The sequence below is a fragment of the Pararge aegeria genome, chromosome 18 (genome assembly GCF_905163445.1).
Source record: "Pararge aegeria chromosome 18, ilParAegt1.1, whole genome shotgun sequence".
NCBI lineage: Eukaryota > Metazoa > Arthropoda > Insecta > Lepidoptera > Nymphalidae > Pararge > Pararge aegeria.
The window spans coordinates 11,921,198-12,041,787 of NC_053197.1; the positions used below are offsets into that span (position 1 = coordinate 11,921,198).

The window sequence follows — 120,590 nt, forward strand, 5'->3', positions numbered from 1 at the left end:
GTGAGTGCATTTCTAAAACTATTATTTTCTAGTTTTCTATGAAGAATAACAAACTGGCGTTGTCATATCTTGAAGTTGCCGGCTAGTATCACTTCCATCATAAACGAGGGCTATAATCTATAAATCTTATTTGAAAGAAAGATATGATAAAGCTTTTTATAATAGTTCAAAAGTCTTAATTGACAAAAAGCACAGCCTTTTTTGCTTTGCTATTGGTCTTCGCACTATTTATTGGCTTGTACTCGTATTGCGGGGACAATTGGTTGCCTAAGAAACAATATACAAAAGGCTACGCGATAAAGTTATTAATAAAAACGCGTGTGCTTTCTATTTAATTATTAATTGATTAATTAGGTTAAGTAAGTTTGGAGAGAGGTCATGTGCACATCTTCTTCTTCTTGCCCTTATCTCAGGATATGTGGGGTTGGCTAAACATGTATTTTTTAATCTTAAAGAAATACCTGTTTATTTAGTTGGTTGGTACATATTTGTTAAACAGCTGCATGGCAATAATATGCTGCGGATAATATTAAAGATTGAATATTCGGGAAATACGTTTCTGTGCCATCTTTTTTTCAGAAATATTGCTACTAATTCTAGTTAAAAAGTATGTTTTGAATCCTAAAAATGGCATTACCAATACAAATTTGATTAAAGGAACACATAAGCAAAGCAAAAGAAAATGAATACACTTTACTGTAGGTATAGGAGAAAAAGTTACAGGAAGATAGATAAAGGGTTCAATTCGGTAGGCTTATCGCTACATAGCGATCTCTTCTAGCGATTCTTTGGGAATATTAGAAAGCATAAAAGAATCGTGAGGCGTTAAATGAGAGAGTATACAATAAATGGTGGAGACGGCTGCCACCGCAGCGTGACGGATGTTGGGATTTACTTGCAAGTTGTAAGCCGCTTTTATAAACCCAGCATTTTGGTTCAAACGGAAACAGAACAATAATTATAAAGCGTTTAAAATACGCGTACAATAATGGGATTACAAAAATGAAAACTCCTTCGAAGTGTAAAAGGGCCGTACAACAATGCGCAGTTAACCACTTGTACTTACACGAACGGAGGTTAAAATACGGGAATAAAAAAATACATCAACTATATCTACTACAAAACAAGGTCCAAGATATAGCTCTAAATGTTTAAGCTCATGTATAATAATGTTGCCAATTCTGTTTAATCGAAATCTCTTAATTGACAGGTCCCAATGTAATGTTGCCCAACAGGGCACACTACAAACTCAGAAGAACAGTTTAATGACAAACATTGTAAACACACAATGTTTGTCATTAAAGAGTTCTGCAGTTGGAACTGTCAATTTAGTTAAGAGATTTATCTTATATCTTGTATGACCCAGCAGATGGCCCATGGCCATATGTGGAAAACAGAGGAACACTTTGCAGGGCTTTTGAAGAACACGTCCAAAAAACTGTCACCCTGTGTCCATCAACATGAGTCTCAAGTGCCTGTTATCACACCGGCACCGGAACCTTTAGACCGGAACATAGGAGGCAGTAGTTCCCCGGAGCTCGGTCACAAAATGCTCTATGATTGTTTTTTAAGCTGGGATGGCACAACATGTTCTTCATCTTGAAGACAGACTTGTTCCTTTCCTCTTGGCAAATTTTATAACGTCAACCCTACTTGGGAATTTACTCGTTGTTAGAGTTTTATTAACGCATATAACCTCATTCGCGCTTAATGGAGTCCGAGTATTTATTTGCATACAAACCTTCATCTTATCTATCCCTCGGCTATTTACGATTGACCTTCTTATGAATAAATACATTTTTATTTGTACACATGACAAAAAAAGAATATATAATGCATACAATTTGGCGTTGTTAGAATCTGTAACTTTATGTAGTTTATATCCCATGAGCCTTGGTTTTTCGTATCCAATAGGCAACGGTTACATCCAGATCGCGTTGCATGTTTATTATACTGCATATTGTATACGATAAAGGATTCGCAAAGGATTGACACAAAAGGAAATGACTTCCAATGCTCCACTGAGTTCTAGGCGTCAAGAAAATAGGCGTTTTCTAGACAAGTGCGGTCCACTTGAGGCTGCATCACTACTTACCTTAAGATGTTGTAGCAGCCAAGTACTAGTCTATATCTCATCATCTTTATCTTCTTCTTCTTTGTCGTAACACTCTTGCCAGAGTGGTCGTGGTCATCACGGTGGGACATTGTTTGTGGCAGTTGTTACTCGCCTCACGATCATTCTCCCTATTTGCAGATAGTCTGGTACATTCATGCAAGGGACCTCCCACTGAAGATTTGATCTGATCGGTCCATCGCATGGGTGACCTACCGGTAGGCTCTAGTGACTTCTACCTTACCCTGCACAACAAGGCGTTCTATGGAGTTGTGGTCTCTTCGAGAGACGTGTCCTAATAATTTCAAATGCGGCTGTGCACTAATGTTGAAAGACGTTGCTTGATGTCGAGTTCTCGGATACTGGAATCATCATTATCATAATCATACTATTAACGGTGCACTATTTGACTAGAGGATCTCCTTTTAGAATGGGAAGGATTTACGCTGTAGTCCACCACGCTGGAAATGTATTGATTGGTAGACTTAACACGTATTTGAGAACATTATGGAGAACTCGTCGGTATGCTGATTTTCTCATTATTTTTTCTTCAAAGTAAGTTACATTTAATCGCTTAAAACAAACAAAACCAGCAACATTATTTTGAGTAACATTTAAGATGCGTGTTGGGGATCAAACTCGTGACCCCCCGAAAGGAATGCCGGAGTTTTACCCACTGAGCTATTGAATCTATAAAGTTACGACGCTTTGTTTTTACAATCTACACATCTATACATTTGTTTTAAATTTCTTATTGCGTAGCGTGCTGCTATTTTGATTGTCGCGTGAAAGTTGTAATAAAATGATTTTGCGAATTGCAGCAACATTACGCAATAGCCACTAACAAGATATTGTACTACAACAAGACTTAAAAAATAAGGCTTTCAAATTGATCCAAATAAACTGTTTGCATGTTCTCACGTAACTTGGAAAGTAAGAATATAAAACTCAACATTTATCTCATCCAAATCACGTTTACGGTTCACTTATGGTTCCGGATACCTATTACCTGCTGTAAACCTCATAAATAGTGATCACGGAGTTTCCATTTTTTTAGTATATTTACCGAAATGGGAACCGAATTACCAAATTGGAAATAATTTACCGAAATTAAAGACAATTTCTTGATATTCTACCGATTCAATTTTTTAGCCTATTTTCTGTCTTATTTAACCTACTGTTTCTTGACCAATTTTGCGAAAATACAGATATAATTGTATAACATCCCAGAAATCTGTCGATTTTCGAGACCACTGCTCTTAGAAGCCAAGAGGAATAAATTTTTTATACCAATATGTACAAAAAAAATTATTCAGGACAATACTAAGCAAGTAAGTAATTTACTTGCGATGATAGAAAGCCAGTCTATAAGAATGGTTCTTGTAAAATAATTGACGATGATTTTAAGATAAGACACGGTTACTCTCTGTCGGATACGAGACAAAAGTGTTACTCACTGTCAAATGTAGGTAAAACAATACCGGATCTAATTATGTTATTGGATGTAAACGTACGAAAGAACTACTTTATGTTCAATTTATCATAATTTGCTTTGGTATATTTTAACGCTCTTACTCGGAAATATTATACAAGTATATTTGGGGAAGGCGTGAGTGATATTTAGTTGCAGTAAGAGCCGCGTGCCGCGGGTGGAACTCGGTATCCCCGAAAGAGAAATAAAATCCTGCCCACTAAATAGGCTATCATCGTTTTTACACAAACCCTATTTCTCTATTGATTGGGTATACAAACTTACTTTCGCATTTATATCATAGGTACCTAAGAAGGATTTACAAACCAAGGAAATGTGTTTAAAACCAACACCTAACCTATCATCCATCTCCATGGCAATGTCAAGTCCGTTTACTTAAAAAAGGTACCAAAATAATTCTAGTTTAAGATCAATTCAGAACCTATGCACTTTTCAGGGCAAAAAGTAGCCTCTGTCACTTAAACCTATAATTAGATCTATGCAAAAAATAAACATGTGTGTACATATGTACACGCGTTAGAAGTTATACTTCTTTGGCGTGCCAAGATAAAAACCTTTTTAAAATTTTAAACTTGCGCCTTATTCGACGTTTGTAGAAAAACGACATCACTAATAGAAAAAAGGTATTTATTATATAAAATACATTGAAAGTTTTTTATAACGTTTTATCCAGTTAAATAAAGTTTATTTAAATACCACAAAAAATTACTGCTAAATAATTAATGAAATGTAGTTTTGTTTTATTATAGCATGCCTTATACATATTGATATTAACTTTTTTTGAAAAACTAAAATGTTGACTATAGCTAACTTCAGGGCGTAATTTTTTGTAATAGGAGCGAGAGTGGCTGGTAAAAGCACACAATTAGAGCGAGTTGATCAGCGATAGGGATAATAACATGACGATTTAATTTACGGTTTATAGTGGAGAGAGCGGCGTGGAAAATGTACGATTTGGAAGTAGAAGATTATTGCAACAACTTTGTATTCTAAGCCACATACAATATAAGTAGTAGTAATAGATTCACTAGAAACATGCTTGACGTTTCAAAAGTGCTTAAAAAAATGCAATTGGAAGTTTGAATTTTGAATTAAAACCTGTTTTTGAACAGGTATAATACAAGAAATTTTATTTAGTATTTCACGCTTTCTTTCATAACCTATAACATTATGGGGCCAAAGGGTGTTCAAGTTTCATAATCCATACGTTCTTTTGAAATTTACCATTCATGAAGCGGAGTAGTATGAACTGGTCATCAAATTTTTTGAATTGAACGTCATAATTGTTTCGACTGCCTGGCATAATTTCTTTTAAATAATTTATTTTATTTATTTAGAATACTTTATTGCACAAACTTAAAAACAATACAAGGAAACAAAAAAAAAAAAGTAAAATTACAAACAATTAAAAAAAAAATAATAATAATAATAATAAAAAAAAGTTAAATACAGTTGTGTGCAAAGGCGGCCTTATTGCAAAAGCAATCTCTTACAGACAACCCTTGGTGAAAGTTATAATAGAAAACAAGAGGGACAGTGCAAACAATGAAACATACACAGGCAAGAGAAAAAAAAAAAAAAAAAAAAAAATAATAATGTATATTAATAAGCTTTAGGGTTCGATGTTTGAATTCGTCTGAGATGTAATTAGATGTTTAATTTTAATTGCGATAGGAGTTACATTAATGACGTAAGTAAAATCGCTGTGCCTACTAAACAATGTCATAATTAATTTTAAACATGGTAATGTAGGAGTAGGTAGGTACCCAGTTTGGGCGCGCCCAAACTGGGTACCTACCTACTCCTACATTACATTATATAATTAAATTTATTTTCAATCTTGTATTATAAATGTAACATTATTTATGTGGTAGTAGCAGTAGAGCTTTTTGTGGCAGCTCGCCGGAGAAGTACTATCGCCATCCTTTTTTCTGCTGCTAAGCGGCATTGTTGCGATACTGTGTTCCGGTCTTAAGGGCGTGATTGCCGATGTAATAACAGATACATGAGACTTCACATGTACGTCTCAAGTTGATAGACATGGGGCGGCATGTTGCAGGACGTGCTCCTTGCATGTCATGTGCAGTGTTGCTCTGTTTATAGGCGATGGTTTTCCACTTACCATCAGGTGGACCATAAGTATTTAAAAAAAAATGTATTAAAATTAATGGAAATTGAAATATCCGAAATCGGGTTTTTTTATTTATTTAAACGATTGTGCCTTTTGGAGTAGAGACCGTGAGACTTTGGGACCGTGGGGTCCGGAGGCATGAGCTCATTTCAAAGAATTATCGAAAAGGGTTATCGAGTCTACCGGTGATCCTAGAGCGGGCAGTTACCTTGGCCAACGAATTAGTTTGGCCATCCAAAGGGGCAATGCTGCCAGCATCTTAGGAACTGTGCCTCGCTGCAGTGGTTTCGAGGACGTTTTAGATTTTATTTAGTTTTTAATATTTTATTTTAGGTTATATTTATAAAACAATTATTTTAAACAATAAATAAATTTTAATAATAAATTTAAACGATTTGATTATTTTGTTCATAAAGTAAACGACGTTATATTTTGAGGATACAATTTGCATATTGCACTATACCGTTTCATGTAACATATTTCTTCAATCAAAGGTTTTCTGGACGAGATCGCTTCAAGCGATAAGGCCGCCGTTGCGCATATATTTTGTATTCTCGTTTACTTTGTTAACCTAGCTTTCTATTTGTATGTGAAATAAAGACTTTCTGTCTTTCTTTATAACCTTATTAACAAAATACATTATCGCTGTTAACACTTGAAATTTGCAGGAAATAATAAGGTAGCAAAAACGTTTTTGGTCTTATTTAAATGGGAGATCCTGGGTAAAATCCCCGGTAGGGCAATATGGTATTTTATAATTTCTAAAGTTATCTTGTCTATTCTGGTGGCAGGCTTTGATTGACAAGTTATGAACCTACCGGCAGGAGACGTGCCGCCAACTGATTTAGCGTTTCAGTGTGGTGCCGCCACAGAACTAAGAACATACAGAAACCGCGCACACGACTAATATTGAATTAAAAAGAACTTTTAATTTTAGTAGCGTTTTTATAAAACAGGCATTTTGTCACTTCATTCCATTAAAAAGTTGACAATAATTATTATAACTAAATAGGAATGAGGAAAATGGAGAAAAGTTTGTGCAACTAGCAAAATTGTGAGGCCGATTTCACAGTTTTTGTGACACAATACACTGCATTCAATAATGGCTGAATGAGGGTTCTGTACGTTCTTAATTCTTTGGTTTTCGCGTAGGAAGCGTTTAGGGTTATGGGTTTATTATATCTGCCATACCCGTAGGTTAGTCCCCTATCATCTCGGCCTGCATTATCACTTTCAACAAGGGTGGGATTGCAAATGGCAAAGTGAAAAAAAAAGAAATATGTGTCAATTTTTCACCTCAGTAACCCAAAATGCCAGTTACAAAGGTTGTTGTGACAAAAGTAAACAGTTAAGTTAGCTATAGTAACTTCGACATTGACATTGCGATAATTGGAAACAATCCTCAATGCTACAAGTTAAGCATTCGCTTGTTTCTAGTATTTATTAGTACCTAACATTTGATATATAGATCTTCTTATTCTTTTTTATGTTGAGAAACGGAATTTTAATTGCTATGAAAGTATAACAGGGAGCAAGTATTTTTTCTCAGGTGTAATAAAGATTAGCATCGCTTCGAACAAACAAAGCTCTCTGCATTTTCCCTTGGCGAAAATTTTCACGCATTACATTTGTATACCACGAGAAAACATCTCACAAAATGAAAAACGTTTTCACCGTGACGCAGGTCAGGGCTTCGAGAGAGACGCGATACTCAATTAAGATAAGCCGCTGGCAAACGACAGTCACGGCATAATTATGTCGCTCATTCGTCGTGCCCGAACTGAAATTACTATCGTATTAAGAGTAGAGAGCAGGGAGGGTTGTTATGGTGCATCCAGTATCAAAACTATATCAGCGGAGGATCGTTGCCGTAGGCGCTCAGTCTGTGCGCGTCTCGTGTGCGCGCTCAACGCGAACGAAAGAAAGTGAAACTCAAAAACGAAAATGACAGTGATTCTACTAACCGCATGTTTACTTCACCTAACTGCAGTAAATAGCTACGGAAACGGATATGAAAAATTTAAAACTTACCAGTTAGATGTTCCCGGTAAAGAACCAATTACAATAATCGAAAACACTCCCAAAAAAGATAATGTGCGACAGTGGGAAGTCACTGAAACTACCTCAGATAATGATTCCGATATGAAAAACCTTATGACCGATATAATTCATGATGTGAAAGAAAACAGACCGCGGTGCTATGGGCCTTCTTGTCAAGAAGGATTCATCGAAAACGAAGGTCCACAAGAAGATTTTGAAGACTATGCAATAGAAAATATGGACAAATTGAAAAGTTTTAAAGACTTTTCGAATGAACGTCTTCAAGCTATCGCGGCTTTGGCAGCGAAATTAAAAAGGAATAAAATAAAATCAGACCGATTCTCTGCAACATCAAATCAAGAAGACGAAAATGATGACAAAGTATATACTTCTTGGAATCGTCTTAAAGTAAAGCAACATAAACATCCTTTTGACGATAAAGATGGTTGGGTGACATTAGAACCGGTGGCTTGGTCTACGAGCAAAATATCAAAATGGAAGCCGAATGTTAAAAAGCAAAAACCTACCTATTGGAATAATGATGATGATGATACAAAATATTCTAATGATGACCGGTTCACTTCATACCAAGAGACGGATAACGGGTACATGTATCCTCAAAACAGACCAACTCTGTCACGCCCTGGGTTTATAAATAATAAACTTCATATTCCTCAAGAATACGAACCAGAATTGCCTTCAAAACCGACATGGACTAAAAACAAACCTCAACCCCAGCAACAATCGGTGCACAGTTATCAATCATCGTGGTCATCTGATGACAGCCGACGTCCATACAAACCAGTGACAAATTGTGATAAAGATGATCCATATACAAATGATGATGCAGTTTATTATGGAATGTCTGATTCTGTTGTGACTGATCCCCGCCCATCTAACTTCCCATATGAATATGAAGCGCTGCATCAGTCGTCGATGCAAAAGCGACCAGCAAGAAGACCAACACAGGTCGTTTACTCCGACATAGACGATGATCGTTCATCGAGACCTCCGCATGGTGATGGTCACTGGGTTTTACTTTCGACTACAAAAGGATATAGGAACAAGAAACGCCAGAGATCACTTGAACCTCCTGCAGAAAATATAGCAGTACCGTCTATAACATCTCATCAGTCAGTTTCTCTAACTGTTCTACCAACTGATGATCACTCTCGTACAAACATGACAACATCACATGGTGGTTTATTGGAAGTTGAGAAAAGTTTTCAGACTGTTGAAGAATCTAAACGTGACATGGATATGAAGAATGACTTAGAAGTAGCAGCAAGCCAGCATAGGCCTATGAGGAATAAATTGATACGTAAAAAACTTGTGGGTAACAAAAATTCACCTGATAGTTCGACAGTGATGGCGGCTGTTGGAGCAGGAATGGTTCCTGCTACGATGGCTATGGTAGTGCCAATGATGTTAGGTAGACGTCGACGAAGGGATCTTTATAACGAACCTCAGATCTTGTATTTAAATGAATATCTCCAAAGAAATAATTAATCCCTCCTCTTAGAATAGGTACGTATTTATTAAATATAGTTATAAATGTGAAATTTTAAATGAGTATGACTGTGATCAATACTATAATAATAATTTTTAATTTAATAGATGTTAAGATTTAAGAATAGCGTTCTGAAGGTTAAAGTGGCAATAAAAAATTATTTATTAATCGATTTTTATAACGGGCCTTGACTAATCCAATGTATAAAATGCGTGTTAACAAAACGAAATGGAAAAACGTACGTAATGGTGTCTGAACAGTGGTCTCCGATATAATTATTTCGGTTGGTAAGATAGTTAAGGGCCAAATAGTGTCAAGTATTCTAGATATATGTCACGCCAGAAGTCATACATTGGCTCTCCATTATTGCAGACAGGTTTGAAAATAAGAATACAGTTGGTACTACATTATTGTCTAATGGACAGAGGTACGTACTGCTAAAACGAAAAACAGCACTACGTCCTACACCAATTTCTATGAACACTATTAATTTCAGAATTTCGTTTTGCGAACTTCGGAGATAATTGATTCAATATCTATAGTTTAAAAAAGGTACAAATATTATAATATAATCATTTTTTAAAAGACTTATCTGGTAAGTTAATTAAATTTTGGATTTTTAAGTTTGAATAACTATATTCCTGACTGGCTTACGTATTACGTGATGCTATGTCTTTTGTGCTTCCCCGCATATCCTCCTTAGTTTCCAACATTGCAATGGAATTCCTTAGTTCCGGGATATGAAGGCTCTTTTAGCCTTGTGAAGAAATTTTAGAAAAGCCACTGAATTAACTGTGAAGCTAGTTAATTCATCCGTTGTACTTACTTGACAATACTAAGAATCCCATAAATTAACTATACAAAGAAATATTTATTGAATTAATTAAAGGAATGTTAAAGAATATGAATTTTATTAAATCAGATCATTTATTCATTTAATTTACAAAAATAATTAGGTATTTTAATAAATATAAAATTAACTTATATCTATTTTGAGTTAGCCATTTATGCTTTTGATATAGTTTAATCAGAGAATCAAGACACAAAAACCATTAAGTATTTATATTGTTTTATTAAAATTAAGTATATGATTAAGTTATAGATAAGATTTCAAATATCACATATCGTCCAAATAATTATGAAATATTTGGAATATTTTGCATAACCAGTTTTTCTTTACATTTTTCGGTAAGTACAAATCGATATTCGTTTACTTTAACAAAATCTTTTTAGTTTTTTAAAGATTCGATTAGCTATCTAAATCTTTAAAAAACTAAAAAGACTTTGCTGTTGTAGAAAATATTTATTTCTTGTATTTTAGTTATTTAAAAAGGCATATTTTGTTTTTAACTCCTTTTTGTCATTACTTTAGAATACTCAAATCGCTATCGGTTTGCTTATAATATTTGGAGAGTTCCCTCGATTTCGCTAGAATCCCTCAAATAGATCTTTACCAAAAATGGTGGGATCACTTCTAAGATATTTACATACAAAAAATAGGATCACCACAATCGGTTTATGATTAACTGAGTAATCGCGTAACAAATATACAAAAAAAAACATACAGTCAAAGTAAACCATATTTTTGAGCAAAAATCAACCACAACTCTTTATTGTTTGGTTTTGACCAAGAAATACATTTGAGCAACGTAATACGCTTGGCTTTTTTCTGTCAACATTTCAAATTTTTGGTCGTTTCTTGCTGATTGATACCTTTCAGCCGTACAGTTTCAGTAACTAAATAAATTTAAAAAAATCTAATGATTAGTTTAATTTAAAGTCTTTGACATGAAAATGTTAAGCTTGTTTTTTGTTTGTTGGCTTCTCAGTAGTATCTGGACTGAATAGATTATGCATTATAAAGAAACAGGTCTCAAAGAAGCCTGAAATTTTGGTCTACTTAAAGAAATGGTTTTTATTTTGTCATCTTTTGTTTGTTTAAGTATTTACGCCGGGAAAAGGTGGCAATTGGAATTTGAAAATCCCTCCAAAATATGTACGTTCAGCAGATTACGTCTATAAATTTATAATTTCAATTCAACGACTCCCGGTTACGTTTGGAGGTTATGTTCAAGCTGATAGCGCATCTCGAGATCAGCTGCAGTATCTATAGTTATCAAAGCATTTTACAGTAGTTATTGCAAATTCGTGATGATGCAAATTCCAAATTTAAATTCAAATAGGAAAACAGACGTTTTCAATCATGTATATTATATGCATTGTAAGAGTTATAAAAAGCCTACACTTAAGTATTTATAACTCGTACTGGAGATTTTCTTTATTCAGTTTTAGATTACAATTTTAAAATTATAAAATACTAACCTATTCCCGCGTTAGATCACTTTGGGTGGCAGCACTGAACCCTCGTCCAATGAGGCCTATGCCCAGCTTTTACAGTTACTATGTAGTATATACGTTATGTTTAACACATAACGTATATACTACGTACACATGACGTATACACATTTTCAAAGACTTTTTTTTCCTACCAACTAACGGAAAGGCTAACGTCGCGTCGTTACATGTTTTGAAAATATTTTTTTTAACTTCTTCGCACTTACAAAAGTTGACACAAGTTGGTTTATCACAGATAAGTAATCTACTAGAACATGTTGAGGAGCACTGCAGCTACTCAACGTACTCTATTAATAAAAATGGTGCCACAAACGAACACAAATCTTTAAATAAACAAAATTTGACTGTTTTGAAAATAGTGCTATCTTTTGTCAAGAAAAACATTATGAAAAGAATCGTTATTATCAATTCAGAAGCTGTCAATTCAATTATCAAATATTTGTGTTCAACAGAATTTTAACTTATAAGCACTGTTAAAGAGCTAACAGGATTTGTGCACAATCAAATGAAAACATTGCTCTTATTTTGCTTTTATTTCACGCCCGCGCCTCTGGCACAAAGGCTTTCAGTTTCTTGAACAAACAACGTGAAGGTATCATAATATGACAGTATGCACACAAATGTCGATATTTTGTCAGTATTTGTACAGCACTTCGCCAGGACGATGGTAAATGTTGCCAGTCCTTATTGCCTCCATTAAGTACTTGACGCTGAAGAGGGAAACTATCAGAATCACTGCAATCAAATAAGAAAATAATATAAACATATTAGTCTATACCACTGTAACAGGACAATTCAAGTAAACAAAATATTTTTTCTACTTGTAGAAGCTTAACTATACACAAAACAGATTTATGTGTATAATAGTATCGACGTACGTCAAATTCTCTTTCAAACTTCATTATTCACCCATCTATTTACTTCGGTCAACGTTGCTTCTGCGCTCAACTGACTATTTTTGATGTTGCTATTTTTATACACATTCTTCGATTATAAACAGTTATTAAGGTGTAAACGTGTAGTAGTTCGCCGAGACGGTCACTTGTGTGACAAAGTTAATAACGTTTATCTGTATGTTTGTTATATATGTTTTGCACAGTTTCAACCAATCTTGATGAAATTTTGCACATTGATTTTATCCAGCAGGTAGGCAACACAACTCGATAATAAATATGTTATTTTCTATTTTGAAAGGGAAAAGTATATTCCATTTAGGTTTATGTGTTCTAAGGAAGTATGTTTTTACCATCTGATACAGCAATCAGTCCCAGTTGAATCCAGCCCGCAGTGAGCGCTTCCCACACTATCAGCCCAATGGTCAAGAAAATGTGAACAAAACTGTACATGAAGAAAGTTGTGATTGCGCAGTCGTTAACCTGAAAGCACAGAAATCATGTGAAAGTCAAAGTCAAATATTTCGTTATTCAAATAGGCACATATTATTATATACAAAATGACATAGCAGAGTAGTGATGGCGATAACTACATTTTTGAACTAAAAACTATAGCACATACAAAGGTTTTAACGCGCCCTTCTCTAAGAAGAAGCCCACAACAAACATAGCCGGGTGTTCTTTTTGTTATCACCATCTCACATTGTCATTTGAAAATATTTTATGATCATGATCATGTTCTTTATTTTAACGGATAGGACATCGACTGATGGTCGGCTCTAATTTTAAGACGTAGCGATAACTCGAGCATAAAGCAATGGTGAATCCATTGCCCACTGAGTGTCTTGAAGCCTTCTTATGAGGCCCATAGTAAGCGACTGGGTTTGGATTGTCATATACTGATGGGATTTTGAACATTTTTGTTCTAACTGTCACGAAGCTTTTCAAATGATAATCATCCGTTGAGTTGAGCAGAAATATGGATATAATTTACTATGAAAATAATGAATAAGAAAATAAGCTGAATTTGCTATTGGTATTCCGCTAAAAGCAGGAGAATCTATATGGTTTAATTTATGATTTCTTCAATCTTTCTACTCCGCATCAAACAGATCTTCGGCAATGCTCCCTCTACGCTCGTTTCGCTGCGACACCGTAGCGTGCCCAGGAATTTACAGAGAATTCCTTCTGCTGCTTTCGCGCAATATAGCATATTAAGCATTGTATTCATAGTATATCATGTAATTCCGCATTGTTGTTTTATTTTTGCTGAGAATGGCGAGCTGAATTTTATTCTGTTTTTTGTATTTGTATCTTATAGCGGAAACAGACAGTGGGCAAACTGACAGTCTACAAACTGACAGTCGGCAAACTGACAGATAGACTGGCAGATGGACGGACAGTCCTAGTAATTGTGTCCCGTTTTACCTTTTGGGTACGGAGCCCTAAAAATAGTGTAATGGTAGGTATTACGAAAGCAATTTGCTCATACCTTGTAAGCGCCACACGTGAATATACAAGAGAAGATGAACATCAGCAATCCAATAATGACATACGTTAAATAATATATCATTATGATCAATGTGACTAGATCTTCCTTCTGCGTGCCGAAAATTGTCTCCACTTTTTCAAAATTGCCGAATCTCTGCTCATTGGTTTCGTCTCTGGCAATGAGACTGAGACCCAGCTGGTAAAGGTGAAATGCCGCTACCGCCAAACTTATTATCTGCAAGTAACAAAATGAAAAATTTCAAAGTAACTGAACGCCAAAAACCTGATTATTTTCAAATACATAATAGGGGTATTTTTAATGGTAATAAATAAAAAAAAAAAAAAAAAAAAAAAAAAAAAAAAAAATTCAAAATTCATTTATTTCAAGTAGGCCTAATACAAGCACTTTTGAAACGTCAAGTCTGTCCGTGTGTAGTGACTCTACCACCGGTTCGGAAGGCAGATTCTACCGAGAAGAAGCCGGCAAGAAACTCAGCAGTTGCTCTTTTCCAACATCAAAAATTTACATTTTATATTTTAACATTCATTTTTCTATCTTGTGAGAGATGAAAGCGGAGCCGGATGCTTCCAAGCAACCTTGTCATTAAGAAACTCATCAATTGTATAATAACCTCGCTGTAATAAATGTGTTTTAACACATTCTTTAAACTTATGGATTGGTAGGTCCAAAATTACCTTAGGAATCATATTATAAAAGCGTATACTCAATCCCACAAATGACTTCTGCACCTTTCGCAGACGATATGCAGATGTCACTAATTTATGACCATTTCTTGTAAGTCGACTGTTTATATCCACTTTTTGTTTATAAAGACTAATATGTTGTCTTACAAATACTATATTGTTATAAATGTATTGTGAGGCTACCGTAAGTATACCAATTTCTTTAAATTTTTCACGGAGGGATTCACGTGATTTAAGTTTATATATTGACCGTACAGCTCTTTTCTGCAATATGAATATAGTTTCAATATCAGCAGCTTTGCCCCATAATAAGATCCCGTAAGACATCACACTATGAAAGTACGCGAAGTAAACAAGTCTTGCTGTTTCTACGTCAGTAATCTGTCTAATTTTCCTGACGGCGTAGGCAGCCGAGCTTAGTTTACCTGCTAGTGTATCTATATGGGTACCCCACTGAAGCTTACAATCCAAGGTCATGCCCAGAAAAACTGTGGAATCTTCCATTTTTAGTGATTCTCCATTTATTATTATATTTTTATTAACTATACGTACGGACGTATACGGCAAAAAAGGACCTAGTCCTTTTTTGCCGTATACGTCCTGAATAAACAAAAAACTTAGGTATGTCCCGATCCATAGATCGGTAATCTTAAGTCCTTGTACTTGGAAAAGTACTGCTATCTCACTACTCGTTCTATTTCGGTAGGGTTGAAGCAAAAGTCCACCATACAAATTATTATTATTATAACTCTCTGGCATGCAGGTTGCCTTCTCAATGGTTGCCTTCACCGTTGCTAATTAAACTCTTAAAATCAGCATATTAAATTAATGATTAAAGTAACGATAGCAAAACGTTAAATTAGTGCGTTACACGCACATAACTCGGACCCAGAAGCCAAAGAGTAAATAAACAAATCTTACATAAAACTTCTAACGCCGAGCGCATATCGTCATTTCCTTCGAAGGTAAAATAAATATTGTGCACGTGTTAGGGCGGACAGTAGCGAATTACGTGCTTATATAACTTAACTGTTTACTTTCTTTTTTCAAGTAGGTAGCTGGCCAGCTGCTATACCTATTTGTAGTCGCTTTTGAAAGTTACCTACGTAGATATTTTTTCTATTGTTGTGTGGTAAAAAAACTAAAGCTTCGAGCATCGTCTTGCACCCTTTGGTGTTCAGTGGTGTTTTCAAGTAAACAATGGTCATGTCAGTTAAGTTAATATCGTAGTATCGACAAGTACCTTCCTGGCGCAGTGGTGAGCGCTGTGGTCTTGGAAGTAGAGGCCCCGCGTTCTATCCCCATTTTGGTAATTTTTATCCTCTGAATTTTCTCTTCTTTGGTCTGTTGGGAGGCTTTGGCCGTGGCTAGTAACTCAATAGCGACAAAGGCGTGCGCGATTAAGCGTTCCGATTTAGTATAACTGTCACATCCCTAAGCTCGCTACCATCTTAGACAGCATAAACTCTTACCATCAGGTGAGATTGCAGTCAAAGAAAATAAAGTAATAAAAACAAAAAAAATCTGGTTGCCGCTCGCCCAGGTCGCTAATATAATATTGCATATAAAAGCGTCCTTGGCGATATGGTATATAGAAAGAAATCAACCTTTAGGTGAATATAAGCGCCCGACGAAACAAACATAGCAAAACTTTGCAGACTTCTCGTTCTCAGACATCAGAACCGTTTATAAAGGCGTCAAAGAACAGTACTCACAATAACAATGTATCCGAACACAATGTTTCCCAGCCTCAATGGGAAGCAGAAGAGAAATTTTCTTGTCATTTTTCGTCATTCGTACGTGGTCCTGAAATTGGATAAATACAATTTTATAAATCAATCACATGTCTTAGAAGGTATATTAAGAGAAATTTTAACATCATTAATGGATTTTTAATGGGAAAAATCCGTAACTCAGCAATGCCCTTAAAAGTAAACAGAACTTTAAACAAACTTTAAAAGGACTACATGAACGAAAAAATGTTTTAATTTAGATTAGATTTAAGACAACAATTAATAATATTTATATGTAAATATGTCATGCCTTCCTGATGCTGCATCCCAAGCAGCCTGAAATAGCATTCGAAGTGATAAAACTTGTTACTATTCGAGTGTGCCGTCTAATGATATCGATACCGAAATACAGATTTGTGACGTCAAGATTGACCCTCTGAACTTTAAGATTGACGTCACAAACTGCAGTTATACGATCGTGATACGATTTTAATGTCATAGTGAACGCCCTTGTAACTGGCGCGGCGCTACCTAAGTATAACTTATGCTGAATTTAGAAACAGAAATCTATTTATTCTAGTGGAAAAAATTTAAATTCTCTTTTGAAGTGTTGTTAAATATATTCTTTATTTTTTGAGTAGATTTACACCTCGTAAAGTCAAAGTCATAACTTAAAAGACTTATAAAAAGGAATGATGCGTACATACAATTCCATTGCAATGAGATAATCGTGTTAAATTCTTATATCATATCTTTAATCGTGTTCCAAACCCGGCCTGATCTAAGAAGCCAACAACAAACTCTGCCGGGTAATCTTTAGGTATATAGGTATATAGTTTAGATCTACGGTTTTAACGAGGACGTTGAGTCATAAGCAGAAAGTAAAACGAAAACATCTCATAGGTACCTATACGAATACACAAATACGAACCATGAAACATCCAACTTTCGATACATTTATCAACATTTATATCATTCACGCGCCACCAACTGCTCAACACCTAATTTGTTTATCGATTTTATTGATTCTATTCACAACAAATCGGTTTAAATTCATATAACTTGTTTTACACACACTGCACTGTTGCAGATAAAATTAAATAATTGTATAAAAGCCCGCAGTGCATAAAACACAACCGATATTCTCGGGAACAGGGCACAGTGTGTTATTTTAGGGTTAATTAGCTATACATGTTTGATGCTCATTCGCAGCTTCAGAGGACATGCTCTGGTGAACTGTGAGGCTAGCTTAACGCTTTAATCACGTGTACCTACATCAAAGCACATTTCTTCTTAGTTTAACTGAGGTAAAAAAAATAGTTCTACGATTTTATATTTTGTACTCTCATGATCGCCATCCTCAGCCTATCAGAATGTACTGCTAGCAGCAGGTCTCCTCTCGCGTAGGTCAGATTGTGTTTAAGAGCAATGACCCACCATGCTGCTCCAATGCGGGATCGTGGGCGTATTTCTTAACAGAAAATTAACACCCACATCCTTGCCAGATTCAGATATCAAACTTCGAAATAAAACATCATATTATATCTACACATTTGTATACAGCTGTCTAAATAAGTATCCAAAATAAATGAAACATTTTTAAAACTTCATGTCTCGGTAATTTTTTAAATGTGGTTATTTACTGTACGTTGACATAATAACTTATTGTATAAAATGCAGTTTGCATATTGACAGAATAAACTACTACGCGGCTCTCGCGCTTTCTATAGGGTGGTTTTCATGCACCAAATAATTTAATTCTTTCTTTAATATTCCTATCATTTAAATCTCCATTTTGAATATAATGATAATGAAAGAATTAAATTATTTGGTGCAAATTTTAACTGAGTAGTTCATTTCAACGATGTAAACGTTAAAAAATCGAAGTGTATAGGTATTTATTCTATGGTAAAAGAGTTTTAGCAAAGTTAATGGAGTTAAAATCGTTTGGACATATCAGGGTCAAGGTTTTGTTAGTGATTCGCCAGAGAGAATATTTTTGCTTCTGTTTTAATAAACTTACACAAACTAATGCTGGTTATACTTACATCATCATGCCTATCGCCCAAAAAATTTTATCTAAATCCTTTTTGGAGCATATTTATTTAACAGTGTATGGCTTTCGCTTTCATTTCATTTTCATTTTCAGTTTGGTATAAATGGATGACAATTTTTAATGTATAAATGAATTGAGAGATTGGAGTTGTGCCAATATTTAATGTATAAATGAATTGAGAGATTGGAGTTGTGCCAATATTTTATGTATAAATGGATGATTTGCATAGCATCAAGCCTGCAAGCTGCAGTGATAGGACAATAGGCATGATGTATGATCAGCATTATGGTCGTCACAGACGTTTTATGCGTATAAGGCTTTCAGAGCTTGGGGCTATTAGCAGAACCGTAGGTATAACTCGTAAGAAATTTTGAGCCATTACGGTTGACTTAGCGTCCCGACACCGACAAAACATATCATACAGGAGAAGGTTTATTCAAATATTTTCAACGATAACTATACAATTTACACACATGTAGCACATTTATCTTGAAACTTGTAGTTACAAAAATCTTCAAAACGTAGGTATAATTTGTTTTGTATCTACCTATTACGCTAAGCCGGCGGTAAATGGTTTGATATGCACGACATATATATTATATGTCCATTTGTATAACGAACCAGGGTTCCGATTATTAAGACTATTCCACTATTAATTAAAAAACTGGTTGAATTCTTGTACTTGTTTTGAGTGAGCGGCCCGCACCGTTTTAAACCAAAAATATTTAGAATAAGTACTACTACTTATGTTCTTTACTTATGTCCTAAAAAAATATAATAAACATATTGCATTTTATACAGTTATCATACGTTGAAGTTGCAGGAATAAACCGTCATCAGTTATATAGAATGCGTGGCACAGGTCGATGTATGATGGTTCAAAGATACGGTTCGCCGAGCACCTTTGTTAAGGTGAGGGATCCCTATAAAGCTCGTGGACAGGCCAAGGTCGATAAAAAAAGAAATAACGAGACACGTAGGAGGTGCGTCATAATTTATGCGTCTTTATATGTTCGTATCATATATTTATATGTAAGGATAGAAGCTACCGCGTTTTTTTTAGCGCGTAAGTGTACTTTACTAAGTGTGATTGAATGATTGTAATTTTATTGCATACCAAACAAACGTGCAGAAAAATAAGAAAAAACACAACACAATGTATACCTCAATGTAAGACTGAGGTGTATTTGGGGTTGCTACAGCTCACAGGGGAGACGGGTCGATCGCGAAAGCACACCACGGGAAGAGTCCCATGGCTCGACCACATCGAAGGAAGAAAACTGCGGCATACTGAAGTGTATCGCTAATGCACTCGTATTCATATCAAAATATCTACCGCCATCCCAATGAATATAATTTTAATTATTACTATAAGTATCATATTAATATATCACATTATTACTATATCATCTTAATATATATAAATCTCCTGTCACGATGTTTGTCCGCGATGTACTCCTAAACTACTTAACCGATTTTAAATTAAATTGGCACACTGTGAGCAGTCCGGTCCAACTTAAGAGATAGGATAGCTTAGGTCTTTAATTATAAAATTCAAAATTCATTTATTTCAAGTAGGTCTAATATAAGCACTTTATAGTCGCAATTTTATTTTATTGCAAATTGTTTGTCTGTGATTAATTGATAGTCACAACTCACATGTTATATAGGTATAAATACTATTATACTCATTTAAGGCTTAGCGATACTGAATACTTTAAAAACAAAATCAAACGCAGACGAAGTCGCGGGAAACAGCTAGTAGTAATATAAAATTATAAGCACATTTGTTTTAAAATTTCTCTAACAATTCATTTCAATCATAGATTTTTTTTATGAAAGTTTCAAATCGTTTATGATTATGAGGTGATATTTTTACGAGTCAACCCGGTCCTTACGCAGTTAACTAGAGTTAACTAAGGTTATCTAGATTTGTCTTAAAAACTTCTGGTCAGATCCCTGAAATTTTGCGTTATCTTGTTGCAAACGTCTGCTCACACAGTAGAAACCCTGATATTAGAAAAAAAAAAACACCTTTAAGGAGGAAAATGGGTGTTAGAATTTTGTGTCACAACCACTGTATACGAAAATATCGTATCTATACAAGTGACAAAAATACAAAAAATATTCTCTAAATAGTCATTTATATGCACGTACTCGTAATTGAGGACGTAACACTCGTGGTACAAACCTAGATTACGTTATTACTTATTAGGTACATGAAAGAGGGACGTTTTAATGAGTAGTATTGACGTAAAAATGATTTGCTACTTCGCATTACACATTGTATTTATTCCTTTAAGTGTAGGTACTATAGTTTGATTAACAATAGTAAAGCTTAAATTTTAAACAAAGCAATTTTCACTCGTTTTCGTGTTACTGCATCAAGTGTACACGTAACCCTTTTTCAATGAAGAACTTAGTGCTTTTAAGGTCACGTGATAATTAATTAGTAAAGTTTTCTGGAGGTCTACCAAAAGATACTTACTAACTTAGAGGCATAGGTACTGCTTGGGTTTATAAGAGGGACAAGAAAAGCGTTTAAGAGTTTGAGCCCAAAAAAATCATTTTTTCAGCCTATTTTTGTTAGCTTTCTAGTGACAAAGCGAATGTGTTGGTCAGAAGAAAGTTACGAGGATCTATTCAATATTTTTGAAAACCACAGAGTGCCATTTCAAAAAAACGACAACTAGTGACAACTGTTTGCCAGTATTATGACTAGATGGCGCTTATTCGAATCCATAACAATCGTAGTTAACTTTAACGGTATCGAATGGGTAGAAATTCTTTCATTACGCACCAGATAACCTTCAGTAATGCTTTTTCTATGTGACATATTTTTATGGGTGCCTTGTACCTACGAAAAAACGATCAAAGATAAAAACAATTGATTTACAACGGTAATGTAATATCAACAAGAAATGAATCAAATCCCGTTTTAATAATTCATCTCCATTTACAGACGAGTGGTCTGAGCATGATCCGAGGCAGATATAAGAAAGTGATTCAAAGAAACCATCAAGTATTGGATTCCATCAATATACTTCGTGTACGGGTTTTACAAGTATCGCTTGCATTTTAGATTTTCTATATTATTCATATCGATATCTAGTGGTACCTATCTGTAGTGTTTTAGTTTTTCTCGTCTTAGAGCATGATCTCTGCTATTTATCTATTAAAGTTTTTAAACTAAGATTTTCGTGGTTAATAAACATTTCTTAAAAAAAATAAACGGGTACATCCCACGATAATATTTTTGGATTTGTCGATATTTCAACCCAGTTGCATGGATCGTGGTCGATCAGTGATACGGACGGGATTCAGTCAGTCAGACGCGTGGCGAATATAACATGACGTTAATATGACCTTTAGTGAAACTAAAGTCAAGAACTTTTTCCCCGTTCCACCACAGAACAGCGAGATACCGTTAGCAGTGACATCCTTATGTGGTTGATATTCCACCAACACGCACGAAACGTTTTTTAATCCACGTTTCTGATACGAACCGCTAGGATGTGGAACGCCCTCTTGGCAACTGTGTTTCCCTGCCACGTATAATTTGAGTACTTTCAAGGCAAGAGCGAATAGGCTTTTTCTAGGCAAGCGTGCTCCAACCTAGACCTCATCATTGCTTTCTAACGGGCATGATTGTCATCAATCGCTGGCCTATTTTTAATAAAAAACAGCAGGTAATAGCTAGTTTTATATAATTACCTTTGTCATGCAGCAGATGTAAGATGTAAGAATAGTAATTAACAATTCATTTTATGTAGCAGATGTGTAGTAGATACCTATTTACTTACGCATGCTATTTGCGTGGGCAATAATTATTTTGCATTAATGGTTAAGCAATGAATTTTAAGTAGATGAAGTTGGATATATTTTATAAATTGACACTACACTTTTAACGAGAATAACATTGCAGTTGAGAATGCCGCCAGCCGCTAGCCGCCAACAAATATTATGAAAAAATTTATGGAGCTAAAAAATAATATAACTAATACTTACATTCAATATTGCAATAAGAATAATTACATTTTCATACTATGAGAGTAAGATAAGAAAGTGAAACTGCGATTTCATACTGCAATCAAGTGTTACCTGCATTGAGTGAAAAGTTGTAAAAATCATTTTGGATTTACGCAGCAATTTTTTTTATTTAATAAATCTTAGTTGGATTATTGTTAACACACAAGAATATATGGACTTTTGATAAGTTAATTCTACAACACACTGCGTCGCATCACCTCTTCCTCGATTGTTAAGGGTCGCAGCGTGATGTTAAAATATAGCATTACAGAAGAATTGTTTTATCAAATGCATAATATATTTTTTAACTGGTACATCTAGAAATTGGTTCAAATAAAAACTTTAGCTTTAGTACTGACAGACAGATATAGATAACCTATTGTTTTTTTTATCGACCTAGAATTTGAAACCATATTTGGAAGCGAAACGTTAAAAAGAAAGCCCAACGAGGCCTTTATTGCATTGGCTTCAATGATACGCGACTAAATAAAGGGCTAAACTCCTTTTAGGGGCGATAAACACCTGTCCCTACATTTTTATGGTTACTAGCAAAGCAGGTCGCCTCGTCCCTGTTTAAAAGGTTAATGACTATGAAAATGCTATTTATAATCTTTAGCAGAACACTATAGAGACCGTCTATTGTCGTCCGCCCAGTAACTGACATAAGAAAGCAGGAGGTTAATAATTTGACGCATTATTTTTAATGAGGCTGTTTTGTTTATTTTAAATGGGAATTTTTAAAGCCAGACGTGACACAGACTATTAGGTATCAACAGTTAATTAAACTGCTTGTTTAGTATTTTAATTAAGTATATATTACCACTGTAATGTAAAAATGTCGTAAATTATAACTTCACGTTTATAACATTTCGCAACAATTTGCTACAAAAAACTTTTAAAATCCGTCTTTTAACTTGCAATAAAACTGTTAAGCTTTTAACTGTTAAAAACTGTTTTAAATATACGTCTTGTGACACTGAGAAAGTCTAGGTAACATATAGCCTAGCTAAAATTATTCACACAAGACAAGACAGACCTTTGTAACTAATATTTGGGTATACAACTTTGCGTTATATCTTCTTTAAAAAATAAACATATAGCCTAGCTAAAATTATTTGTACTGTGCCATTGACCTGCTATTAAACTGTAATGAGAAGACCCCACTTCTCATTATATTCTAATGAGATATTGAGTTTTATTCCGGTTATTGTACTGTATGCTTATTGATTGGTCGCCCTTGCGTCAACGCACGTTTGACATCATGTTACTAGTTTATCGTACAAACAACATTTATTTAGTCCATATACACAACATTTTAATTGGTCGCCATGCCACTTGTCACACGTTCATGAAGAGTTGTTGGTTTTTATTCAGAATTTAAGCACAGTATTAGGAAGAGGTACGTACGCTCCAAGTCTTTGATCTCGTGGTAAAAGCCGACATCATCTAAACAGTATCGCAACATTAGACTCTAACTCCTGAGCTGACTCTGACCAGTGAGGGACCTTTCTCGCCCTGCACTTGAAGCATGATTGATGTACCTAGACGGCTTCGACTGGCGCCTTTGGAGAATATATCGCTGAAGGTGTCTTATCTACCACTTTTTTTTATTGTTGATATTTTTGGTGACATATTATATATTATAAAACATAAATTTAAATTGGTAGAGGCTACCAATTTAAATTTATGTTTTATATCACTCGGAAACCTACATCGAACTAATAACATGCCCCTTTTATGAAAGGTAGGTAAAATAAACACATTTCATCACAATTCAGGTAAACGCTTTTTTACCTGAATATCTAACATTGCCTTACTTTATTTTTAACTTTTTTATTATACACAAAAAGTTTAAATTTATTTATTCGTTTGATCATATTTAATCATAGTTTCTAAATGCTTAAATGCACGTACACAATAAAAATATTTACTTCACTTCATATGTGTATTTATCTAACTCAATGCCCAAAAATATCAACAATCCGATGTCTAACAAATGTAACAAATTTGGCAGTAAATTTTTAATTTTAAAGTTACGTTAGGTAGTAACTTTATTGCCTTAAATTCTGTTCTCTTTTATGTTGTTCATGTTGTGTACAAAAGTATTCATTAACTCGAATGTAGCCGTAATCATGGCTAAATGGAAAACAAAGTTCCATGCGGGCTAGGCCACAGAACACACAGAAAATGTCCCTACATTAAATTTAACGGTAGGCATCAAAGTAATTGTATAAATTCACTTAAATAAAGCGACAACCTTGAAAACTTACGTTTAAATACAAAAAAATCGATCTTCGTTTCTTCCAAGATACAGGGCGACTCAAAACATAACACTTTTGAAGACACTTATACTCGATATTCAATTTGTAGTTTAAAAAATTTCAAAATTCGAATGTTTGTTGACGACGCGCCCGCGCACTCTACGCTATCTGACGGTATGAGGATCGAAGGCAATGGCATTACGTCACACGAGACGCAACCTATTGACTTGACTTGGAAACGTCAGCCAAGGTCGCAAACGGACAACGACTTTTTGGTCTTTCGAAATTCATTCTCGGATCACGTCTTACCTGTGTGAAATTTTGGGGATCGTGGGAATTTATTGTTGTCCACTTTATCCATACTTACAATATAAATACAGAAATTCTGATTGTTTGTTCGCTAGTTCCTTAACTTATGTTCTTTTTAACTACGTATTTACATTTTTGACACTTACCTAAAGCTTTCTCTGCATCGTATGGTTATTTTTTTTGATCCTTGGAAACCATCCGGAAACTATTCCCGTGTGATTTAAAAATATGACCTTTACCGCTAAACTTTATAGAGAGAATTTAATAGATATATCTGCATCCTGCAGACGCACATAAGATACTTTTTCCTTGAAAACTATCAAACCAAAGGAAAAAAACTGATTACGCGATTTTTTTCAAAATATTTAAAGAAACGCGTGTGAAGTCTTAGTCAACAGCAAGTTTAATAACAAAGACTTTTACACAGATGTTTTGTTTTAAAAACTAACAAAGACAAAAGTTTGCATGATTTATTACGCGTAGCAGTAATTACTTATTAGAATAAATTAACATAAATTAAATAACAAAGGTAATTTCTTTAGTCATTATAATAAGTAATGTCTAAACAAAATGAAAAATTTGAACTCTTGACTTGAGTAGAATTTTACTTTTATGAACCCAAACATTTATGAACATTGCTTTTGCTTCATTTTTAATAATCCTTCATAAAAGTCGTTCGTATTCAGCAATTTTTTTGTTATGTTGCACACCGATTTCTCAAATCGTAAAATTCCTATTTAACTGGCGTAGTAGCTTAAAAATCTAAATTTTGTTTGTCCACAAATTTTAAAGTCGCGTGATAGTGATTTCCGTTATTCTCATCCGACTACAAAAAGGTGTTCTGAAGTAGTTAATTTATTTTTCGATAGTAAATTAATTTTTCGATACAGTTTATGATAGGTTTATTTCCTCTATTTAACAGTTTTCTAAGTAGTTAATGGTGAACTGGTCCTAATGGTCTGTGGTTTGTTTACTAGGATATAGAACAGAATATAGAGATAGGACAAAGAATATTTAAAAAAAATCCATTCAGAGATAAGTTTGAAATCCCTCTTAACTCATGAATATTTTTAAAACATTTTGTCACACTATGACTGTTATTATACAGATATTACAATAGCAAACAGTTCACATCCAACACCTATAGCCTTGAGGATTATGCTATCTAAAGTTTGTGAGATGCCTACCTAGATAACAAACATTTTTAGTTGATTTAAAAATAACTGATAAGAATAATATTTACCTAATACTTCATCTCAAATATAGGAGGAATACGTAATATATGTTTCAGTATCGCACAATATTTTTCTATAGATGCAATATCATTAATTGCTGTCGGATCCTATTAGCCTAATTACATGTTGCACCGAGTTTGAATTATGTTCAACTGTCTGGAGCTTATTTTCATAATGATACATGAATATTGAATATGACGTATAGTAATTTTATTTTAGTTTGGTGAATAACTGGTGAAATCTTATCGAAAACCAAAACTAGAAAATTAGGAGCAGTAAGAAACTTTAATTTTGAGAAAGTGAGCTAATATAATCTTGCTCAATTTTAGTTAAATTTTCACCTATTTCTATCTTTAATTTAAATTTCGTAATTGGTTCTATTTCTATCTTTAAAGTAAAAAGTATTGCAATTTAGAGAAAACTTGTAATACTATCGTATATATGTGTGTATGTATGTGTGTGTTGCTCCCGAACCAATGAACCGATCTTGATTTTGATTGAGACGAGACTAGAAAATTGGTAGTCATAATTATTAACTTAACCCTACAGTGATGAAGATAATATACCAAATACCATAAGTCTGAAGAGAGCGTATCTTAGAGATTTTTCTCGAAGCAGCTGTATACAGTCTTTAATTTTGTTCACGATGCGTCATCAGCGTTATGGTTGTAATGACGTCGCATAACGACCTTTTATTGCGTTTTCATGGGGCTCCAAGGGCGCTGGGAATTACAGGCTTCTATTATCTGTAATGAAAATTGAGTCGTTGAAGAAAATTAGGCACACTTTCTTACTTTAAATCAACAAATATGTTATGGTGCTGAGTGCTGCTACTAAATGAGGTTAAAGATTGATAGAACTTAAACTACTAATAAAAATCTGAGTAGCTTCGCAGTGCATATACTTATTTTTAATGTTATTTTGACCATAACACTGGCTAAATGGTTATCCACTAAACAGGATTCAGTAAATTTTATTTATATTTGATATTGAGCCAAACCAGAAGACATAAAAAAATATTCAAATTGGTCCAGTCGTTTTCAAGTTTGTCCGAGATACAGGCAAGGCAATTATTTTTTAAATCTATATTAGAAAGAAGATAGATAACTAGTTCGGATAATCTTTCTTAATATTTTATATATTTTACGACAGGCTATAAAAAACGTACATACATTATATCTATAATTTATTTTTAATTACAGGGTTACATTTGGAGGAAACATTAAATATTTATTTTTATTAACATAAAAACTCGAATTTGTAAATAGATCCACACGTAAGAATTTATACTTTTTTTAAGAGCTAAACACAAATGACTCTGAGTTAAAAAAACTGAGTTTATCAATAAATTACAGCAATAGTTATTTAGTAAGTTATGCGAATAAAAATTTTGAATTAACATTTTGGATCATATACATTAAACCTTTTTTTTAAAACTTTTTTTTGCACACCAAGAAAAAGGTTTACAAAAGGCGGACTTAATGTCAAACCATTTTCTACCAGCCAATTTTGGGACGTGCGCGAAAATACTAGTGTAAGTGTGGCAAAAACAAAACTCATTATAAAGTAGTAAAAGATGATATACAACGTGTAAATGAAAACCGAAATAATACTTCAAAGACTTTAGAGGTATATTATGTACTGTCTCTGAGACTTATCTTTGAAACCGAAAACCTTATAGTTTTTGCTTAAACCACTGCCATAGTTTTTACTGAAAGAAATAAGATACAGCCTTAACATCACATGCAAAATTAAAATCATGTGACTCCTGTCACTTTATTAGGTACGCGTCGCGCAGCGTAGGTACTATGCGTGTGTCGGTCTTTTATCTTCAATAGGGTTGTCATAAGTGAACACTTAGAATTTTAAATTCGTTTGTATGTAAAAGTAAATTCGTAATTATGTTACACGTTGTATTTGAAGATATTGTTTGAAGAAACATAATACAAATAGACATACATTAAGATAAAAAAAATATATAAATGCTACATTTATGTAAGTATCATATAACGAATGGATATAAATATATTAATATAATAAAATATAAACTTACATAAAGTTTTGCATCGCAGGGTATGGAGTAAAGTTTTGCATCGCAGGTATGTCACTGACTTTTTTTAGAAGATGTTCTTTGACTTGTTTATTAAACGAGGGTTTAGAAGAAAGTCTCTTGATTGGATCCGGCTTCCATTCCATAGCTGAACTGCGTCGAAAGTGAAGGATTCCGAAATAAAACCAGTCTTGTAGGCAGTCACAGACAGTAGGAGACTATTAAAAGAGCGCAGACTGGGATCGCAAACTGTAGACTTCAACTTAAATCTGCTCTTTAGGTACAGGGGTATGAAAGGGTTATTAAGAACCAGGTGCACAGAATCCTTTGATCCTCTGACCTTGTATTGTAAGGCACCTGAGCTGAGAACGCGACTGCGAGACGTGATCGTATTTACGGAGGTTAAAGTCAAACCGTATACACGTGTTCAGTAGACGCTCGAGTTTAATGAGCAGCTCCTCACTCAGGTCCGTGCAACACGTGTTACCATAGTCCAGTATAGGTAGTAACATCAAGTTTACTAAGGGGACTTTGGCGTTAACAGGTCAGAAATGTTTAAGTCGCAACATAGAGTGGAGAGTGCAGGAAAACTTTTGCGATATTTTATTGACCTGACTGCGCAAACTGAAAGAGTTATCAATAATTAAGCCTAAATCTTAGACGCTGGGAGGCAAAGATATAATAATGTGGTCCAGGCGCAAATTGGGTAGGGAGCTGCGAACAATGATCGCTTGACATTTCGAAAGATTTATCAAAATAGCGTTTTGTCTAGACCACAATGCGTTACCAGTAAGTTGATCATTAAGCTAGCGAATGATTAGATCTAAATTGTCAACTGCGGCCAGCGTATAAAGCTGTAAGTATTCGTAAAGATGGTCTTGACAACTGAAAGTAGAAGTAATGGAATTAATGAACAGGGAAAAGTAACGGGCATAAGATTCCTTGCCTTAAGTTCTTTTATCTTTTATTGAACATTAAATCAATAAATAATTAATTATTTCATTAACATTTTAATTCAATTATTAATACTTAATTCACATTGCCGAAATTCATAAATTCGCGCCCGAAATTATTGTTTGTACCTGTGTTTTATTTAGTGTTGTTTTTTTATAATTTCTGTTAGGTGTAAAGTGTTTTTTCATTTTCATTATTGTTATTCTCTCATATGATTTTCATGTTGTGCCAAAATTATTGAATCAATTAAACCAACGGAATGAGTCTGCAACTTTGACAATTGAAAGCGTACACTGTCAAACCTTTTTTGAAAAACTAAAATATTGACTATAGATAACTTCAGGGTGTCAGTTTTTTTGCGACGGTGTGCGTGCGCATCGTAAAAGTTTACTCTCATAAGTTTGCCATAGCGCGACAAAAGAAGTATAACTTCAAAAATAATAGTATTAAAGAAGAACTGTCAGGCAACCAGGTTCCGTTTGGTGCTTTTAATGTTTTCAGTGTTTAAACAACCAGATCGAGCTCAGTCCCCCCGAAAAGAGAGAAGTAATTTTACCCACCAGTCTATAACCGACAGCCTATTACCGACACCAGTTTATAATAACTGGCAGTTTATAATACAACAATGTATTAATACTATAGCCAGTTAAGAGCATCTAATAAGCTTAACAAAACAAAAGCTCACTTAAAACAAGACATAGACAAGGTTGAGGGTTTAAGAGGGTAAGAGCGTTTAGAGAGGCCGCGGCGCTTGAAAACTTCTTAGGTGCTTAGGGTGCCCCTTAAACTTCCTCTTAGACCGCTTCTGTCGAATATGAAAAGGTACGCCTTATTTCTCTAACAACTAAACAATACAGAAAACTAGGCAACAATTTACACTCATTATTTTCCAATTAAAAGTTTATAACAGGATCGACAGCTTAACGTTAACAACAATTATTATAACAAACATTATTATGCACGAGTTTGTATATTGACAATCTAGGTTACATCTAACTCTGTCTAGTACGGAAAAAAAAAATACTTTAATGTTTGAAACTCTTATGGTGTAAAAATAATCATTTCTACCGCATTGGATATTTGGATTTGGAAGTAAACGCTCTAAATTTTTTCTCGTGCGTTTGATTCAATTGACACCACGTTTTTACTGTCAAAGTTGTCTTACTATGGGTTTAGTGTCACAGCTACAAAGTGGTTTAGCAGCTTTCTTAGTGAGCGGGCTCAATTTGTACAGATAAGCAAAAGTAATGGATCTCAATTGATTTCATCAACGTGTCCAGTTCTTCGAGGTGTACCTCAAGGATCTGCACTAAGCCCATTGCTTTTTGCAATTTACACCGCAGACATAGCGCATTGTTTTTTCCACTGCAAATATCATCTATACGCTGATGACGTACAATTATACCTATCCTTCAAGCCACAGAATGCTGCCGAAGTGAAAATAAATGAGGACTTGCAGAGAATACATAATTGGTCCAAGACAAATTCACTTCTATTGAATCCTCTTAAATCAAAGTGTATGATACTAGGAACGGCCAAAATGACTAAGACTATTGCAAGTTTTAATCCAATAGTTAGGATAGACAACAAGAGTATTGAAAGGGTTTGAGAGGCTAAGAGTTTAGGGGTGATCTTTGACTCTAATTTGCGTTTTGAGTCACATATCTCTAATGTAGTTAAAAACTGCTTTTATCGATTAAAAATACTATATAGGATCAGGTATTATTTAAGAGTTGACGTTAGAATACGGCTATGTGATTCTCTTATCTTGTCAAGACTGAACTACGCAGATACCGCATATGGTCCGTGTTTGCTAGAAAGAACCAAAAAGCTAGTTCAGAGAGTCCAAAATGCGTGCGCTCGTTTTTGTTTTGCTATTGTTCCTCGCTCACATATTAGTCCACACCTTAACAAAGCAAATATTCTCAACATGTCATCTCGACGGGACTTGCACTTGGCTAGTTTGTTATTTGGTGTAATATCGACTGGGAAACCACAATACCTTTTTATGAAGGTGAAATGGGCTAGGGAGCATAGTAAATATGGTCCAAGAGGCTCAGCTTGTCAAATTGCGGTGCCGAGACATAGCACTGCCGCTTTCCGTGGCAGTTTTAGGCTTGCTTCTTCCAAGATGTGGAACATAATCCCCCCACCGGTACAAAACCTGACTTCAGTATTTTCCTTTAAGTCCAAACTTAAAAAGATATTGCTGGATAAGCAAAAAGGAGACGACAAGAGGAATTGGGAAGTCTGATGTCTTGGAGCAAGCCTTAGTAACGCTTTGCATAGTGACAAATAAGTTAACCAAATTATTTAGTAGACACAGAGTGCACATACACTTGCCACCAAAATAGCAGTTCTTGGCCGGTCCGGGATGTCGAGAGAGGTCGCCTGAAAATCAACGCTGTAGCAGTGATCATAAAACGACTGCTACAGCATAACGCTGAGGCGATACTCTGTTTGGGAGGAACAACACCACAGATATGTCACTGCCGACAGGGAACTATATTTGTTTGTTTTTAGCATATTTATTTTGTAACCTAATTTTAAGATCCTTTCTTTTATTTTTAAAAAGTTTAATTTGTTAATGATAACTTTATTTTTTATTTGTGAAACTCGTACCTTATATGTTAATTGCTATGTGTTGTTTTTATCCCAAATAAAAGATTTTATTATTATTATTATTATTATTATTATTATTAAATCTCTTTCTCTAATCGTATTCTCCCTCTGGACTATTTTTCGCACGTAAGGATATTTGCATGCACGCTATGCACGCTAGAAAGCTCTTTTGAACCGCCCACTCTACAGGGCACAGGTCTTTTCACACAATGAGAAAACTTTTATAGTCCGTAGTCCGTCATGCTAGCCCAGCGGATTAGTGGACAAGCCTTTGAGAACATTATGGACAGCTCTCAGACATGCAGGTTTCCTCACGACATTTTCCTTCACCGTTGAAGCAAGTGATACCTTAATTAGATACTTAAACACGCACATAACTTAGAAAAGTTAGAGGTGCGTGCTGGGAATCGAACTCGGTTCCTCGAAAGTGAAGCCGAAGTCCTAACCACTGGGCTATCGCAGCTTCTATTCCCAGAATGGGATAAATATTATAGAGATAATTAACTGAGACTAATAATATAGAGATAATTTTGAATATTACAGTACAGAGCAACAGCAAACTAAATATAAATTAAAATTATGCGCCTCTTGTGGTTCGGATAAAAAAATTCATGCGATAACAATGGAATTTACTTAACAGAAAAAATCGAATCAATTCCTTTCAAATTAGATAAGGCAACCGTTCGATCGACTGCGAAGTCAGGAAATTGGAAGACTTCTGTCTGCCTTTTAAAAATTATTGGCAATGGTGCAAGCTATCGGCGTTGCTGGGAAAGGGTGCGACTAGAAACACTCGAGTGGCAACAGCGTTGCTTTTTGGATAGCATTATACCAATAAATAAAGGTAAAATCCTACTAAGTAATCATTAAATGCAAGGAATGCTTATTTATTTTTTGATAGAAATAGGTAATTGACGGAACTAGCAGATGGCCCACCTGGTGGTAAATCTAAAACAATCTGCAACCATCAATGTGTCCATCAATTTGACGCGTAGGTGTTAAGTCTTATGTGCTTGTTATTACACCGGCAACCACAGCCTTCAGACCGGAACACAGCACTGCATTGCTGCTTAGCGGCAAAAATAAGCATGGAAATATTACTTCCCCGGACAAGCTCTGTCACAAAAAGCTCTACTACTACTTTTGCTAACAAACGTCGAATTAGGAGGATAGGTTTGTGTATTTTAATGTTATATGCACACTATGTGAAAAATGTACGATGGTGAACCTAATGGCATGAGGCGAGGCTTCTACATTAGTTAAGAAATAATTCAACTCCTCAGGGGTGAATATTGCTCATCAAATACAGTTACTCACTACTTTGCTTTACTTGGTCCATCGACGAAAGGAAATGAAATGTTTACCCCGCATCAAGGTATTGGGTCCCCGCAGGCGGAATATTTCTACGTGAATGATTTCATTTTACGGCCCATTAGTTCATGCTCGTTTCAGCCCAGAAAGCCCTTTGGTTTATGTTTGAAAACCGAACTCTTTGATTTGTCGCCTTAAGTTGCCATACAATTCTATATCTCACTGACTAAAGTTGGTAGTCTCCTATAAAATAATATTAGCATTTTTTTAACTTACTTATTCTCTATAATATTTAGAATGTTATGGCGATTATCTATTTAATTAAACTAACTAAATTTAAGCAATTTAAATATCACTTGCTTTAAACGGTGAAATAAAACATCGTGAGGGAACCTGCATGCCTGATGCCCGAGAGTTCTCCATAATGTTCTTAACGGTGTGTGAAGTCTACCAATCCGCACTTGGCCAGCGTTGTAGACCTCGCCCTAAACCCTTTTCATTCTGAGAGGAGATACTGTAGCGGGGCGGTATTCGGTTTAAGATCCAAGAGAGTCCAATATCTAAAAGTAAGAAATTAATTCATAGAATGGCAGCTCTTCGTTGAATAGTGGGCAGGAACCGCAAATGTTAAGAAATAATATGAGCGTATGTATGTTGAACTTGAAATAGAGAAATAGCAATAATACCTATAGCAAATAATGTAACCATTCGAATAAAAAGTAAAGTGCATGTGTTTAGAAAGATAGACCTACTATCTTTCTAAAGACATGTAGAATCCGATGAACAATAAATGGCTGGTTAACGTCGTACAATATTTTACGTTCAGACAGATAGACAAGGGAAAATCCTATTAAAAACTGTTTTTTAATCGGATCTACAGAACCCTAAAGCCGAAAAGACAAGTCATCCGAAGGAAGTAGGTAAGTCTCCGTCGATTTTTCCACTTTATTTTGTCTGGAACAGCCATGATCCTGTTTATTCCTGTTACCTTTTTTTTCGTTTCTTTTGCCATTATATTCGCTTCCCACGATTTCGTGGGTAAGAAAATTGTGAATAAGTAGGATATAAAATAAAAGGAGTTTTCAACAGATAATAAAACAGGTATACCTACTAAGAAATAATATGTAGTACGTATCAACCCTACTACTGTTTCTATCCACAAAATGATTTAAATTTTATATTTTTCTTTTTTCCTTTCAAGTCTGTACTACAAAACTCCGAAAAATACGATATATTCATATTTCGGATATAAATAAAATTAAAATCATTTTGTGTATAGAAACAGTAGTAGAGTTGAACAATCATCTCACTCTTTTGTATCAGTTTTCAATAAAAAATGTTTACAAAGGCGCTTGCTCAATATAGCTACACATTAAAAGACGTAGGACTGATTTTCAGCCAGACCACTTATTTTCATCATCGCGGAATCCTCGCGACCAAACAAATACAAACAATCAACAAAAGGGACAATAACACGCAATGTATAAAAAAAAATTGGCGCTAAGTGTTAGCTAGCGAAAAGTTTATATATCTAAATACCAAGATCTTTGTAGCGGTCTCCACATTATCAAAACTAGATGGCGCCACAAAGATCCTGCATCGCGCTTCTGCAAGTTTCACAAGATTGACCATATATACTAATTCCAAAGATGAATGGAAGGACCTCGGTCCCCGAGCACGATCACACGCTCGGAAGATCTTCCAATTGGTACGGTTGAGCGCATCACTATAGCTCCCGTACAATCTTACTTTCAGGTATTCAAGTTGCCAGTTGTAGTAGTAGCGAATCTATACTATTAAAATACGTCAAAGCTTTAGTTAGCTCAGTTGGCGCTAAAATACTGCATAGCGTAAACTTTCCCTGACCTTGTGCGATATTTGGCAGCGATGCCCAGTCGATAGTTTGCTCTGACTCACTTCGAAAGTAACCATGAATTAATTTATAAAAATATCTTGCATGGGTTCACAATGTCGGAAGAAAGTAGTGTTTCATTTTGTTCGTCTAACACAGCGTTAAGTTGGGTTTACAGCAAATAAATGTGAAGTTTGAAGATGATCATCCTTAACCAATAAATTCTTTACATTTACCACTGCTGGGCATCATTATTATCATCGACAGCCTATAACAGTTCACTGCTGAATAAAGAGCATGTCCACAATCACCTGGGCAGACGGGTACACACACAGTAGATGATAGTAGTAGTAGCACAGAGGATGCTGCTGGCCGTACTCAGTTACATTACATTAGTCTAGCCGTGCTCAGTTACACCTCAGTTGCAACCAAGAGCAACCAAAGCTTTTGTTTGGCCCTTCGAAGATGCTACCAACATTTGGGGCACGATGCTTTCATTCTCCAATCTTCACTTGTGTTCTGCCCATCGCCAGCTTTTTGTACTGCGGTATTAGCTTCACGAATTGTTCAGCTAAGCCGGTAACTCTGGTTCTTCTATGGCTCTTCTGATATCTGGTATGATCACGTATACACACTCCAAGCATAGCTCTCCCAATCGTAGTCTAATAGCTAGGAAACTTTTAGATACCATCGTATATATGTCATTGGGCACTGGGCACACTGACTATTTGATTTTGATTTTCAGGTAGGTACTGAGGAATTTTGAATGAAAAGACATTTCTCGAACGCTGCCGATTTTAGTTTCAATCTTTTGTCCTTGAAAAAGTAGTACAAGTACAAATATTCTGAACACGAGCCAGATAGTTGCGAAAAATCCCCCGGCGTTATTTCGTAGACGCCATGGTGTCGCGTCGCTGAGGCGCCGTCATGTCCTCCCAACCTCCCATAATATAGCGTCGCCAGCTAAATAACAACCTTTATACTTTATTGGTCTTGAACTAAAAACTACATATGATGAGTCAAGTCTGCGTTTTTGTCCGCATTAGGTATAAAAAGGCTTGTGCTTGCCACTTTACCCGGATTGTTTTTTTTTTGTTTTTTCACTTCCCTGGTTTAATCGTATGGAATGTGGAGTCCACCAATTCGCACTGGGCCAGCGTGGTGGATTACCGCTTAAACCTTTTCTCATTGAGGGAGGAGACCCGTGCTCTTAAGTGGGCCGGTAACGGGTTGATTTTATGATGATGATATTTTGATCATATTAACGGTTAATAAAATAAATATTACGCAGAGCGGTTGCATTATACACAACTGTAATTATTATCATCATAAATATCCTAAAGCGTAGACTGCTTTAGGGGAGGAGAGCGGGAGTAAAGAAATATTTTTTTTTTTGTAATATTATTTCCTTATTAGCCGTTTTTACAAATCTCGTGGGAACCGTTTGTTTTTCTGAAATAAAACTTTACGACTTTTAACTAACTCTATAGCAAAAATAATGTTCATTGGTTACTCAGGGCAGGAAGGAAGGACAAACAAACAAACTTTTGCATTTATAATGTTAGTAAGGAAGTAAGGAATGCTAATGATACAACTTATTACAACTTAAATAAAGTTTATCTGTCTCTTCTAGTAAAATATAGGTCAATTATAATTTATAATTAATATACAGTAATTTCTGAGTATACAGAAAAAAAAGTTCATGAAAGTGGGTAGTTCGACAAATGACCCAAGCAAAACATAAGACTCTTAAACATACAACATAAACTCTAAGCCCTAACCAAGTATTCCTGTGCTCAGCAGAGATTGACACTAAGCTCATAACAATAGACGGCCGAGTAGCGCAGTGGGCAGCAACCCTGCTTTCTGAGTCCAAGGTCGTGGTTCCGATTCCCACAAGTGGAAAAAAATTGTGTGATGAACATGAATGTTTTTCAGTGTCTGGGTGTTTATCTGTATATTATAAGTATTTATGTGTATTATATTCATATTATATTACAAAATAAAAATATTCATCAGCTATCTTGTTTGTTATAGTACCCATAACACAACGCTTACTTTGGGGCTAGATGGCGATGTGTGTATTGTCGTAGTATATTTATTTATTTATATTTATATTTAATGATGATGCTGATGACTGATTCAAATTAATCGTAGAAGTGTATCTTTTCACTAATAATATACCAGTTCGCTTTACTTGGGTATAACGTGATCATGCCTCGGGCTGCAGGTCAGAGAGGTATTCAGTTTAAGAGACCAAACAACGTCAAAGTTCTGTCTCGAGGGCAACTCATCGTCTTTTCAATGTATTTTCGGAGCATTTAGCTGCTTGAAACATGAAAGGCTAGGATTCATCCGCGGAGATAAAGCATTGAAATTTTCCGCATAGAAACATCCAGAAGCTTTTTTATTGCATTTTGTATCTCATTAGAAAATAATAATTTTGTTTAGATTATTAACAAAATTCGTGATGTTAAAATGTACCTACAATACTTTCAGTTCAATTTCAACTCACAAAATGCACTTCATGAGATAAGATTTTAATGCCATTTGATCACGAGTTTCAAGGTTAAAAAAGGGTAGGAAAGGGCTAAAAATGATAATGTATAATGTTTTTTTTTATATTACTAAGCGGTGATAGCCTAGTGGTGAGGACTTCGGTTTCATTTTCAGGGTGCCGAGTTCGAATCCCATACCTCTAACTTTTGTAAGTTATGTGCGTTTAAAGCAATCAAAATTTAACTTGCTTCAACGGTGAAGGAAAACATCGTGAGGAAACCTGCATGCCTGAGAGTTCTCCATAATAAGGCGTGTGGAGTCCACCAATCCAGTGTCCAGGTCCACTGGGCCTGCGTGGTGGACTAGGGCCTAAACCTTTCTCACTGTGGGAGGAAACCCGTACCCCGTAGTGGGCCTGTAATGGGTTGATATATATAATGATTTTAGTTAGGAAATTGGCATCACCGAGGTACTGAGAAAGATTCTCAGACTACTACTGTAGGAATATTAGATCCGATGCATAGATCCGAAACAAAAATCCAGTAGATAGATCGAAGAGTATCGAGCCTTGAACCTTGGGATCCGTAGTTGAATACGCCAACCACAATACCAAATCTAGTTTAAATCTAGTCTAGTCAAATAGTACGTTTTTTTTTTTCTTATTGCACTAAAAGTGAGCTTTTCTGCAACATTGTGATGATGCAGTCTAGCAAGCTAACCTATTTTTTTAGATTCCACTACAAGTCAGATCTTGACTGCCACCTGACCTGGTGGTAAGTGTCAAGGATGATGGAGTCTAAGAAGGTATGGATGGCTTATCTGTTGGCTATATTAAGCCTGTACCCCTAATAAGTTTCTACGCGGCATGCCTTTGTGGATGGTTGGTAACGAGTCCCGTACAAAATCTAACACCAGATCAAAACAACCAAAAGGCTGAAAATGTAAATTCCGAAATTGCTTCTGCCAGGAATCGAACCTGGGACGTCTCACATATAAAACCACGGCGCTGAATTATATGTTTATATTATACTTATTACCTGTATTATAATTAAACAATCTTTTAGTTACATTTAAGTGTAAAGTTTATTTGAAATTGTAAAAAAAAAAAAGTGTATAAATTTTGTCACATTTGATTTTTTATAATTTAAAACAAACTTAATGAAAAGATAATTTACATAATAACACAAGTTAGAAAAACTGTAGTGCACATCGCAATGTATTATGAGGTGATGGTAGATTAGCATATCACATGTGGCAAAGCAGTCTCAGTATTTTCTTCTTGTAACGTGTACATTAATATAACCTGTGTTGTCTAAAGTAACTTTAACAAAACAAACAAAAATGTGCTATAGGATTTCAAACGTTTCCACTTAAAAGTTCAAACAATATCAAAGTTCAAAAGCTCAGAGCCGAAATGATCTTTTATAAGAATTTTCGAAGCATTTTGCTTTTGTTTACATAAAAGATTTCTCACAAAGATAAAGTATTGCAATTTTCATAGTAACGAAAGCCTTAGCAAATACTTTTTTATTGCGCTATTGTACCTTGAAAGAGACAATTTATATTCTCATTTATAGTTTGTTTACTGATACTTTTATGAAAGAGTTTATGTAAATGCGAGCTTTCACTCTTTCTTGGGAAATCGATTTTGCGTGCTCTCCTTTTTGAAAAACCAGGTGGATGCGGCGTCTATTCTCTAAAATCCTTTTTGCTATCAGAGAAAAGGCTTGTGGCCAGCAGTGCGTATTTAAAATTCTAATGATGAAGCCCTAAGGCAAAAATTACATTTTAAATTAAAATAAGTAAGGGAGGTTCTCATACATCAACATTAAATTTGTACAGGGATCCGTCGTAAAAATTAGGCGCGAGACGAGAATTTAAAGTGGGTACTAACATCTTTAACATAATAAAGTAGCACGCACCCGTGAAAAGAAAATAATTTTATCTCGTATTTCCATTTGTAAACCTTTGAGAAAAAAATTTATGTTGAAATAGTTACTAATCTTATTATGTAAAAAGGATACGGTGGCCATAACTTTTTCCTCGTCAATTAGGATATTTCAGTTGTCAGTACTAGCTTTTGCTTGCGGGTTTTTTCTTAGAATAACAAGCAGCCTGAGTGCTTAGTGTGAGATTTTCTACCTACCTACGTTTACTTATTCGATCGCGATAAATTTAACTTCCATATACGTATAGCTCCATCTAGTGACAATAACGTCTTCCAGCATTGTAATAAGATGGCGCGTAGGCTAACCCGTTGCTCACGCAGCAACACTTAAACGTGTTTTCTTCAGAGGTATGATTAAAATTGCAATACTTGTTAATGAATTGAATAGAAACTAGAAAGTAAATCAAAATACTCATTCATCATATAAACTCATTACAGACCCACTACAGGGCGCGGGTCTCCTCCCACAATTAGAAGGGTTAAGGTCGTTATCCACAACGCTGGCACATTGCGGTTTGGTAGAGGTCACATGCGTTTGAGAACATCATGGAGAACTCTCAGGCATGCAGGTTTTCTCACGATGTTTTCCTACACCGTTAAAGCAAGTGATATTTTAATTACATAAAATGCACATAACTCAAAAAAGTTAGAGGTGTGTGATTCAAATTACGCCCCCAGAAAGTGTAGCCGACGTCTTAGCCAAAGGGATATCGCCGCTTCTATATACTCGTATTAATACTAATTCGCTGTCAGTTTATTCCTCGATAACAATTTGAACACATTTTGTATTCTTATATTGTTAAATAGAGGCACCCGCGGCTGCGCCATCGAGTACTCTTTTCTTTTTCTGCATCTATTCTTCTCTACTAATGTTATAAATACAATAAATTTATGCAAATATTGCTGCTTGAAAGAAATACAAACCAACCATCACTTTTAGATTTTTATCTAATACGTATTGGGTTTTCAGAATATCCTCTATACTGTCCGTGCATAGACCTAAGCATTATAAATATCAAATTAAATTTGAGCAAAATAACCGCTCCTAAAGTTAAAGTAAGCAGTAAGATAAAATAGATTAACGTAGTTTAGGCGTACCTATGGGTTTTATTAAAACCCATACATCGGTACGCGTAACCGGTTTCTATGTGATGTCTAGATATTGGTATTGTCTTGGTATTTCCGAGATATGGTAACCCTAAACTAAGTAGGTAGGCTGAGATTAGTGCAACGACTCACGAGCTTTTGAGCATTAACGTTACGGGATGCCGCCTCGATTGTTATACATCTTATTTGCTTTGCCACAAGTTTTATTCTTGTTTCACAAGATTTATTCTCAAGGTATTTTGAGATGGTTTTTGTTTGATGTGGGGAAGGTGTGGCTTTTGGTGAAAGGTGTCTTTGTCAAAAACTTGCGCGGTTATAATAATAATTGATTGGATTACATTATATTTACTCAGATAGTTCTTTCTTTATCTACAGGGTCTTAAGGCACAAGCTAGCATTACTAAATTATATCTGAAGATAATGAGACTATAGAATATAAATTTCAATTGTAGGTAAGTAGATGTAAAACTTTAAGAAATATTTTACTAAAGGGAAACCTTTTTACCCTTTTTGCGCCTGCAAGAAAAACAAGAGGTAAAAGTTTCGCAACACGAAACGGAAATATGAAACGCGAGGTCAGCTTCAAGACCGCGCAATTGAATTGATGTAGGGTTGCGTGGGGTGGCAGGTGACCTTGAATTACTTACGAGTCCACCGCATCATATCTGCGGTGCGATTGTGTTTTTTTTAAAGTTATAATTGACGGACCATACAGGAGACATTTTTCACTACGGGGAAAGAACACCATTCTTTCTTCTTCCACAGCTTTATTAATTCTTTAAGCATGGGCGTACCTGTGGAAATACTGTCCAAATAATATACCTAATAAAGTTCTATAATCTATACTAATTTAAGTATATTATACTTCTCCTATTTTATGTTCCTGCGTGTGTAATAAATATAACAACGCTCACTGCACTCGTAATAAATGACGGCAAACAGATGGCTAACCTGATGCTAAGCCATCGCCCATAAGCAAACCAACACTTCACAGGGCATGCAAGAAGGACGTCCTGCAACATGCCGCACTGTGTCCATCAATTTGAGGCGTAGGCGTAAGTCTCATGTGCCTGTAATCACACCGGCAACCACGCCCTTCAAACTGGAACACAGCATTGTAACAATGCGGCAGAAATAAGTATGGCGATAGTACTTCCCCGGACGAGGTATGTCACAAAAAGCTCTATTCGCTCTATACTGACCCTGCTTTCTGAGTCCAAGGCCGTGGGTTCGATTCCCACAACTGGAAAATGTTTGTGTGATGAGCATGAATGTTTTTCAGTGTCTGGGTGTTTATATGTATATTCTAAGTATTTATGTATATTATTCATAAAAATATTCATCAGTCATCTTAGTACCCATAACACACGCTATGCTTACTTTGGGGCTAGGTGTGTATTGTCGTAGTATATTAAAAAAAAAAAAAGTGAAGTTTGACTTCATGTCTACGCGCTTTGGAAGCGGTCGTGCCAAAAGCGGGCGTCGGCTACTTCGAAGACTGCACGTACTTTACAACCGCAGTGTGCGCAGTGAATTGTTATTTAATAATTAAAAAAAATAGTAACTATATTATTGGATACCTCGCATAGTTTCAGCAAAGTTTGTAATTGTGCTGCAAACTATTTGAGTGAACACGCTTTTTTTGTTTCGTAAAAACGGATCCCGTAGTGTTTATATTGTCATTATACTAATATATGGTGAAGGAACAGAATAAAGATATATCTAAATGGATTATTTAATGCTTATAAAAAGAAGAATAAACCTCTTTCCACTGTTGCGTCGCAGTAAACCCTAGAACTAAGGCATCTTGTCCCCACATAACCGAGCTGTATCTTTTTGTCTAGTATCTTTGTGCGATGCAAACAACTAGGAACATTTCCCTCGTTGAAATAAAATGTTTTGCGCAGGACAAAAGGATGTCCTTTTAACATTTTTTATGACGCGGGAGTAATGAGATATTTTTTCTTAACCTTTTTGTTGGGATATAAAAGCGAGACGCTTTTACAATATTAAAAACTGGTCAAGTGCTCGTTAGAAAACGCCTCAGGTAAAAACTACTCACCTAAACGAAAATCACGAATTACTTATCAATGGCAAAGAAGTTTTTGTGATTGACTTTTCTAAAAATAGAGTAATTACGTGATTAGAGGTCGGGTTAAGCTTGTGAAATAATAAACTCCTGATACTAGTGGTGTACAAATAAAGAGTTAAATAAATAAATACCCGGGGCAATTATATTCATACTCTTGTACGAATCCCTGCATGCACCTCTAACTTTTCTAAGTTATTAAATTAAAAATTCAATTAAAATATCACTTGCTTCGACTGTGAAGGAAAACACCGTGACGAAACGTGCATGCCTGAGAGTTTCCTATAATCTTCTCAAAGGTGTGCGGAGTCCACCAACCCGCACTGGGCCAGCGTGGTGGACTATGGCCTCTCATTGTGGGAGAAGACCCGTTCCCTGTAGTGGGCCGGTATTGAGTTGATATGTATAATGACATTTTATCAATAAACATCTGGAGTTCGGAAGTTGCTGTCACCCACGTCTGTACTTCGTATTACTGGAGCAGATCCACCATCATATGCTCTAAAAACGATGATGGTTATGATGATGATTCATGATACTCTTAAACTCGGCTAGCCATCGTTAGATCAACTTGATGAAATGTTTAAAATCAAAATCTTCACCAAATATGGTTCACCAAATTCATCGCATGCGTTCTGTGGGTATTTTTAAAAAATACAAGACAACTCTTGACTTGAATTGATGTATTAAAGCCCAATATGCAGTATTAAACATCCTTGGGTCTTTTGATGGTGATGATAATAGGCGTTGGACGCTGGAGCTTTAAAACGCTGAAATGGTAAAAATATAACAAAAGACGCACCGTTGGTAGGCACTCCAATAGGTTGACCGATGACGTCACATGACCCAGTAGTAAAAGTTTATTAAATAAGACTGAGAAAAGAAAGCACACAAACGAAAATAATCTAACGGTCTCATATAAATAACATGAATTATCTACTCTGGTTTCCTGTAATTACAACTCTTACGTACAAACGTAATACAATTCTTAAGGAATACGCCTGGAACCTAATTCGTACATTCATCGGATTAGATCGTGTATTGCGTATTTCCATATATCATTGCTTTAGTGAGATTAGGAACTAAACCTTCTTTCTCAAGGATGTTAAGAGGAAAAAAAATTGTGTCAAGGCTAACCTTTGTGAAGCTTTTATTTTTGTCACAAGTAACAACGCTTTTGACTTTGCTTCCATCTCCTAATAACAGCAATTAAAACCTACAGTTAAATAAAATCTCCCTCATAAAGAAAAATTATGAGGCCTTTTCCGCCATTAAATGTTCTACATTACTCTTATTAATCAATTCATTGCCTTGCAATGAAGTATTTTCTAGAAATAAAACAAAGGAATATTAAGGCTCTCAGTTAATTTACTTACGGGGAAAACTGAGGGAAAACTGCAAATAGTGGCGCTTCCAGCTTGAATAGAACAACGCGTCGCCATGGTTACGGGACGCCGCGGAGCTATCGGCCGCCCTCCGCAAACCGCAGTAAGCTCCCGACCGTTTCATTGTACGGACGCGGTTAGGTCCCTCTCGTTAATAAATCGATGTTGTTCTTCATTCGTAAATAAAGTCTTTGCTATAATTATTTTAATTAGAATAAAATATATTTTTTAAGTGATAATTGACAAAAAAATTGTATGAAAAGTTGCACCATGACTGTACGTGGTCTTGTAACACTTGAAGGGCGATTTTGGATGCAGTTCACGTGTTTATATGTGAGGCTCAGTGTTTCGTGTTCGTGAACCATGAAGGCTTTGTCGATAGAGTCTGTGTTTAATAAAGAAACATGACGTCCCAGGAGCGTGCGAACATTTTCTCCGACGATGATGAGGACCTGGTAAGTTTCGCGGTACGATTATATAAGCAGGTAGGTACTCCTACCTACCTATCCCCGCTTTTGGGCCCGATCCAAGAGGGGCTCGACGTTGTTACATAAACTGGAATCTGCAGTACCCGCTGAATATTTTGGTACTATAAATAATGCAGTATGCGCTGAGGGAGTAACACTTTATTTTATAATAAGAGTAATAAGTTTCCTGAGGGAGTTAATGTTTATAATATCAAAGTTTTCTTCTTTAATTATTATTTAAATGCCAAGATAGTATTAATATTAAGTACCGTTAGCTTAATCACCATAATCATCATCCTTCGTCTATTGACATCTCACAGCTTCGTTCAAATCTTTGCTCTCTCAGTAGAGCATTGAACCACCATTCTGCTCCAATGCGGATTCATGGGCAAAAAAAATATTATTATATGTTGGGAATAATCGCTTATACCGCTACATTCCTAAACGTGCTCTGCGAAGCACGGGAAAGAGTTACGCTCAGTTCCAATTACCGGGCTTGTACTTGAAAACTTATAGTTATTGGCCTAGCCCGTAAATCAAACTCAAGACCTTGCGAGATTAATATGTTGACAAAAACCTAAAATTATGCATAAAAAAGCATTTTTATTAAATTCTAAAGGAATCATACTACATCGGCTGCCGAAGTTTGTAGCACTTCCTTAGTCTATCTGTCTGTCTGAGGACATAACTTTTTGAGGTGAAGTACGGCTTGTTATAAATTTTTACTGAATATTTCGTTTCACTGTAAGTGATTCCATTTTTATGTATCTTATGATCATTTTTACATTTATCGTACATACTGTTGAGTACCATTAAAGTTGATACAGTGGTTATTTTGCCCTAATTTTTGTAGATAAACTTAAACTTAGCTTAAAACCTTTTTTTTTGAATAGCTTGTCGTTCACTGTAAGGTGCACCGCACAATCGTAATGTTATTGTTTGTAGAAGTAATCCTTCAATAAGCCTCACACACACACACAGGCAATTTTATCGACAATATATATGGAAAATAAGTTTATAGATAAGATAGACTTTTTTATTGTCAGTTTAGTATTTTATCCACTTTACAAAATTACTGTAAAAAGTAGACTTTTGATAAAAATAACTCAATAAGTGCGTAATATTTTACTGAATTGATTGGTGTTTTTACAAATTTGCTATTAATTATTATGAAAATTATAAATATAATTCGAATTGTTTAAAATTTTTATTGAGTTAAAAAAAAATTCATGAAATTGTAAATGCATTGATGCATTGGACTTCAGTCTTCTACTGTGACACAGATGGCGCAAAGATACCTTGTGGTGTCTTATTCTTAATACCTATTTTGTAAACTGATGTAACAGCTTCCTAATGTTTGCTGGTTAAAAAAAAATATATTAATGTGTATACATATGTAAAGATCTACTTTACATATGAAATTGGCGTTTTGTAAGGGAACGTTTTTAAACATAATATATTTATTCAGCCAAATTATGTACCATCTCTGCACTTTTGCCTTCTCAAAGATAGTTAATTGATCCCTTTACTAAATAAAACCATTCGGACGGGAATCTATATAATCTTTGAAGGCGCTTTGGGCTTGCCCATCGTTGTTTATTTTTTCCCGTGCAAAAAGTTATCCAAATTTCGGAAATAATGGTAATCTGTTGGAGCCAGTCTAGGGAGTACAGTGGATGTCTCAGACATTCCAATTGAAGCTGCTCTAATTTGGTAGCCGACTGTTGTGCAGAGTTTATTTTAGCAGTGGCCTAGAACAATTGACAAGCCTCGGTTACTTAGCTGCCAGCTTTTCCATTATGGTTTGTAGTTTCTGACGATAGACATCCGCCATAATCGTCTGGCCAGAGTTAAGAAAGCTGTAGTGAACGAAACCGGCATTAGTACACCAGACGCTCACAAGTAATTTTTATATAAATAAATTTTAGTTTCGGCAGGAGTTGGCTGGCTATTGCTATGAGCGTTTCGGATTATCGTACAGGATCCACTTATCATCACAGTTAATGATTCGATTTAATATCCCTACATTATTCTGCCGGTTGGTCGAGCGTTTGTCGGTTTGCTGCACTCAATTCATGAGGTTTTGCTACAAGTAGATTAAAATAGTTTTATCACTAACATAGCAGCTGTAGCTCGGACGTGGTTTGCGATGGAACCGTTTTCACAATAGTCTTAAATTCTTCATTATCTACTTTGGTGTCTGGCCGTCCACGGCTTGTTTTGCAGGTTGAAATTCAATGAAAAAAAAGGTTGAAATCAAAAACGCACTGTTTTCTGTTGCGACACCGCTGCCATACACATCATCTGTTCCAGCCGTTTCTGCAGCACGGTGCAACTATGGAACTCGTACTTTTAAATAACGTGATATTTCAAGTTTTCCATTTTGTAAACTGAGTGACGCCAAGATAAAATCAAAAGAGGGAAAAGCAAATAAATTAGATTTAAATTGAAATTCCTAACTAAAAAGAAGATTTTTGAGATCAAAGTGACCAGTACGACAAAACGACAATTTCATATGTAAAGACCTAATATAATGGCTAACCACATATAATTGTGGGAACAAATTTGGCTTGTTATTCTGAAGTTGCCTGCGTCAAATTATAGAGCAGTATCAGCAACGTGAAATTGCGCAAATAAGTCAAATAAGTATTTAAATTTTAAAACCAACAAGTGAAACGGAAATAGCACAATAACTTTGACAATAGCCACTTTCGAATGTTTTAAACCCATATATTTCCTACTCGTTTCTCACTTATTTTTGAAAAACCAAAAGCCAATTAACACTATATACTTATTTATAAATTATAACCGTACGTACTATTTTACTGCAAAGTTTTAGCAAAATTTGTTCAGTAGTTTTTGCGTGGAAGAGAAACAAGTCGGAAAGAAGAAGCGTAGGACAGTAGGATAGAATACAATTACACAGAACCTTAAAAATACTGACATAGACTATAATCTATTAGATACATTGTTGTCAAGTGTTGTTAGACATTGTTGTTGGGTTACCTTACATTTTTTTTCGTGACCTTATCAGATTTCTTCTATTTCGCCGGCTCGTAATCATAGAATATAGGGTTGCGTGTTTAGGTAAAGGACAAAGGTAATGGCTTAAGACGTAGCTTTGGCGTAAAAATCGGGTAGTTCCATTCTTCTATATCTTGCGTTACGTTTACAAGCCCACATGTTCAATCTTCCAAGTGAGCAATATAATATAGGTAGGTACTTACTAAAGTTTCCTTTGTCTTTCGAACGAAAACGTGAGAGCCATAATAACCATATGGAACGACCTTGGCAACAATCACGTGTACACCAGAACGTGTTGAGTGGCTCCGAAAGCTCTTCAGAAAATACTTTTTTATGTGGTATGCGATTTTACAACCGACTTTCAAGCTTAGCGATTCCACGCGTATTTTTTCGAACCAAATTTTCATTAGACAGTCTAGCGTAATTTGAGATTGGAACCTTATTTCACAAAATGTGAAAAAAACAAGCATAAATGAAACCCACTGGCTGCTGCAGCCCAGCGCATTAGCTGCTGTTGCCATTGATTTCGATCTCCGGATGTCAAAGATTATAGAAATTGAAGCATATCAAAGTCAAAGTCAAAAATATCTTTATTCAAGTAGGCCCATAGGTGGCAATTTTGATGCGTACATTACATGAGAATTACACGGTAGAGAGATGATGGCGATAACCATATTAATAAACCTAAAACTAAAGCTACGAGGGTTCCAAACGCGTCCTGGCCTAAGAAGGAGCCCACAACAAACTTAGCCGGGTGTTATTTTTTTTGTTATCACCATCTAACATTGTCATTTAAAATTATCATTTCGATTATTCCATAAGTACTAATCTCAATTATGAGTTCTCTTTTTTTTTGCTATGTTTCTCCGAATAGGTATCTGAAAAAATTTTAGTGTTGATACTCGTAGTTATGCCTAATTAAGATTAAGATAATTGTGCGCATCAATTATAAAACTTTACGGATCTTTTTAGAACTTCTAGACAAAAGTAAACCATACCTCATCAGTAGAAAGAACAAAAGTTTCGTGAACAGTATACTTTTGAACAGTCTCATTTTGGCAGGCTTGCTTTAAGACATTCTTGTGAAGGTCATATCTAGTAATTGAAATTCTATCCTGTTCCTGTTGTCCCGTTGATCTTAAATGGAATAAACAAACAAAAAAACTCTTCGCTCTTGATTCTTAATAGGTGCTTATATCATGTATATATGATGGTTAATGATGATAGCCCAGAGGGTAAGGCTTCAAAACTATGTGCGTCGAGTAATATGCGTTTTCAATTAAAGCAATAAAATATCACTTTTTTTAATGGTAAAGGAAAACATCGTATGAAACCAGCATGCCTGAGAGTTTCCCATTATTTCCTAAAAGGCGTGTGATGTCTATCAATACGCACTTGGCCAGCGTTGCTAGGGCCTAAGCACTTCTCATTCTGAGAGAAGGACCCGTGCTCTGTATTGATGATGATAATGAGGTGAGGTTCTTTTCTGGTATCGAAATACTGTAATGGTAGATTAAAAACTCTTACTTTAAAGATCTAACTCATCTACACTCGAAAAACCTTCATGACACTTACACAAAGAACTCGGAAACTATTTTCGAGTTCGTTGTACTCACAACATGAATCTAACTTCGAATGCGAAATGTAAATTCTTTATTTTCGTACCTACCTTTTCCATGTTAGTTAGGCTTACTGAGTACCCAGAAGGGGAGGCCGAGACCGTAATTACGGCCCGTGTTTGTTGTAATTTATGATATCCTGCCTTAAATGATGCTTTGAGGAAAGTCCTGCGAAAATGGGGGTAAAAATAGTTTTCTTGGCTTTACAATATTTCCCTTAGCTTAGCTTTTTAACACCCGACGCAAAAACGATGAGGTGTGTGTGTGTGTGTTTCTGCTGTGTCATCATATTTCGCGAGCGGATGCACCGATTTTGATTTTGTTTGTTTTTTTTTGTTTGAATGGTGAATTAGTCGGGGTTTTTATTAACTGTTTGATGAAAATCGGTTCAAGATGGCCACCGCCACAAAATTGCGTATAACATATTTCTTTACAACTCCATCAATATGGTGATACCCATAGCCACATTCGTTACGTTACGATATTTTTAATATTTTGTGTCTGGTTTAGAACGGACTTGGCATCAAAATTAATGACAAGTACAACATTTCAATTTACTGATGATGTAATAATGGCAGAGACTCTGGGAGGCCTTAATACAATGCTCAATGACCTCAGCAGAGTTTCTCAACAGGCGGGCCTAGGTAGGTCCAATTTTGAGAAAGAGGTGAATCCAACTGGGATTTGTAGCGTTTGGGAAATGGGCATCTTTAAAATCCCTTAGTGCCTGAAGACCAAGGTCTCAGAACGTGCTGCCAGTGATGACTTACGCCTCCGAAACGTGGTCGAATAAATAACAATAGAGTTCAATTCTAAAGCGATTTCTAAGTGTCTAATACCTATTCAGGTATTGGATAAGTGACCAGGACTAATGGTGTTAAATGCTCTCTAAGGCTTAAGGAAAGGTTAATGCCAAATAAATTCTAATGCCAAATAAAATCTAACGCCAAATAAATCTAATGCCAAATAAAATCTATCGACGCGGGGCTACCGTGTAGTTACGACCTAACGTCATTCGACAACTGATTAACTACGACCAGTTAAGTTTCAAACGTCATCTATGTTTTCTAAACTTAACAGGACCAGCCCAATTATTTATTATCTGTAAAAAAAAATCATCCATACTATGTCCTCCCTACGAATTCTCATATAACTTAATTCAGAATAAATATGATACTGTACTATAATAACCTACTGAATAATGAAATATTCAAGATTCTGAGGGTAGATTTTTATAATTTATATGTATGATATCTATGTAAATTTAATATGATTGCTAATCAAATGATATTTATAAGATTTATATGATTTCATTCTACATGAATATTTATTCTTTAAGAGAAGTAAATAATTGTTTCAATTCAAATATACCTGGCTTAGTTTGTTGCGGACTTGTTTTTAAATCAAAGTGCGTTCTGAATTTGATAGCTTTAATTTTAGTCTTAATAATTACCGCCATCTTTAGGTATAGAGCAACGGTAACGTTAATTTGGGAATTGATAATTTCGGAATTTTCTCTGGTGGTGGGAGGTTTCTGCCGTGGCTAGTTACCACCCTACCGACAAAGACGTACCGGTAAGCGACTTAGCGTTCAGTTACGATGGCGCGTAGAGACCGATTAGGCGTATGGGTTTAATATAACTGCTGAACTCAAGGTAGGGCAAGGATAGATTGCAGTCAAGTGCCAACTGTAGTGCAATAAAAAAAACTTGTTAAGGTTATTTTATTTCGAATTCCGGACCAACGAGAAGGTTAAGTTATCAAAAGGCACCATGGATATCTGCAGCATCATAGAAGCAACATGAATGGCTTTGAAGAAATAATTCTCAGTGCTTACAAAATAGCTTAGGTATCCATAGCTGGACTACGCTATCATAGAATTAAGAATACACAGAACCCTCTTCCAGCCATTATTGCATGAAGTGCGTTGTGTCCAAAAACAGTGAAAACCTCCGCGCACTTCTGACTTTACACCTGTGGTATGTTACAAGCTCACAAACTTATGTTCATTTTCCCCATTTTATTAAACGTTTCGAACATTAGAGGTAAAATAATTACTATCAACTGCTAAATGGAATGAAGTGACTAACCGCCCAGCCTATTCGAAAAACACTACTAAAGTAGAGTGGTTTTTGATGCTTCATATTAGTACACTGTACACGGTTTCTGTATGTTCTTAATTCTGTGACTTCGATAATGTAGGGAAGTTGGCACTGAGTTTCTGTTTGTCTTACAACGTAAAACGAAAATTCTGAAAGTATCGCGAAACCCGCAGTTCTGGTAGGCAAAGTTTACCGACTCACGTTCAAAGAGATAACTTCGTAGAAAACTGGCATCTGTTCCTTGAATCATCTTGCGATTATAGCCATTATTCCGAGAGTCATAATGTCTCATATCATCAAAACAAGCGTTAAAGCAAAGAAATTAAATTAGAAAGTTTTATGAACAAGGTTTTTAATCTTATTAGGTTGTTTAATCGTATATGTTTTTTTATTTTTTATTTTTAATAATTGACGGACAAACCACATGGCCTACCTGATGGTTAGTGGAAAACCATTGCCTATAAACAGAGCAACACTTCACGCAGGGCATGCAAGGAGTAAGTCCTGCAACATGCCGCACCGTGTCCATTTGAGCCGTAGGGGTTAAGCCTCATGCGCCTGGAATTCCACCGGCAACCTCGCCCTTCAGACAATAGCTTAGAGGCAGAACTAAGAATGTCGATAGCATTTCCGACGGCCGACTGGCGCAGTGGGCAGCGACCCTGCTTTCTGAGTCGATGGCCGTGGGTTCGATTCCCACCACTGGAACATGTTTGTGTAATTAACATGAATGTTTTTCAGTCTCTGGATGTTTATCTGTATATTTTATTTATCAGTGGCGTGCACAGGGTTTTCGACCAGGGTATACATAAAGCAGGTAGGTGGCATAAAATGGAAAAATTCCCCTTAAATACGACTTATATAAAATAATTTGGGTATGCAGTCCTTTTGTGCATGTATGAAATGCACGCCACTGGTATTTATGTATATCATTCATACAAATATTCATCAGTTATTTTAGTACTTATAACACAAGCTACGCCTACTTTAGGGCTAGATGGCGATGTATGTATTGTCGTAGTTTATTTATTTTTTATTTATTTATTCCCCGCACGAGCTCTGCCACAAAAAGCTCTCAATCTTTCTTCTTCTATATCCATACATATTTTATCTTGACTGATTCATCAACCTCCAGATCACATCGCTGGAACTTTTAAGCTAATATTCACAAGGTTGAGTGTGATTATGCAAAAATCCACCGCTAAGTAAAGTGGGTGTTAAAAGATTGTATTAAACTGCTGTCAACTACAATTATCATTTAGGTACGTCAGTACTTTTATTTATATTACTTATCTGAGTCGTTGGTCTAGTGGATAGCATGTTCGGCTGCAGATCACGAGGTCTTGAGTTCGATCCCCGGGTCGTGCTAATAAATCATCATCATCATTATCATCAGCCTGCAAGCATCCACTGTTGGACATAGGCCTTTCCGAGAGCACGCCACCATCCCCAGTTCTCCGCCTTTCTCATTAAGCCGCTAATAAATAGTGTAGTTTTTTTAGCATCAGCCTGGAATTTGGAAATAGGTGATGATCCACAACCGTGCCTTAGAAGTTGTCGGTTCTACTGCTGATTATTTCTGACGGTATAGAAACTGCCGTTCCATCGAACTACAAGAGTGAGGGAATAAAGAAACGATAGTGCACCTGTGTTAGCATGTACACTTCTCTGGAAACCTCGAGAGAAATTAACTAGGAATATATTCCATTCCAGGCAGATAAGTGAAACTTTTCGTTCTCGCTCATGTTGTCCTAATCTTAAGGCAGCTTGGCAGAGATCGCTACTAAGCGATAAGGCCGCCTTTTGTTTTCTACTTCCATCTTTGTATTTCTATTGTACTTTTATTTCCATAACTTCATAAGGAGTTAAATAATAATAATTAGAATGGAGGTTACGGAAATAACGGTCGAATCAACACCGTTCCGATAGTCGTTTTAGTCATTGGTCTTCTCGCGAAATGCTTCGGCCAATATCTTCATTAGCTTTCGCTTGATCGTTAGATCAAGGGTGGGATACAGAAGGCAGTAGTCCTTGAAACGGCGCGTATTGTGAGGAGGTTCCTCACTCTGGAGCCTTGATCACCGGTTGCTTGGGCATTCAAAAACCCCGCAAGTGGAGAAGTGGATGTTTTTTTATAATATTTTTTTAATAGTGTTGTTTTTATTTATATAAAATTAAATAATTATTAAGGATTAAAAAAAATTAAAATCAATCAATGAAAGACAATAATAATAAAAACAAACCCTCTCTAAACTCTATGCAGATACTGACAATTTCGTATAAAAAAAACCTTTATAACTACCTGGTTGGTTGACCTAACATGGAATTACACTCGGGCTTACGGCGCATCGTCAAATATGTTAACCATACCTATGAAGTTTGCTAAATAAAGCCAAGGGACATTTCACAAGGCCGATATTCACCGTGTTAAAAAAATACAAAATGGTTCGTTAAATCCGAATGTATTACACGGTAACGAAATAAAAATACAAAAGAGACAGTAATTCGGTTAGCTTTCTCCTTTGAGCTTCCTCTTCGGGCCCCTGTTCGACCTCTGAAGGGCGCTCTGCTCATTGACATTTTCCTAAAATTTATGTTCGAACTTTAAGAAGGGCTCTTAGAAAATTCGACGTTATCAAGGTATGCTGAATTGGATCAAATTATTGTTGGCCACGATTTTCTTATACGTACCTACAAAACTACCTCAGTGGTATTGTGTTTAGTATGCTGTCCTCGGTTCGATTACTGAGTCGGACCAAACATATTAGATATTTAGAAATGAAATGAAATGAAATGAAATTTATTCGCTGAATATGAGCTTACATAGGGTCTTATTATAATATAACATTCCTCCATATTCTACTATTAAGCATGCGAAATGTAAAATGCACAACAAGAACAATCATTACACATGTCTGCATAATCTTGTTGAGCAAGCATTGAAAAGTTATTTATTAAATTATACAGGTAATATCAATGTTATCATAATAATGTCAAAATAATATCATTTTTGATTCGAAGTCAGATACTCGGATATTGCATAGAAACATTTTGTACACAGCCAATGCGCCAGATTTTTCTTAAAAAAACACGTAGGTTGATTGTGTTTCTATTAAGAATTCTTATCTTGAGATCACAAGATCTAAGTATATTCTATATTACATATTATAATGGGAAAATTAATATTAACCAATACATGGGAAAAACCCTTTATGGAGCACTGGGTTGGTACACACTCACACACCTAGTTCTCAAGAGGGTACTTACCTTAGTTAGGAGATTCTTAATTATTTATTATTTATAGGTTTCGCCAAATTTAGTTTACTAAAATAGTAAATAAGATAATTTTTATTGTTGTAGCTATAGCTTTTTATCTGAATTAAACGTTATTATTATTATTATGCACACCTAAGATAAGTCATTTGCCCTAATTGGAAATTGGAAAAGATCAATCTGCTGAGTTTTTTGCCAGCTCTTCTCAGTGGAATCTGCCTTCCGAACCGGTGGTAGAGTTACAACAAACAGACTGACTTTACGTTTCAAATGTACTTATAAATTAGACCTACTTGAAATAAATAAATTTTGTATTGTTTTTATTTAGATATAAATTAATGTACTTTAAGTGTGGGTGTAAATAATGTTATTATCTAATTAATGGCTAAATTGCAATTTTAAAAAAGTATGCCCCGGTATAACGTGGTACTTTAAGGAAAAAAATGATTATTCGCCGCGCGTTACTACCATTCCTAGATAACCGTCAGTTTAGGTTATGATGTGACCTCATCTTCAAGCCCGCCAACCCTCCTTGGAAAACACTCTAACCCTTCTCTTCGAAGGCAGTGGAGTTGGGAGAATATTGAACCGAGGATTATCACGATTATTATTCAACTTGAATAAGTGAAAAAGTTCACACACGTGGCTTGTGGGAGTGATAAAGTGACCGAATACAGATGATAACTTACCTACCTACATTCATGCATTCAAATGCACTGTGAGACTTCATAGTATTGATGGTAAATATATGGTTTTTGTGCTTAAAGATACGCGGGGACGTTCTTGGCGTGTGTACTTGTCAAGGTTAAAAGAAAGTAGAGCTTTCTAGCAAATAAACTATGACGTATTTTGTTCTTGAAATAGCTTTACCTGCATTAGAGTAGGTAGGTACCGATATGTTGTAAACATTGGTGGCCATGACCCAAATATTCACGTTCTTGTTTATAAGGCCAGTTCCAAGGGTAGGTTTAATTATGCTCAATCGATTATAATACTTTTTATAGTGGGAAAATCCTCGTGGATGGCACAAGGATGTGCAGAATTTGACATTACTTTCGCTCTTCCATGAGAATTTTAAGGCGAAAGAAGGGACCGTACGTTTAAAGGGTAGGAACCCTTTAAAATTCATCAACTATAGTGTATTATGAGTCGTGGGAAGGCTTTCGTACACAGGGAGTAATATGGTAAATTGTTTTTCTGTAATTGCAAGTTTGCACTGAATTTTGACGGCAACTGTGTTTAACAATATTTTCATTATGTTTTGCTCTGTTTAACGAGACACAGTCTCAACAGGTACTCTTTTGATCTGTGCAAAATAAAACAAAAATTTCTATCAATTTATGTGTTATCATTAAGTTGACTCTATTGTTTTCTGTGTTCTTTTATGACAAATAAAGCATTTTTTTATTTTTAATTTCTTATTTACATTATTCATCTTATTGGGCTCGCAAGTTCTTGTCCAAATGGTATGCTGTCTTGAATATCTATATCTATACTTATAATAAAACTGCAACAGGCAAAATTTGTAAATAGAAGATGTTTTTTTTTTTGAAACTCAAGCCAGAACTGTAATTATTGTCTTTCTGCCTGCAGAAAGTTTCAAATAGTGAGTAATGATAAAATTCCCGCACTTTTCAGTCGGTCGGTTAAATATGTAGGAAGAAGTTGCATCGCTATCATTAGTATTTGTTCTTAACGTGATAAAACTAAACAGTTATATTTGGACCTGCCAGCTGATTTACTGAGGAAGATTTTAGACTTTATAGCAGCATGCTGATACATATCATTTAAATGGTAGAATACGCCGTGGTTATAAGTATTTTTCCAAGAAATTTTCAGTATCACAGATCGAAAGTACATACGTCAGCATTTTTTTTATCTATTCTCTCATTCATCATGAGTATTCTCTCATTCCCTATTACACAAGACTCCCATTTTCATCTTGTAGTAACAACAGTCCTACTCAATAGAATGTTCCTATTTCGTTTAAATAAAAGTCCACTAGTAGTTAGCCTTTGCAATAAAACTTGATTGTAAAGGATGATGTGGTCTAACATGGTATACGGCCTAAGTAGTGGATGTAGAATATACAATTTAAAAAAAAACAACTAATCCACATTCCTTATTTATGCAACAAAGACGTATTTATAATGTGTCACACACGACGCTCACACTCCTTTTCCATTATATTACAAGAAATCTGTAAAGAATTTACCTACTTTTGAACTAGCTGTGCTTTAACACTATAGAAATCTTATATGTTTAATCTTATATAATATTTTATTTTAAACCTGTGGCTCGTGGATTCGTACGTGTTTTTTGTTTTTTAATAAATATTAGATATAAGCAGGCGTTTCTTTGCGGCATTCCATGTTATAGGTACTACGAAAATGAAGCTTAACTTACTATACTCCACAAAAAGCAGGGGAATCTGTTTCAGAGTCTCTTGCTTTTCTATTAACAGATCTTCGTCAACGTAGAGTACATTCACGTTTCGCTCTGACATAGGAGCATCCTCAGGAAATGTTGACTTTACAATGAATAATTGTTAAGCCAAAATCTCCTTAAGTCAATTAAGTTTTTAATAAATCCCGCGAGTAAATTCTTCCAGGAAAAATCTTCTCAAATTTCAGTCAAATTGTTTTACAAGATTTTGCGTGAAAGAGTACCAAACATCCATCCATCCTTACAAACTTTCGAATACCAATATAAAATTGATGATGATGATGATGATTAGTTTGATAGTATTTATTATTGAATAAACAAACGTGACTGCTAAAATCTAAATAGGTACCTACAGTTTGAGAAACGACAAGTAGAGAAAAACAAATATCGTCCGACAGAAGCACTTAATTAAACTTGAGCCCGATCTTGGAGTTTAGATGAGCTTATTATCAAATCGCTGACGTCGACAGCCTCTTGCCTTCGCACCGCTTCAAGTCAATTATTTAATTGCTTCAAGTGGCTTTGCTAATTTGAAATAGCCTTTTTACAAAGCGGATTTTATCTTTGATTTGTTAAAGAATAGAATTATACGAATGGAACATAAATTTACCACGATTTTCCTATCTGTTAAGAGTTAAAATCTTAACCTGTATATTTTCTAGTTAACCACAGCCTTTATTATCAACTCCTTAGCAGCTGGGTATTTTACAAGGATTTCTGAATTGATAGTGTCTTTTGTGTCCAGAGGCTGCTTCCTAATTAATTGATAATGCATGTTTATTTGTTTTATTGGACGTTCGTGGCATTAACTTAAAACATTTTTTAACTACCTGCTTTTTTATCCACTTAAGATTTTTAATAAAGTTATATTATTAATAAAGTTATAGGAATTATCGGTTTAAATAAGATTGTTAGTTAATATTAAAATATATTTATAGTACCTACCTAAGTACCTATTCCCAATTCTAAACTTTAACCTTTTGTACCTACCTATTTATATTGAGGGAATTTATTTATATGGAATATCTTGATTGATGTAGTGAGTAGGTGTGTGTTTATTAATTTCCTTAGAAGTTACCTTTTGTCGAGTCGTAATCATAAATTCTTAAGAATTTTACCGTAAACCACGTACGGTAAAATTCGTAAGAATTTATGATTACACCACAATAGTTTGAAGTCTACTTGTGAATTTTAGTTGATAAATTTATTTATTATTATTACTTATTAGGAAGTTAAATATTTAAATGGTGTTTTTTTATTATCTCATCAGATATAGCGCTCCTAAGATTGCAGGGGTTGAATTACCACTTGGACTTCGTAACAATGTCGTTATTTTCCAGACTTACCATGCTTAGCTACATTTACATTTTATTGCCCGGATATTTTCCCTTTATTTACTCTTTTTACAAATGTTTTCAATCTATAGTAATTTCCCTATATTTACTCTTCCTTAAAGTCAAAGTCAAGTCAAAGTCAAATATTTCTTTATTCAAATAGGCACATAGATGGCACTTTTGATGCGTTATTGTATACAAAATGTGTACATAGCAGTGAGTAGTGATGGCGATAACTACAATCGTAAACCTAAAACTAAAGCTACGAGGGTTCCAATCGCGCCCTGGTCTAAGAAGAAGCCCACAACAAACTTAGCCGGGTGTTCTTTTTGTTATCACCATCTCACATTGTCATTAGAAAAAATTTAAGAAGCAACCTGGTTAGAGCAATTGTTTACACCCAAGCTTTTTTATCGTTTACGTAATCCTTTATACTATAATAGGACTTTTCTATAAGCTGTCGCTTAATACAAACTTTGAACTTCTTTAGTGACATCCCCAAGATATCAACCGGTAATTTATTGTAAAATTGTATACAATTTCCTTTAAATGAATTGCTTATTTTGTGTAGTCTAGTGTACTGCACTGCAAGTTTATTTTTGCTTCTAACGTTCAAATTATTGCAGTCACATTTTCTTTTAAATTTTGATATATTTTTGTGAACATACATTAAATTTTCAAATATGTATTGGCTATAGTGTCATTATTTTAACATCTTTAAATTTATCTTTCAATGACTCTTATTGAAGAATATTCATTGAAATAAATATTTAACTTTCTTACTGTGTAATTTATTTAAACCACTCTCTGCGAAATCTATCTCTCAGAGCTCTTTTTACATGACGCGACCTATACACGACCTTCGCATACTTATTATATTTGATTGCATAGGTGCTCGAGTTTTTTACGTGTCTAATAATTTCTTGGTTGTGGCAAGACGTATGTGAGTATTTCTGAAAACCTTCAACTCTGTCATCGTATAAAACGTGCTAAGCCGTATCTCACATGCCAGCGTATTTAATTATAAGCCCTTATAAACTTCAAAATTGGACTGTATTTTAATTAGACGAACTTCTACTTTTTGAAAGAGATTAAAGCTCATATTTGAATTGGCTACAGTTACAGTTTATCTACTTAAAACATAGAGAATTATCAACTGAAAATATAATGAAATGAAACTCATTGTTGTCTTCTTACAAAAATGAAAAGACGAAATTGTTTATGGCTTCACGTATTTTTAACATTTATTAGGTAATGTATTTTGGTTGCAATCTTACTCGATGGTAAGTAAGAGTGTATCGAGGTGAAGCTCTTTCTAAGGTTCTTCGGTAATAAAAAGGTGGAAAATTAAATTTCATTCAGTTGGTTCAGAAAATATACATGAAACGATTTGTTTTCTTTCTTTGTTTATTTTTCTGTGTGTTTTTTATCGTTCTTGTTGTGACTATTGTGAAACCATCGTCAAAACGGAAAGGATATGAATATCTAATCCATCACCTCACAATAGTAAGAAATAAAACGAGTAAATCATATTTTTTTTCTTTTGAAGTTATACGCCTTTTGGCGCGTTAGGGAAAAATTATGAGAGTAAATTTGACGAAAGGTTTGACGATGTACACTCCGATTGTCAAAGTCTGCAGGCTCATTCCGGTGATTTAATTGATTCAATTGTACAAAATCTCAAATTTTAATGTTGTGTGAAACTTAGTTGTCCGATAATTAGTATTCCAAATTTAATTATGTTTACTATGTCCATATGTAGAAATATTTTTATTGTAATATTTAAATAAACTTTATTTAACTAGAGCTATGTAAATCTTTCAATGTCATCATCATCACATCAACCGAGAGTCTCCACTGCTGGACATAGGTCTTTAGTAGGGAGTTCCAAGTTCCACGGTTCTGAGCCGCTTGGATCCAGCGGCTACCTGCGACGCGCTTAATGTCGTCTGTCAACCTCGTTGGGGGCCGACCAGCGCTGCGCTCACCAGTTCGGGGCTGCCATTCCAGCACCTTGGGACCCCAACGTCCATCCTTTGTCCCGTCTCTTCAATGTATTAAATACCTTTTTTCCATAGTTAGTATCGTTTTTTCTACAAACGTAGAATAAGGCCAAAGATAAAATTTTCAAAAAGATAATAATCTTGTTACGCCAATGAAGTATAACTTCTAACGCGTTTACATATGTACACACACTTGCAATGCATAAGGCTTGATGTTAGATTTATCTCCGATTCAAAAATATTACTTATTTAAAATTAAATGGTAAAAATTTTCTATAAAAAATAACATATATATATATATATATATATATTGTGGTACATTCTGAAAAAATCATAACGGGCCCAAATAAAACTAATAAAAAAACTTAATATTTTATACTGACTCTATACTTCTGAATCCAACTTCAAAAATATTGTGAACGCTTGATAGGCGGTTGTAATAAGACTGATGTATTTTAATAAATTAGTTTTTGATATGACTTTATAACATTACCACAACTCTGAGAAGTTTACTATTCCAATCGGTTTTATACTGGATTTATATTCATTATACGGAACGCATGATAAATTAAAAAAAATTGTTTCATACAGGCTCGTTTGCGGATTAATTTTACCGGGCTTGCAATAACTTTGTTGCATCCGTCACTCTGTCAAATTGGATGTCATAATATTTTAATACCCTCAATGTACCCTTTTTGAGTTAATGGTTAAACTCTTTCGTTTCAGTACTAGGTCTTATTACATGAAGCACAAGGATGGTTTTACAATAGATATATAAAATGTGTTTGAGTGCACAATATCAGTGATGGAATAAAGTCTGAGCGACCTAAATATCAAATGTTTTTATAACGAAGCCTCTACTTTGTGTTGACGATCTCATGGCAACTGCCATTAGTTAATAAAAACAGGAGGCCATTTATCAGTAAAATTGCTAATAGGTGTGTATGAGTTCTTGAGCTACAAGTTATACAAATTAACATATATAGCTAGTACTGTTTGTACTACAATATTACACATAAAAACAAATAATTAAACTCAAAAAGGTATAGAAATAGTATGAAAGTAAATTATCTAAAACAAGTAAAGTTATACCTACATGGGCTTGTGAAATTAAGGTCATTTTTTGGTGGCGGCCATCTACTAGTCAAGCCTTTTCATTTGATGGAGTTGTGAAAATGTAATGTAATAACAGGCAGGCACGCACGCACACACACACACTCGTAACTTTCCTTAGCAGACTTAGCACCCCGTCAATTTTGAATCAATAATATTTTTTAAATTTATTTTTTGGGTTAATAATTTTCATTCGTATTCTGCTGAGTATAACTAAACAACATGCTTTTTTTGTTTACACAGGACGTTATTGGAGATTTAATCGCGCACGCATTTCGCAGTGGATTCTGGATGGACAATTTTATTATACGCATATATGAAGATATCTAAATGAAAATTTCATCTATTTTTGTAATCATTAGTTCAATGAAAATTGAGTTTTTAATTTAGATATCTTCATCTATTTTTTTAATCTGCAGTTCAATAAAAACGTTTGCGGTTAAATCTCCAATAACGACCTCTTTGATAGTAAACAAAAAACAGTTTGTTGTTATTTTATATCAAGCGGAATACGCTTGGACAAATTATTGCACCTACCAGGTTGGCAGTTCGGTTGGCTGCGCATTAAAAGCGGTCTAGATCGATTGAGACAATCTAAGTTTTAAGAGATGTAATATTATGTCTAGAGTACGGGAAGCTTCACGCCATCCAATATTCCTTAGTGCCTGAAGATCAAAGTCTTCGAAGAGTGCGCGTTGCCAGTGATGACTTATGGCTTAAAGGAAACACGTTCGAAAAACCAATATTTAGCTGTTTATGTAAATTTCCGGTTTTTATTCGGTTACTGGTAAATTACAACCGAATGCTAGCCCCGCGGATCACACTGTCTGGGTGAAATTGGAGCAGCTTGCACGATCTAATCTCTAAATCCATCTCTCGTATGAGGCTTAAGGGGCTGAAGATGTTGATGGCGTTAGGCCGAGGATAATATTATAACTCACACCTGATCCCTTCCTCTCGAATTTAGAAGAGTTTCGTGTCTAACGGCTTACAGAATTCCAGTCCGCACATAAACCGTTATAAGCAGAGTTAATATTACGACAACATCATTAATCTTTTAGCACCCTACAGCTTGGCATTGCCCTCTTCTCCCATTTTGAGATAAGGGTTTATAGAGCATATATTCACAATGCTCCTCCAATGCAGGTTAGCGGTCTTTACCGATTATTGACACAATACGTGTATGATACTAACAGGGACCGACGTTTAACGTGTTCTTCAGGCATGGATGGTGCCGTAATTTTTCTAACTCTAATTTGGAACCACTTCAGACCAGCAAAGTATTTCGAATTTCAATAAAAAATGAATTAATATAAAAGTAAATGTATAAGATGAATACAGAAGTAATTACATTTTATCTTTGGAATGAATGAAATAAAATTCCAAAGCTAAAATCTTCAGCATTTTATTACATTTCGCCTCATGGAACGATTTCAACTTCGCTTTAAAAAAGTTTAGCGTAGGTACAACTTTTATCTGCTCGAATAGTTTGCAGTATAGTACAGTACTACACGCAACCTATAGTATAGGAACTAAAAATAAGTTATTTACTTTAATTTTCCATTATTTCAATGTTACGGTTATGAAACCACTGAAAACCAATATACTAATTATTATAAGTCAGAATATTTATTTTCCGTTTATCTGAATCCTACGAATCGCGGAGCACACTGCAGGTGTACAGTACCTGCCGAGTCTTTAAAGTAGCCGACGCCCGTTTTTCCGCATGACCGGCCGGTTTCAAAGATCTTTAAACTATATGAGCGAAAGAATTGTATAACAAGCTTCCCCGTTGACTACGAAAGTGCTAAGAACTTTTAATAATATATGCGAGCATAACGGTTTACGATTTTAAGTTAACTGTGTGGTACGATTTTAATTTGTAAACAAAAAATGTATGTATGGACCCATTTGCTAGGCCTCCAAGCCTCATATTCTATTCCTTCCTTCTTCATACTCTATTATTTAATTAGGCCTTGTCGGGATACTGTTCAATCTTCATCGTAATCATTATTTCTCAAGCAATTACTGTCTTTTTGTTGGGTACAGGCTTCTTTTCTCATAAAAAAGCGCTTAAATAATTTAAAACTTTTTGAGTATGTTTTTCTTAACACGATCCTAAGGTAATTTTTGCCTTACAATTGCATAGATTTAAAAATGTGTTAAACATTTATTACAGTGGGGTTACGATATTATTGATGATTTTTTTAATGACTACAAGTTCACCTCCTCCATCTCTTCCAAGGCAGGCTAATTATGTTGAAAAAAATTACATTCAACATAATAATTTTTAGTTTCTTCTAAAAATTATTATGTAGATTGCACATGATTATGTGCGTGTGTAGTCTACCGCTTGATGGTCTACCACCTTTCTCATTCGGAGAGGAGACCCTTGCCTTGCAGTGGGCCAGCCTGTAGTAACAAATTGACAGTGTCCACTCCCAAGCGACGGAGAACAAGTTAAGATAGTAATTTTCAAAGCCTACACGCGTTGGGTCCATCTCTACTATGCTTTGCCTGTAAGCGATTATATATTAGCGCTTGGGATTTTATTATTTCTTATTATTTACTTTGTATACCTTCTACTATTTATAATGTAAAATCTTTTACAATATATATATATCTGTAACTGCCAACAAACTTTCTGTCTGTAAGTGTTCAAAAATCATTCAAATTGAGCTCTTGGGTATCAACATCTCATCCAATCTTAACTACGGGAAAAGTATTGAGGGTAAGAACTGCTTCTAAAACTTGGTATTCTTAACAAGGTTAAGCCGTATTTCACGTCAAGGCAGCTTCTTACACTTTACCAGGCTCAAATCTGAACCAGCATGAATACATGTAGTCTGTGGTCACCTGTGGGATGGCTCTGCCAAAACTCGCGACTCGCGATCGCGACGATCCACCGAGTTTTGGCAGAGCCATCCAGAAGAAAGAAGAATTATCGGCGACGAATCACTTACTCAGGCGAAACTACACTGCCTACAGCACTGCGGTAATGTTGCTGCCTGTCGGTTGTTTCAGGATACACTTTGGCAAGTGTGCTCAGGAACTTCGTAATCTTGTTCCTCCGTTCTACCACAGAACAGCGAGTTGCCGTGAACGGTGGCATCATTATGCGATTGACATTTAGCCAACACGTACGAAGCGCTTTTCATCTACGTTTCTGATACGTAACAAATCAAGAGTGAATAGGCATCTTCTAGGCAAGCGCGCCCCATCTTAGGCTGCATCATCACTTACCATCACATACCAGGTGTGATTGCAGTCAAGCACTGGTCTATACTTAAAAAAAAAGTAACGCTAAGTTTTGGAACGCTCTTCCGGAATCGGTTTCCTGATACATACAACTTGAATGACTTCAAGGCAACAGTTAATAGGTATTTTCTAGCGCAGCGCGCCCCAACTTAGATTGCATCATTGCTTTCCACCAGGCATGATAGTTGTCAAACGCAAGCCTATCTACTATAAACAGAATAGGTAGCCTGCACCCAGAACCCTGGACGTTAATAGATTTATGATGATGATATTGGTAGTGATATTACCCAGGATGAAAGGTTTAACGTGCTTTCCAAGGGCGGACAGTGTCAAGTTCCTAACTTCGGGCTGATACTGGAAATTTACTGACAAAAACCCAATATTTAACAATATTTACTCAATCGGATCTAGGCCTTGTGATCAGCAGTGGAACATGCGAGTTTTTACCCAATAATTTATTTTAGTCGTGACCTTGGACTATGAATAAGCTGCATAGCTATGAATAGAAGGGAAATAGCGTGTAATACGATTACGTTAACAAAGCTTGGGCGTGTATCAACACGGATATGTTATATTTCCAACCCGTTGTTGCATTGTGAGCAGAACATATTTAACTATGTTTATAACTGTTGTTTGCCTAGTATTTTGCACGTAATCGTGTTCTTCGGATATTTATCCGACAGAATATTCGAAAACTCTTTGTTAATGGTTAGCAAATTTTACTAAGGATCGTGAAAGTCTTTGCTTTGATTATATTGAAAAATAAATAAATAATCAGTATTAGCCCCTTCGAACAACAAAATTGTGCGAGATATGCTATCAGTCTTAAATAGTGTAGATTATCCATTTCAGAACGTTTTTTAACCTAGAAATTTCTCTTCTTGGTAGTTTATGTAAGTTAATTATATTTTTATTTAATTTTTTACTTTATGCACCATCCACTTTCCACCTTTTTATCGGCTTCGAAGGCTCAGGTTGCCTTTAAAAGATTACTTTTAGTGCCGCCTTTGAACCTTAGCACTAAGTACTATTACTGTTTTCCTTGTGTTTTTCCTTTTGTGTTTTGTTGCTATACCGTTTTTCTATTCTATTATTTTATGTGGGTATGCTAATATAGCAAAACCAAAAACTTGGTTTACCAAAGCATAATCAAGTTTTTTTTTATTTTACATTTATTTGAACTCTTCTTGATTAATATCGAATGTGAGTGGCAAAAAGTTAAATGAGGGGAGTCAATTGGGATTGTAGGGAAATTCCGTAGATTTCCTAATCTACAGAAATTCCCTACAATCCTAGTAAAAAGAAAGTACTTATTTATACATTTCCACGGTCGTACTCTTCATGTCTGAGGGTCTGACTTTTCTCTGTACGTCATCTCGATCTATCGCCGTTGTAGAAGCTGCTGTCAAGTGTACAGCAAATATGGTCAGACTAACGCAACGGTCTGTGACTACTTCATTCCACTTTTCCGAAGACTAATAGTTTTTCAAGATTATCTCCATCTTTCCTGGCAATGTGCGAAACGAAGTAATCTAGAATTCGGTTGGGGCAGATTTTTTCTTATTCCATCACAAGTTAGCCATTGATATCAATTTCACCTGCTGGTAAGTAATGTCTACTATGGTAACGGGCTAGCCTGTTAGAGGTATGGATGGCATATATATCAAACCCATACCCCTAATCTGTTTTTACCCGATATCGTTCCTGAACACTAAATCGCTTAGCAGATCGTCTCGCAATAGGGTGGTATCTAGCTTCGGCTGAAGCTTTCCACTAGACCAGACCAGAGCTTATTCAAATTTGACGGCCGATTGGTGCAGTGGGCAGCGACCCTGCTTTCTGACCAAAGCCCGTGGGTTCGATTCCCATAACTGGACAATGTTTGTGTGATGAACATGAATGTTTTTCAGTGTCTGGGTGTTTATCTATATATTATAAGTATAGTTATATATTATTCATATTATAATTATTCATCAGTCATCTTGGTACCCATAACACAAGCTATGCTTACTTTGGGGCTAGATGGCGATGTGTGTATTCTCTTAGTATATTTATTTATTATTCTCTATCATTTATTATTTTTCTTTTTTTTTTTTAATTATTAACAGTGCTTAAGAATAAATTAAAAAACACTAAAAAATTATTAAAAAAAAACCTCCACCCTCCGCTTGCGGGGCTTTTGAATGCCCAAGCAACCGGTGGTCAGGTGGTGGTGGTTCATTATTATTATTAAATGATTAATTTCTAAAATTTCCCCGAAAACCCCGGGACCTGCCACTTAAAAACATAGCACTTACTGCTGCGCCAGGACGGCCATCAACATCGGTCAGCAGATAGTGAAGAGCTTTTTTTAACAAAGTAAGCTAATAAAGTAGATCTGAGCAAACATTTTTTTTTTCCAGAATTCGCTTGTAAAAGCGTAGGAGCATAATTTTTTCTGTCCCTTAATGACTTTACCTAATTAAAATTGAGTGTGCGGAAACGGGCACAAAGGGGAATTAAAATTGGGTCATCGTCGAATTTCGGTTTACTGTAACGGCAAACCGCATCGTATAATTATACCCTGGTACAATTTAATATCCATCTGTAGATATAGATGCGAGAGCGGTATCGAACAGGTCACGCCGCACACCAAATGTATTGGAAACGCGCCACAATTATCGCTCCTGTATCTCTTTTCTTTATTGCAATCTCACTCTGAGTGTTAGTCTCTTAAATCCATTAAACTCATAGTCCCAAAAGGTATTGAAGTGATATCGGGTTGGAATGGTAAATTGTTTATCGGCACATCTTTCTCATTAATATAGCAACGGTCGATGCCTTTCACTAGAGCATAGGAAATAAAATTCAGAAATTAGTAATTCCCAAATTACTTCTACTGTATTGGAGATTGAACACGATCGTTTGAATTGTTGAAATAATGTTGCATTGAGTTTATTATTGGAGAGATTGAGAAAAAACCGCAAAATTTATACAATTACACAACCGCTAACTACGGCAATGAGCAGTATACGGAGGTTATGTTGTCTTTTTATATATCAAATTTCAATACAAGAATGAAGGTATAACAATATTTTTTCTCATTAATTTGCACATTATTGTATCGGTACTGTTTAACGATATCAATATTCTGAAACTATAACTTTGTAGCTGGTGCACGTGTACACATTTAATTAGAAATAAAATGTGATATTGAACAGTTTGTGGATCCAGTTTACGGCCTCCCTATTTTATATTATTAAGATTAATAATAATAGGCTTACGCAACTAAGCTTCTAAAATTAATAGGGTGGTAATGAATCAGCCATTGAAATCGGTACACACAGAATTTATGTCAAACTAGCTGTTGACCGCAAAATGGTCCGCGTTTGTTTTGATATCTTGAGAATCCCACAGGAACCGTTGTTTTCCAGGGCTAGATAGATAGATAGGGCAAGCTATTTCGGTGCCAAATTTTTTCAAGATCGGTGCAGTAGTTAATCAGAACAAAATATTAGTATGGGTACAAAATAAAAATTTGCCGTTAATTTATTTGCTAAATTTCATCTAGATCTGTGCGCTGTTTGAGCCAAACATATTTACTTAACAACTTATGCAACATTCGCATTTATAATAATTTCACGGACCCTAGACACGTGTAAAGATATTTTTATTGTCAAATTTATACATATTCAACATAACAATCGCCTCCCACACTTGTAACCCACATAATATTTGGTCGAAAAATATTTGTGGATGAATTTGAAAACTTTCACAGAAAGCTTTAAAGAATTATTAGTACATTTTAAATCGTGTTTGAAACGTGACTCGTAATGAGGACATTATTACTTTGTGACCGAACAAAACCTCTCGAAAATAATTCGTCTGGTAGGCTTTGTTTGTGGCTAGTTATCACACTATCGACAAATGCGTAACGCTAAGCGATTCACAATTTCGGTTCGATGTCGCGTCGACACCGATTAATGGCTTAATAAAACTGCTATATCTCCCTCAGGTTAGCCCGTCATCCGCCATCTTAGACTGCATTATTATTATTTAACTATTTATTGTATACCACAACATTAAGATATACAAAAATATTAAAATTAAAATCAGAAACATAAAGAAAGAAGTAGAATACATGTGCGGCCTTATCGCTTAATAGCGATCTCTGCCAGACAACCTTTGATTTAGGAAAAAAGAAGAGGAGACTATATTGCTAAAGAATAGACTGCTGGTGGTACACATTTTTAAAATACATACATGCGAATAACTATACATACTGCATCATAACTTACCAGGTGACAGTCAAGGGCTAACTTGTTAACTTGCAGTGGAATAACCAGTAGTTAAAATGGTTTGTGGTAGGCTGGATGCGAGCTTAGCTGAGTTTTCCAATTCAGAAATTTGAGAGAGTTCTATACACATATATATATATAAGAGTTTAAGAAATTCCACACAAACGAAATTGCTGGCATACCCTAGTAGGTATATAAACAAAATGTATTTTAATCATGAGAGCCGTTTTCGAGAAACCAATACACAATTTCTTTGAAGGAAAGTAAGCCCTACAAACTCTCGCCTATAACTAAAGTGTTTTGCCTAAATTTCTCTAAATAATAATTTACTGCTTGAAGCTTAGTTTAATCTGTTTGAATATCTACTAAAACTGTTTGAACTCGAGTGAACGTGCCGTGAAGATGTAAACAACGGCTTTTCCTTAAATTACCTTTCGTCGAGGATTATGTTTCTGGAAGGATTCGAACTCTCGTTAATTAGCGCAATGTTTTCTATTGATGGGCAATGAGAAAGACCTATCTATACTCTTGTAGATACAGCGATATTTATGAAACTGAAACTTCGTTTTATTTCAATGTAAAACACCTGACATATAATGGTAGCACGCACATAATATAATAAATATTATTTTAGGTATTCCAAGAGCTAAATAAATAGCTTTAAGAGCTTGCATCTGGCATGGGTGAAAATGACACAATATCGAATAATATTTTTTTCACTTTTTTACTGTATGGTTAATTATTTTTTTGTTACAATATGCTGTTACTTATTTATTTTATACATCAGTATTTCATTAATTTTTTAAATTGTTATATTTGTTGACTTCAAACCTTAAAACCTTACTTATAGCGGACCCTCGCGACTTCGTCCGCGTATTAATCAACCTTAAAAAATAGTCGTATGTTGACGCGGATTGTTTTTTAGAGCTTTAAAGAAACAGTTCCGACAATTCCGACATGCTTCCGTTTTGGCGTAACGTTTCCGTTCACACGTCGCACTCATCGAAATCTCTAAAAATATTATTTGCAGATTGTGCAACGTTTCTCACTGATGATCGTAGCGTGGTCGTGGTAACTATCCAAACATTGATCTCCGTATATTAAACTCTAGCTTATAACTGCAGCAGTAATTAATTTATCAACAATAGAGTTTTCGACCAAACCATCGATCCGTATGAAAGTTCCTCTGATATGTTTCGGTCACATGGGTCAATCTCGAGAGAGATTTTCTAACTACGCGATAAATATTATAGTGCGCAAACACAGATGCACTCTCTATTCTCTCACTCTTCTAGTCCAATGGAACGGCAGATCCGACATGATCGGAAAGACATCAGGTACAGTACCGACAGGTTAACGTGATGTCTAAGGCTGAGGTGAATCACCGCAAATTATTCTCAAACTTCGGCCTGGTACTTATGACCTCTCGATTGAAACCCCAATACGTATTCAAAGGCCCGAACCGGGAATCAAACCCATGACCTCGTCTTCTGCAGACGAATATACTCACCACTAAACCATCAAGACAGTTTTGAAGAACGTACGATCGATTCTAGGCAGTTAATAAATAAAATATGTCGAAGGAATTTAATAAATAAAAGTTAATAAGCACACAGAGCGTGAATTAAGTTCGGTTTTCCGAAAATGAGTTACGGTCCCAAAATCTCATCTGGTCTAAAAATATTTGTCCCCGGAGAATCTCCGGGTAATATTAAGGTGGTGTAAATAAGGCCGAGTCTACAAAATCGTTTCTCCACGGCCTACGTCAACATATTTCGCGGAGGGGACGCCTCAAGTTCCCGGGACAAAGTGGTTTAGGTCTCTATCGAGTTTGTGATAAAATATTTATTGGATGCGCAAATAAAAAATGGGATATCCAATTTCATGTTTTCTCAATACAAATGGGATTCCGTTAGGCATATAAACCTATTTCATATGTTCGATACTTAACAGTGTTAATGTTTTTATGCTCCCTTATGAGAGACCTCCATAAATCAAGATTTTAACGTTTTACAAAGTTTTGGACAACATTTTCCCTAATTTTGTAATTTATGGGTGTTATTTGTTAGTATTTAGTATTGTTTCGCAAAGTGATCGCTCTACGTCATGCGCTGCCCATTCAATTTACACAAACTATAAATTTAATTAAATTAAATTACTTACTGCATTGTGTTAACTTTTCAAAATTAAAAAATCATAAGCTATTTTTTTCAAGTAGGCTTACTCTATAAGTGATGAACGTTTTTAAAACTTCAAGTCTGTCTGTTTACTACCGGTAAGAAGCTGGCAAGAAAGTCATCAATTGTTCCTTCAAACAATTTACATTTAACATTGTAACATTGCTCCCGTTATTAAACTGGTATTGGTTATTATCACTTACTTTTTAAACTAATCGTATAAACAACATATAAACAACGTATCGTCCGGCAACCTACTTTGAAGCAGAGTGGTAAGCCGAAGCTTTCATCTTCTTCATTCCCAGAAGACTACCTGACCCCAGCGGCAGGACGAGATTGATAAATGTGTAAGAAAGGACTTCATAGTATTATAATTATATCGGGGCTTAAAGTTAGTTTATCTACTTATATGTTACAAGCTTTCATTTAGTTTAACTTTTTGACTCTCATTCCCTTTTTCCGGTTAAATGTTACTACATTTCCAACTGAAGACGATGTTTAATAGTACCTATTTCTCCACTCTTATCGAAGTGCATTATATATTGTAAAGTATATATATATAGGGTGTATGTTAGATGCGTTAATGTATATTAGTTTATGTTTTAGTATTTAGTTATTCGTATGTATGTATTTTATTTTTAGTCCCACCTCTTTGTTTGTTCTTCTCTTCCTTTTCCTAATTCTAAGATTGCCTGGCAGAGATCGCTACTAAGCGATAAGACCGCATATGTTTTCTCCTTCTATATATCTTTTTCTTCATGTGGTTTTCAAATAAAGAGTAATATTAATTATAATCAGGCATGCAGGTTACCTCACGATGTTTTAGTTCACCTTTTCCTTTGATGTTTTTTCAAGGTGCGTGGAGTCCACCAATCCGCACTGGGCCAGCGTGGTGGACTACGGCCTCATTGAGGGGGGAGATATGATGAAATGCGATCTTACTATGACATGAAGCTGTAAAGATGCCACAAGGACAAGGAGTCTCTAGGATCTGTTGATTGATACAAGGTGATTTTAAAAATATAAATCATTTCTTTTTTCTTGCCAGCGTCCACGCCAGCAGAGCCTGGGCGGGGTTTTGAGGCGCGAGGGCAACTGGAAGTGCTTTCTCCTGACCCTCATGATCGCGGGATGTCTTGGCTCCGTAGTGTGGTGCAACACCGCCGAGATCGACCGGGAACTCATAGACCTTAACACGTGAGTTATTTATTGAACACAACAGTAGTCTTGTCTTTATACTTAGTAATGTCATTTATAGCAATGTATATTGCAGTGTGAACATTTAACTTACTTTTTAAACAGAAATAGAGAGATACATACACATACATAAACAACGTGTAACCGAATTACGAAATATTGTGAAGGGTGCAGAAGTATATTTAATTAGGGATAACCCTGTAAAAATATTAAATCAAAAGAAGCATATTTATTTTTCCATACAAACGAATTAGAAATATTCTAAGTGTTTACCTATAACAACCCTATTGAACACAAAAGACCGACACGCGCATAGTACCTACTTACGCTACGCGACGCGTTTAAAGTGACAGGAGTCACATGATTTTAATTGTGCATGTGATGTTAGAGCTGTATCCAATTTATTTCAGTAAAAACTATGGCAGTGGTTTACTCAAAAACAATATTTTATTCGGTTGCACAGATAAGTCACAGAGACAGTACATAATGTAACTCTAAAGTGAAGTAGTGTGAAGTATTATTTCGGTTTTCATTTACACGTTGTATAAACATTACATTTGCTGTTTGCTTTTACCCTTTCCGCATTTACGCGAAGAATTCCATAATCTATAGAGACCTGTATTGTAGTTATAATGTAAATATAGCGAACGCTAATTTCAATTAATAAATCAAGCTAAACCAAATAGATATTTATTTAAATGAGTCGATTGCTATCATCACCTTTCATCAAAACATTACCTAGATACAAAAACACCTACTATTAGATATAATATTAGACGCTTAGGTATAGTGCAAGTTTAAACGTCGACCCACACGTATTTATTAGTAAAAATATTCGTGTAACGAAAATAATATAGTAAATCCGCATAATGATTTTCAACATTCCATTAATTATATCAATCCACATATTTCACATTTTAGCAGTATGATTTTATATACTAGGAATTACATAGTTAGAATATAATTTTGTAGAAATGTCTCAGTTCAGAGGGCAATTGTGTAAAAAAATTGTATTTATTTGTCGGTTGAAAACGGATGGTTTCATTTATCACTAAAATTGCGATTTGTTAAGAGTTACGGTCCCAAAACTTAATTAATAATAATTTAAATTAGTAATAATATAAAGTGGTGTTATCCATTTCCTATCCTACTCTGTCAATAAGACCGGCTCTACTTACTTTACTATTTGAGCTGTAGGGTTTCCATTTTATTTTTTATTAACTTTGGATATAAACACGTTAAAACGCCATACTCAGTTCGGGGTAATCAACAGAGGCTACTTCACGCCCAACCACGGACCAATTTATACAACCGTACTGTTCTGCACTAGGGAACTACAACCAAATCCCTGCGGTTCCATAAAAGCAGGCAGTTCAACATGACGAAAAACTTAAATTGACCTGCACCCAATCCTTATTTGAACTGCACAAACAGAAGTGTTCCTCAGAGTTGTTAATATCTCCGTGTTGATTTAGTATAACTTTCGTTACCTACTATTCAATGTTTGGTAATCTAAACCTCTGAATAAGGAACAGCAAGGATACTTTGCCAAATCCCCATATCATAAACATAAATTTTTCAACTTACACATTAATTGGTCCCTCATTAGTCTATTCCGAATACACTCCACCATCAAATGCAGGACAGCTTCGTCTATATTAAAAAAAATCACACTCTGGTGAACTCAGTTTTCATACTTTTCACAATTCATAAGATATCCAAATTTGTTTAAAGGAACATGCCCAGCACGCAGTCTCAGAGCTATCATAACCACAGAATCTAACCTCGCTAGCAAAAGTTTATTTTGATGGTTAAATTAATAGTTTACCCAAAAAGCTGCATTATTTTTGTTTTTAAGCACATTTTAATCTTAATCATATGGACAACTTAACTTAATACGATTTTGAAGCCAACGATTCATGTAAAACAACATTACATAATCGCCTTACTGTTCTTGAGACATTATTACACTTATGGCAGGTGTATGAAAAATATTTTTTGGTAAACCTTAGGTAATTGGATTATGTCGTTTGTTATCTTTTATTAAGTATGTAGTTAATCCAGTAACATGAAGATAACTCCCCTAGGCTATGGAGGAAAACTAGTCACGAAGTACTTGACAACCGACTGCGTGCGGAATCTTGGTAAGAGGCAATCAATGTTTTAAAAGTTGCTTTCTTCCTTCTGTCATTTCACTGCAGCGTTTATCTTATATTTCGGCAACTCGACCTTAGCTCTGTTACAGTTTAGCAATCATATAGTTTGACAATGAAAACATTATATAATTTATTGGATAGAGACTGTGAACTGCCGAGAACATGACAAGGCCTTGAATATAATATAATTTGGAGCTCTTTGCGTTGGGCATTAAAGACAGTGTTCCATACACTCTAATGTATGTGGATAAATGTACGGTCTACTAAACGATTATTTTATCATGGTATATCATGGAATGAGTAAACAATAGAAACTCACGATACAAAAAATCTCTATAATCGCGGAGGTAGTTAGTTGTAAAGTTTTTGGTTATTGAGCCATTTTAAATTCTCCCGTGGTATGTTTTAAAAAGTCCCGTGTGAAAGTGCAGGGCCATCGCATGTCTACAAGACATTTGCTAACTACCATTGTCATTAGCCAACTCTACAATTGCTAAACTGTGTTTCTACCCTTAGCTCTGTGGCTGAAATAGTTACTAATATAAGGTTGCCGGCAAGAGGGTGACATTTGCAAAAAAAAGGCATTGTCCAACTCTACTATTGCTAAACTGCGTTTCTATTTTGGACTCTTTCGCTAAAATAGATTTTGTTTTTTCCAACACAACTCATCTACTCATAGTTTCTTGTCCCTTAGGTACCCCATAAAGAGGACAGTTCGCGAGTCACCCTGCGACGTTGGCTACGCATATATACCAATCGCCTTTGTGCTACTCTTGTACTTAGTGTACCTGGTGGAATGTTACCATAGCACAGCAAGAATCCAGCTCGCAAAGCGTGTGGACGTTGCGGCAGTCAGTGCGAGAGTCCATTCTATGAGGACTTCTACGCCAAGGGTCTGGTGAGATATTTTAAATTATTTAATATTATAAATGCAAAAGTGTGCCTATTTGTTTGTCCTTACTTCACGCCTTAACTAATTAAGTTAAGGCGTGAAGTAAGGAATTCCAATCGAATTGATTTTTCAATACTTTTTTGATAGATGCAAGGAAGGAGAGTAACAAAAGCTCCTTTTGGTCTTGCAAAAGAATCAAATTACCAAGGGTTCTTTACAGGAACTTTTTTTATATGTTTGTACTAAATATCGTTCTTCCATCACGTTCTAACAAAGAAACCAAACGACTTTTACACCTTACGTAACACTGCAGGAGACAGCTTGTTTTACAGCACTTTGAAAACGTTTTATCCCTTGACACATTCGTAAATATAGGTATAGGTAACACGACCCCACTACTAATTAAACTCGCGTGGATTTTCGTCTAAGAAAATTTGTTTGTTGATTTGTGCCGTGAACAAGTTCCTAATTATAAGCCCTTAAACTAGTTGGCTATTAGTCCCGAAGAAAAGCCACGTAGATATAATTCAGTTTTGATCTTTCAATTTAATGATAAAAGTAGGTTGAATACTACCACAAACACCGTTAAGCCGCAAGAGATGAAAGAGTTGGATGTAACGCATATTTCAATTTTGCCTCATCATCAACCTCATCGACATTCCAAGGTCAACTGAATTTCTTAATTGCTATGTTGTTTTTGCACCTCTGACGTCATACCTATTTTTCGGTTACGTGCGGCTCTTAGGTTATCTGAGTGCCTAGTGGGAGATTTTCTACCTACGTTTACTAATACGATCGCGTGTAAATTAACTAGGAGCGCCCTCTAGCTACAATACTGGGAAACTGCATTATCAATAGATGGCTCTTTTAATACCGTATATTATAATGTCTTATGGCACCCGATGTCTTCAAAAAGAGATAATGTTTTAAATTTTGCGAAACATAACAAATTAATCAACTCTAAACCAGATAGAAGAATGTTTAAATTTTGGAAAAAAATCTATGATAAGCATTATGATCCACAAAAACAAATCAACAGTTTGTAGATGAGCTTGTAGGCTGTAGTGATTTACTTATTTGTTACCCATTATGTAAATTTAACTTTCGTACTAAGAAATTAACATGACACTAAGAAATAGAGTTTTTGTATACAATTGAAATTTTAATTTGGCATTTTTAAAGAACATTTGTTACAAAAAAATTAATAGTTTAATAATAGTGACAGTGCCAATATAATATACATATTGAGTTAAATTAGCCTGGCAATGTACCGAAAGCACGGTTCTCAAGCAAACTTAGGAACAGCCAGGCGCCTGGTAATCACAGCAAAACTACTGTAAGATATTTGAAGTACTGCGATTATTCAACAGACAAGCTAATGTGACTTTGGACTGATACTATGTCAGGCAGCGGACGTCAATCATTGAGAGATTAATGATTATGATGAGTTGATCATAAAAAACGTATGTATCATCATATCAACCCATTACCGGCCCACTACAGGGCACGGGTTCACAAACGGTCTCGAAGTTCGTTGGCGATCAGTTATAATAACAATATATTTATTTATCAATCTCTACAGATATTGATAATTAAATATATGATGAAAAACGTGTCCAGAAAATTGATTTTATTCAATAACTAAAACGATCTCGATGTTGAGTAAAATTATAGCACTGTCTTTTACGTAATAAAGCAGCCTTGCAAGAAGAGCTTGCCGAATGGATTTGGAATTGGAGTGAAATTGTTTTGCTTCGTTTTACAAAGCCGCTACCGTAGGATTTTGTAAAACAATTCCGCTTTCTGTTAACAATTTCGAAGACAATTCAAACATAATATACGGTAGTAAACAAACAAAAAAATTGGTTGTCTGTACAGTCGGCTTACTGACGATAGTTGAACGTGACAACGTCGTAAGAAAATACTGATGGAATGGTTGCATTTTCCAAAAGAAAATTTTAATTTTATTTGTTTGATAGATATTATCGTTGCTATAAACAATTGACACCACATTCACTTTTCACTGCACTTCATCCTTGCCGAAAACATGTAAATGTATTGTATAGAAGCTGCCCACGCGAACGCATCGCTAACTCAAGTAGGAGAGAGACAGATGTCGAACGCGGAGGCCGACTGTGCCTCTTTGTCGCTCGTTCCGCGCTCTCGCTTGCACTTCAATCCTTGAATGGAACGCCTCTGTGCGAGGTAACGCCGCATACGTCATGTTTTTTCATGCGTGCAGCCGGCTCCATCGAATTATAAGACGTTGTCACGTCAAAATATACAGTCATACTATTTTAGTCAATAGTGGCATAACTTCATCCAATCAAATCGAATTTATAAACCTAATTCATTGCCAAAATCAAAACATTTATAATCTACCGCACTTTTTTTAAACAGATATATATATTTGTAGGGTCTTTAAAACACACGCAAATTGTTTGGTTTTATTTATTAATATTACCCATATAGATTTTCAACGCATCTCACCATTATATATCTTATTCAAATTATTAAGTGGATTTGCCATCAAAAATAAGCCAATTTAATCGGTCTGTAGGAAAAGTTCAGACATTTAAACTTTGAATTGACATATTACGGTTAACTTGTTGGATTTGGACATGTATATTTTAGCTCAAACTTCCCAACTACGCCTAGCTCGAGATTAAAATTCATTGTTATTAAACATTGGCGCCTGCATAAATTACTTTTGTAAGCTTCCCGGCTAAATAACGTGATTAATGTAGAGGAATTCGTAATTTTGGTGTTTTCATCAAATAGTATAAGTAGGTATTTCATTACTTATGCTCTTTGACTTGTAGTTGTATCTACCATATATGTATTGCTTCACTAGGTTTTTTATTTGTAAAACGGTATCTATAAACACCTTATAACGATTGGCAAAACAAGCAATGGACGCTATAACTTATATTATTATACACTTAATTGCCAACGATTTGATTACCATCCCTTATGAATGCGGCCATTTATAGCTTAAATATTAAATATCTCGATTGTGCCTGTCACTAATATAAGGTATTTGACTTTTATATGTGCGTGCGTGCTCTTATTATGGGGCACAATTCCATGAAATTGTAAAGACCTGTATAAATTTTCGTCGTAACCTTTTTCATATCGTTGCACAATAAATATTAAAAGTCCTTTTATAAATCGATTCGAACAAATTAAAGTTCTAAATTTGACTTAAGCGAGGTCTATGTCAAATGTCATGGTCGATGTCAAATTATTTTGGTTTTTTTTATTATTAAGTATGTTGACGTCCGACTGCCGTAGTGGGCAGCGACCCTGCTTTCTCAGTCCAAGACTGTGGGTTCGACTCCCACTGATGGAAAACGAATGTGAATAACTTCGATAGGCCTAAAATAAGTTATTATAAATCATAAACAAAAGCGTCAAAATTGTTAAAATAATAAGTCCTGTCCTTTATTAGAAAGAAAGTAAGTAAGGTAAAAGGCTATATAAGAAGTCAATTGTAATTAACGTATCAACGTATCTGAATGAATGAAACAAAAAATATCTGTTCAATTAAAAGTATTTCCGATTCTCATTCTATAAATGTAGTCAAATTCAAGAAAGTTCAACATTCATCTTACTTTATATTTCAAAAATTAACCTTCCAATTTCCTTCCGGATCGCTAATCATTTATCTTCATTATTACTCCCTTGCTAATATAATCTATCTGCAACGTAGCGAAGATTAATCGCTGTCGTACCTTACTATTATTTATAGCTACATAACACGTAAAGTTTTCCCTCAGGTGGAAAGCGATTTGCTACCATTATGTGAGGAGAAAACGACAAGTCACGAGATACCGCAACGGAGACGCTTACACCACCACACAGGTAAGGTTAATGATGTTAGGGTGTTATGTTGTATACACTAAAGTGGACTGAATGTATTCTGTACTTCTTAGATTTGTTTCTGGCAATTTAGTTAATTTACAATAGCTTAACAATCTTGCATATTTTTAAGTACAATACAAAGAAAGACTTTTTCTTTGTTCAGCCTCTGACAAGTAAATTTTTCGCATACCAACTTTCATACCCTGTTCTATACAATATACCCGACCCTCGGCGTTGCATCGCCCGCCCTCGCTGTGATGCTGTTTGCTCGGGTCGCAGTGTGCTGCTAAGTGACATAATCTTTCTCAATATTGGGCTGCCAAATACAAAAAAGATTGTTCAAATCAGAACAAAAAAACAGAAAAAAAAAGAAAGTGGAAATACCTACTCAAAGCTCGAAAATCATTCTCATCAATTATGTGAAGTTTTATATATTTTAAATAGGTATTTAGTTCATATTGCTTATTAAACAGTGACCGTGAAAATAATCACTCAGTTAAGAAATATTATAAAATAAATGAAAAGAAAAATTTACTGTTTACAAAACTTTTCTACAAGGAATTTTTTGATTAAATTTATTGGTTTTTGGTATTTTGGTTACGAAAAGGTTCTCCCAAGATCGAAAGGTCCTTTGGAGCGTAGCAGTAGCCTCTGGGTTGTGTGGGCGTGCCCTAAGCCCATTAAAATTGGTTCAAATAAGTCTGAATGAGTAGACTAATAAAGGCATAATATTACAAAATAATCTATTTGTTTTTTTTGCAAAATTCAACCTACTTCAAAGACTGTCGGAGGTCAAACACCTAGTTATTTCTAGAATTAATTTATTATTAATGTTCAACAACACCAACCAGTGTACCTTCTGTACACTTTGAGGGTTTAATCGATTAACATGGGACCCTCTATTCAGATCCTCACGAGTTGACAGTTGGACCTATGAATTAATGAAAGAATTTTCAAAATCGTTCCTTCGAATTGACGGATAATTGGGTTGACAAATAAAAAATACATACAGTCGAATCCTGTATTAAATCGTTTAATAAATAAACAATACAATTATTTTCTCCGTCAGTTAGATACCTAATGAAAATGGATTAATATTTTTGTCTTTATACAAGTGCAGAATAAGTAACAGAGACTCCAGTAAACAGTGAATCCAAATTATACTTTGTATTGTAAATTGTAATGGCAGACGTTGTTGAATCAACATGTAAAATCGATTGAATGGAAAGGACAATGAACTGTATTCATTGAATATGCGAACGTATGGAAAACTAACCGATGTATTAAATGATTAACCATCCGAGTGTGTTATTTTAGGAGCTGTCAAGACACTTATATCAAATCGTTGATTTAAACTATAGTTTGACTTGTGTCTATTAGTAAATATCATATTACCTATGTGACGCGGAACAATAAGCAAAGCCAACGAAAATTACGTTTATCAAACCTATTAAGTAGTTTGTGGATATGTTTGTTGCCTCAATGTGTGTACACGAAAACCAAATATAGACAGCTAGATTTGTAGTCGCGAAATAGTAAATATTAGTTGTGCTTTTAGAAAGTTATTATGCAAATTTTAAACATAAACAGAGTTCTTATATACATATTTATCCACTTAGGGGATTTGCGTGGCTTCTCAGTTTTCTCTCGGATTATAACAGCTACTAAGAAATGCATAGTTCGTCGTGTCGCATATAATATTCCATTATTTTAGAGCTCCTGTCGCCTTACATTAGCTTCGTTTGACTGTCGTATAATTATTTTATAATAATTAGTGTTATATGCACTATTACATATACATATTTTCATTAAATAAATCAAATAACATATAATTGTCAACGTTACATTTCATATGATTTCTGAAGATGACGCAATGTATAAATTTTAGATGAGATCGTCTGAGCACTGCAATTGTTTCTAAAGGTATAACTAAAATCTAAACTTAAGTCTCGGGAAATTTAATTTATGTTTTCAGTCAATTGATGTTTTGAGAATAATAAGTATTTAAATCCATCAATTTAGATAATGTTAAATACAGCGATACAATAAATCAACAGGCACCAGCCTGCCTGTATCAATCAAGAGGCAGGGTGCAACGTGAGCAGGTAAGGCTGGCTTTAGCTACTGAGCTCGAATCCAAAACATTAACTGTCTCGGCTAAAAATATATAATAACTTTATAGGCTATTACACTCCTTTAAATGTACATATGATAAAATAACGCTAAAATAAAACCAAATCTAAATAAATGAATTTAATAATTGATTTTCGCTCTCTTCCCGCGAAACGGAAATCTTTTTAGAACACTAGATTATTATAACGTTTTAAAAAATATAGTACCTTATGACATCTCTGGTAATTAGCAATATTACAAGTAACTTCAGGTCTTATTTGATTTCCATTTCACGGTTCACCTTAACAAATAAAATTGTGTGTAATATCCTATTTTCATTTAAGAAACATCAGAATTTCATATAATTCCGCGCTTGCAAAGTAGCTATCCATAAAATTCCACGAAGTCGGCTTTTCAATTGGTACAACAAAAATATTTTACCATCTCTGAAAAGCACGGTCTAGCAGTTAGATTCCCAAGCATTGTTAGCGGAGAAAACAATAAAATTGTTATTATTATAAGCATCATCACACATTCATATTCATTTTCATTATTTTTTTTAATGTAAAACCTTTTGCAAGGTCTACTACGAGAGGGTGAACACTCACAGTGCAAGCACATCATTTGCACACGCATGCTGTGGACAACGTGATGCATCCAGAAACCTGGTTTTGGACTCAAATACACCAATCACTAAAGTACGCTTCAGCAAAGGATTCGCTTTCGCAAATATCGAAGCAGCTAGTGGTAAGATTTACAAATATACTTAAAATTAATTGCAAACATGAAAAATTAATTCCAAGCATGAAAGCAAGATGAGGGCCAAATCCGGACAGCAAAACTTCACTAATCCAACTAGTTACTGACATTGAGCCACATTGTTTTAATTGCAATTGACTATCTGTTGGAGTACCTGAGTTGCCACGTGATCCACAACACAACTATTTTTCTTCAAAAATGTTGATGGGTTTATTTATTTATATCGTTAATATATTATTTCTTGCTCTAAATGGTTAAGTTTTTTTTGTGTTTTAGTTACTAACTTAAACTGCTTTGAATTAACAGTTATCAACATTGTATTGATATTTTTGGTTTCATTAAAACTCACTTGTTTTAGAATTTGAAGACCAAAGATCAAGATTTTTCGCAGAACATGAGCGATTCGATGATTTTATGGAAATGCGCGAAGGATTAGATTTAATAGGAGTCAGCTCCTTTAAAGAATACATGGTAGCTTACAGGTAACAAAACATAATTTATACAGTTTTTTCCTTTCAGAAGTAAGAAAAGTATAAATTGAATAAATATTTTTTTTGTAGGGATACGGATCGGTGTGCCTGGTACTCTTCCCAGTTACTCTTTTGGACGCTATCCTGCCTTCTTCTTTCCTGGCCTCTTAGGATTATTATAGAATGTAATACGGCTTATGTACATTATACGGTACGTTTAAAATTGTTTACTGCTAACTAATATCAAATTAAGTTCTTCTAAAAAACGATACATACTTTGTTACAGATAACAAAAATTTTCGGTACAAACTACGAGTTAGATCCTAGTCGGCAATTAGATTTAGAAACACATTTGTCAGATACATTGCCACCAGTTCCTGCCACAAATTACGCTTGGGCACTAGCCGATGAACAAAGTGCTGTTCTGTGTTCCGCTGCAAGACCTCCACGTACCCTTCCACTGTCACATGCATCTACTGTAGATAGTCTTGAATTATTCGCTGCTATTCGAGGGAATTGTGCCATTGTACCGTCATACTCAGAAGCTATGCGTATCGATGCTGCGCTTAGAGAAGATCCAGCTGAGAACACTTCCAATGCTGGGGTTCTCATAGACATGGAACCAGAAGAGAGACCAAATCGGCCAACGATAAAAGCCGCTTCATTTGATGAACCAGCAAGAAGGCCCAGAATAAGAATCGCCAGTACTCATTCAAGTCACAACATTGCTGGTAGTGGTCGATCTCATGAAGCTAAACTACAGAATAGAAGATCATGGGCCGGCGTTCTAACAACAGCTCGAAGTGCACGACAAATTTTAGAAGATTTAACGAATAATTCTACTTATCAACCTATACCTGAAACACAAGTAACAAGAAATGGTGAAAATACAATATATTTCTCTAGAGAGCTTTCACCTACCTGTTCAAGAGATCCATTTGGTGGTCGAGCTCAAACGACGCCAACAGATGAGCCACCATCTTATGAAGAGGCCTTAAAGTTACCTGCGTTAAAAAAGCTGACAAGGTCCATTACCGGAACAGATTTAGCGGGTCCTAGAAGAGCTTTTTTAAAAGATGTCTTATCTAATAGAAGATCTTGTTTAGAGGGTGTTGGTGTTTTAGCTGGAACTAAAGTTGTTAGAATACCATATAGTGAGTCTGGTGAAGAAACTCCTCTATAGCGCTCCTATTTTCGAAGACTTTTATGGTGCAATAAAATTGTATTTATAATGGGTATTTCTAGGCGATGTATAATTTAATAGAGGCCACATAAAGTGAGAATTTAATGTTATAAGGTATTAGTTGTAAGCTTTGGAATTGTTATGCGCTAAAGAGCTTGCCCGGTTCTAATTTTATAATACTTACTAGTTATAAATGTATTGTAAAAGACTTGGAATTGAATGAATACAATTTTTTAATTTTTATGACGTACATTTATCGCAATTTAAACTGTAATCGTCCAAATATTTCAAAACTTTTTAAACTAGATAGATAGCCTAATTAAAAGACAAAATTATTCATAATTCTGTTTCCATTAGATAAATTATAATTAATAATACTTTCGTATTGAGATGTAGGTACCTCCTAAAGTTACACTTCTTACAATATTTACTAGGAAAGCAATAGAACGATTCTTGTAAATTTATAAATCTTGCTTATTGCTTAAATCTTTCAAATTAGATTAAACTTATTTACCTTTATTAGTTATTAATTTTATGTTTGTAGGAGATTGATCAAATTTAACTTTTTAGTATACTTTCCATATTTTCTTCCTTATTAAAACTGACTCCACATTGTCTCTGTTGAATGCTCGCAACATTGTATCATACACATGTAATTTTAGGCAAGTGCCTTGTTTTTAATTTAGTGTTAGTTAGGCTAAACCTTAAATATTTCTTCTAGTACTTCGAGAGGTAACAGTTATAATGTGCACATATATTTTTATTCCACTGCCTGATGTTTCGTTACAAATTGTCGATCCTATAATATTTATACAGGGGAGCGTTAATTATACATTAAAATAAATAACGCACACTTATCATTTAAACTACTATCATACGGCTTATTGGCGCAGTGGGCAGCGATCCTGCTTTCTGAGTCCAAGGCCGTGGGTTCGATTCGCACAACTGGAAAATGTTTGTATGATGAACATGAATGTTTTTCACTGTCTGGGTGTTTATCTATATGTTATAAGTATTTATGTAGGACATAGGTAACTGATTAATAGGTTATTCATAAAATTATTAATCAGTTATACCCATAACACAAGCTCCGCTTACTTTGGGACTAGATGGCGATGTGTGTATTGTCGTAGTATATTTATTTATATTTATACAAATAACAAAAGCTAATCGAAATCGAACATTACTTATTTTTGATGTTTAATCGTATTTCTCATCTCAAAGTATTTCACACCAGGAATATTAAATTATGCATTTCGTTTTTTTCGTAACAAACTAATCTTCGACTGGAATTAATTTCTTAAGCTTGGTTATTATTTTGAAAACTATTGTTATTATTTATATTAATTAATAAAAGTAAATTCACTTCATTGTTTTTTCACCTTCGCTAGCAAAATGTGGGATATTTCGGAGTTCAATTAGGTTATTTCGGTTAACAATTGTTTTTTTTTTAAATATAACCTTTTCATTTTCATTGCTACGTTAAAGAAATATTCAACTATGGCCCCGGTTATTTATAAATTGCCAATCTTACGTACCTATCTACGTATTTCTGTGGTTTTGTGGAAATCTTAGTAGTTATTTTAGCCTCGTTGTAATTTAGATGCTTTAGATACCACACATTAGGTTAGGAACTCTATGATAAATCTTTAAGGTCTATGGTGCACAATTTCCCTATAAGTAACGATTAGATTAAGTTGTTAAAACTATGTTATATTTACCTACCTAATTATACATTGCCAAAAGTGATATTAACATCTAGTTCAATTACTTTAGTGTCTATTTGATAAAAGCGGGCTTTTTAATGTTGTAAATGTTGTCGGAAATAATTTAGTGAAGTAACATATTTTATTGACTTGTGAAATAAAACGAACGGCCACTTAAAGTAGTCTGAGAGTCGAGAACAAATTATCCGATAGTTATTACATATTATCATTTAATCGCATAGTGGTCATATCGAGTCTTTGACAATTATATCTATTAATACATTGTACACTATATTTTTCAGAACAGTTGATTTCACACCCTCTGACAATTGCTTTACAACACGCGTTATTTTATATAAGTCAATATTGTTATAGATACTTTGTAAATAGTTACTACGTATTAAAACATTAAATGTATGTTAATAAGTGCCAATAAACGACATAGAAAGTTAACACAATATATTTAGAATGCTAAAATTCTAAATGTCAATTATAAATATTTAAACTGCGTACTGACAAACGACAAGCATGTCGTAGGCATGTTACTGCCTAAGTCTATTTTTTCTTTAGCTACTAAAAAAGGTTAATAAAACAGGTTTCTCTTAGAAATTACAAGCCTTGACTAGAATTTAAATGTTTTTATCGCGAACAAACAATAAAATCAGATCCAGAAGGAAACTATCTATATGTTGTTACGCTACTATAGGGTAAACAAATCTTTAAGACGTATACGTTAGTGGTCTTATGAATTCAATCATCAGGAGTCATTTAACCTGGCGAATTTTACTAATACTTACTAGACATTTATTACTTCTTACTTTTTACTGCAGTCGCTTTGTCAGTCCGTAGATACCGATACTGGTAAGAACCGTGCAAAAGTAATGATTGTTACCAAATTCATCTAAACAGGAATTTTTGTCGATTTCTCGCGACAGAACGAAGATATTTTTGTCTTTATATACTTTACTTGACTGCGCAAAACCTACTAAGTAACACGCTTTTAATTATTTACTCAAAGCAACAAATATTGTACAACTCGTAATGTAAGGTAGTTACGCTATTTATAAATAAAAAAACGATTGTAAATTATGCAACAGATGTTTATTATTTTCAATAAACGATATAAATTAAGATTGTATTTTTATTATAATTTCCACAATTTAACCTCAATTGGTTTAGTTGCCATTTCAGTTAAATGCTATAGATTATTTCTTACGGCGGTATGACGCTTACTTCATACCTCAGGATAGGAAAATATTGTGTTGGAACTTTTGTTAAACTCGATACCAAAGTATTTGCCTTCATGGACGAAAGGGTTTACTAACTTTTAACAAGATTTCTAACGTCAATTGGGTCTCCTTCGGCACTAAATATAATAAATATATCGTATAATAATTCTTTACCAAGTGATATATCAACAATCGTACCATATTTTGAATTCGCTTCGAATTAAATTGTACGCGATTATGCATGGTACTCATTTCGCATGTAATTGTTTTAGGTACCTAATTTTGGCTTTTTCTTGTTAACTTGGTTGGGTTTTCAACTACTTACCGTCAAAGAGTTTCTTCTGCTAGCTGAGCTTTAACTACTTTCATTCATATTTAAATCCAACAAATTTATAATTACCTTCGTCTACTTCAATCGAAAAGATGCTGTAAAGTTATCTCAACTTGCTTCATTCTTTCGAAAATTAATCCTTAGAGTTATATTAAAACCGCTGAATGATATATATGCTATAGATGACAAGCTCTCATAAAACAGACAGCCGACTGGCGCAGCCATCCTGCTATCTGAGTCCATGGCCGTGGGTTCGATTCCCATCCGGAACATGTTTTTGTAATGAGCACGTTTTTTTTTTTAGTGTCTGAGTGTTTATTTGTATATTGTAAGTATTTATGTATATTAGTCATAAAAATATTCATCAGTCTTGTTAGTACCCATAACACAAGCTACGCTTCCTTTGGGGCTAGATGACGATGTGTGTATTGTTGTGGTATAATTATTAATTTATTTATTATTTAACTAAACGATTTCATAAAATGAAAGTTTATATGTGTATGCGCAATATTAGTCTCATATTATTAATTTATCAACGATAAACACGTTTTTTTTGTCTGTCTTTATGTTTAAACGGGTTAGACTGAACTTACCATGAATGTTGAGATCAGGAGTTCTAGGTAACGCCCAAACACGCGTTAATTTTAATGTCGATATCTTGGAAACGTTACTGCAGTTATGGTATATGAGCTTTTAAGTAGAGATTTCTTCTTGTAGAAAGTTAATTGATAATCTTCAAACACCCGAACTGCTCTTCGTAAATTATAATAGCTTTCCAAGAAAAAACAACTTTAAAGTTGATTTCTGAGCTACGATGTTACAGACAGACAAACAGATAAAAACGTTAAACTTATAACATCCATCTTTACCTAAATACCTAAAGGGTCAGGGTTTACGCCGTTAATAACGCCAAAGTTAAAGTAATATACACGACCTCTTCGTAATAAACTGTATGAATAATTCAAGATATCTCGCCCCGAATCCCTGCCTGGGGAATATTTTAAAGGCTGCAAGCACACAACACAGCCTAGCTTCTTGTACCGTTTACGTACCGTGCAATGTGGTGCTAACAAGATAAAGTTCGAAGTGTACTCGAAAAACGGTTTTGGGTTATAACCACGTAAAAATGTAGGCAAGGCTCGTATGTTTCACTAAGTATACAAGGTTAAATAAAATATACCAGAAAGGGTTCGGCTGTATACATTAAAACTGATGATGATCTACAACTTTTTTTAACTCAACATTTAAAATTTCACAAACTATTTATGAAATTTTACATATTTTACATAGACACTCGGTAATGTAACATCGCCAACGGCGCGCGAACTACGACTTTACCGTGCAGTCATTGACCCGACTACGCGGTGTTTTCGAATGACAATATGCATGCGGTTCCACAGTGTAATGTCACTTTACAGAAATGACATGGTGTATCAGTTTTTTTGTATTAAATAAATTAATACTGGATTTCGAAAAGTCAAAGAACAAACGCTACTTTAAACGAGGAACTACAAAAGCAAGAGCTTTCTGATGTTTTTTATTTAACCCTGTATAATTTTAAGACTTATAAATCACGGCTTGTCTACTATTTTATTATATAAATAATTCAGAAGCATAGCCCGGAAATCGGGCATAGACCATTTAAAAAATACCATACCAATACCACTTTTATACAAATAAATTTACTACTTTTAGATTTTTATGAAACAAGCCATCTTCTTAAATTAAGTGTAAGCGGTGATGCATACAAGTTTAAGCGCGCTTGCTTAGACTATTGCTTTCTTACTTAAAATTAACGCCTTCGTGATTTAAATAAAATTTAACACCTATAGTTCAAAAGCAGAAGTGGGAATCGGCTTAGAGGCATTAAAAAATAATAGGTATTACCTCCTTTACCCTCCTTTATTCAAATAAAGAATGAAAGATGTCTATGAAAGCTCATGTCTATTCTTAAATCACTGATGGAAAGCAATGATTTCTGCTCGCTTGCTTAGACGATGCTTGACTCTTGCTTTGAATAATTTTAAATGACCTCGCGTAGGTATATTCAAGTAACTGCCGTGCCAGTCAACGAATAGAATTAAAAAATACATGTAAGTATAATTTTTACAACAAACGCAGCTGGTGGTAAGTGACGATGCAGTTTAAGATGGTAGCAGTCTAACCTGTATGGATTATGGCACCGCAATCGTACCAGAACTCTAAGTCGCTTGGCGGTACGTCTTTGTCGGTAGGGTGTTGGCCACGGCCAAAGCCTCCCACCAGACCAGACCAAAGAAAATTCTGTAATTCAAATATTACCATATTATAATTTTGACGGCCATTTTGCGCAGTGTTCAGAAACCCTGCTTTCTGAGTCTGCCTGTGGGTTCGATTCCCACAAATGGGAAATGTTTATGTGATGATCATGAATTTCTTTCTGTGCCTGGGTTTTTATCTGTGTATTATAAGTATTTATGTATAGTATTCATAAAAATATTCGTCTGTCATCTTAGTACCTGTATCCATCAACCAGACAAGTTGTTAAGTATAATATGCCGGTTTTTACACCAGCAACCCCACCCTTCGTACCGGAACACCCCAATGTTACTCGGCGGCAGAAATAAGCAAAGCTTTAGTACTTCTACTGCCAAACTAATTCTCAAAAACTCTACTACTTAGTACTATATTGTACAATGTATATACCCGTTTTTAATGCTTATGATATGTACCTCATGCTTTTAAGTCTCTTGTATAAACTTCTATAGCTTCGTGCACGCGTTGACGGCTTGTCAAATAGTAAAACTAAAAAAAATTATCTTGCATACAACCTCATACAAAATTTCACTAAAGATGAACGAAACGAATAACTCTACTAAATTGATATACCTATATAGTACGAATATATATATATATATATTACACGAAAGCAGTAAAAAATGCGTCTCTGGGAGTATCCAAAGAAATGGCCCTCATCAATCAAAGGTGCTCCTTCTCTGTGATTTATCGCTCTCACGTTCTACAGATTTATTATCACTTACGTTACGGATTTTAGTTTACATGCCCGTAACTTTTGCTACTTTTCCACATTCAGCAACGTACCGGCATATTTATTTATTTTAATTTATACACTTTATTTGCACATCACAGAAAACTAACTAACAAAGCCAACAAGAGGGACATGCCGTGGTGGTTTTTAGTTTGGGTATACCCCCTTTAGAGGGGGGAGTCCCACAAAACCTCCGTCCCGCCCAAGGGTCGGAGATACAGATTAAACACATAAAATAATATTAATAATAATTATATTCATCCCTATGCCTATCCCTATCCCTATCTCTACCAATATTATAACAACCAATAAAAAACTACTTAATCGATCCTCATGAAACTTTGTACACATATTCTTGGAAGTATTAGAAGTAATATAGGATACTTTTTATCCCGTCATTAAGCTCGGTTCCTTTGGGAGAGGGGATAAGTGTTTGACGATTTTACACATATAAGAGTATAACCGATTTAAATAATTATTGTTGTTCTATAGAGGTTATAATATGTGTTTAATTTTGCCCAAACTGTGGTTGGAGATAGAGGACAGAACTCTTCAGCGGACACCATCAAACCCCTCATTTAAGGCTTAGCAATACTGAATACTTTAATTTTTTTTTTATAACTACAACTAAATTTAATGCCACATCAAAAAACAAAATCAAACGCAGACGAAGTCGCGGGCAACAGCTAGTAAAAAATAATAAAGTAATGTAGCGGTCTCCACATTACATAACTAGATGGTGCTACAAAAATCCTGCATCGCGCTAGCGAAGTGTTCACGAAGAATGCCTATATATACAACTTCCAAACATGAATGTTAGGACCTCGGTCCCCGAGCACGATCACCCGCTCGGAGGAAGATCTTCCAATTGTTACGGTCGAGCGTATCATTATAGCTCCTCCCGTACAGTAATGTATACTATAACATACAATGCATACTTAAATATGACGATACTTATTTCTACCGTTAAGCAGCATTGCTGCAATGCTGTGTTCCGGTCTGAAGGGCGTGGTTGCTGGTGTAATTACAGGCACGTGAGGCTAAACTCTGCTCCTCAGGTTGATGGACACAGGGCGGCACGTCGCAGGACATGTTGCTTGATCTTTTCGTATGATATGACGTTTTTAAAAAAATCGAATTAATATTTTTTATCATCTGTCAAGTGTCAATTCGACGATCTGCCGAATCGGTGTCGTAACTTTAGGTAGCGCCTACCGTCGTTTTACGATAAAGGAAAACATCGTGAGAATACCTGCCTGATAATGCCTACCTGTTTTCAACGGCGTGTGAAGTCTACCAATCCACACACTGCACGTGGCCAGCACCATGCTGGCCACGTGCAGTGTGTGGCCGTCGTCTACCAAGACGACGGCCTAAACCGTTGTCATTCTGAGAGGAGAACCATGCCCTGTATTGGGTGAATGATAAGTTTTATGCGTTAAGTTAATATCAAAATGATATTTAATTTTAATGCTAATTATCATTTTGACCGAGATAATTGTACGAACGTTCACAAATAAATATTCAAAATTCTCTAGAACAGTGTCCATAATGGACAGTGGAAGTAATTTATAACGGGGCGATGGAGAGCGGTTTTGATAATTTTGCTGTCTCATAAATGACCAAACATTGTGAGATGAGGGAAGCCGTTCGTTTTAGTGACATAAACTAATTGTCTCCTTTAGTACGCCCAGTATAATAATATTGTTGGACAAACTTTCGTGTTTAAACTTAAATAGAGCAGCGAGGTCGACCTATGGTTTAATACCCACTCTGCTATCAGGATGCCTGTTTCCTACCCATCTCCTTATCTTCTTCTGTATCTGTATTTTGGATACAGCAGCTCTGAAAAGTCGCAGTGTTTTTATAAATTTTAAGACTTAGCAGCTCTCTATCAATATAATAATTCTTCATTAATTATAATTCTTCTGGCATTCCAAGTAGTGCTTTGAATAGGCACCAACGATACAGGCTCGCCTAGTGTGGGTACCCACAGAAATCATTTTTATGTTTAAATTGTTAATAATGGTTTTTCCATTTTCGTTAATGAACCTGAGATTATTCGCACCCTCTTGCTAATTAAAGTCTGCCGGGAACTGAGGGCCATTTTATGATTGTTCTCAATAATCTTCCTGGGAAAAAAAAGAGGTGCTTATATGCATTACTTTGCCTTCCACATGCTGCCAACTGTTAACTCCTTGACAAAAACAGTTCCGGCCAACTCAGCTTCCTCTTTTAGATATATTATAATGCTAGCCACCCATGACATAGGAGTACGAATTTACTGGCGGCACTATTCGCAATGTCAGAAAGTCGTCATTTGGTACTGTAGCAAGTAATACTTTCTAAAGGATTACCACTACATCCTGCTGAGTTTGCCGCTCATGTTCGAGCACTGCTAAGCAGGTAGCAACATCTATGGCCCAATGTAGTTAGCTTACAGCTGAGCCCTACCTTTACCTAACTGAAGTTACTTGTATGATAGCAACACGTCCCTAATCGATTAATGGTATTAGAAAATAACGGAAGAAAAAGATAATAAAGACGCTCGCAAAATACGTTTATTTCACTTCAAAATTCAAAACACAAAAGATCCCCTTACATTCGAGCTCCGCCTTTTTATAACGTTGAATGAGTAAGATTATTGACAGCTGTCAATAATCTTACTATTTCATCAAAAATCATCAAAGTATTATTTACACAATAACAACATTGTGTAAATATATAAATAATTATTTATTTTTACATCGCCATTAAAATATATCTATAAAATTTAAATATAGAACACGTGTTTGAAACTGTATCCTGTATTGAAATATATGTAAATACAATATTATTATAATTTAGGAAATAATTAAGTTATTTATTATACTTAATTTAGACAGTTTCTTATAATGGTTAAAAAAGGTAAATAGATTTTTTGCCTATATAAAGTACCGTGACTGACTTACGGCCGCGAAACGTCGTCTTATGTTTTCTTATAACGTTATCACGTAAGTTTTTGGCGTGCGTAACAAAACTCATCGCGTCCCATACCAACCTATACGTTATCGAAAATAAGTAACTTTGAAGGGGAGAGGATAGCACTAACAAATAACATCCTATAACGAACATCATTCTTCCGATATTGGAAGAGGATTACGTACCCACTTCGTTACATCGCTTCTACGGGATTAAATTGTTAGAATTCGAGAAGTCTAATCCAATACCAATTTTATTTGTCAACCTAACGTTCACGGAATTTGTTTACATTATTTACTTGTATTACGTGTAATAATAAACAACTGAATAATAATTTAAATAAGACCTAAATAAATATAATCCGCGAATTGAACTCTACTTTTTTGCTACGGGATCTTGCTTAACTTATCAGCAAGTCTGATTTCAAAGCACTCTCAACTTAGGTAGATACAAATGTTTTGTTTCTTATATCTTCAGATATCTGTGAAAGTTGGGTTTGAGAAGATTATTGTGATTTCCTCATGGATGAAATTATTTCTTCAAAGATCGAATCCATAAACGCAATGCCGATATAACTTAACAAGAAATTTAGAAACGAAAAATTAAAGAAAGAAAAGAAAGAACTTAATTCGCAAACCAAATAGCTCTTTAACCGACTCTAAGAAAGTTTATATGCAGCTATTTGAATTGTATTTTACACAGCCTTCTGCGTTATAATACTTTATGGAACAAGAACAAAAAAAAACATGTATATAGGCATATCTTAATTCCTGGAGGCCTTTTCAGACCAAAGCTCCATAGTTATAAGAGAAAGCTTGTCTGTATGCTTGTTTTTTGTTCATGTGTCAGGTACCTATGTCTGTCAACCGTTGCATCGATCTTTACACAATAATAGCCTTCATCCTGGAGATGGACACAAACACTTATCATCTCGGGAAAAAAACTCGAGTGACGTTCTCGCAGGATTTAAAACATAGCCTCTTATTATTACATCTCTTCATAGTTTTTGGCAAATGGATATTTTCAAATTCTGAATAGACAAAGGATACTTTTTATCCTGGGAAAATTGTTTAAAAAAAAAATTAAAATCACTGAACGAAAGAATTAAATCATGGCAAAAGCCAGTTTAAAATAAATGATATTGCAATAAAATTTACCTGTTTAAATTCATTCATTACAAAACCGTAAATCTGCCTAATAAATTAATTAAAATTTGAACTAGCCGGGTGGATATAATTCACTTATTGTAAATTGGCTTTTTGAAAGTCTCTTTTGCAGACAACAATGGAAGGCAGAATTTTACCTAGAAATTCAGCAGTTACTCTTTTTCTACATCAACATTTGTACTAATTAACAGAATCTATCAAAAGATTTAATTCGAGCATCTTCGCTATTCTGAAATCAGAATATCATTTATAGCATGTAGTAAACTCGAATTAATTAATACATAAATAACACGTAACAAATATCATCATCAACAACAACCCATTACCGGCCCAATGCAAGGCCATAGTTCACCACGCAGGTCAAATGCGGATTGGTGGACTTCACATGTCTTTGAGAACATTATGGAGAACTCTCAGCCATGCATGTTTCCTCACGATGTTTTCCTTTACCGTTATAGATAAGTATTTCATTCTTAAAGCGCAAATAACTTAGAAAAGTTAGAGGAGAGTGCCGGGGGTTCAAACTCGGCTCCCGAATGTAAAACCAAGGTCCCGCCCACTAGGCTATCACCGGTTAGAGCTTAATAAATATTACTATTTCAATTGCTCCTCCTACCTTGAAACTAATCTTTTTACCCAATAATAGAAGGGTGATCTTCTTTTTTTTTTAATGATTGATGAAATAAGCAGATGACCCACCTGATGACCTGATGGTATATGGAAAATCATCGCCAATAAATAGAGAAATAATTCGCATCCTTTAACGAGCCACTCTGTGCCCAACAAACTAAGGTGTAGATATAAATCCTCAGGCTGTAATGGCACTGGCAACCACGCCTTTCGCCCATAGCATTGCAACACTGCTGCTCGGTAGCAGAAATAAGCATGACAGTACCATGGACGAGCTCTGTCACAAAAAGCTCTGATCATCATCATCATATCAAAGCATTACTGGCCCACGTTAGGGCACGAGTCTCCTCTCACAATGAGAAGCGGTTAAGGCTGTAGTCCACCACGCCCGCACTGGCCCAGTGTAGATTGGTGGAATCCACACATCATCATCATCATCATCACATCAACCGATAGACGTCCACTGCTGGACATAGGTCTTTTGTAAGGAGTTCCAAGTTCCACGATTCTGAGCCGCTTGGATCCAACGGCTACCTGCGACGCGCTTAATGTCGTCTGTCCACCTCGTTGGGGGTCGACCAACGCTGCGCTTACCAGTACGAGGCTGCCATTCCAGCACCTTGGGACCCCAACGTCCATCCTTTCTCCGAACTATGTGCCCGGCCCATTGCCACTTAAGCTTCGCGACTCGTTGAGCTATGTCGGTAACTTTGGTTCTTCTACGAATCTCCACATTTCTGATTCGATCGCGTAGAGATACTCCGAGCATAGCTCTCTCCATCGCCCGCTGAGTGACTCTAAGCCTTCTTATGAGGCCCACAGTTAACGACCATGTTTCAGAGCCATAGGTCATCACTCATATTTTCCTTCACCGTTGAAGGAATTGATGTAAAACATCTGCTAACTGCTAAAAATATACATAACCTTAAATTGATAGAGGTGGTATTAAAACTCGCGGCACCGAAAGTGAAGTCAAAGACCTACTGGCCTATCACCGCTTCAATATAAACTCTACTGCTATTAAACTATTACTACTATTTACCCCATTCTCTGCTCGAAAAAGTAAGAGACCCTTTTGACTCCATTGTTTTTATATTTCTATTATTTTTCGCTGTGCTGTACTTACAATAAAACTGTATTCATCCGCATTGTTTGAACTTTCGCATTGTAGACTCCAAAAATATAAATTTACCTTTAGAGAATTGGGAAAACCGTCGCCGTTCCGCCGTGGTTGAATTCTATAAGTACATTTTCAGATTTGAACCTACGTGTTGGCTGTATGTTATATAGTATAATAAGCTATAGCTACGTTCCTACTCTAAAAAATAGCCAATGCCTATCTGGAACACTGCAGATTTCTATTTTTAGAATCAATCCAATTCCCGTGGTTACGAGTCCACTTTCTAAATTATACCTATTAGAACTGCTGAATAGGCATGTAATGGTACATAAATAGTGTGTCTTTTTTTATTAAACGCATTTTTCAAATGTTTCATTGTGTGGTTAAAGTCGTTGCTTTGATAATAACGTGCGCCTTTTCAAACTATTTATCGTGACTTATACGCCAAATTGTTTACGTAGTTTTGTTATACTTTTCTTTTTTTTTATGTACTCTTTGTGGTGTATTCATACATTCATTCATTCATTCATAAATGCGAAAGTGTGTTCCTTTATTTGGTTATCCTTCCTTAACGCCCTATCTAATCAACATGATTAATGGCATACAGATATTTGGAAAGACGTAAAGAAACCTAGCATAATTTTGGTCCTGGTAAAACTAAAATTCCTACAGGAATATCTGTATTTTCACACCAAACATAGTCCTTCTTCCTTTCCTTATAAAGCACCCAAACGTAGCCGCTGGACACCGTTAGTTTTGTTCAATTCATTGTTAAATTTGTTCGATTTAAATGAATTTTAGTAATGGTTTTCTCGCGTAGGGTTCCGCTTTTAATTAACATTCAATTAGTATCGTGCTATTAATGAAAGCCAACAAATAATTGGAAATCAAACGCCCGGCTTTTTATGTTTTAATATTAAAAGCTAACGCTGGAGTACGAAATAATCATTTTTGCCTCCATTGGATATTAAAACTTCAATTATAATCGATATACTAGGCTAGGCTGTATATACCTAGTTACCATGTCAGACTGCATCAGTTACTAACAGGTGAGACTGCTGTCAAAGGCCACCCTGTAGTAGAATAAAAAAAGTAAATCCCTACTACTACTACTACATACTATAAATGACAAAGTAAGTTTGTTCTGAATGGTTGTTTTGATGAAACTTTGTACACATATTCTTGAAAGTGTTCGAAGTAATATAGAAGACTCTTTATCCCGACATTAAGCTCGGTTCCTGTGGGAGAGGGGGATGAAAGTGTTTGACGATTTTACACTATAATTCCGACAAATTATCACCGATTTAAATAATTATTTTTGTACTGTAGGTGTGTAATATGTGTTTAATTTGGCCTTTGTGTAGATCTGTCGAATGTGGTTAGAGATAGAGGACAGAACTCCTCAGCGGACAGCAGCAAACCCCTCATTTAACTTAGCGATACTGAATACTTTAATTTTTTTTAGAACTACAACTAAATTGAATGCCACATCAAAAAACAAAATCAAACGCAGACGAAGTCGCGGGCAAAATCTAGTATATTATATATCTAGAACTACTAAATAAAAGAAAATATACTTAGTACTAACATGCCCTGTAGTATTTAGTAAACTTCATGCATGCACAAAAGCGCAATGCTTATCCTAAAACTTTACATAACTTGTATATGAGGAGGATTTACATTATCCTGGTCAGAAACTTCGTGCACGCCAATTTAAGTATTGTAATTTTTCTGTATTTAACACGCCAGCGCGGAGTAAAGGCTTCAGTATGTCAACGTTATGAAAGGTAAAAGGTCAGCTCACAAATCCGCTTTGAAACACCATGGCGGGGTTATTTTCCCCTGTGTACTATGAGACCTGTTCCCAGCAGTGGGTCATTAATTGGCTGTGTATCATGACGATACTGATGAAGTAACCATGATAATAGCTTGTAGCATTTCGTCTTAGCATCCGCACTTGGCCAGCGTGGTGTGCTACGGCCTTAACCCCTTCTCATTGTGGGAGGAGGCCCGTGCTTTTTTGTGGGCCGGTAATGGGTTGAAATGATGATGATGATGATGATTTCGAGTCAGGTTGTTCCGCTCCAATCCATTTCAGAATATCTATAAATCCAATCCATACTAATATTATAAATGTAGAAGTAAACAAACATTCTTCAATCAATCAATCAAAAATACCTTATTGCACACAATAAATAAATAAAGGAGAACAAAGGTACAAGTCATTTAAATATGTGTAACAAAGCCGGCCTTAACACTTGTAGTGTTTTCTTCCAGGCAACCATTATGAGGAATTGGCTCACATATGAATCCTTGTCCTCTAAGAATATACATACATATTAATAATTACAAAAACAGTACATACATACAATAAATGAAATAAACTATATGGCTAAATAAATAAGTTGACATAGAAAAAAATCTTGTTTGTTTGCTACCTATGTTTGGCTGACCCGTTGAACCGATGTTGATGAAATTTAACAACCATGTAGCCTAATTCCTTCGGATGGATATAATATAAGTCCTGAAAAAGCTAGTAAAACTTACCTAAATATTGAATAGCATTTTGTTATCTATTTTTTGATCTTATTATTATCTATTATAAATTGAATGAAAAAGTTTTGGTTTTGAAATTAATATCGTCTCTATGTACTGAATGAAGATTTATAAAATTGTAGTTCAACAAAGCGTGTAAGTACTGCCAAGTAAAAGCCTTCATGTTCATTGCAGTATTATCTGGGTTCAAGGTGAAGTGCAAATAACAAGGTCGAGTTTCCACAGATAATGAGAAGCATATCGCGAGTTAAAATGCTATAAAATGCACTTTACCACTGCAGTACGTAGGTAATATTGCAGTTCATATAAAGCCGAGTCCAGATAGGTATTATTATATACTAAAATCATTTATTCCCACTAGGAATATTTTATAAGTTCTTTTGAAACGTGAAGTACGTTTGTTTGTAGTGACTCTACCACCGGTTTGGAAAGCAGATTCTACAGAGATGAAGCAGGGAAGAAACTAAGCAGTTACGTTTTTCATATAACAATATCATGACAGCGTGTCTAACAATCCAGTTTTACGTCGGCTTTTTCTTGATGCTTGGGCAAAAATTACCATCACATCCTTGATCATTACAGGCGATCAGGATATGCGTAGGCGATACGGATACTGTGATCAAATTCGGCAAATGATACACATATGCTTATGGACCCGGCTTAATATACGAGAACTACTGCAGTTCAGAAAATCGTTCCTTGCTAAAAGTTTTATCAAGGTCAAACTTTACGTGTACTTTTCATTGTAGCCGTTTTATAGAGTCTACTAGGCGTTCACCACATTCACAAGGATTCAGTTTAGTTTTTGGCAAAGTGTGTCCACACTCTAAAAAAAATTGGTTATTCCCAACAAGATAGTGATTGTTGTGATCAAGCATCTTGATTCCATACGAGCCTAACAAGAACATAGATACATCAAATAAGATGATAATGATTGTTTATCATAATTCAATGGACTGGGCAACTGTATTGCTCCTATTATTGTTACTTAACTAAGGCATATTCTTAACTGATTCAATTTACGTACTTGTTTAAGCTAAATAATTAAAAATGATCTAATCATACAAAGAAGTAAATAACAATATAAACAACGTATTTATTTGTTAGAATCAATGAACATACCTACATTGTTAGCTCAATCTATAATGAACTTGCTGCTATAACTAATCAGCTATTGTTGTTATGTTTATTATCATAATTGTTATAATTTATATAACGTCAACTAAGAGAAAATCTCTCTTAGTTGGCTTTCATTTTTTAGAGTGCAGCGAGTTTTTTCTTTCTTGTTTCTGAGAAAAGTGCTATCTCTGAAAGTAACTAACTAAATAGACTGTGCCCAGCAATGAGTGGCTAGTTGGTTGAGAATGGTAGCCATATAACAAGCGTAGCAAATGCTTCTTCAGGTTGTGGACATCTTCCAAGATCAGTGCCAGAAAAAAGAAGGGAAATATACACTGCCAGCATTTTTTTAAAATACGAATTAGTTAATGTAAATGTGAACGCTGCCTTAAAGCCTTGATTTTATTCCTAACCGTTATAACCTAATACCATGTAAAATGTTCATCGAAGTGATGCCACATAAAATCCACTAATTTCTTTATTAGCGTACAAAACGCGAAAGGATAAAAAATCAAGTGCCTCGTTCGATTCATAATATAAATCGCTTCGTACCATTCATTTTCTTATTCGAAGAAAGATCGTAATAAAAATTGGCAGGTGACAGGTAATGTGCAAATTTTAGATCACTTTGCAGTGAATTTCACATTAGAAATAATGAATAATGAAATCCTTGCCTTAATTTAAAAAGGTTATGCCCTATTTTAGATATTACAAAACTCTGAGGAATAAGACTGCCTTCTTTCTCTGCATGCTGTGGATGACGTTGTAAGTGGCAACCAGGCCCCTGTTGTAGGCATCGCAGGTGTCAGCAGTCAGCAGGTGACGAGTAGGAACTCGCTGGGTTTTTTGGTGGAAATTTTGGCTACCACTCGCTCCCCACTTGACACTCAAGGCCCGCCCCCTCGCCGGGAATTGGTGCAGCAGTGGCTGTTCTTTTAACGCAGTGGATGCGTTTACACATCTTCCAGCGTCACCCATTACAAATTTATCACGTATAAGAGATGATAACCGCAATCGACAAGAGCTTAATTTATTCTCGGAGCACGGGGCACGGGGGTAAACAATGCCTAACTCCGCGTATAACAGTTTTTGGCCCGATCTGTTACAATTTTCATATTTAGACATTTGTTTCGTGTTAGTAACACAACGCTTTATTCAATTTGCCTAAGGTAAGGATAGTTAAATTATACCGTCATCAATCACCATTAATTACTCATTGTAAAATGTATTGTATCCTGAGTTAAAATTGTAAATCGATATGCAATTTATTTGCCCACCCACGGGTTCATGAGATTATTTCCACGGTAATTTCTCGATGGTAATTACTCTGACCCAACTTTTTTCCCTTCCTTCGTTCCCTGTTATAATGCTTCCAAGCACATACAAGGCTAGTTTAGCCGTAGATATATTATTACTGTCTACTACTTTGTGTTCATTGCCTTTTTCGTCCCGCGGGAATCGTTGGTATTCCTGGCATAAGTAAGTCTATAGGTATACAGAATGCAAGCTATTTTGGACAATTGCAGGGTGGTTCAACTAAATGTACGTAAAACGATATGAAGAAACAAACAGACATACTTTCGAATTTATGATAAAAATGAACATAGAAGTATTATACTTTCTCGAATAAAGATTTGATAAGCATGCACTCTACTTATGATTATATAAATTTGTATATGAAAATTCTAATGAAAATTGGATTAAATTCATCACTTTTCGTAAAATAATGACAAGATAGTTAAATTTTGTTAATAACGAAAACGGATAGAGCATAGGCAATTAATACATAGCCGTGATTTCATTTTATTAACTCAACCATTTTCGGAAACAAAACGTTGTAAAATGACACCATAAATTATATAAAATCCACTTTAAACAAGGCTCGTGATGTAACTTCCGCTTCGATTGACTCATTGCCAGTTATACCCCTCTATAAAAGTGTAATTTGTCTATGAAGCCATAATTCCCTGAGCCTTTCGCCCCAGGCTCTTACAAAGTGAAAATTACCGACGAAATGTAAGTATTCGAGGGAAAACGAGCTTAAGAAAACTTCGCTGTTTATCTTTTGTTCTGGAGATTTTAATTACTCTACGCAGTATAATACAGATAATTTATGATAAAACGTAGATAAATTGACTCTTAATTAAATAATAACTGTAATTACCGAATCGCTTAATCGCTCCGCCGCACATACTTTCCCAGGAGTTCATAAACCTATTTTAGCATCCCACAGAAGGGCACAGGGGTCTCTCACAATATTAGAAAGGAATTTTGGGATTCGATCCTAAATACTAAAACTATGTGGGCTGAAGAACTTGAAGAATTATTCTTGTCATGCTAATTATAATAACCGACAACGACTGCTTAAGATAATTTATTTAATACTGTATTTATAAGCTCACTGCTTAACAGCCTCAATAAAATGGTAAGAAACCAACTACCCAATTTTTTATACTTATAATTGACGAGCCCACCTGAGTAACCCCCTGTTATAAAATGGAAGAAAAATCTAGTACGAATTATATTAAATAAGGGTAGGTGATGTACGAGTAAAAAAAACCGTAGGTACTGGACATTTTTTAAATTTTATATCATCTGCCCACATACCCTGTACACGCCACTGCCTATTAGCAGGGTATGCCGGAATACGTCCTCCAAAGTTTTGCCAAGTGCCCGTTAACCTGCAGGGTAGGAATTAAGTTGCACGTGCATATATATATATCGGCAACCACGCCCTTCAGACCCGAGCAATACTGCTTGCAGCAGAAATGGCAGTAGAACTTCCCTGGACCAGTTCTGTCACCAAAAGCTCCAACCAACCGGACCAACGTTACTGAGAACCTATTGTCGAAAACACATCAATAATTCTGGCTCTAAGTGGGACCCAGGATCTCGTGATTTTTATTCGAACATTGAGACATTGAGCCAATCTAGATGTCAAAAATTGTAATAATAAAAGACCCTAATAGACCCAAACCAGCAATCAAACGCGGGCCCCCAACCTCTTAAAGGTCACAGTGCATCCCAATGCGCCCGGGTGGTTGTTAAATGTAATGAATTCAAAACTCGTTCGCGCAGCATTTTCTTCGTTGATCGATACTTGGGTAAACTTTCTCGGAACGGACAGCAGACCTGAATATTTACAAGCTCACGTAATAAGTATCTAATCTGTCTACTGTTCAAAGTATCTGTGCCAAAGTTTGTTGCACTAAATTATAAACGATAAAACAATATTGAGAGTATCTCTAATATTAAAAGTAACTGTGCCAAAAGAACATGAACAAATTGATGAACGATAAAATGTCTTAAAATCTCTAATATTAAAAGTAGGTGTGTCAATGTGTTATTCATCAGTGACCAACTATATGATTTTTGCTATTGCCACAGCGTTTGGTGACACCATTTGACCTTGAATTTAACGCAGATGGTATGATTTTTTATGGCAAATTTTTACAGTTATTCCTCTAGGTAAATGTTGTAAACTCAGAAGAAAAGTTGTGTAACAAAAGGTTTTCATTGAATTATGAATGAAAGAAATACACTTTATTGTACACCAAATAAAAAAATAAAAAACAAGCATTAGAAAAAAATAGTAGAAAAGGTCTCAATCTTCAATTCTGTAATACCCCATCTGATTGGATTAGTAACTTCTTCGAAATAATCTTTTATATTCTACAAAATACGATAAGCCTTAAAGCAAACAAGAACACGATACTATAAATTATAACCCAAAGCATTCATTTTAGAAAAAACAAAAAAAAAAGTCTTACACCAGTAAGCATTTCCTAGCATAGGTATGGAATCTCTCAGTGCATTTGAACACTCAGTGTCGATTTATAAAATATTACGAGGATGAGATGGTAATTTAGCTAGTTACCCTTTTTTATATCCAAGTAGCGGATGCCAGCGTCTGCATAGAATTTCTGATATAAGAAATTACGTGAGATTATAAATTTTCCAGTTGTGCCTATGCAACAAAAAAAAAAGCTTCCGGCACATAATATAAAAGCAAATAAAAGTTAAAATACCAACCTTGTGGATATTACTTGAGAATTAAAGGCCCTTGATACAAACTTTTTTGACCTGATATGATTAAAAAAAAACTTTTCGTAGTGCCTACATTTGAACTTTTTCTTGGGTTGACTAAGCTCTTTATAATTCCAAAAAGATGCACACACATATTTAATTAGTTATTATTCTCACTCTCTAATTATAAATTCTTGTTCCCACAAGTCTCTTCAAAATTATTTTAAAGCCGTCAGATACAATGAAAATTTACGCAAACTCCCTCCACGTTCCCATACCAACTTTGTTGTAAAGTTAACCAGATTTCGGAAACAATCAGTTTAACAAAGCTGAAAGGTATTTCAAACGAAGCTTACACGTGTCCCTTGTTACCGTTGTCTCTTTCTATTTAATAGACAACAGAACTTTAAGTTTGTTTTTTCAGTAGCATATATAAATTAAAAAATATACTACGACAATACACACATCGCCATCTAGCCCCAAAGTAAGCGTAGCTTGTGTTATGGGTACTGAGATAGCTGATGAATTTTTTTTTATGAATATAATACACATAAATACTTAAAATATACAGATAAACACCCAGACACTGAAAAATATTCATGTTCATCACACAAACATTTTCCAGTTGTGGGAATCAAACCCACGACCTTGGACTCAGAAAGCAGGGTCGCTGCCCACTGCGCCACTCGGCCGTCAAATTATATTGTTGAAGTAGTATTTGACACACGAAGCAGATGTCCTACCTGCGTGCCAGGAACACGTTCTGCAACGTCACCCGGTGTCCATCAACCTGAGGCGTAGGTTTTAAGCCTCATGCGCCTGTTAATACAACTACTACCATGCCCTTCGGACCGGAACACAGCACGGCAGAAATAAGTATGACGGAAGTACTACAACGGGTGAGCTCCGTCACAAAAATCTCTTCTGCTACTAAAATTGTATACTGTACTAGCTGTTACCCGCGACTTCGTCTGCTTTTTTGGTTTTTGATGTGGCATTCAATTTAGTTATAGTTCTAATAAAATTTAAAGTATTCAATATCGCTCAGACTTGAATAATGAGTTTACTGTTGAAAGTAAGGGCCAAATAAAACACATATTATAACCTCTATAGTACAAAAATAGTTATTTAAATCGGTTATAATTTTTCGGAGTTATGGTTTAAAATCATCAAACACTTTCATCTCCTCTCCCAAAGGAACCGAGCTTAATGTCGGGATAAAAAGCATCCTATATTACTTCTAACACTTTCAAGAATATGTGTACAAAGTTTCATGAGGATCGGTTAAGTAGTTTTTGCGTGAAAGCGTAACAAACAAACTTATATTGACATTTATAATATTAGTAGGGATTGCATATTTTAAGTATTTTTCATTTAGTATTTTTTATATATACATTTTTCTTAGTATATTGTACCTTTATTTGACCTATACCACAATAAAATCATCTTACTCACATAATTCTTTATTTTGTTTCATATTTAATTTATTATATTATTTTCAAGTAATATATTTTTTATATATTATATTTGTATTGGTAGTTACTTATTTATTTATTTGTCTTTAGTAACAAATATTTTTTTTATATATTATATATATTTATTTAAGTTATCTTGGCCAACGAATTAGTTTGGCCATCCAAAGGGGCAATGGTGCCAGCATCTTAGGAACTGTACCTCGCTGCGGTGGTTTTGAAGACGTTTTAGATTTTATTTATTTTTACATAGTTTATTTTAGGTTTTATTTATAAAACAATTATTTTAAAGAATAAATAAACAAATTGAGTAATATTTTTTTAAGTAATGATATATTTATTTTATGTGTATATGGGCACACATTTGTTTTCTTCGCCATTGGTTGCCTGGAAGAAATCGCTATGAAGCGATAAGGCCGCCTAATTGTATATGTTGTTTATACTTTTCTTTTTTTATGTACTTTTTGTGGTGTGCAATAATAGTATAGTCATTCATTCATTCATTCATCGTGGCTGGTAGAGTTATAGAGATAAGCTTTCCTTTGTACACTGCTTGTATCATATGCTCTCATTAACATTTATGGTGCATAAATAATAATAATATAAATGAATAAATAAAAGTAAGTTTTCGATATCAGTATACTAAAGCAACCCGGAACGAGTTACGAAGAAAAATAATATTAATTTACATGGCTGAATAACCGTAATTAATAAGCATAATTACATTAACATTACAACGAAAAATACTAGACTAAGCTTATGTACAATAATTCATAACGGAGCTTAATTAAAAATTGAAGAGGTATGTAAACCCGCCACAACGCACGTCGTCGTTGAGTGGTATCATTTATGAGTATTAAAACACTGTAGCGTCAAAGTAAAAATCGACCTTAAGCTACTTGTGTTTGCGTTGCAAATTATATTACTGATTTTTATTTTACAAACTTTCCGTCAAAAGAGCTTTCTGTAGAGATACAGACCAATTTGAGTTTTAGCTGTACATTTATAAGTTACAAATTTGTCTGACATAAAATACATGTTTTGATATTCCATTCCGAATCTTATACTGTGGGGCTGGAGAAGTAGAATAAATGTCCTCATCTAGGCCTGGAGCAAGTTACCTTAATAGGAAAAACTATTTAGTTCACATCATCGTTGCAAAGTTCTACAGACTGGTGAGGTGCTCTGGAAGATCACTAACGGAATCTAGCTCGTTTGTTTCAATTCTATCAGAGTAAAGTGAGATGGTTGCATTGTTGCTATGCCAAAATAGATAATAAAAATTAAATACCTAACCTGTACCTAACTTGTATCTAAGGAGTGGCATTATAAGGCGTCAGGCACACAGATACAATTTAGTACTAGTACATAATGTGTTTTGATAAAGTCCTTCCAGGAAAGTTCTACCGCCATTCCTATTTCGACCATCAAGAAGCATTACAGTTCCTGTCTGTAGGCTAATTACAGACAAAAGAGGCCACAGAAAGAGAACATACAGAAACCGTGTACGCGACTAATATTGAAGCATCAAAAACTATATCTACTACATCTATAACACAGGTTTATACCTAGCTTATGGACAGTTGATTTCTGTATATCCGTGTAAATTATAACATAAATATAAGTTATACCTATTGTGCAGATGTAATGTAAATTGTACCTATGTTTTATTGAACAATAAACAAATATTATTATTATTATTATTATAAAACCACTCCACTTTAGTATGGTTTCTCGAACAAACGGTTAGTCACTTCATACCATTTGGCAAATGACAGTAATTTGAGCGGTGATAGCCTAGTGGAGACTGAGTTCGAACCCCGGCACGCACCACTGACTTTTCGGAGTTATGTGCGTTTTAATTTAACCAATTTAAATATCAGTAGGTGGTGAAACAAAACATCGTGAGGAAACCTGCACGACTGAGAGTTCTCGATAATATTCTCAACGGTGTTTGCAGTCTAGACATCCTCACTTGGCCAGCGGCTTAAACCCTTCTGATTCTGAGAGGAGACCCGTGCCCATTAGTGGGTCGGTAACGGGTTAATGATGCTGATGATGATAATGAGAAATGCTATTACCTCTAATGTTGTAAACGTTCACCATAAAATGGTGATGGAAAAAAATTGGCGAGCTAGCATTTCGATTTGGCAGCTCCAGCCGCTTTTTGGGACGTACTCGGCAAGTGAGAAGCTGCCAACGTATCAACGCAGGTCGTATCCCACACCAGCGCACGCTCACCACGGTACTACAGTCATACCTGGTTTATACCTGAGTACAATTCTAGACCTCTGTAAAGAATTTAATTTTTTTTTATATGCATTTTAAATTTATAAAATTGATAATTCCTCCAAGTGTTATAAAACAAGCAATGTGTCATCACTTGTTTTAAACGTGTCTCATTGTAATATGGACCTTTGAAAAAGTAGATCGAAACTGCAACGTTTACTAGATGACGCTACAGTCGCTATAAGACTGATGTAAAAGGCACTAATTTCGGCATCGACGGTAGGAGAGCCGTAGCTTAATTGGAGAAAGCGCTCAGGCCGCGTTTGCCAGAGAGGCGCAGGTTCAAATACTGTCGGTTCCGAAAATTTTTATATGCATTTTTAAATTTATAAAACTTTACACAGTTGTATAAATTATAATAAGCGTTAATCATTGTCCTTTCCCGTAAAGAAAAAGTAGAAATCCCCCAATATTAGGTGGATTCTTGATTATGACGCAAGAATATTTCTTGCGTCATAATCAAGAATCCACCTAATAACTATAGAGAAGCGACATAAAATACCATAAGTAACCATAATATATCAAATTCAAATTCAAATTCATTTATTTCAAGTATGCCTACTTTATAAGCACTTTTGAAACGTCAAGTATGCATGTTTGTGTGACTCTACCACCGGTTCGGAAAGCAGATTCTACCGAGAAGAGCCGGCAAGAAACTCGGTAGTTGCTCTTTTCCAACATCAACATTTACAATCATTTTGCTATCTTGCGGGAGATGAGAGCGAGGCTGGCTGCTTCCATTCTACCTTGTCATTGAGGAATTCATCAAATGTATAGTAACCTCGCTGTACTAGATGCGTTTTTACACATTTTTTAAATGTATGCATTGGTAGGTCAAGAATTTCCTTAGGAATCATGTTGTAAAAGCGTATACTCAACCCCACAAAGGAGTTCTGCACCTTTCGCAGACGATATGCAGATATCACTAATTTATGACCGTTTCTGGTAAGTCGATTGTTAATTTCAGCTTTTGATTTATAAAGAGTAATATTTTGCCTCACAAAGACTATATTACTATAAATGTATTGCGAAGCTACTGTAAGAATACCTATTTGTTTAAATTTTTCACGAAGCGATTCGCGTGATCCAAGTTTATATATTGATCGTACGGCTCTTTTCTGTAGTATAAATATACTTTCAATATCTGCAGCTTTTCCCCACAGCAAGATCCCATAGGACATAATACTGTGAAAGTATGCGAAATAAACAAGCCTAGCTGTTTCAACATCGGTAAGCTGTCTAATTTTCCTGATTGCATATGCAGCTGAGCTGAGTTTACTCGCTAGGCTTTCTATATGGGTACCCCACTGTAGCTTACAATCTAAGGTCACTCCTAGAAAAACAGTGGAGTTTTCTATTTCAAGTGTTTCTCCATTTATTATGATGTTTTTATCAATTTTTTTTACGTTAGGCAAAACAAATTCCAAACACTTCCAAACATCTCTTTTACTAACGTTACATTACCGTAAGAGTTTAGTTATTTGATAAAATAATGAGTCTTCATCCCATACCGGCGATTCAACCGGTCTACGTTAGTGGACGTCAATCAGGTTAAATTGCTTTTGTGGGACAATGCGATCAATATGAGGTATAAAATATTATACATGAATATTGTTCAAATTTTACATAGCATTTGCTGCTCCATTGTTATTTCGGTCACTTACGATGTCCTGGTTTCGAGTTTGTAAAAATTATAAATAGTTAGTTGGTTTTTCTGTGCATCGGACATTAAGCTAAGAAGTCAGTGACGATTATTAACCACACCATTTGATAATGATCGTTAAATCCCGCCAACCAACATTGAAGCATCATGGTGGGCCTATTACTAACTCTGGTATTTTTTTCCGGTCTGATCTTAGGCTTCGGCCGTGGCTTATAACGGAAAAAGACGTGCCACCACTCGCTAGCGATTTAACGGTCTGATACGTTGCCGCTAGGCTGATTAAGGGGTATTAAACGGGTTCGCTCTACGCGCCTGCTGACTTCGACTGCAGCATCATCCACCTTTAATAATCTTCCCGACGGGTAAGATTGTGATGGCTTACTTTAGATGAAATTTTAATAAATGATAGAGGAATCCTCTGCGCAACAGGGAGATAAATACTTGTAAACAAATATACTACGACGTTACATGCATTGTCACCCAAAGTACTATAAGTTATCTAATGAATATTTTTATCAATAATATACATAAATACTTGTAACCACTGAAAACATTCACGTTCATTTTCATGACACACAAACATTTTCAGTTGTTGGAATCGAACCAACAGCCTTGGACTCAAAAAGCAGGGTCGCTGTCACCAGCGCCAATGGGCCGTCGAATAAGCTGTGGACAAGGTTATTCAAATACAGGTGAAATACAATGACAAACTTGCTGCTACTGATAATGAAAGAAAAAAAAAGTTATACCAATAGAAAAATGTTCCGCACAGCGAAATAGGACATTTTGTGTAGATGAAAAAGTGGCACAAAAGCTTTCATCGCACCATGCCTCGACGCGTTCGATGTCGATCCCGGTCGACCTTGAACGCAATATCCCTGCCAAATGCCATTCTTTGATACCCTTACTAACCCTGACCTGAAAATTGGAAATATGAAACCTGTTGAGGAGTATTCTGCTTTATACTCGTAAATCGAGCAAGACGCGTAAATCGGCGTTCAATTTCAAATTTACAAGACTTCTGACAGAACGCACGCTGTGATTGGTAGGACGCTGTACGCTAACGTGATAGCCGCTAAGGACGTAGGCTGGACACCGCGGTATATATCTTGCCGGACGCAAACATCAACGCCGTCAAGGACGTAGAATGGAAGCCGTTGTATACCTTGCCGGACGTTAAAATAAACGCCGTAAAGGAGTTAGGCGGGACGCCGCGGTATACCTTTGCCGGACGCAAATTTTAACGCCGCTAAGGACGTTGCCTGGACGACGCGGGATACCTTGCCTTACGCTGACAAGACCGGATTCAATTTCAGTAAGCAACATTGCAATCAGCAATTTTTTTCTCATAATCTACATACATTTTTTACAAATTCTGTCAACCTCTTTTAGCAGCACTCAGCACCATTGAGCGGAACATAACCGCGTCCAACCTGCCTACGTGTTTGCGTCCTGCGTGCGACCAATCACAAGATTTGTTCGAACGCGGGCTTTTCTGATTGGGCGCATGCTGGACGCTTTCTTGAACAATGCTTGGCCCGCAAGTGTGACTCCGCGGTTTGGCCTAGCATTTAATCTCATTACTAGCGGTTGCCCTCGATTTCGTCCACTGTTTGTTTGGTTTATTGAAAATTTCTCGAGATCCATTTCATTTTCCGCGCTGAAAAGCCGTGTGAAGCTTCAATCAGCAATGTATATTATTGTTCGAAGCAATCCAGAATGCAAGCTTTTTGTATGCAAAAAATCATCATGATCGATTTTGCTGCTAAGCCGTACACAAACAAAGTTTTTTTCATTAAATCCTGTGGAACGGTACCCGGGTATTTTAATAAATCGATTCGCTGGTTAACCGTTTCGCTGGTTCGCCCTTTTTCCGTCTCCCTAATGTTAGCGCCCGCCTACCTTAAGGCTGAATTTCATCAATATCGGTGCATGGTTGAGCCTCGAACATTCAAACAGTATTTTAGAATTATAATGTTTGTACCGATGTACAATTGCGGCATTCTGATTACTACACAGATAAAGGCAATTCCTATAAGTATATTCAAGCAATTTTTTTTTTACTTTCAATTAGGCCTTTACTGTATGCTCACCTGCTTGTAAGTCATATAGGAGTATAAGTTGGTAACGGGCTAACCTGTTAGGGCAATGGAAGTTACACAAAACCCATACCCTTAATCGATGTAGACGCGTCATCGTACCGGAACGCTAAATGAACGCTAAGTGCCTACCGTCCAAACGTCACGTCTGGCTTCACGGAAGATCAGCGCTGGGTCTTCAACAGGCACTGCAAACATGCTGAGAGTAGATCATTTAGGGATCACACCGTTCCTATAACTGTTGTGTGGACTATTAAGTTGTATTTTAGTTCTAGTGTGTGTACCTATATCCAAATAAAGTTTTCTTTCTTTCTTTCCTTTCTTTCTAAATCGCTTAAGGACTCGCCTTTGTCGGTAGGGTGGTAACTAGCCACGGCCGAAGCCTTCAACCAAACAAAAAGATACGTTTCAATACAAGCACTTATATATTTATTTATTTATTTATTTCATTAGATATACCAAGGTAGATACACTGTATTATAATTAATCATTTTACATTATAGTTTATTGTCCGAGTACAGTTATCACTTACAGGTATACACAACATTGAAGTAAGGTTAAAAATAATTAAATTAAGTCAGAAGCAAAAATAGTAAGAATAAAAGAATTAATATTAAACAAATGACAATAAAGATTCAAATTTAAAAAAAAAATTAAAATTATTAATATATTAAAATTTCTGTGATAAGTTTAATTTCGCCTTAATATATGATTTACTTACTATATTTACCAAGCGGCGTAAGTTCAGCGGGGCAGATCAAAAGCGCTTTGATCTTACCTCGGCTCACCGCGCTCGACACCGGCTGAATAAAACAATACTTTCTATCCTGTTTGTATATACCTACACGTATTACTCTATAGAACGAAGCGGGTATAGCCCAGTGAGTAGGATTTCGACTTCACTTTCGGGGGGCTGAGTTCAAATTCACACCCCTCTTCTAATTTGTAATGTAATATATATAAACTTTTCTAAGTTATTTGCGTTCTAAGCAATTATAATATCACTCCAACAATGAAGGAAAACAACGTTAAGAAACCAGCATGCCTGAGAGTCCATAATTTTCTCAAAGGTGTGTGGAGTCCACCAATCTGCACTGGGTCACTATGTGACCGCGTGGTTAACAATGGCTTTAACCCCTTCTCAATGTAGGAGGAGACCCGTGCCTTATAGTTGGCCGGTAATAGGTTGATATGATGATGATGATGATGATTACTATATCGTATTAAGTTAAGATTAGCTGTGCCCCGCGGTTTCACCCATAGATTCATAAGTCTGGGACGTAAATCGTTTCATAATGTTATAAAGCCTATAATTAACCAATATAGTTTAATCATCATCATCACCTGCAGCCTATAAACGCCCCACTGCTGGGCACAGACCTCGGCTCTAATAGGAGAGACACCCACCACGCTGCTTCAATGCACGTTGGTGGGCAATAATGGTTTATTTGTTCGATTTTTATAGCAATGATTAGTTAAAGCCCTAATTAACTAGTTTCAATTAAGATAATACTACTTTTTTCCCTTTTAAGTTGAATCAAATCTATCATAGTTCAAAATAAAACTTTTAAATTCATGTGATCCATATTATGTTCACTTATTGCAAGATTTTAAAAAAGTAATAAATTTGAAAATGCAATTTTGATTCCGTTCAAGAATTATTAATTAATTTAAAATAAAAAAGGGTTCCTAATTGAGAAAATCCTTATCCAGGGCGATCCTTAAATGCCGCAATTACTCTACATACCTATTATACTTGCATATGCATTTTATATATAAACGGTCTAGTTTTGACAAACAGTTCTAGAGTGAACATAATAAAAATTCAAACATAAGTTTCGTGTAAGTAAGTACAAGCTGTATAAAAGTGGTATAACATCGCGTCAAATATAAAAATAAACCATTAACTTTTTCGTTCGGCTCACCTACGTTTGTTTTTTTAGCGAAACAACGTAGCCCATACAAATGAAATTTCATTTCATAGAGAATGTTTGCTGGACGTGACAGCTCGTATTACCCGAGGGCACATCAGGGGAGCTTTAATCTCGCTACGAAACAGTGACAGGCAACTGTATAGCAGATACAAGTAAAGCTATTGTTGAAATTGCACTTTATTAAGTCTGCGTCGAATTTCTGTTATCCCGTGAGATTAAGAAAGTTTCACGCGGCGCCAGGATTCCGGTCTATCTGTAGAAAGCAAGCTACATGCAACAAGCAATTTACAGTCAAAATGAATGGATGATGCCTGGAATGCCCTTCTAGCTTTCATTTTCCCCAGTGCCTACAATATGTGTACCTTCAAATCAAGAGTGAATAGGCATCGTCTAGGCAAGCGTGCTTTTCCTTAGGCTGCATCATACTACCTACACCGCTTCCACATCACCACTGACGATAAGTGCCCTTGTGACAACTCCACCAGCCAAACCCTTGACCATCTATTTCGGGAATGTTCCCGCTTCGGAAAACTCCGCCTGGATCATGGCACCTTGTGGTGTCCCCCTATGAGCTGCGCTCTCTGATGCGAAAAAGATCTGCCTTGCAATCTTACACCGACATGGTAAACTCCATCCTGAGTGACCTCAAGAAATTCAACAATACTTAGTAGATTAAAAATTTTTAGTAATAATTATTATAAGTGTGTAAATTTTATAGTTTTAGTTTATCTATGTGTATAGGAAGAACAGCCTGGCCGATGTATCAAATCGCAGAAGCAGGGCTGTACTTTTCTTTTTCATAAATTGTATCTTACGAAACTGTTAATTATAAGCATATAAAATAAGATAATGTAAGGAAACTAATATAATAAAAAAAAAAAAAAAATCAAACCATCAGGTGTGATTGCAGTCAAGCGCTCGTCTATAAACATAAAAAAAAAATTATAGTTACTTGAAAAAATTTATACTTTTCTACAAACGTTTTAAAACCATTTTAATCCTTCAGCACGGCTAGCATGGGCAGGTGACAATTATATCTCCGGGGAAAGGATATAAATTTATCTTCTCCTACAGCTTTATCAACTCTCAGAGCACAGGCGCACAAGTGGAAATAATATCCAAATAATATATGTGTATTAATAAAGTTTTTTAAGAGGCCTACGCCAGAGAGGCGACTTCTACCACAACACAACAAAACAAATAAGAATTGAACTATTGACTAGCTATTAAATAAATGTAATGAAATAAGATATGTAATTTGTTAAAATATGTATAAATTTAATTATGTTATGTAGTTTAATTATGTGAATGAATGTAATATGTATTTCTTTATTTATTGGTAGTAGAATAAATGGCTTTTTTATTTTTATTTATTTTATTTATTTAATAAACTTTTATGCCATTCCAGTTATTTAGCAGATGAGCACGTTAATTATATCCCTTGTTAAATGTTAGGGGATAGATTCGGTGGATATAATTTTTATCTCCCGCCCATGTTAGCTCTGCTGGGATTAAAACTTCTATACCTTATTTGTTTCATGCAAGTCATAACTTAGCAGATTGCTTAAAATAAAGAGATAAAATGTGCAAACATGATTTTTAGTTTAATTTCAGTACATTTATTTTTTATGACCAATTTTGGAAACGGCTCAAAAGTGCAGGATGAAAATGTATATTCCATACTAAGTATACTATTTTTGCTTTTCAAGGCTTCTTAGAAAGATCTCGATTTAAAGAAACAAAAAAACAATCCTAGCGCAGTCGTAAGGCTAAATCCGCTATTCCTACGTCTAGGATTTTAATATAAAAGTTTGAGGGAACACACTTAGTTATAAATATTTCGTTCCTATTCAAGAAAATTAATTTCAGACAGACCGCCCATAGTTTTGAGGTCATAATAGAAACTACCAAGTACCTACGTCCTTTAAGTTTATATGAGAAATAAGATTTTTATTCCGATAGATTTTTAAATTATATTTTATTTCTTTAAATAAGTTCGGGTTTACCAATATCCGTAGACTAAAAAGATACATTTTTACACTCAAAAGTATAGACATCTAAATACATCTTCTTGGTGTCGATCCCTCCATAATCTGCTACTACAACACTTTGTACTACTACATACAAAATAACTTTAACTTAAATTCTTGGGTACTTACCCAATAATTAATTTAAGTTTTAAAGTAATTTTTAATATTCAGTATGTATGTTTAATATTTTTATAGATTCTGGTCAAAAGTAGGATAAATACAAATAAATATGTTAAAAACAGCTGTTATTGCAACTGTCTATGCTCGCAACTTCGCCTGCATTCATTTTAGTTTTTTAAATAATTTCGTCGAAACCTTAAATTTTTATGAGCTAAAAATTATTGTATTATTTCGATATCTAGATGCAAAATTCCGTCAAGATCGGTTGAGTTGCTTAGTTATGCGTAGGTAACAAAAACTAACTCTTAAATACCGCAGGAAAAGTCCTCGGGCTATTTTCTGTGATAAAAATGCATCCTACGTCTATTTATAGGATGTAAACCACATCAAGATAGGTGGAGTAGTCTAGCCAAACAACTAATATGTAATGAACAAACATACATACTTTCGCATGTTATAACTTAAGTATGGATTTTATATGTGTATAAATCGAAAATATAATAATAATTCGACAATATAGAAGAAAATATTTTACAAGCACTTTGGCTTGTAAAATATTTCCCACGTTATTATTCTACGTTTCCGATGAATTGTTGCCCTTGAACAAAGGAAATGAACGGAAAATTCGTTTCGTTTCGTAACGTACTAGTTCGGTCCAATTAACTAAAGACCCTTTAACTCAATCTGTTTGGAAAATCTTGATGTATAAATATAATAATAACAATTTATAGGTAACATTCTTCATTGTTTAACGGATGACTAACTAATTAATTACACTCATTGAATATAAATTATCATGCACAAAATATACTATTGTGAGAATAAAGTCTACAAAACTTTTATTTTTTAGAGGCAAACGCTTATTATTAATTTATAAGTACTTCATTTATAACGAAGCGTCGGTCATGGCGTGTTGTTAAAATTATGTCCAAAACAGTCCTCATAAATTGAATTATTAATTAATATTAAAAAAGCAATTCAATTCCGATTGGTAGTAACTATTCAAAATTAGCGCGTTCAAACAAACAAAGAAACAAACTCTTCAGCTCAATTTTTAGTAGGTAAGTATGTAGATTTTTTTGAGTTAGTCAATCTTATTAAACTGCCTCATTTGAGTTGTGCCAAAGGCTCTTCTTCCTGACGCTTTAACGTGCTCCACGAGACACAGGATTGAGACAACGCTACTTTTCAAACTCCCCAAATACCTAACAGTTATTTGCCCTACCTAAATTGCCTTTACCTAAATGATCCGTACAATAATATTACAATCCACGAAAAATATGAAAACCTATTCCTACTTGAACAATCAGCTCAGCAAACTGCACAAAACATATGCTATTTCATGTAATTATGTCAGAGGTATTCCTATGAGAGCTTTTGTGCCGGATTTTGCAAATTGTGACGATCAATCAATCAACCCCGAACAAGTAACAAGAATCCTAACACTTATATACTTAATGTTATGCGTGGGGTGGGTACTAACATGATTGATTATATGATTAAGTATCTACTTCTGAGTGATATTCACTTAGGTATTTCTAAAAATTACATAAGCATTACAGTTTTCAGCCTAAATGTTTTTTTATTATTCCTAATTCGAAAGTTTAAAGTTAATCTCACTTATTATAATTTAGTGACAAATCATTTCGCAATAGGCATGATGACAGTAAGAAGGAATTGATAGAATATCGGGGGGCACGCCAGTGCCCCCGCCGTAATCATCTTACCTTCTATTTTTACGTCACGACCTAAACGTTAAAACTTTTTTTATAGAAGATAGAGCAAACGATGTGGTCAAGAATTATCGGTTTATTCTCCGTCTGTTAGAACCCTGTAACTTCTGATTTATAGAACAACAAAACTACAGATCAGCATCATCATCATCACTTCAAAGGATTGACTTCCATTGCTGGACACAGTTCTTTTGTAAAGAATTCCATAATCCACGGTGTTGGGCCGTTTGCGACCACGTTTCAGTGCCTCAAGTCCATCACTATGGACGGATACAAATAATATGTAAATGTTGTTCAAAAACTACAAATCACAGTCACGGTTTTTAAAGGACGAAACTTGTATCAAAACTACTTTGTCTAAAACATTATAAAACACAAATACTGGATTAATCGGTCACATTAATAATACCTAATATATATATAGGTATTGGATATAAGGATTATCCTTCAAAACTTTCTTTCTTTCATATAAAATAGGTACAGCTACTTATTTAGTTTTCCAGTAAATGCAGGCTAGAAACCATATCCATATACTTCCTTTAGGTTAGCATATTCTCACTTCTGCATCATTTTACTAAGGGCTAACTTTTAATTGAATACAAAGGATCAGAGTTCATTCAAGAATCTAAGCATGTTATCAATTCAATCCCTCCATTTACAACCGTTCTACTTAACAACCCGGGAAAAGGTAAGAAATGGATAAGAACAAGATTGTAATCACATCCTCCTTCTGTTGGGTGCCTGGTATTTATTGGCCGAGATAAAGGGTATTTATAAACGGTTTTCGGTGCGATTTCTCGAAAAGATATTTTCGTACAGGGTAATATAAGTAGATTTTTCCGTACCAAAATGTGCTAAAATGGTATTGTAGGCCCTGACCTATTTTATACTATTATATTCCATCCTCACATTTTATGGCTTTTATTACAACCTACGTTGTACTTGTCAAACATATCTTTCCATTGAGTTTTTTAACGCGATAAATTAATGCTGCGTGGTATCCATTTATCTGATACATATTCATTGAAGTCGTTACTTCTTTCGGCGGTCTATGAAAATCACGGATTATCATTTACAACCGATCGACGTCCACGTCCACTGCTAGGAATAAATATCTTGGAAGGATTACTACTCTAGTCTTATCCTGCATCTGACCAGCGACTTTGCAATTTGCAATTTGCTTCGTGCTGTGCTGTGACGTCGCTCAGCGCCTGTTGGTGTACCAGCACTGTGCTTTCCAGCGCAGGGTTACCTCTCCAGCACTCTGGCGTTTTGTTCAGCTATCTATAATGAAAACACATTTATTTATGAAATTAAAACAACCTTTTTATTCAGCTGAACTTACTTGCTTTCAGAAAGCTAGACTATCTATGCCTTATATTCCATTGCTTATGTTATTGGTCACAAAATGTTATTTTCTCGAAACTAATTTGTTAAACTGACGGACGTGACGTAGTTGGCACATGATTATTACAAGATACTGTTTTATGTTCATTTAATTATTTGATTGATATTCCAATAACGGGGTATTTGTTATTTATGTAATCATGAATTATTACACTAATTAATCAAATAGTATAAGCTATCTAAATATTAAATGTTTATTTGATACATTGATGAAAATACTATAAATAGAGTAGTAGAATAAATAAGCGGACATTATGAGTGTAAGATTGAACCAGGGTGTTACTCTGCCCGAAGTTATATTTGTTTTATTTTGCGGAAATCCTAGTCCTGCGTAATATGTTTTTTTTCTGTACTTTCCGACCAAGGAATAATAAGAGCTTTTTTACTTATTTATTTTATATGTTAGTTAACAGATGTTGAAAGTACTTGGTACATAGTGGTAAAGTTTATTTACATTGAAAATGATGTAATATCCAGGTTCTTGATGTTCTTATGTTCTTATGCAAAATGTTGTGCTCCTTAGTTCGTCTTAAAGATGCTATCTCTGTGCCAAATTAAATTAAGATTAGTGAAGTTTGAGTCAAACATAGAAAACCAAAAACAGTCCGATACAGTTTCGCAATAATTATAAGTGTCAATAAAATAACTTAAATTAACGTCCCGGGACCTAGTAGTAGTACAACCGAAGACTTCCTTTCTGATGGAGAAAAACGTAACCAGTAGGTGTACTCATTTTATACGATCAGTAGGTACAGTTAGTTTATTTGAAACAAAAATACTATAAAAAAGCTCTTACAAAAGAAAAGTTATATAAGATTTATTTTAAGTAAAATATCATACGAAGAAATCGTTTGATTCTCAAAAGGTCACTCAGTTTTCATCAATTAGAATTTACATGAATAAATCAATGTAGCTCATAAATGACTTTGCCAAACAGATTTCATCTGCACTTACAATTAAATACATAGTAAACCAATTAACTTACTCAAACAAGGTAAGTTGACGTTTAATTAATAGCTTGGAGTGTAACAAACTCGCTGAAGGCGAGCATGCAAACATTATCAGTTGGGAATTTGATCGTGCAAAAGGTTTACTTTGCTTTAATTAATGAAGGGTTACAAAACTTGAGGAAACTTCGCAGAACTTTAATATTTAATGATCTACTTTACATGGAAGGCATCGTGTAGTATTACGCGCTTTATGATTCAGGGGTTGTAATGATGTTTTTATAGTCTTTGTTAGCCTTTTAATGCTTTACATAAACTTCAGCATGTCATTATGTAAATGTACTTTTTACTGTTTACAGATTTTAGCTTGACTGTTATTCGCGGGGTTTTTGTCGTCGTACACGTCGTAGATTTTGGTTTATGCGAAGCATCTTATATCAAGTGTCATCCGAACGGTGTATTTCTGGTGTAGTACAATTAAATTATTTTAAATATTGCTTATAGAGTACTGTAGATCGTAAAGATCAGAGTGACTACGATGTTCGATAACTGAAAATGCGTGCAACATCAGGGATTGAACTTAAGCAAAACCTTGACTTGCCATATACCATATTATAAACTTATACCGTATTTTAAACTTAATATGACAAAGGTGTAACTCTTAATACCAATTCCAATATAGCTTGATTAATTAAATAATCATCATTACTCTATAACAGTCCACAGCTGGACTAAAGGCCTTTAGACACGGGAGGGTGTGCCAGGAACGACCCGCGGGAAGCGGAGGGATGGTCTATCGCGATATGCCGTCACACGATGGCATGATTAAGTAATATAAAACAGTATATAGTTCTTTGAAATTGCAGTGACAAAGACAGTTATTAAGTGTGAAAAGAAAAAGAACAAAAACCAAATGACAAAATAAGGAGTGAACACTGACACATAAAAAATTTAAAAGTCAAAATATTAAAACCAAAACATAATATAAACCGGATACCTAAATTAAGAGATAGATTTTTTTACAACTCAAATAAAAAGTAAAATACAGCATAATAAAGAAGATCTTACAGTAGTTCGACGCCATTGATCTCGTAGTAAAAGACAGCGTCGTGGAAGTGTACAGAGACTA

At 35.1% G+C, this 120,590-nt stretch overlaps 3 protein-coding genes across 4 annotated transcripts; 2 read left to right on the forward strand and 1 right to left on the reverse strand.

Annotated features, from left to right (window-relative positions):
* Positions 1-7,637: 7,637 nt before the first annotated feature.
* On the forward strand, positions 7,638-9,338 carry LOC120631621. Its single transcript, XM_039901277.1, has one exon. It carries the CDS (start codon positions 7,681-7,683, stop codon positions 9,283-9,285), a length of 1,605 nt encoding a protein of 534 aa, XP_039757211.1. The 5' UTR covers positions 7,638-7,680; the 3' UTR covers positions 9,286-9,338.
* A 2,817-nt stretch (positions 9,339-12,155) lies between these two features.
* Positions 12,156-24,974, reverse strand: LOC120631642. Of its 2 annotated transcripts, none has more exons than XM_039901300.1 (5): positions 24,819-24,974; positions 16,446-16,536; positions 14,027-14,260; positions 12,888-13,017; positions 12,156-12,376 (listed from the first exon to the last, which is right to left on the reverse strand). In XM_039901300.1, the coding sequence occupies exons 2-5, from the start codon at positions 16,512-16,514 to the stop codon at positions 12,276-12,278; spliced, it is 534 nt and encodes a 177-aa protein (XP_039757234.1). In that variant the 5' UTR covers positions 16,515-16,536; positions 24,819-24,974; the 3' UTR covers positions 12,156-12,275. The 2 variants fall into 2 exon arrangements, with proteins under 2 accessions (XP_039757234.1, XP_039757235.1); XM_039901301.1 differs by lacking the exon at positions 24,819-24,974 and adding an exon at positions 17,395-17,413.
* Positions 24,975-44,583: 19,609 nt separating this feature from the next.
* LOC120631567 (transmembrane protein 151B-like) lies at positions 44,584-84,051 on the forward strand. The gene is made up of 9 exons (XM_039901201.1): positions 44,584-44,625; positions 72,311-72,459; positions 74,547-74,603; positions 75,310-75,513; positions 79,287-79,371; positions 82,065-82,230; positions 82,601-82,724; positions 82,803-82,923; positions 82,999-84,051. The coding sequence occupies exons 2-9, from the start codon at positions 72,383-72,385 to the stop codon at positions 83,893-83,895; spliced, it is 1,731 nt and encodes a 576-aa protein (XP_039757135.1). The 5' UTR covers positions 44,584-44,625; positions 72,311-72,382; the 3' UTR covers positions 83,896-84,051.
* Positions 84,052-120,590: the final 36,539 nt, after the last annotated feature.

What these genes read in the sequence shown, in the direction of transcription:
- LOC120631567 (XM_039901201.1), top strand. Translation starts at nt 72,383, where the DNA reads ATGATCGCGGGATGTCTTGGCTCCGTAGTGTGGTGCAACACCGCCGAG. An exon ending in GAATACATGGTAGCTTACAG is followed by an intron (nt 82,725 to 82,802) that starts GTAACAAAACAT and finishes TTTTTTTTGTAG; the next exon opens with GGATACGGATCGGTGTGCCT. An exon ending in CGGCTTATGTACATTATACG is followed by an intron (nt 82,924 to 82,998) that starts GTACGTTTAAAA and finishes ACTTTGTTACAG; the next exon opens with ATAACAAAAATTTTCGGTAC.
- LOC120631642 (XM_039901300.1), bottom strand. Translation starts at nt 16,514, where the DNA reads ATGACAAGAAAATTTCTCTTCTGCTTCCCATTGAGGCTGGGAAACATT. An exon ending in TGTTCGGATACATTGTTATT is followed by an intron (nt 14,261 to 16,445) that starts GTGAGTACTGTT and finishes TGTTACTTGCAG; the next exon opens with ATAATAAGTTTGGCGGTAGC. An exon ending in ACTGATTGCTGTATCAGATG is followed by an intron (nt 12,377 to 12,887) that starts GTAAAAACATAC and finishes ATTTGATTGCAG; the next exon opens with TGATTCTGATAGTTTCCCTC.
- LOC120631621 (XM_039901277.1), top strand. Translation starts at nt 7,681, where the DNA reads ATGACAGTGATTCTACTAACCGCATGTTTACTTCACCTAACTGCAGTA.